This window comes from Myotis yumanensis, unplaced genomic scaffold, assembly GCF_028538775.1.
Source record: "Myotis yumanensis isolate MYYU_CA2020_CCGP unplaced genomic scaffold, mMyoYum1.0.hap1 SCAF_13, whole genome shotgun sequence".
Classification (NCBI taxonomy): domain Eukaryota; kingdom Metazoa; phylum Chordata; class Mammalia; order Chiroptera; family Vespertilionidae; genus Myotis; species Myotis yumanensis.
In genome coordinates this window covers 60,306,638-60,450,816 of record NW_027223764.1, presented here as the reverse complement: position 1 = coordinate 60,450,816, position 144,179 = coordinate 60,306,638, and the positions used below count along the sequence as shown (strand labels likewise).

Genomic DNA, 144,179 nt, shown 5'->3' with positions numbered 1-144,179 from the left:
ATATCCCACATGTGAGTGAAATCATATGGCTCTTGACATTTTTGACTGATTTATTTCCCTTACTATGATATTCTCAAGATCCATTCATGTTGTCACAAATGGCAGTATTTCATTTTTTCTTATGGCTGAGTAGTATTCCATTGTAGATATGCACCACATCTTCTTTATCCAGTCCTCTATCACAGGACACTTGAGCTGTTTTCATGTTTTGGCCACTGTGAGTAACGCCACAATGAACATAGGGGTGCATATATCTTTATAAATAAATGTTTATGAATTTTTCGGGTAAGTACCCAGAAGAGGGTTTGCTAGGTCAGATGGTAACTCTAGTCTTAATTTTTGGAGGAAACTCTGTACTGTGTTTTTTTTTTAAATTATTTTTTTATTATTTTTTTTATTGGCTATACCAGTTTATATTCCCACCAGCAGTGAATAAGGCTTCTTTTTTCTTCACAACCTCTCCAACACTTGTTGTTACTTGTCTTGTTGATAACAGGCATTCTAACAGGTGTGAGGTGGTGTTTCATTTTGGTTTGCGTTTTTCTTATAGCTTGTGAAGTTGAGCATCTTTAAATATCTGCTGGCCATTTGCATGTCTTTTTAGAAAAAGTCTTTGTTCAGGAGATTCAATCATTTTAAAATGTCAGTACCCCCGCCCCCCCAAAAAAAACCCCCACAAAAACCTATAGATCTTTTTTAATTTGAACAATAATCCCAACAGAGTTTTTCTTGGAACCTAACCAGCTGATTATAAAATTTATTAAGGGAACAATGTCAAGTAGAACAAAACACAATTCAAGGAGAAAAGGAGTAGATGAAAAATGCCCTCGTGAGAAAACAACAACACATGCCCCCATGGGTTTCATGACTTGTCATCAAACTGTGAGGATTATCAGTCGAGGGATAGACAACTACAACAATAGACAACTGAGGCCAGAAACAGAAACACTTGAACTAGGATGGAGCCAGCACTGCAGACTTTTATAAAAGAAAACTAGACAATTGTGTTGGCATAGGCAATTACATACATAAAAAATGAAATTAGATTAACATCTTATATAGTTCACAAAAATAAATTCTAGGTGCATTAAATACTGTAATCAGATAATACTTTAAAAATTTCGAGTGAAAAATGTAACAAAATGTTTCTATGACTTTAAGGAAGAAAAGGTTATCTTAATCAAGACACAAAAAGCACAACCTATAAACTTGATTGACTTGACTACAGTAAAATTATGAGACCTCCCCCTCAGACCTGAGAGAAGGCGGAAATACTAGTTATAACCTGGGAGAAGGGATTTTCCATTGATATAAGTAACAAGCTATTGGTATCCAAAATGGACAAAGAACTCCTCAAACTCAATCAGAATCAGACAGAGAAGTACACAGAGTAAAACAATGAACAAGGGACACATAGTACAGAAGAGGAAACGCAAACAGCAATCAACATATGAGAAGACACCCAAACTCATTAATATCAAGGTGACATATTAATGTAAGATAATGTGTATCTCCCAGAACGGCAAAACTGACTGTCACATAACACAAAGAGTTGGTAAGAATGTGGAGCAATGCCAATTCTTACAAACTGTTGGAGGGAGGCTGATGTGGTAAAAGCACTTTGGAAACAGCTTGGCATTCACCAGTGGGCTGGGCGGGCCTTCCCATGTCGCTGCCTGCCCCCCCCCCCGCCCCCCCAGTGCAGGCAGGCTCTCGTGCTTGGGCGGGGGAGCCTGAGCAGGGGTGCTGAGTGGCTGCACTGTTTGGGGTACCCCTAAACTGCACACAGTGGAGAACTAGTTCATATGAAGATAGACTACGATTCTGTAATTGCTGTAATTGTACAAGAGGGAGAAATACATTATCACAGAGATGAATCTCCTCTACAAAAAAAAAGATTCGGAAGAACTCATTTTGAAGAATACAACTTTTATAAATTAAAAACATACAGTGAATAAGAACAAAGGGAATATTAGGATAAATGCATATGTGTTAAAGCTGTATAGGAAAGTGAAGGAGTGATAAATAAAAAATTCAGGAATGTGGTTACCTTTAGGTGGGAGAAAGGACATAATTTCAGATTTTCACGCAGAACATTGAAATAGTTTATATCTTAAATCAGGTGGTGAGTTCATAGGTGTTTCAGCGTTATATTTTATATCTTACAAATAACACATTACTTAACTATATTAAATATGTGATAATAAAATATTTGAAATGAATGAATCAGTCTAGTATATTCTTAGGTATTAAAAACTCCTAAGAAAGTCAAACAAAACAGCAGGCAAACAAACAAAAACGACTGGCCATTCTAAGTAACAGTGAGAACTTTACTGAATGATTGAAGATTGTTCTAACATCAGAGGCATTAATGGGTCCCGGAGATGCTCTTATGTAACCACGAGGGGCCCAGTGCATGAATTTGTGCACCTTGAAAAGAACTGTGGGCCACGAGGCTGCGGTGGGCACAGGGGCGGGTCTCGGCCGGCCCCTCCCGCCACGGTCTCTGGTCCCCTGTCTGACAGCAGCTGCTGCCCCAATCACCCCCCAGGAGCAGGGGGAGGTGGAGAAGCCTTGAGGGGCGAGCAGGGCCAGCAGCGCCATTCATACCCGCTGATGGCGCTGAGTGGTTGGGATCGATGCCAGGCGCTGGCAGCAGTTGTGAGTGGGGCCGGCGCCGGCAGTGGGTGCAAACACCAGGGGGGGACTGTGGTGCAGCTTTTCACTGGCTGCACTTTCCTAGGTTCTTCGTCCCTCTTAACTCCTCACACCATGGCCTGCGTAACCTTTAAAAACATAAACGATATTGCGTCACCCCCTCCTCCCCCTAAAGTTTTCAGTGATTTCTGTCAGCAGACGCAAAGCCCTTCAGCGCGCGTGATGAGGGCCTCCCTGCCTCTTCTCGCACTGCCTCCAGGTCACTGCTCTCCAGCCACAGCCTGCGTCCTGCATGTGGGCCACGCATGGCTGGCTGCCCGCCCTTCAGACCTTAGCGTGACGTTACTTCCACGCAGATCCCTTCATGACTGTCGAGTAAAGTAGTCACCTTGCCTTCCAGGTATTGTCTTCATTGCTTTTTTCCTTTTTAATGAATTTTTTTGGGTGAAACTGGTTAACAAAATTATACATACAGGTTTCAGGTGCACAACTCTACAACGCATCACCTGTGCACTACATTGTGTGTTCACCACCTCAGCCTCCTCTCTGTCCCTCACCATTTATTCCCTCTACCCTCCCCCTCCCAGTCCTCCCCCTCAGCAACCCCCATGCTGTTTTTCCTGTTCATGAGCATTGTTTCTTCTCCTTTTTGGGGGGGCTCATTGTCACCCTACTTTCTATCTATGAGTCTGTCTCTATTTTGTTTTTTTAAATTTTTTTATTTTTATTGATTTGATGGAGGTGACTTTGGTTGATAAAATTATATAGGTTTCAAGTATACAGTTTTACAATACGTCATCTGTATATTGTATTGTGTGCTTACCACCACCAGTCACGTCTCCTTCCATCATCGTTTGTCCCCCCGTAACCCTCTTCCACATTCCCCGCCCCCCCTCTCTGGCAATCACCACACTGTTGTCCGTGTCCACGAGTCTTTGCTTTTCTTTGCTTAATACTTTCACCCTTCTCCCCCAGCCCCACCCGCTCCGCTCTGACAGCTGTCAGTCTGTTCTCTGTCTCCACTTTGTTACTTTATTTTGATCATTAGATTCCACATTGTCTGTGTCCATGGGTGATGCATGTATGCATACAAGTTCATTGGTTGATCTCTTCCCACCCACCCTCCCTTGCCTTCCCTCTGAGGTTCAACAGTCTGTTCATGCTTCTGTCTCTGGTCCTGTTTTGTTCATCAGTTTATTTGGCTCATTAGATTCTACATATGAGTGAGATCATGTGATATTTATCTTTCTCTGACTGGCTTATTTCGCTCAGCATAATACTCTCCAGGTACCTCCATGCTGTTGCAAATGGTAAGAGTTCTTTCTTTTTTATAGCTGCACAGTATTCCATTGTGTAAATGTACCACAGCTTTTTTATTCACTCATCTACTGATGGGCACTTGGGCTGCTTCCAGATCTTAGCTATTGTGAATTACACTGCTATGAAATAGGGACACATCTATATATATATAAAGAGGTAATATGCAAATTAGGCTGGGACGCTGAGTGGAGATGGAGACAGAGACAGGGGGGCCGGCCTAGCTGCTGCACAGCGGCTTGGGCTGGCCCCCGGAGCAGGAGCGGACACAGACAGGGACATGGGGCCGGCCTGAGCTGCCACACTACAGCTCGGGCCAGCCCCCCGAAGCCGGAGCAGAGAGGACAGGGACACAGGGCTGGCCCGCAGCCTCTGTGGCTGAGCGCAGGCTGGGAGAGAAAAGGGCAGTCCCACCCGCAGCCTCCAAGGCCAATCACAGGCCTGGAGTAAAAGGTTGACAGCAAGTCCTCTCAGTATCATTGGGGCATTAGAGGCCCACAGAGGATCATTTCCTTTTCTGTGAAACACATAACTCTGACACACTATTTACAATTAAATAAGTTCCATATATTTTGACATTTTACAACCCTGGAAAGTTACATTTAATGATCAGCAAAGTGAGAAGATGAAAAGAATTTTTAGACTTTTAAAGATGTAACTTCTGTCTAGAAGACAAACCAATTCAACAAGTGATGGTTTTATTGTCCCCTAGGACATTAGCCAGATTGTATCTAATTTAGCAGTTTTACTTCAGGCTTTCATCTTTGGCAATCTCCTTTGAACAGCATTATCATCCTGCCAGTCCCTTCACTGAGTTAAACAGAACTTTTGCATCTGTCATTATGTATTTGAATAAGAATTATGTATTTAATATTTTCGTTGCTTCTTCATAACTGTAATTTTGCTACTGTTATGAATCATAATGTAAATATCTGATATGCAGGATGTATTTTCATTGTTACAAATTGAACATAATTAAAGCATAGTGATTAATCACAAAAAAAGAATTATGTATTAAAACATGCAAAATTTTGTTTTGACACAATAAAACAAAAGATCATTTGATTCTTCCCTGGAACACAGAAAAGCACAAACTTGCATCATTGGTGCGGCTTAGGCTAATTTTCCAAATATTGTTAATAAAATTCATGTAGGGATCTCCACAGAGCCAAGAATTGTCTCTTTCAGGCCTACATATTCAGCATCTCCAAGAGGAGGCCTGTTATCCTGTGTTTTGTTTTGTTTTTTAATATTCACCAGAGGATATTTTTTCACTGCTTTTTAGAGAGAGTGGACCAGAGGGAGAGGGAGAAGGAGAAAAAGAGGGAGAAGGAGAAGGAGAAGGAGAGAGAGAGGAGAGGGAGAGGGAGAGAGGGAGGGCCCACTGGCGGCCGAGGGCAGTCCCACCTCTGCATGTGAGCTGCAGAGGAAACACCTTTTCTGACCACTCATTGGCTAAGCTCCCTGTATGCCACATTGCAGTGTCCTTGGTAACTTGCTTAATAAGAATCCAAGAAGGTGATCTAGGGTTTTTCCACCTCACTCCTGGAGGAAAAAACAAAGGTCCACTGCTGGAGGGGCTAAGAAATGTCATATCCTGCCCTAGCCGGTTTGGCTCAGTAGATAGAGCCTCGGCCTGCAGACTGCAGGGCCTGGGTTCAATTCTGATCAAGGGCATGTACCTAGGTTGCAGGCTCCTCCCTGGCTGGGGCCCTGGTCAGGGCTCATGCAGGAGGCAGCCAATCACAGTGTCCCTCTCACATTGATGTTTCTCTCTGTCTTTCCCTCTCTCTTCCATGCTCTCTAAAAATCAATGGAAAAATATCCTCAGGTGAGGATAAAAAAATAATAATAAAGAAATGTCATATCCTATGAAAGACACATCTTGAAAATGCTTAAAGAAAGTTGTCATTTTTTCATGGTGAAGGGACTGGAGTCTGTGTTGGTGAAAACACTTTGGAGGCTGTGGCAGCTGGCAGTGGCAGCAGCAGTGGGGTGATGGGGGCGGCACCTTCCCCTGATTAGCCAGGTTGCCTCCTGCAGAGGGAGGCCAGACTGCGGCTTAGGCCTGTGGGGAGCGGGCCTAAGCCATCAATAGGACATCCCCTGAGGGCTCCCAGACTGTGAGAGGGGGCAGGATGGGCTGAGGGACCACCCCCCCGACCCGTGCACAAATTTCATGCACTGGGCCTCTCATATTATCAATATATTCTTAAAACATATATGTGTAACCCATGAACACAGACAACAGTGTGGTGATGGCCAGAGGGGAGCAGGGGCTGGGTCGAGAGAGGCAAAGGGATAGAGAATGGGGACATCTGTAATAGTGTCAGTGATAAAGGTAAAGAAAAATATATTCTTAAAACAATTAATTGTTGTGGGAATCAATGAAGTTAAAACCTTGTTTGCCGGTATGTGGCTATAGTCTGAACTTGAACCCAGCTCTGGGACACCACTTTGCTCCACAGGCAGTATATCTACTACAGAGGAAAACCAATTGTTTTAATAGCTCTGCCTTATAGCTCAGGCAAAACCTTGGTCTGGAAGCTGCTGCCTTTGTTGTCATTAAGCTTTACTGCCATTAAGCTTCCCTACCTCATGCTTCTACCCCAATCCCTCTGACCCCGAGGGGACTATCTGTAGGAAGGAGGTGAACTGGGCTTTGCCAGGAGGGTGCAATCACGCTGATTTTATTACTGCTCCTCAGGCCTGCAGCTTAGAGCTGTTTTCCACTCATCAAGGTAATGATAGCCCTTCTGAATTAAACATAATTTTCCTTCTTAGGAAAAAAGCCCAAAGGACCCAGCAGAGTTAATGAGAGAAAGTGATATTGTGCTGCTGACAGAAAGAAGCCCATCAAAGGCTTCTGGAGGGGGAGGGGAGCAGTCAGCGAAGCAGAGCCTTCAGGTGCAAATGCTTTCTATCCAGCTCCCTGGCCAGGGCTCCTGGCTCTAGCTGGCCTGCAAACACCCTGGCTCCCTGGTGTCTGGAGAGAAGGCCAGATGCCCCAGGGAAGAGGAGCTGGCCATTAGCATGGCCTTTCTGGACTCTGGAGTCCTAAGGTTTAACTGAGGCTTCTCTCATGGTGCCAGGCCTTTGTCCAAGTGGTGATGAACAGAATGTTTATTTTCTGAGGTGGGCAGACATAAGCAGTTTCTAGGTTTTCAATTCAAATTTACCAACACAATGTGCACAACTTCTGTGCTAGGTACTAGCTGCCTTTGTCCACCAAAGATACTTTTGCTTGTTTTTGATACCCAAAGTGATAAAAAAAGATTGAAATTCAGCCCAGCTGGTGTAGCTTAGTGGTTGAGCATCGAGCCAGGAACTAAGAGGCCACTGGTTTGATTCCTAGTCAAGGCACATGCCCGGGTTGTGGGTTCAATCCCCAGTGGGAGGGGTCGTGCAGGAGATAGCTGATTGGTGATGGTTCTCTCTCATTGTTGATGTTTTTATCTCTCTTTCCCTCTCCTTTCCTCTCTTTCTCTCTAAAAATAAATATATAAAATATATATTTTTTAAAAGATTGAAACTCTAAAGTTTTTTTTAAAAATATATTTTTATTGATTTCAGAGAGAAAGGGAGAGGGAGAGAGAGATAGAACCATCAATGATGAGAGAGCATCATTGATCGGCTGACTCCTGCATGCCCCCCACTGGGGATTGGGCCCACAACCCAGGCATGTGCCCTTGACAAGAATCGAACCCAGGACCCTTCAGTCCTCAGTCCCATGCTCTATCCACTGAGCCAAACCTGCCAGGGCATTTAAAATTTTTTTTAAATTAATTTTACTGGCAGAGACATTCCACTTCTACTTCAGGACCTGAAACATTCACTGTCGGTCTGCTCCTCACCTCTCTAGCATTCTCAGGCAAACTCAGGCATCCACAGGCATCCCCGGGCATCCTCAGGTATCCTTGGGCATCCCTGGGCATCCTTGGGCATCCTTGGGCATCTTGGGCATCCTTGGGCATCCCCGGGCATCTTGGGCATTCCAGGGCATCCTTGTGCATCCTTGGGCATCCTAGGACATCCCCGGGCATCCTTGGGCATCTTGGGCATCCACAGGCATCTCTGGGCATCTTGGGCATCCTTGGGGATCCTAGGGCATCCCTGGGCATCTTGGGCATCCTTGGGCATTCCTGGGCATACTAGGACATCCCTGGGCATTCTCAGGCATCCTTGGGCATCCCTGGGCATCTTGGGCATTCCTGGGCATCCTAGGACATCCCTGGGCATTCTCAGGCATCCTTGGGCATCCCTGGGCATCTTGGGCATCCTTGGGCATCCTAGGACATCCCTGGGCATCCTGGGCATCCTTGGGCATCCCTGGGCATCCTGGGCATCCTTGGGCATCCCCGGGAATCTTGGGCATTCCTGGGCATCCTTGTGCATCCCTGTGCATCCTTGGGCATCCTAGGACATCCCCGGGCATCCTTGGGCATCTTGGGCATCCATGGGCATCCCTGGGCATTCTCAGGCATCCTTGGGCATCTCTGGGCATCCTCGGCATCCCCGGGCATCCTTGGGCATCCTTGGGCATCCTAGGGCATCCCTGTAATCTTGGGCATCCTTGGGCATCCTTGGGCATCCTTGGGCATCCTAGGGCATCCCTGTAATCTTGGGCATCCCTGGGCATCCTTGGGCATCCTCGGCATCCCCAGGTATCCTTGGGCATCCCTGGGCATCCCCGGGCATCCTCGGCATCCCTGGGCATCCTTGGGCATCCTCAGCGCTTCTTTCCCAACCGCCAGATGCCCCCCTCCCTCGTCTGCTGGAGCTGAGCAGTCATCTGATATCTTCTCTCCCAGGGCAGTACTTGTGCAGGTTGGGGTAGTACTTTTCCTCCTCAGCTTTACTGAGACATAATTGACAAACAACATTGTATTAGCTTCAGATGTAAGACAATGATTTTATCTATGTATACATTGCAAAATGATTTCCACAATTACGTTCAGTTAACACCTATCACCTCATATACATTTTTTCCTGTGATAAGAACTTTTAAGACCCACTCTCTTAGCAACTTTCAAAAATACAACACAGCCTTGCTAACTCTAGTCCCCATGCTGTGCCCGCCTCCCCAGAATCTATTCCTTTATAACTGGGCATTCTGACCACCTTCAGGCATGTCCCTCTGGCCTCTGGCCCCACCAGTCTGTTTCTGAATCTATGAGTTCAAATTTTGTAGATTCCATATATAAGTGCGATCATATAGCATTTGTCTTTGTTTTGGTCTGGTTTATTTCACTTAACATAATTCCCTAATGCCCTTAAGATTCCTCCATGCTGTCGCAAATGCTATATATATATATATATATCTCCTCATCAATGCACACTTAGGTTGCTCCATATCTTGGCTATTGTACATAATGCTGAAATAAACATGCAGGTGCAGTATTGCTTTGACATAGTGATTCTATTTCCCTGGGGTGTCTAATGGGTTTACCTCTATGGCTTTTCTGACACTGTTCCCATTGAGGTGACTCATGTGTCTGCTCCCCAAACCTAATGGGCTTCTCCTTGGGTCTGTCTCACTCTGTTCTCAGTGCAGCCCTGCTCTGCCACACGCTCCCTGATCTCTCAATTCCATGCTTGTACCCTGCACCCTTTACGCTTTCTGTTACACACCCTCTCAAATATGTTTTCACTATATTTTCTGCTTCCTTTTTATTTGACTGCTTTTATTTTTATTTTTAAACTTTTGTTTGAATTATAATCAAAATGAGGTTCACATAGCATAATCATTTTCCATGTCTTTAAAATATTTTTAAATCCAGGTATTGGCAAAGCTATTTCTATTAAAGGATGGATAGTAAATACTTTAGTGTTTGGGGGCATATAATCTCTGACATAACTATGCAACCCTGGCATCACAGCACAGAATCAGCCTCACTCAATTCATAAGTAATGGAAGGGGCTGTGTTCCAAAAACAGTGTGGTGGCCAGATCTGGCCTGCAGCCCATAGCTTGTTTTATGCTCTAGGTGCTCACTTGCTTCTTTTCCTCCATTCAGTTTATTTGTTGAAGAAATGATAGCATTTGTCCTATAAAAAGTCTGGATTGTGCTGATTACATGTTCCTGTGACTCCTGCATTTCCTGTAAATGTGTAGTTAGATTAGAGGCTTGGTCAGACTCAGTCTTTATTGTTTTGACAAGACTAATTCAAAGGTGGTAATGTGCATAACTGTCAACTAGCCCATCATGTGAAGCTGATTCTCTTTCTATGATGGTAATAGCTACCCAGGACCTTGCCCAGCATGTCATTAGGGCCTTGCAAAACGCTCTTTTATAACTGTTCCTTCTGCATCTCCCAGCAGAACATTCCTATAAAGAGGACACTTTCCGTCATCAGCCATTTGCTTACCCAGAGATGTATCTCTTATAGGAAAGGCAGAATAAGTGTTTGATATTTCCCCCTATTTACCAGTTATCAAAATAATTAGTTGATAATTGACCTAAAATAATGAATGAGTTAATTTTTTCCTTTAATATAACTTGGAACTAATGGACTTAATAATATTTGAAGTATTTCAAATTCATTCTGTTGATATCCTTTGATGCGCAGAGTGTGCTAATTTTGGCCAGTGGGGATTCTGGGTGACCCCTGAGTCTCGTGGCAGGCCCTTGGTGGGTTATTCAGGTAGAAGAGATGTGTGGGCATTATACACATGTGTGGCTCTTGACCTGGAATCGAGAAGTCCTGGTTTCTTTAGTGGGAAGTGGTATTTACAGACCACAATCTGGGCACTAAGGGTGTTCATTATTATTGGGTTGATCTTTATTTCTAGGCTTTGTGTGTGTGTGAACAAATCTAAGAAGTATTTTAAAGTTAAACTCATCTTGGGGTCATATTGATAATTCCATTCCAATTCATAACCACAGGATTTTATATAACTCTGCTTATTAAGCATCCATTTAAATTTCTTTGTTTTAAAATTACCAAAAATATTTTCTCTTTATGTTATTCCACTACAGTGGTATACCACCACAGAGTTGTGCTCCTTTGTTTTATTATATTTAGAAATTTTAGAATTTAATAATTATGTAAAAATTTTACATAATTCAAAGTCAAAGCTACCGATCTGAGAAGTATAGTTTCTCTCTTTCACACCTGCTCTTCTGTTTCTTCACTCAGTTTAGAGGCAGCCATTATTTTTGTTGTTTATTTGCATGATTCCTAGACAATAATCCATCCTGGAGGGCACAGCAGAGCAGTAGATGGAAACAGCCAGGGCCTGGGCCGCGGCAGGCCCTCCGCCGCATGGGGCACTCTCGTTCGTCCGACACTCTCTTGTTAATGGCATTTGGGTAATTTCCAGTATTTGCCCGATCAGGTGTCTCTGCAGCTAACTTATGCAGTTTTCTTTCTTTCCTCTTTGCCAGTGTATTATCCAGATAACTCCTAGGAGTTGGATTGACAGTGGAAAGGGTAAAAATGCATGACATTTTGCTAGCTGTTGCCAGATACCATTCACATTGGTTTTTATCATGTGGTATTCCCACCAACAATTTATAAGAATGCCCATTTCCCTGTAGACTTTTCAAAATTATGTTATCAAAGTTTTTGGAAATTTGTCAATTTGATTAAAAAATATTATATGTGTAGCTTAATTTTCATGTCTCTTTCAATAGGTGAAACTGAGCATCTTTTCATATGTCTAAGGAACATTTCTTTGCGCTAATCTGGAACCTTGAGTTTCTTGCCAGTTTTTTAAATGAGATCCTTTTTGGTCTTCTCTATTTTTATAAAAGCTTTATATACTCAGGATATTAACCCTTCAGACATAAATTGTAATTTTTTTCTCTATTTGCCATTCAGTGTTTGAAATTTCTTATGGTTATTTTTGCCCTGAAGTTTGTTTTCATTTTAATGTAAAATATATAAATAATTTTCCTTATTGCATTTGGATTTTAAGTCATAGTTAGGAAAGTTTTTTCTTCTCTCAGTTTAAGGAAGAATTCACCCAGTTTTTTAGTTCCTTTTTTTTTTTTTGGTTAAATACCTGACACATTTCAAATACATAACTGAGCATGGTATGAGGAATAGATCTAATATTAATTATCCAATTAGTTCAAAAGCACTTTTAAAATAATTACTTTTTCTTACTGATTTGAAATATTGCATTGATTGTGCACTAAGTTTCCACATAAAATTAGATCAATTTCTTGATTTTCTATTTTCCATTGGTATGTATATTTATTATGTATCAATACATATTGTTTTAATTTTAAAGCAATAAATACATAATATGTATTTATTATGTATCAATACATATTGTTTTAATTTTAAATTTTGTAATTAATTTTAATAACCAAAAGGGCTAGCTACAACAATCTCCACCAGCCCGCACTCTTCTTTTTCAGGATTTTTCTGGCTATTCTTGCTTGTTTTTTCAAATATATGGCGTATTTAACTTGCATAGCTCCAGAATACAATCTGATGATATGTTATTGCTAATGCACTGAATTTCTATATTAACTTAAGGAACAGCTCTGTGACATTGACTGCTTCTACCTAAGATTATGGCACGTCTTTCCAATTGTTCATGGCTGATATTTTAGACATTTTTCTGTTTGTTTTCAGATTCTTTTGGCCATCTTAGCTTTCCACTTTACCTTCCTGCACCGACAACTTGAGGCTGCTGTAGAATCACACTGTTTCCTCTAAAGCGGAGACGCCAAATCTGTTACCAGTCTTGCCCCTTCTATGAGTGTCAAACCCAGAGAGTCACAGGTCTTACCTTTTACTTGGACTGTTTTTCAAAGCTGATGTTAATTAGATTATGTCTTCACTGGCCATGCACGCACGAGACCCCTGTTTTCTTTTGTTCAGGGCATTATTACTAGAAACCTGGGCTGCCCGTCAGAAGATGCGCTTTAGCAGCTTCTGTTTAACCGTCTTCTACGTGCATCAGGCATAACCCATTAGTCATGGGAAATATTGGGAGAGGTGGCTGATTTCTAGAGTATATGAGTTGCCAAGGCTGTTTAAGAAACTAATATAAGAAAGGATGAGTTTGCTGAAACTGTCTCAAAGTGACAGACATCACTCATTCTTCCCCAAATTGTACGTAACCCTTTAAAACTAGCTGCAGCACAGAGAACGAAGCACAGCAGAGCACAGTGGAGATGGTCCTTGGCTGTGAATCAGAACATGGAAAGCTCTTTGCTCTCCCTCATCCCCGCAGTGAATCTGGAACTTTAAATGGAACCTTAATAATGAAACAATCGCCAGGTTTATTGATTTTCTTCAATAACCTCCTTAATCTACTCAGGCATGTTTTTGGTTTCCAACATAAAGCAGAGTCTAGTTCCAAGTGCTTCATGTTAAGTTATTTGAAGGGTTGAAACGAACACAGAAGTTCAGTGGAAAGTAATTTCATCTGCTGCCGTTGCAAGGGGATAACAATATAACTGTCTGTTAGGCAATAGATTTTTTATTTAATGCCACAAAGCATAAGGATTTGATGTCAAAAAATGTAAAATAAAATTGATGTTCTGTAAGGAAATAAACCCCAGGATGAAGAACAATTTAAATCAGGACTCAAGGTCAAGATTGCTGAGGGTTTGAGGGTGGAGGACCCAGAAATAATAACTTGTGAGTATTAGATATTTACTGCTGATGAGCTGACTATTCATTTCTAAGATCCCGAGGCCAAAGTACCAAGAGGAACATAGTAATCACCTCACTGTCTGTGTGGGAGATATTGAACAGTAGACTTGCAGTGCCGTCTTCAGAGCCCTTGTTGAGTGTAGTCACAGGTCTTCATCATTCCTTCTTGCAGCAATGCTTAAATAACCACCTTAAATGTAAACGGAGTAAATGCTCCAATTGAAAGACATAGGGTAGCTGAATGGATAAGAAATATGACCCACTCTATTCTGTCTACAAAAGACACACCTCAGAACAAAAGATTCATACAGACTGAGAGTGAAGGGAAATGAAGAAAAAAATCTCCATGCAAATGGAAACAAAACAAAGCCGGGGTAGCAATACTTATCTCTGACAAAACAGACACAAAGCAAATGCCGTAACAGGAGACACAGAAGGCCACTCCTAAACACTAAAGGGATCAATCCAACAAGAGGACAGAACCCAGGTAAACATAGATGTACCCAATAGAGGAGCACCCACATATCTTATATAATAAAAGCCTAATATGCTAAGTGTACAGTCACCCAGTCATCCGGTCAACTAATCAAAGTGTAATATGCTAAGGCCGCTCAACTGCTTCCTATGATGTGCAATGACCATCAGGAGAAAGATGCTCCGACCGGTAGGTTAGCTTGCTGCTGGGGTCTGGCTGATCAGGACTGAGCGAGATGGGCCAGACATGCCCTGGAGCCCTCCCTCGGTCCCTCCCCAGCTGGCCAACCTCCTGCGTCCCTCCCCAGCCCTGATTGTGCACCTGTGGGGTCCCTCGGCCTGGCCTGTGCCCTCTCGCAATCTAGGACCCCTCGGGCAATGTCAGAGAGCTGGTTTTGGCCCAATCCCTCGGCCATATGGAGACTTCCTTTGCTCTGCCCACCCTCTCGGCATGTCCAGTCTGAGCGAGCTGTGCCCGGGGATGCGTTGCCTCCAAAGTGGGGGAGTGCAGTCCAGCATAGAGGCGCCTCACCTTGTCGGCCTCAAGGTCAAGTACCCCCAAAATTGTGCACCGGGGCCTCTAGTATAAAAAATAATTCTAGAGGACTTTAACGGAGACATCAACAACAACACAGTCATAGTAGGGGCTTTAACACCTGCTGACGTCACTGGACAGATCTTTCAGACAAAAGATCAACAAGGAAACGGGCAGCGCCAGGACGCAGAAGCCAGTCTGACTCAGAAGGAGATTCTGAGACAGCGATTCTAACTGGCGGTCCAGCTGAGCCCCTGCCTGGGGAATCCCATGCTGTCCGTAGTGGACCCGGAGGAAGGCGATCTCAGTGCATCAGAGGATGACATTAAGTTATTCTGAATTATAAAATCAAAGATTACATAGTTGTATTTATAAGGGAACTATTTTCCGAAGTGCCAATGGAACTTTATTGTTTCTAGAAAACCAACATTCTTAAAGCTTGTTTTCATGTTTAGACCTGTCAGTGGTTACACTAAAGCCCTACAGAATGCCTTGCTTTAGTGGCACCGCTGGCTGTTGATGTCACATGGTTGGGGCCCAAAGCCCGCTGTTGTGAATAGATGTGGGCCTGGAGCGCTAGGAAGATACCTGCCCTCTCCCTCCAGGAGCTCCGCACACTGGCTGCGAGTCTGCGAGCAGCAGCTGGAGGTGAGCATTGCTGGTAAAATCAGACTCTTTTGGGAATTTGAGAGTTGGAAAATATTATTTTGGTAAGAGTCAATGTGCAAAGCATCTGATCTCAAATTCATTGGCCTCATTAATAATTAATGAAGGTTTATGGACAGAGCAATGGCACATGAACACGCAGCATATGCTGTATGCCACATGCTGCCTCCAAGTCTTACAGTACTCGCTGAACTTCATGAGATGAAATGAGAAAGGAAGCTGTGGGCTCAGCATGTCTCCAGCCACAGAAGCAACTGTGATTCTTCCACGGTGTCACCCCGAGCCTCTCAGCAGCCAGCAGAGTGGGGGGCAAGGGGCACCTGCCAGTTACGCTCTTCACTGCTGTTGCTCGTGAGAAGCCAGGGTGGGGCTGCATTCAGGTGGGTGAGCATGCTTCCCCCTCTGACACTTGGGTTCCCATAACATCTCATAGGTCAGGGGCCTCAGGGCTGACTTCTGCAGAACCACTGTGAGGACAACACAGAAGCCTGGGAGCTGTTTCTCCCATCGTCTCTGCTCTTTGGACTATTTTATCTGCCTTTCATCTTAGATGTAAAAACAGGAGAGGATTGAAAATATGTAAGTCAGATCCCCCTCTCTCTCTCTCCTCCCTTCCTGCTTATTCATGTTGCTTTTCTACTATTTCCAGAGTATTCTGTAGCACAGCAGTTCTCAACCTGTGGGTCGCGACCCTTTCACAGGCGTCGCCTAAGACCATCGGAAAACACATATATAATTACATATTGTTTTTGTGATTAATCACTATTCTTTAATTATGTTCAATTTGTAACAATGACAATACAGCCTGCATATCAGATATTTACATTACGACTCGTAACAGTAGCAAAATTACAGTTATGAAGTAGCAACGAAAATAATTTTATGGTTGGGGGTCACCACAACATGAGGAACTGTATTAAAGGGTCGCGGCATTAGGAAGGTTGAGAACTACTGCTCTAGCACTTGACTGAGACTGAAAGATACTGGCTATTTGCATGGCTATTCTTTTTCCAGACAGCAGAAGAGTGCTGCTTTAGAAATCAGATGAGCCTGTGTTTGAATCTCACATCTGCTGCTTAGTCATTTGAGGAGGTTGTGTCATTTCTCTGAGCCTCACTATTTTCTCTTTAAAAAGGGGACAGTGCTTCTTGCCACAAAGGGCTGTTGTAGGGCTTAAATACAAAACACATTGCCTAGTTCTTGGACCACAGTGCACTCGGTCAAAGCAAACGTTTATGATCTGAGCTTTCATGTGGTTGGGTGCCAGGCCCAGGGTCTTTAGAGACGGCCTCAGTGTGGGTGGTGGGGAGCGGTGGATGCCTTGAGAAGCCACGGGTTACACCCTGAATGGACCTGGTGCTCCAGGCTGCCTCTTCTTTCCGAGGCCCAGGCAGAGATGGCTCAACGCGAAGGGGTATAATCATCATTATACCCCTCAGAGCACCATTTCCTGAGTGGCCGCTGTGTGCTGAGCACCAACACTCTCACAACCCTAGGGTGGCTCTCCCCGAAGCAGGGCCTGGGACCACAGGTGAGAGAAGTTAGGGTATTTGGAGACGTGATGTCAGGGAACAGGAGGGGGGGACCAGGAAGAGTAAAGTAGGGGAGAAAGGAAGGCCATCCCAGGGTGGCTTGGGGGCTTCAGTCCCACCGAAGAGCCTCTGGATAAACAGGCTCTGGACTTGTCTGGGGGACACGGAGGTGCTCACCCCAGGTTTCTGTCCCTCACTGGTCGCAGGTTATGCTGGGAGTCAGTTCTTCTGACTGCAGGTCAGGCCCGGTGATGGCCTAGCTCTGGGTTCCTGCAGGCACCGCACAGGGAGGCTCAGGGCAGCATGCGGGAGGCGTTGGCAGCTGGCTGGGCTGGGAAGCTCCCTCTGTGCAGCCAGTTGGAGCAGCCAGGGCCAGCCAAACTGCTGGTCTGGGTGGGTGTGAGACAGGACACATGAGGTGTCCAGCAAAGCTTTCCATCTTTACTGCAACCCCACAGGGAGGAAATGCTTGCCGCCTCACCTCACGGTGGAGGGCTGAAGCTCAGGAGGGGGAGTAACTGGCTCCCGGCCATGCCACAGCAGCAGGGCCAGAACATAAAAGTGGGCTGTTCTGTGCAGGGTCTCTGCCAGGACGCTGGCCTAGGCACCTTGTTCCCCGCATTCTCTACCCAGCCCTCTCTGCCGGGGAAGATGGTCTATAGCCGTGGTCGGCAAACTGCGGCTCGTGAGCCACATGCGGCTTTTTGGCCCCTTGAGTGTGGCTCTTTCTAAGCCTTAGGAGCACCCTAATTAAGTTAATAACAATGTACCTACCTATATAGTTTAAGTTTAAAAAGTTTGGCTCTCAAAAGAAATTTCAATCGTTGTACTGTTGATATTTGGCTCTGTTGACTAGTGAGTTTGCCGACCACTGGTCTATAGGAATGGTGTCACAGTGCTCGCTTTCCCACTGGCTGCCGGTGGGGTGTGTGATGGGGAGCGCCCACAAGTGGTCAGAGGGAGGGGTGCAGTCAGGCCAGTTCTTTGTTTGGATTCCTTCCTTCAAGGCTGCCTGGGACTGGCTGGGCTGCAGGTGAAAGGTCACAGCTCTTCCCAGGAGGTATGCCCACACTTCTCTTTTCCTTCTGATTCCTGTGAGCACCCCCTTTCCTGCTCCTTCAGCCCAGGGGAGCAGTGGCATCGGCCCTATGGAGACTTCCTTTGCTCTGCCCACCCTCTCGGCGTGTCCAGTCTGAGCTAGCTGTGCCCGGGATGCGTTGCCTCCAAAGTGGGGGAGTGCAGTCCAGCACAGCGGCGCCTCACCTTGTCGGCCTCAAGGTCAAGTACCCCCAGCAGAAAACTCTGTCCAGTGACCAAGGATGCTCCCAGACGAGGCCTGCTCTGTGCCCGGGCCGTGCTGAGCGACATCAGGACACTCGCTCACAGTTTCTTCTTATCTAACCTCCCTGCTGACAAACTTGGTTCCATACACACAGTTTCTCTGAGGCAGAGAGCAGCTAAACAATAATAGCGTAACCTTCAGCTGCACTTGGCTCTGACGTCCAGGCCACTTCTGCCTTCTTTAGTCAGGCGACGCTGTTCTCTGAGGCCTTCTTGCAAGTGACTCTCTCCTTAGTTCTGGATGGGAGGTGCTTGTTTTCCTCAGGGAGACCAGAGGAGTTCCCAGGATTTGGGGGACAGAGATGAGCTATCAGTTCATCAGGTGGTGAGCCTGCCTGACAGGCCACCACTCCCTCGGTGCAGCTGGGACTGTGTTCCATCAGCAGCCTGGACTGGGGAGGGGGTGGGGAGGAGGGGAAGGGAGCCCCACCTCCCTGCACGCACCAGCTCTGCCTTATGCCTCAGAACACCGCTAGGTACTTAACAATCCTGCATTCATTTAGAATAATAAAGAAGACCAGCTCTGGATGTGACAAACATGTTTTCATTTCAGGGTTAGACATTTCTTTTATGGCTCTCCTGCTGGGCCTCTGAGTGTTCCCCTCTCCTTAGAACTTGGATGATTGTTTATTAAAAGTAATAATAATAATAAAGTGGAGCTGGGGTGTCTTAGCTGGCATTGGTGCAGATTTCAATGTGCTCTTTCCCCAGCTTCCCTTCATTGCACTCTATTTGCTTGCATGTTTCACAAACAGCATGTGTCACAATGAACAAATCAAGCTTCAGAATAACATGTCAGTAAGAGGATTGTTCATGAAACACACGGTCCTTCCAGTCTATAATTTACAAAAGTACTGGCTCACAAAATAAAATAATGGTAAGAAACGTGCTTCACCGCATAGAACCAGAGCATTGTAGTAGCAGAGCCGCCTTCCCGAGCCTGGGGCCTCTTTCTGTGGATGTCAGGACAGGGAGGGATATTTCCTGGCTGTGTGTGTGTGTGTGTGTGTGTGTGTGTGTGTGTGTTTGGGGGGGGGGTGTGGAAAACTGATATAGGGTTGAGCCTCGGACTGACCTGCTGGCAAAGTCACAAACAAGTCCCAGCTTAAAAGGCTCAGTCCTCTTAGCATAATTAGACTTGACCTTATAACACTCCCCAGATCTTACCTGGGAGGCTAATGGGCTGAGGGAAGTTCAGGGAGTGTAAACATGGTCAAAACAGGTGAAACTCACAAGAACTGTAACTATGGAAACCACTGCATTGTTTACCTCAGACTATAAAAGGTAGGTGCGGATTGAGCACGGGTGGAAGTCCTTCCTCTTGAGTTGGACTTACCCGCCTGGTCCCCCAATATTCCCAAATTATCTCTTGTCTTTTCTATTTCATTTGTGTGTGGCTCCTCTTCCAGATCCTGAACTCTGAACGCGGGAAGTGGGAGGAAACATTTATGACAGGGGGGACACTGGGAGGCTAGCAGAGGGACGGACCTTCAATCCCTATCCTTCCAGAAACAGTGTGCTTAGGACTATGGGCTTGGCCTGTTAGCAATACAACCTCAAGTCTTTCAGCTACAAAGTGGGAGTGATGATAGCACATCGTGCAGCTGATGTACAGATTCTAAGAACACCCCACAGGTGATGAGCTGTGTGCAGCACAGCCAGTGCCACTGTATGGCAGCTGTTTTCATTATTATGTAAGATTACATTCCAAATAGCCGTCATTGTGAGAGATCATGATTGTCTCAAAGGACCTAGGGTCAGGGCCAGAGAAGATAAGATGATGCTGTTTTGAATGCGGGTCTAGGTAAACACAGACCCAGAAATGGAAGAAAACCTCATGGCAATGGCTTTTGGCCATCTCAAGAGAAGAGGACTCCTCATGGTTGTGGGGTTGGCAGCAGCTCCCCAAGAACATGCTTACATGAAAAGGTGGTTATGGAGCAAGACCCACGATGGCAGTGGAGTAGGTGAACTCTACACCCCAGGACCACACTGGAATTACAGCTGAAATACAGAAAAATCAACCTGAATAACCAACTGAAGACTGGATAAACAGAAGTCTTATAACCAGATTTATAGAAGCAGCCACATGGAGACTGGGAGGAAGGGCAGAGACACAAGAAGATCTGGCCCTGCTCCCACGGGCAGCTGCCAAGGTCTCCCCTGAGGAGTGTGAGGTCTCAACCCCAAGGCAGGTTCTCCCCAGTGTTGTCATAGCAACAGGAGCCCCCCCCACCCCAACACCAGAGTTGGGAAGAAGTGCCCACATACCATCTGGCTGTGAAAATCACTGGAGACTGTCTGCCAGGGAGAGACAGAGGTCCGCTAGAAAGACAGGTGCCCTCTTAAATGATGAGTGCACAAAATCCCCTTCTCAGCCACTCACCCTGGGCTCCAGCAGAGGGAGGGCAGAGCAGACTAGAGTCCTGTGAGGAGAGATGAAGGTTTGTGGCTCTGGGGAGTGAGCGGCAGGACAGCCACCAAGGTCCCTGTGCTGAGTTTCTCTCCCACACCACAGATGCCATCTCTCCTGGATGGAGCACTCGGCTCCTTAAGGCCTCAGCCTGGAGGAATGCCATCGCCCCACCTCTGAACCCCCTGTCACCCCACCTGCTGAGGTCACTCCCTGCTGAGGACTTGGCTGCCTAGGCCTGGAAGAGAGATCCAGGCGGACCCAGGAGGGTCAGTGACTGAGTTGTGGAGCTTTGGAGGAGGGCTATGACCCCAACTTTTCTGGGAAACTGACTGGTGCCTTCCCCTCACAAGAGAGTCACTAGCCCTGTCCTCCCAACTCCTTGTGGGCCAGCTCTGCTGAGGAGGTCTGGACAGACTCTGAGACAGACTGCCTGAGTGACTCTGGTGATGGGACCATTCTCTTCACCTTCCCCCAAACCTGACAGGCACTTCCCCCCTCATAGGAGATGCACGAATCCTGCCCTCCCAACTTGTGGTGGCGCCACTGCCGAGCTTGGGCTCTCCAGGAGGACTGGGTAGAATTCGACACAGACTCAGTTGTGTGGCTCTAGGACTAGGGCAGTTTTCCCCTCACACACCCAACTGGTGCTGAGCTTTCTCTTCACATGGTCCATCTTGGTCTGTTTGGGCCTGATAAACTCTGCTGGCCTCACATTGAAGCCTGCCCAACACTCCTCCCTGCCACCAAGGTCTGCAGGCATCTGGCAGGAGACAGCTAGACTTAACATACTCTGGGACTGTTGCTAAGTGACCTCAGACCCAGCACTGACACTGAGCTTGAACCTGTATCAGCCTGGTAAACAACACTTGCCTGTACCTGGAGACTCACCGAGAACCTGTCCAATGCAGCTAGAGTGCAGCCAGGGGCTCTTTCAGTGACAGCTTTACAAGCAGCCGGCCACAGAGGAGGCAGAAGCAGATATCAGGGTGCTTTGGGTCTTTTTCAGATTTTCCCTCAGGCCAATGCTGGTGGAAACCAACCTTGATGTGCAGCCTGGTCGTTCCCAAGCACATTAAGGCCCAGCAAAGTCAACCAAAAATTGTGGGTCGTTTTGTAGCTCCAAAGAGGTTGCCTAGGGCCAGTCTTAGGCAGCATCTGAGATTGACCTGCACCAGAGTTCCTCCTCAAAAATCCCAGAACAGACACACCCAGTGGAGAGCTTTGGACCTCAGAGCAGGATCCAATTAGCTTCACAAGTGGCATATACAAAACTATCTCAGCAGCACAACACCCTGCTGAAGCAAAATCACTTCCTGTTGTAGCACTTACACAGCAGCTCAGACGCTGTGGTCAAGATCTACCCTCAAATCAGCAAGTCGAGGGGTGATCTCATGCACGAATGGGCCAACAATGATCAAGAGTCCATTACAACAGGAGGGCTCACATAATGCACACAAGGGACATGCCCAAAGCACGCAGCTCAGGTGATCAAGGAGACTGTGCCACTGGGTCCCACAGGACACCTACTATATAAGATCACCCCCCAAGACTGGGAGACATAGCAGATCTACCTAATACATAGAAATAAACACAAAGAGGCAGCCAAAATGAGGAGATAAAGCAATATACCAAGAGCCATATATATGCTATCTACAACATTTACACACAGACTAAAAGTAATGGGATGAAAAAGAGATTTCATTCAAATGGAAAAAAGAAGCTGGGGTAGCAATACTTATATCAGATAAAATAGACTTTAAAACCAAGGATATAGTAAGAAACAAAGAACACAACATAATGATAAAGGGGTCAATCCAACAAGAAGATATAACCCTTGTAAACATTTATGCACCCAAACATATGGGCACCAAAATACATAAAGCAAATCTGGATGGACATAAAGGGAGAGATTGGCAGTAACAAAGGCAAAGTGGGTGATTTTAACACCCCAGGAACGTCCATGGATAGATCTTCCAGACATAAAATCAACAAAGAAACAGCAGCCTTAAAAGCACAGTGGAGTAGATTGATTTATTTGACATCTTCAGAGCACTTTACCACAAAGCAGTAGAATGTACATTCTTTTCAAGTGCACATGGAACATTTTCTAGGATGGACCACATGTTAGGATACAAAACAAATCACAATAAATTAAGAAGATTGAAAATGTATCAAATGTATTTACCAATCACAGTGGTATAAAATGAGAAAGCAATTACAAGAAAAAACTGAACAGCACACAAACACATGGTGGCTAAATAACATGTTACTAAACAATGAAATCAAGGAAAAAAATCTAAAAGTACCCTTGGGACAAATAAAAATGAAAATGAAAACATAACAACCCAAAACCTATGGGACACAGCAAAAGCCCTCTGAAGAGGGAAATTCATAGGAATACAAGCCTACTTTAAGAAGCAAGACAAATCTTAAATAAACCGTCTAACTTCATACTTAAAGACAAGTAAGAAAAGAATAACAATTAAAGCTGAAAGTTAGTAGAAGGAAGTTAATAATAAAGATTAGAGTAGAAAAAAATGACATAGAGAATAAAAAATCAATACAAATGACCAGTGAAACCAAGAGCTGGTTCTTTGAAAAGTAAACAAGTTTGACAAACATTAACCAGACTCATCAAGAAAAAGAGATAGACCTAAATAAATAAAATCAGAAATGAAAAAGGAAATGTAATACATGACACCACAGAATTACAAAGGGGATTGTAAGAAAATGTGAACAACTATATGCCAACATATTGGACAATCTGGATGAAATGGAAAAACTCCTAGAAATATACAACTTCCCAAAACAAAATCAAGAAGCAGCAGAAAATCTGAATAGACTAATTGCAACTAATAAAACTGAAGCAGTAATAAAAAATTTCAAAACAAACAGTCATTATTTCAGATGACATGAAAGAAAAAGTATATAGAGAACCCTAAAGTATTCACCAAAAATTTACTATAACTCATAACTTAATTCAGTAAAGTAGCAGGATACAAAATAAGTATCCAGAAGTTGTTGCATTTCTATACACCAATAATGAAGTATCAGAAAAGGAAATGCAAACAATTTCATTTACAATTGCATGAAAATAAATATCTAGGAGTAAATTTATCTAAGGATGTAAAATACCTATACTCTAAAAATTATAAGACACTGAAAAAATAAATTGAAGAAGATACTACTACAAATAAGTTGGAAGCATATAGCATATTTATGAATAGGAAGAATTAACATTGTTAAAATGTCAATGCTATACAAAGCAATCTATAGATTCATTGTGATTCCTATCAAGACACCAATGGTGGTACATGCTGCCAAACCTTGTGTTGGTACATACCCTCTTGCAAAAGTAAAGATATTTGCCTTGCTGTCTGGCTTCCAAGTATCCTTTGTGTTCTACCAGGTCCCCTGGTTTTGGGACTCATCTTATGTCTATAATTTTGGGCACCCATCCAGAATTCCATTGATTGCTCTGGGGGGCATTGGACTCCTCTCCCGAGGAGGCGCATCCTGCTGCCAAGTTGCAGCGGCTTCAGTGAGGAGGGACAGCTATTACCCCCAGACTGACTACGAGCTCGGAAGCGAGAGTCAGACAGCAATGCGAGAAGGGCCCAAGCAAGAGCTGTGACAATCAGATAACCTCATGCATGAGCCAAGGTGGGAAATGGACTGAGTACTACTTTGGTTATTGAGTGTCCTCAGAGGTTGGGTGTATGTGACTGGGACGTGTCTTGGACAGAAAGCGAGTGCAGAGTTCTGATCCGCAGTTCTGTTCTCCTGTGAGGGAAGTGGCCAGAGAGGAACAAAGTGGATCTTGGGGAATGCCAATATGGGAAACAAAAATTCTAGGCCTAGGGCATACTTTCCCCTGAATAGTCCATTGGGGAGAATGCTGAGGTTCAGGGGGACAGTTCCTTAACCAAGGACAGGAGACATTGCTCCGCTTCAGTGGTTTTTTATTCAGAGCATTCTGTGGTGTCTACGGGTTGTGTGCACCTGTAAATATTGTACAGTGGGGCCTTGACTTACAAGTGTCCCGACTAACGAGTTTTTTGAGATACCAGCTGTCTCTCGGCCGATTTTTTGCATTGAGTTGATAGAGTAATTTGAGTTAATGAGCTCCTTAATGAGCTCGGTCTCAGAATTAATTAAACTCATAAGTCAAGGCCCCACTGTAAACTAGAGGCCCAGTGCACGGATTTGTGCACTGGTGGGGTCCCTCAGCATGGCCTGTGGAAATCAGGCTGAAATCAGCAATCCAACATCCCCCTAGGGATGTAGTAGTGTGTGAAGTGGAAGGCAGCTGGGGAGGAGCCCGAGCCTAGGCGGGGCGCCACACCACTCCCGCTCATCCCTGCCCCACTGTACCTGCTGCCGCTGCCACTCTGTAGGCTTGCTGCTGCTCTGCTGCAGTCTCAGAGCACCTGGTCTAAGGCAATACTGGTATGCCCATGACTGAGAAGTGCCTGCAGGCTAGCACCCAGTCAGTCCCAATGCCAGTCCCGATCCTAGTCCTGGTCAAGATGGGGGAGGGACACTCCTTCTGCCGCACCTGTGTTCACCAACCATGAGCTGGGCGCCTGGAACCCATCATTTAGCTGAGTGGCACTCCAGCTGTGGGAGCTCCTGTGCTGAGTGTCTGCCCCTGGTGGTCAGTATGTGTCATAGTGACCGGTCGAATGGTCATTTATACACACACACACACACACACACATATATATATATATAAGGCATATATATATATATATATATATTGAGGCCTGGTGCACAAAAATTTGTGCACCCGGGGGGCGGGGGTCCCTCAGCCTGGCCTGTGCCCTCTTGCAGCAGTCTGGGACCCCTCAGGAGATGTCCACTTGCTGGCTTAGGCCCACTCCCCAGGGGATCGGGCCTAAGCTGGCAGTCAGACATCCCTCTGGCAGCCCGGGAGCCCTTGGTGGATGTCCACTTGCCAGCAGGGACCAGGCCTAAACTGCAGTCGGACATCCTTAGTGCTGCTGAGGAGGTGGGAGAGGCTCCAGCCACCACCGCTGTGCTGGCAGCCATCAGCCTGGCTTGTGGCTGAGCAGAGCTTCCCCTGTGGGAGTGCACTGACCACCAGGGGGCAGTTCCTGCATTGAGTGTCTGCCCCCTGGTGGTCAGTGTGTGTCATAGTGACCAGTCAATCCCAATCCTTTTGCTCTTAGGGTCAATTTGCATATTACCCTTTTATTATATAGGATAGAGGCCTGGTGCACGGGTGGGGGCCAGCTGGTTTGCCCTGAAAGGTGTCCCGGATCAGAGTGGGGGTCCCGCTGGGGTGACTGGTCAGCCTGGGTGAGGGGCTGAGGGTTGTTTTCAGGCTGGCCACACCCTCTTCAGGGTGGGGGTCCCCACTGGGGTGTCCCCACTGGGGTGCTTGGCCTGCCTGGGTGAGGGGTTGATAGCTGTTTGCAGGCTGGCCAAGCCCCCCAGCTGGGACCCTCACCCCATGGGGGTGTGGCCAGCCTGGGTGAGGGGCTGAGGGCTGTTTCCAGGCTGGCCACACCCCCTTCAGGTTGTACGTCCTTGCTGGGGTGCCTGGACAGCCTGGGTGAGGGGCTGAGGGCCGTTTTCAGGTTGGCCACACCCCCTTCAGGGTGGGGTCCCCACTGGAGTGCCTCGCCAGCCCAGGTGAGGGGCTGATGGATGTTTGCAGGCTGGTCAAACCCCTCAGTGGGAACCCTCACCCCATGGGGGTGTGGCTAGCCTGGGTGAGGGGTTGAGGGCCGTTTTCAGGCTGGCCACACCCCCCAGCGACCCAAACTCCCAGCCTCTCCTTTTTTTCTTTTTTCTTTTCTTTTTATCAGGGCCTCCTTGAATGAAGACCATGGCCAGCTGGAAACAGGTATCTGGGATTTATTTATCTTCTATAATTGAAACTTTGTAGCCTTGAGAGGAGCCCAGGGCCATCCAGGGCAGGCGGGAAGCTTGGCTTCCTCCATCGCCAGGGGCAACCCAAGCCTCCTGCTCGCTCCCACTCCGTGCCGCTGCCATCTTAGTTGGGTTAATTTGCATACTTGCTCCTGATTGTCTGGTGGGTGTAGCGGAGTGGTGGAGTGATGGTTAATTTGAATCTTTCTCTTTTATTAGTGTAGATAAGAGTGTTTCTGTTGATGTTTTTTGTCTCTTTGTTGTTTGGCTTAATTTGTTTAAAGAGGGGGCATGTCTTGCTTTGGGGGAGCCCAGCTATTTGTGGTGAGGATGAACACATGTCAGAGATTGCAGTAACATTCCAGCAGCTGCCAAGAATTCTCAATCTTTGGGACTCTTCCTGCTTTCCCTCTCAGGGCGTCAGCCACCAGAAACTATTAGTGAGATTTTTTGTCTGTGTGCCTGTAATGTAATTTTGGTTACTGATTTCTATCTTTTGGGGACTTAGTTTTCTCTTCACTGGCTTATGAACATAAGGACAAAGATTACATGGGGAAGTAGGATTATAGGCATGGAGAAGTAGGCAATGTGGGCTGGGGTGGGACTCCATTGTTTGCACAACAAGGTTAATGTTTCCATGATAATGGACAATTCTTGAATGAGAATGGACCACATTCCAAGGTTGACTCCCAGGTCCAAGATTGACTCCCAGATCCCAGAGGCATATAACTTAAAACCTTGAGTTTTCTGGGTTAAATGGTAAAAATTATTAAATATCTAGGTATTTTGAAATAACAGAGTACTTAAATATTAATCTGAGTATGCCTTGTATGGAGAATGTAGAGGATGGATTTGAATCTGTTAATTAATAAGTCTTGACAAGCTCAGGGAAGGCCTGCATGGCAGTCTTGCAAACTCAAAGACCTAAAGTAACCACAAAGGGTGGTCTGAAATTAAACTTTAACTAAAAGCAGTTATGGTGGGTAGTCATCTCCTAGGCTGGTAGCTTCCCTGACAAGGTCAACCTTTACCTTAACTGAGCCTATTATCTTTTTGCATCTGTAATAACATATCCTTGAAGTGTCTGGGTAACTTGTAACTTCCCTTTTTTTCCAGACCCCTCAGGTCACAACCAAATGCCCTTGACTCCAGGAGACCATAAATCCCTTCATTGTTTTTGTTATCAAGTTAGTTGTTGACTGTTAACTACCCTGCACCCACCTAAGTATGTGTCTATCATTTTACTTTTTATCCAGTCCCCCTTGCTTTCTCCTGCCTCTCTAATCTGTCACCAATGGATTTCATGTGACCCACCTACGTCCCCTCCTTTGATTGCAATGTATAAATACAGATGAAAAACTGCCATTCTCTGGAGCATTATCCCAATATGTTGAGATTTTGCTCCCCAGCAATTGTTATAGTTTGGCTCAAATAAACTCACATTCTTTACAGGTTTGAATGTCTTTATGTTACATAGTAAATCCCATCTTCCCTAAACCAAGGACACTTAAGACTAAATGATTGGCATTTTGCCTCCCTAATCTGAGGGCAAATACCTTATATCAACGTACTCAGGGAGGCAGATAGAAAAAATCTAATTAGTGTCATTTTTTATGAGAGAATAAAGCTCATTTTGGTTAGCCCTTATCTACTCTGTTAATGCTCTTAGGTTAAAGGGCCTCCTAGCTCAAGACCCTCCTCTTGAGTTTCTGGTTCATCGCCATCAGCCAGGAGACTACATTTGTTCTGATCAAGACTTGGAAGAGAAACAACTTGGAACCTCCTGGGAAGGACCCCACCTTGACTTGCTTATCACTGAGACTGCAGTTCAGTCTGCAGAATGAGGTTGGGCCCATGACACACAGGTTAAGGATAGACTACCAGCTTCTCTGGGTGGAGACACCTCAACTTGGATAGCTATACCAGGCCATAGACCCTTGAAATTAATGCTAAAAATACTATGAGCTGTCTTAATAACCACCATGTACTGGGTTCTATTTGCTTTAGGCCTCTGAAAAATTGCAGAGTCTTGCAATGTGGGCCGGGGAAAGGTGTACAATCCGGATCATGCTTAGCCAGTTAAGTTATTGATTATAGGTACCTTGAATGACTTGGATATTTCAGCTTTTAGGCCAAAAGATTGGCTAGGACAAATTTAGGAGTAGATGTCACAGGACAAGATCCCCTAGGCCAGTGGTCGGCAAACTCATTAGTCAACAGAGCCAAATATCAACAGTACAATGATTGAAATTTCTTTTGAGAACCAAATTTTTTAAACTTAAACTATATAGGTAGGTGCATTGTTATTAACTTAATTAGGGTACTCCTAAGGCTTAGGAAGAACCACACTCAAGGGGCCAAAGAGCCGCATGTGGCTCTCAAGCTGCAGTTTGCCGACCATGGCTCTAGGCCACTGCCACCACCATGCAAATAGAAATAGGAAATAAGAAAATGAATGCCTGGGTGGAATGGATTAAATATTTTGTATGCACCCTAAATAAAAGCAACTGTTGCGCTTGTGTGGCAGAAAGGCTAGAGGCCCAAGTGGTCCCATTTCCATTCAGATGGACCTCAGACAGTAACGGGATGGAATGTGTGCTTGCCTTGTACCAGGAGGAAACCTCCTGGGGAAACGCTTCCTGTAAGACTCTCTCTCCCTGTTGTTTCCATCCAACAGAGGTAGAGAGCAAGGGCCTCCCCAAATGATCCGGCCCCCGTCTACCTCCTGCCTCTCAAGGTCAGGGGGAACAGTACTCAGAGTTTATGAAAAATTTATCCGGATGCGTAAACGGCCAAGTATCCTTAGAAGCCCATCGTGCTGCACTGTTGGTAGCCCGTGCTGATGTCTTACAGTGTTATGGGGGACCCTTGCCCAGCAAATGGAGTGGAATTTGCCCTCTGATACAATTGGCTATCCCTTTCACTTTGGCATATCATAAACCTTTTTCAATGGACAAACTAGGAAAAGGAGAGAGAGTCCAGGGGGCTCCTTGATCCCCATATTTACACAGATCCCATTGGGGTTCCAGGAGGGGTGCCAAAGAGTTTAAGGCTAGAAATCAGATTGCTGCAGGATTCAAATCTGTCCTGTTCTGGTGGCTACTGTGAACAAGAATGTGGGTTGGATTAATTATATTTACTATAACCAGCAAAGGACTGCTAACTATAATTGAGATGCAGTGAAAGGCATAGCTAAACAGCTAGATGCCACCAGCAGGATGGCCTAGGAGAGTACGTTGGCCTTGGATCTGATTCAGACAGAAAAAGGAGGAATATGTGTAATGTTGTGGGCCAGGACTGTACATTTATCCCTGACAACACAGCCAGATGGAATCATCACTGAGACCCTATAGGGATTAACAACTTTAGCTCATGGGTGAGCTGAGAATCATGGGATTGAGGATCCTTTCTCCAATTTACTAGAGCAATGGTTCAGAAAATGGAAGGGAATGATGGTATCCATATTCACTTCTTTGATAATCAGGTTAGGAGTTACAATGATGGGATGTTATATCACCATGTGATTGGGGCTCTTACCCAAAGGCTAATTGAAACCATATTGACCAAACAGCAAAGCATTCTACTCCTAGGCACTGCAGAGCATGAAAGCCAACAGATATTAGCCGAGTTTGAAGAAAAGAGTTAAGTAAGAAAAGAGGGGAATTGTGAGAATAAACAAGTAATCTTTTCTGTCAAAGAAGGGAGTTTAGGCAGCTGCCATTTTGGCTTATATGACTTGGCAACTGCCATTTTGAAATGGCAAAGGTCAACCCCTCCCTTTTTTCTTTAAATTAGCCAATCACCCAAGAATGTGAGCTTAAGCTCTGACCAGTCAAGAGTGAAGGCCAGGTAACGGGTGTCAGACATAAAAGCCTGAGTGGACTGCCCTCTCACTGTACATGCTGCCAGACTCTGTGTTGGTATGTACCCTTCAGGAGTAAAGGTATTTGCCTTGTAAAAAAAAAAAAAAAAGAGACACCAGCGGCATATTTCACAGAACTAGAATAGACACAGCAATGTTGTTTTTTTATTTTTTTTAATTTATTGATTTGAGAGAGAGATATTTGTTGTTCCACTTATCTATGGATCCTTTGGGTGATTCTTGTATGTGCCCTGACCTGGGATTGAGCCCACAACCTTGGTGTATTAACATGATGTTCTAACCAACTGAGCTACCAGGCTAGGAAACACAGAAGTCTTGAGAAAGAAGAACAAAGTTGGAGGAATTATGCTACCTGATATTAAACTACTACCAGAAGGCCATAGTAATCAAAGCAGCATGATACTGGCATAAAAGCAGACATTTAGATCAATGGAATAGCATAGAGAGCCCAGAAATAAACCCATGCTATTTTGGTCAATTAATATTTCACAAAGGAGGCAAGAACATACAATGAGATACTAGTCAATAAATGGTGTTGGGAAAATTAAATATAGGCAAAAAATGAAATTAGGCCACATTCTTACATCATATACAAAAATAAACGCACATGGGCTGGTCCTGTGCCCTGGGGGGCATCCGTGAGCCTGAGGAGTGGGGACCTGGGGGGCATCTGTGAGTCTGAGGAGTGGGGACCTGGGGGCATCCGTGAGCCTGAGGAGTGGGGACCTGGGGGGCATCCATGAGCCTGAGGAGTGAGGACCTGGGGGGCATCTGTGAGTCTGAGGAGTGGGGACCTGAGGGGCATCTGTGAGTCTGAGGGGTCGAGAGTATGTTCCAGATTTTGGACTTGCCCACTTTTCAGATCTGCATCACTGAAATTCCTAAATAAATATAACATAAAGAATATTCCTAAATAACAGTAACGGCTTGTTTTGATGCTGCAAGCACCTTGGGGCTGAGATAGAAGCAGCTGTCTACTCTGGCCACAGGATCTCGGTGACCTCGGGCTGGTCCAGTGGCAAAGGCACACTGCTGGCTCTGAGAAGAGTGTGGCCCCTGAGATGTGTCTGAGGCCTGCAGGGTTTTGTTCTTGGCTACCATCTGGTTTGTTGTCTCTCAGGACTGACATTTTCCAGAGTCTAGCTCGTGATGTCAGGACACCCTGGTTATAGGAACTTCATACCTCCTCCGGCTCTCACATGGCCTTCCTGTTCAGCTGGGATCTCAGCAGCCCAGGTAGAAAGATGGGACCTGGGCACTTCAGAGAATTTCAGGACGCTTTGGTCTCTCCTTTTCCGAAGCCCTGCCTTCCCTGGTTTCTGGGGTGTCCAGCTCTGGCTCCCACCTGCCTCACTGGTGCTCATTCACATTCTTTTTGCTGGGGCTTCCTCATTCTCTTAATCCCTACATGTTGGATGCCCAGGGATTATCACTGCCCTCTTCTCTCACATCTATATGTGTACCCTGGATGCCTTTATCTAGTGCTATGACTTTAAATATCATCTATATGTTAATAATTCATATTTCTGCTCCTCCTCTTGGAATCCTAGATATATATCCAACTGCATAGTTCACATGTCCACTTAGATGCCTCACAGTCATCTCCAACCGTACATGTCTCAAACTGGATACTGGATTTTTCTCTCCTCTTCTCCCCAAATTACTTCTCCAGTACCCACTAAATTAAAGCATGCTGCCTCAACTCACCCTCCTGGTCAGGCTCCTTCCTTTTCTCTCACACTGCACACCCAGCTGATTAGCACATCTCTGGAGTCTGACCACACTTACAACATCATCTCCACCACTGCCCCAAGCCATCAGGACCTTTACTGACCTAGCCACAGACTCCCCTGGTCTGCCTGTCTTCATGCATTCTCACTTCCTGCATTTTCACTGCAGCCAAAGGGACCGTGGTAAGGTGTGAATTGGAACATTTGTTAACTTGATATTACTCTTCGAGTAAAATGCCAAAGCCATATCAAGCTTTCAAGGCCTTAAAGTATCTGGTACCTGCTTTGACCTCATCTTCTCACCAGCAATGTTGGCCTCCTCACTGTCCCTTGAATACACAAAGGACTCTCCCCGGGGACTTTGCACTTGTGTTTCTCTCTGCCAAGGTTGACCTTCTCTCAGATGTCCCCCTAGCTCTGCCCCCCAGTTCATTTAGGCTTCTACTTAAATGTTTATCTTCAAAGAGCTGACATGGGCCATATAATCTGAAAAGGCACATCCCATTGCTATCCTCTTTTTGTTACTAACAATTACTATCTGCATTTATATTACATATTGGTCTACTAATTGACTCCCTTCACAGTATTACAAATTTTGTCTTTTGTTTATGCCTATATTTTAAGAACTCAGAATAGTGTCAAAGTAGGCACTCCATAAATATTCACTGAATGAGTGAAAGTGCAAGTATATTAGGGATTGAGAAAGCATGCGGTCTTCTGGTACAAAGGATATACATGCTCAACAGAATGGGTTCATTTAAATATTTCTAAAGGCCAACCCAACTTTTGGGCAAAGAGCTTCCTTTAGTACTTGACAATGTCCCTGCACCTGAAACGCATAGAATGTTGAAGTGCTGGAGGCTTGTGGACAAGCTTCTATAGATGCCCCCCTTCTTCCTCTTCTTTAGCTCATTCTAAAGCCTTTAGAATACAGAAGATTTCATGAGTAAGAGGTGTGAGTCTGACAAGCAGCAGCTGATTGTTCTCAAGAACATTATACAATCATCCATTGTTTGCCTTGGTTGTGCAAAACTTGGATATAGATAGGGCCCCCATCACACAGTTATTGTGCAAATCAGATGTAGCATACCTAACATACTAATACTGTGCCCTGCACACGGTAAACGCTCAATAAAGAGTAGCTGCTCCAGCCTGGCCAGTGTGGCTCAGTGGTTGAGTGTTGACCTATGAACCAGCAGGTCCCGGTTCAGTTCCTGATAGGGGATGTGCAAGAGGCAGCCAATCAATGATTCTCTCATCACTGATGTTTTTATCTCTCTCTCCCTCTCCCGTCCTCTCTCTGAAATCAATAAAAACATTTTTTTAAAAAAGTAGCTGCTCTGAAGAAGAAGATGATGAAGAAGAAGAAGGGTGAGGGAGAGGGGAAGGGAAAGAGGGAGAGGACGTGATGAAAGAGGAATAATGATATTGCCAACTAGAAGGCAGCAGATGGGAGCCCAGGCTCAGGAGATTGAGAGTTCAAGGCTTTCCCACTGTCTGAGATGACAGTGGGCATGGAATAAATGCATATTGGATGAATGCTAAGTCAATGTCTTGTCCTGTAAGAAGCCTTCCATAGCCAGCACAGGGCCTCTGGGCAAGCATGGTAAAGCCATGCCTTGTGTCACTCTCAGCTCCTGGCTTCAGAGCCACTGTAGCTGTTAGTAAAGCTGCGTGCGATTGGATGGCCAATGGCAGGAACGAACGCTAGACTTGTTCTCAGCTCATTCTTCTGCCAAGGCCTCTTGGTGTCATGGTGCTGGTCAGTCAGTAACCAGGCGTTGTTCTCAGCTGCATCAGTGACATCGTAACTCACAGCTCTGTGGTCCTTGCCTCTCACCCCCTGTCACCGAGGTTCTCTTTCTGTCTGTGTGGCCCTCCCATGTCTGTCTCTTCCTGCCTTTCTTTTGTTTTTTTTCCTTTCTCCTTTTTTTCCTCACTTCCTGTCTTCCTAATTTCCCTTACTATTTTTTCTTCCTCTTTCTTCTTTCCAGACTCTTTCTGCCTCCACCTTCTTTACCTCCACTGCAAGATGATAGTCCTAGCGGGGCCAGGCTGGGTGTCCAGGTGGCTGGTCACTTTCTGTGGCTGGCCCGCAGAGCAGACAGCCCTACATGTTTTGAAGGGACAGCAGAGTGTACCTCTTTTCTCCCTCCTTCCCGTACCCACTTAAGCAGGCTACTGCCAGGGCTTAACAAACCTGGACAATTAGAGGGAGGGATAGAGAGGGAATGAGGATTATTGATTTTTCCACCTATTTCATCTCAGGGGGATTGGGAAGAAGCATCTACGGTTGGGTGGCCCTGAGTAATAGACCTTCTTGGGGAGAGACTAGGGAGAAACATATTGCTGGGTTCTGGAAATTCTGACTTCTGGCCCTAAGCCTTCTGAGTAATTATTTGTGCCTTTTTTGATGTCACTTTCTTTATGTGGCCTCAGTTCCCTCAGCTGAGAAACCGAGAGCTTAACTGATCTTCCAAAGGTCACTCTGCCTCTAGTCCTCAGTGATTTTTAGATTGAGAAATGAAATTCTGTTTTACCCATGGTACCTACTAACACTCCACCCCTATCCAGTACTGATCCCAGGACCATTGTGGCCTCTTCTCTTGTCTCTGTGGTCATGCACATGCACATACATTTTTTTTGCAAATAAACTTTGAGATTGTTCTATGGATTGTTGTGGCATAAACAAGGTCAATCTTCAATTTTTAAGTCTGTGTTGAGGCCCTTCCCAGTTATAGTCACAGCTGGGGCTCCTTCTATAGCAGGGGTGGGCAAACTTTTTGACTCGAGGGCCACAATGGGTTCTTAAACTGGACCAGAGGGACAGAACAAAAGCATGGATGGAGTGTTTGTGTGAACTAATAAAAATTCAAAGTAAACATCATTATATAAAAGGGTATGGTCTTTTTTTTTAGTTTTATTCATTTCAAATGGGCCGGATCCGGCCCGCGGGCCATAGTTTGCCCACGGCTGTTCTATAGGCATGTGGCACACAGAGAGCATGAAGAGCCTCCTCCCTGTCCAAATCTCTGTGGATTTTTGTTTGTTTGTTTGCTTTTAAATATTTTTATTGATTTTTGAGAGGAAGGGAGAGGGAGGGAGAGAGATAGAAACATCAATAATGAGAGAGAATCATTGATCGGCTGCCTCCTGCACACCACACACTGGGGATTGAGCCCTCAGCCAGGGCATGTGCACTGTCTGGGAATCGAACCGTGACCTCCTGGTCACACAGGTCTATGATCAACCACTGAGCCACTGGCCAGGCTCTTTGTGGTTTTGGAGGTAGTGACTCTCTCACTCCTATGATGTGGCTCTAATTAAGGTTTCCTATTATAATATCCCCACCCCAATCCACACAGAGCTGAGAACGTGGCACAAATACTCACCCTTCCCTGGGCAGGGGTGGAACGGCCTGCTTGCTTTGGCCTGGATGTGGAACTGCCAGCAGCCATGGCTCCTGTTTCAGAAATCAGTTCTGAAAAGGAGCAAGTAAGCAAGTCCTCAGAAAGAAGCAGAGGCAAAGGGTGGGAAAAGGAATCCTGGTGGCATTTGAGTCCCAGGTTCTGAATCTATTCCAGAAACAGCCTCACAGACACACCCGGAAATAACGTTCAGCAAGTATCTGGGCACCCTGTGGCCCAGGCAAGGTGGCAAGGAGGCTGGACTGGCTGGGGCATCACATGCTCACCTGGGGAGCAGGTTTCAGATTCCTGGTGATGTCTTGGCTCTGCCGCCTGCTCTCTCTGCACCCACCTGTGAACTGTTACCTGCGCTGCCACCACTGGCAGGTCACTTGGCCTCTGGGCATCACCTTCAACCAACCTATCAGTTGAAAGGTTGGATTAAATAGCCTCTGAGCATTTTTTCCGGCCTGAACATCCAATTTGTAATTCCAGGTTGAAATAAAGGCATTAGGAGCAATATTCTGAGAAAGCATTCTCTTCTCTTCCTTCCTCAGCCTCCCAGTTGGCACCAGGCCCTCCCTGTTTGCAGCTGTATTTCCCTCCCTCCAGACTGAAGCCTTGGGCATCTCAGCCAGGGTTCCGGGTGATTATCATAGATTCTATAGGTCCCATGCATGTCTGTGTAGCATCCACTTACTCTGCCACCATTTTTAATCTTGAGTTTTGGTTTTCTTAGGATAAGTATTCAGAAGTGGAACTGCTGGGCTGTATGGCAGTTCTATTTTTAATCTTTCAAGAAACCTCCATAATGGCTGCACTAATTTACATTGCCCCCAACAGTGCAAGAGGGTTCCCTTTTCTCTACACCCTCCCCAATATTTGTTGTTTGTTGACTTTTTAATAATAATAATACTGACAGATGTCAGGTGATATCTCCTTTAGTTTTAAGTTGCATTTCTCTGATTAGTGATGTTTAGCATCTTTTCATATCTCTGTTGACCATCTGTATGTTTCATTTAGAAAAATCTCTATTGAGGCCCTCTGCCCAGTTTTCTGAGATTCCTTGTCTTTTATGTTGAGTGTATGTCCAAGAGTTTACTGTCTATATTTTCTTCTAGGAGTTTTATGGTTTCAAGTATTACCTTGAAGCTTTTAATCCATTTTGAGTTTATTTTATTATATACAGTACAAGAAAGTGGTCCAGTTTCATTTTTTCATGTATCTGTCCAGAGTTCCCAACAACATATATTGAAGACACAATTTTTCCGCACAGTATATCCTTGCCTTCTTTGTTGTATATTAATTAAGTATATGAACATGGGCTTATTGCTGAGCTCTCTATTCTGTTATATTGATCTACTAGAGGCCCAGTGTACAAAATTCGTGCATGGGTAGGGGCCCTAGGCCTGGCCAGTAATCAGGGCCAATCTGTGGGGCAACCAGTGGGGCGATCGGAGAGGCCCCCGCTGGCACCTGCCTTGGCTGGCCTGATACTGCCTACTCGCCGGCCCTGCCCCCTGCCGCCACTGCTGGTAGCCTCCCTCTGTGGGATGACTGTGGGGCAATTGGGGGGCCCCCATTTGCACCTGCCTTGGTTGGCCTGAGGCCTGTGGGCTGGGGCACCTCCTGCATTGAGTGTCTGCCCCCTGGTGGTCTGTGCACATAATAGTTCTGGTTGTTCTGCAGTTTGGATGATTTGCATATTAGGCTTTTATAGAATTGGTCTGTTTTTGTGTCAGTACAGTACTGTTTGGCCACTATTAGCTTTGTACTATAGTTTGAAATCAGGAAAATTGATAACTCCAACTTTGTTCTTTCTCATGATTTCTTTAGCTATTTGACATCTTTTATGGTTCCATATTAATTTTAGGATTATTTGTTCTAGTTCTGTGAAAAATGCCATTGGTATTTTTTAAAAATATATTTTTATTGATTTCAGAGAGGAAGGAAGAGAGAGAGAGAGAGAGAGAGAGAGAGAACATCAATGATGAGAGAGAATCATTGATCTCTGCCTCTTGCATGCCCCCTACTGGGGATTAAGCCCACAACTTAGGCATGTGCCCTTGACTGGAATTGAACCTGGGACTTTTCAGTCCACAGGTCGGCACTCTATCCACTGAGCAAAACAAGCTAGACACTGGTATTTTCATAGGGATTGCATTGAATATGTAGATTGCTTTGGGTTAGTATGGATCTTTTAATGATGTTAATCCTTCCTACCCATGAGAACAGTATAGCTTTCAATTTATTTGTATTTACCTCAATTTTTTTCAGTGTCTTATAGTTTCCAGACTATGGGTTTTTCACTTCCTTGGTTAAATTTATTCCTGGTTAATCTATTCTTTTTGATGTCATTATAAGTGGGATTGTTTTCTTAATTTCTCTTTTTGATAGCTCATTATTAGTGTATAGAAACACAACAAATTTCTGAATTTTATATACTGAAAACTTTGCTAAATTTACTTATTAGTTCTAATAGTTTTTCTTTGGTGAAATCTTTAGGGTTTTCTATATGTATTACATGTCTTTTTCATATAGTGACAATTTTACTTCTTTCTTTTCAATTTGGATAACATATTTTTGTCTGAGACTTCTAATACTACATTGAATAAAAATGGTGGGAGTGGGCATCCTTGTCTTGTTCCTGTTCTTCAAGGAAAAGCTTATTTTTTCACTGCTGAATATAATGTGTCTGTGGGTTTGTCACATGTTATATTTATTATGTTGAGATATTTTCCTTCTATACTCACTTTGTTGAGAGTTTCTATCATAAATGGGTGTTGAATTTTGTCAAATGCTTTTTCTGCATCTACTGATATGATCATGTAATTTTTATCTGTTGTTTTGTTAATATGGTGCATTATGTTAATTGACTTGTGGATATTGAACCATCCTTGCATCATTAGAATAAATCTAATTTGATCATGATGTATGATCCTTTTAATGTATTGTTGAACTCTATTTGCTAATGTTTTATTGAGAGTATTTACATTCATATTTTTCAGGATATTGGCCTATAATTTTCTTTTTGTGGTAGAGTGGGGCCTTGACTTACGAGTTTAATTCATTCCGTGATGGAGCTCATAACTCAAATTACTTGTATGTCAAATCTTAAAGTGAACGAGTGAGACACGTGGTGCTGGGCTGATGTTGTGGTGTTCACTGTGACGTTCGCTGCACCAACTAGTGGTGGGGTATCTGAAGCTGGCTCGTAACCCGGATTTTAGCTCACAACTCAAAGCAAAAAATTGGCCGACAGACGGCTTGTATCTCGAAAAACTCGTTAGTCGGGACACTTGTAAGTCAAGGCCCCACTGTAATTTTTTTGGTCTGGTTTTGGTATCAGGGTAATGTTGGTCTCATAGAATAATTTTAGAAGCATTCTTTCCTCTTGATTTTTTGGAAAAGTTTGAGAAGAATAGATATTACTTCTTCTTTAAATGTTTGGCAGAATTCACCTATGAAGCCATTTGGTCTTGGACCTTTGTTGAGTGTTCTGATAACTGATTTAATTCATTACTAATAATGTGTTCAGCTTTTTTTGTTGTTGTTGATATTCTGGTTCAGTATTGGAAGGTTGTATGTTTCTAGATATTTATTCATTTCTTCTATGTGGTCCAATTTGTTGGCATATAATTATTCATAGAATTTTTTTATGATCCTTTGTGCAGTTGAGACTTGAACAACACAAGGGACAGAGGCACCAAGACCCTGCACAGTCAAAAATATGTGTGTATATAAGGCTGACTGCCACATCTGTGAAATCTTAACCATGGAGAACATTATGCTAAGTGAAATAAGCCAGCCAGAGAAAGACAAGTACCATATGATCTCATTCATTTGTGGAGTCTAATGAACAAACTGAAGTAACAAGCAAAATAGAGACAGACTCATAGATGGAGAGCAGACAGACAGCGCTGGTGTGTGTGTGGTATTAGAAGGGGTGAAGGGATTGAACAAAAAAGAAAAAAAGAGAGAAGAACTCATAGATATGGACAACAGTGTGGTGACTGCAGGTGGGGAGAGGGGTGGGTGGCAGTGGAAAAAGGTATATGGGGGATAAATGGGCCTGGGGCAGGTTAGCAAAAAGCCCATGTACCCTGAGACCCGCCACCACTGCAGCTGACCATTGGTCTCAGCCAAGAAAGAGCCTTAGGCAGCATATGAGTTGAGTGAGGCAGCTTCTTAAGGACCCACCATGTGGGGGCGAGTGGTGTTTGCAAGGTTAATTCAAACTTGGTGGCAGTGTTGGGTCTGAGACAACTCAGCAAAAGTCTCGGGATCACTGAAGCCAGCTTCCATCAGCCTGGGCCTTTACAGTGGGGCCAGGCCTCCAGGAGAACTCAGGTGGAGCTAGTAGAGTTTACCAGGCTAAAGCAGATGAATATCCTGCCATGTTGAGGAAGGGCTTAATATAGGAAAGATGGCACCTGTGAGTCATGTGTAAAGGTGGCTGTCATCTTGAAGCCACACAATTCAGTTTCTCCCTGTGTTTCTATGGCACCCACCCCTGTGCTTGATCAAAATGCCTCAAGAGCTTTTCAAGAAAGAGTGCAACATGGGCCCAGGCTGGCTGCTGCTGACAGAACTCCTGGCTCTGTGTGAGTTGGCCAGGCTGGGGCCCAGGGAGTCATTGGGGCAGAGCTAGTTCACCAGGTTAATGCCATGTCTGGGGTGGGGGTGGGGGTGCTTACCCAGGAAAAATGGCACCTGTAGGTGATGTAGTTGGAGGAGTCAACACAGGAACATTGGAGGCTGTCCTTCCAGCCCTCGCCCTGAAGCCACATTATTCAGTCTTTCCCCCTTATTACTCCGCAACTCACCCGGCCCCTACTGCTGTGTCTTCACCAGAGCCCGGGGGAGTGTCCATGAGTGAGAGTTTGTGCACTGTGTCGGTAAGAGGATGCCCGGGCTCCCAGCAGCTTTCCATTCTCCTGTGCAGATGGAACCCCCTGACTCCCAGCCAGATGATAGGTGGGCTCCGCTTTCCAACACTGGTGCTCTGGGCTGGGCAGTCCGGCTCAGGCTGAGACCCCTTGCTCCACAGAGGGCACCTCTGCAGCTGATTCTCAACCACCACATGCGGGTGTGGGACCTGACTCTTTCCCATCTCTTCTCCCCCGTCAGCCTCAACATGGCTTCTCCTGTGTAGCCTTGACTTCTTTTCAGCTCATCTTCGTTTGGTTATCCAGGCTGATTTTCTATAATTTAGTTGTAATTTTGATGTCCTTATGGGAGGAGGTGAGTGAAGCTTCCACCTGCTTCACCATCTTAGACCTTCTCTTCATGTTGGACTTCTCTTGTTTCCTGAGTTAAGCTTATATTTCCATAAACTTCTCTATTATAATTGATTTTGTTGCATAGGTTTTGGGAAAGTTGTGTTTCTATTTTCACTTTTCTCAAGGTATTTTTAAATTTCCTTTTTTTATTTCTTCACTGACCACCCATTGGTTGCTTCATAGCATGTTTTTTAAGACTCCATGTGTTTATGTTCTTTTCAGTTTTCTTCTTGTAATTGATTTCTAGTTTGATACTGTTGTGGTTGGAAAAGATGCTTGATATGATTTCAATCTTCTTAAATTTATTGAAGCTTTTTTTGTGGCCCAATATGTGATCTATCCTTGAGAATGTTCCATGTGCACTTGAAAATGTATATTCTGCAGTTTTTAGATAAAATGTTCTGAACATGTCTATTAAATGTATCTCATCTAATGTGTCATTTAAGGGCAAAGTTTTCTTATAGATTTTCTGTCTGGATGATCTATCCATTGATGTAAGTGGAGTATTAAAGTCCCCTTCTATTCTAGTAATACTGTCAATTTTTCCCTATATGTATGTTAATGTTTGTTTTATGAATTTAAGTTCTTCTATGTTGGAGAGATAAATTTTTACAAATGTAATATCCTCCTATGGGATTGACCACTGCACCATTGTGTAATGCCAGACTGTCTCTTTTTAGTCTTTATTTTAAGTCTATTTTGTCTGTCTGGCTAGAACCATGCAGCTCACAGAAGCACGCCTCCCCAGTGCACAGTGCTGTCCCCCACAGCATGGTGTCAGCCTGCTACTTGGAGCCTTGCCGTGCAGTCTATGAGGCATGTGGCCATCAGGAACCCTGAGTAATCCACTTCCGCACCTCACTGGGCCTTTGGATTTTGTACAACCAGGAAAGAAAGTCTTCAATTTGAAAAAATTGGATAATTAAAGATGTGGACGCTTACCATTTCCTATCAGAGTTCTGGAGGTAGCCATTTGGAGCTGTGATCAAGTTTTAGTGAAGAAAAATGACATTGAAAACATCCTGAATTGGAATGTCATGTAGCAGGTGGACATAGAAGTGCCTTTTAAGCCTGCCTGCATCATCCTGCAGACTTGATGGCCTGCCAGCTGTTGTTGACTTGGCTGCAATGTGTGATGCTGTGAAAAAGTTATGAGGAAATCGGGAGAAAATCAGTCTTGCCTGAGCTTGTAACTGATCATTTCATCCAGGTGGGTTTCACCACCAGGGCAGACAGTTACAGAGGAATCAAGACCTGAAATTTGAGAGACACAGAGAACAATCTGAATTTCAAAGTGCGGTTCATAGGCTTTGTGCAAATGTGGACTCCCTGCCTCACTCAGGAGCTTCCCACGGGTGAACCTGGCAGGGGTGGTTTTAGCAGGAGGAGTATTAGTACCCAGGTGGCCCGGTGGTCTGGGACTCACCCTGTACCATGCTCCATGGTTTGAGTGTTCTCGGTTGGGGTGCAGGTGGAATGGAAGAAGCTGTCGTGCTGGGTTCTCCAATGAGCATGGTGCTCCCCGGGATGAGCTACAGTTTGGAAAATCCCTGCCCCTGCTCACATCCACTGACATGGTTTTAATCCCTGGCCAGCACCTCAGCCAGGTTGGGGTTGTGGGAAAATTTGTTGAGTTTTCCGGACCAGGAGTAGCCCAGGTGATCATTGCTGACCAAGCCACAGTAGCCAACATATGTCCAGAGTGCGGAGCGACTGCTGCCGTTTCCCTGGTTGATGAAGTTAGTAGTAGATGCCTGGTGCACACAGGTGTGGTGAAGACAAAGTCAAGCACGTTAGGAAGTATTCCCAGTCTGCAGGACTGAGGCAGGGTGTCAGGGACCCCCTCAAGGCCCAAACTTGCCCAGGTTGTGTGATTAAATTTGAATACAGTGGTGCCTTTTTGCAGTGAACCCGAAAGGCTGGGACACAAAGTCCCCAGACAGTTCCAGGGCGTGGGTGGCCTCAGCATGGTGTCCGACATGAGGAGGGACTTTGAGAGCTGCCAGAGCCAAGGCATGGTTTGCTGGGGGTTGGGGGGTGGGGGGAAGGGGACCTTTTCCTGCTCAGGGCCATGTGGATGTTCTAACACCACTTGTGGGCCTTAATGAATCATCACCTTAAAAATTAGCTGCTGTATTCGGTCAAACATTTAGTTAACTCACCCCTAATGTCTTGGCAGGGCCAGACCAAATGATTTCGAGGGCCTTATATGGCCCACGTGGGCCAGACGTTCCCCACCCCCAGAATAAGGGTTGCAGTGGCTCTAGACCCTCCTAACAAGCCCAGAATATTTACCTATAATGATAGCCATCCACTCTTGCTCAGGGTTCTGTGGTAAACAGCGCTGTTACCAGCTACACAAACGCCAGTGATCCGCCTGTGATGGACGGTTAGCCACATACTGCTGCAGGTGCTGGCCTGGACAGGAAGCCTCCCACCCAAACTAGTCTTCCTCTTGGGAGTGCAGGGCCCCTACTTCCTGCGAGACAGTGAGTCATGATTCCCTGTCCCCTGGGGTCTGATGTGCTGCCGTGTTGCATGCCCTCCCCTGGCAGCAGCAGGCCTTGCCTGAGGCTGTGGGAGATGCCACCACGCAGGGGGTACTATCTGGGAGCAGGAATTTTGAAGGTTGAGTCCATGCAATACCTGGCCAGCTATTTATTCTCTCCACCGTTAGTAATAGCATGTGCCATTGCTGAGACTGTTAAGCTCGACTCAGGGAAAGAGCCGTTGGTAAAAGCAAAGGGACAGCAGGTGTTTCTGAAAGATGCCTGGCCAACCTCAGAGGAGATCCTGGCAGTGGAGTCAGCATGGCCTCCTGGGTGTTTACAGAAGTTTTCAGGACAGAGAGCCCAGATAAGAGCTCATGCTCAGCAGCCCCAGCAGATGAGCTGTATTCTGTGATCCCAAATCCACATGCATGAGATCATGGCTGTGCTCTGCCCCTGACTTTGGATCTGTAACCCCTAGATCTATAGTGGAGGCCTGTGTGCCGTTATGTGTAGGAGAGTTAGCACAATGACCACAGCTCTCCAGCTGGAGGGATTGCAAGAAACAGCCCTGCCTCACTACTGACCTCCCGTGGCCTGGCCCAATGCCCAGGCCACGACTCCATGGCAAGAGGCACTTGCCAACATTCACTTAGTGAACAAACAGCGCACAGACTGTCCACCTGCCTTCTGAGAAACTCCCGTTCAGTTCCGCTGAGGGCGCCCGCAGGCGGCCTCCCGGGCCAGTCTGGCCTGCACGCTGTGGCGCACTCAGCAGCTCCTGGCCTGGACGGCAGGGCCCTTTCCTCCTGGGGATCAAAGCTATTTGGGCTGAGACTTAGCCTTGTATTCATGGCAGTAACTTGGTCAGAATGGGGGTGATCCCCCTCGCCTCTGCCCTTGGGGAGTCAGCTGACACCTGGGACTCGAGTGGGAATGGCACGCTTCCGCATTCCAGAGAACCGCATACAGGAAGGACAATCCAGCTCCAGCTGGACCCAGAGGACCTCCTGGCTGTGCTGAGGTTTCACACCGACGTGGAGCTCACCTATTCCACAAGGGAGCATCCTCAATACAAGATCCCCAAATGGCCAAGTCGGCCCGTTTCTCAGCACACCTGTGCTCGGAGCTGCCCCGGAGCCCAGCACAGCGTCCCCAGGGCCCCCACGCGGGCTGCCTTGCAGATGGAGCCATGACACTGGTGTCTGGTGCCCTTCCTGCAGGCACAAAACCAGCATCTCCTTGTCTGTCCCACGTGTTCTCTACGTCTGTCCATCCTTCACCTTTTTCTGGGACTCGGTAGCAGGAGTGGAGGGAATGGCTGCCGTGCCCGAAAGAGCTGAGCTTGCTGACTGCGGCAGTGATTTCTCAGAGGGCGGCTCCTGTCCTCTCCTCCTTCCTCTGTTCTGTGCTCAGGGAAGCCTTGCCCTCCAGAGCTGTTCACCTTTGCGATTGCACCAGTGGTAGCCGACACCCCTAGGGAAACACTTTCCCACATTTCAATCACAGGAGTGACTGCAGTTCTGAAGGAAAGATCTAGAACTCTCCTCGACAGGTCAAATGTTGAAACCTTGATTATGGACCTTTTGATGGGTCAACATTAAAGAAACATGGTATTTTCTTTTACTGTCTTCAATATGTTTCTCTGGAAATTGTTTATTTTTCAAGAGGATAACTTTGGAGGTGATTTTAGAGAGAGACACAGAACATTTCTAATTTAAATAAAATTAAATCTACTTTCAAGTGGAAACATAAAATATTTTTTTTTGTCTGGTGCAAGTATTGTGACTCCTGGGTTTTTGTTTGCTCATTTTTCTAATTTGCATGAAATCCTTTTCATTCCTTCACTTTCAGTCTCTCTGTGTCTTTCAATCAGAAGTGAGTCTCTTGCAGGGAACCTATTCAGCTCCAGCACCTTTTGCTCGAAGCACTTAGTCCACTTACATTTTAAGTAATTATTGATAGGTAAGTTCTTATTGCCAATTTGTTAATTGTTTTTTGGTTATTGTAATTCCTCTATATTTGGTTATTTACATGTCAGGTTTCAATATGACAATATCTCAAGTTCTCTGTTTTAGACACTGGGCAATTAGGATTATTATTTCAGAATATACTAATTTCAGAATTGGAGTATCTGTGAGATAATTTGGATGAAGAGAGTAAGGTAACTTGTCAATGGCAGATGTCTGATTCTGAAATTCATATTTTGCATATAACCATGTTTATGTGAACATATAGTTTCTCTGCTTAAGAGATAAAATTCCTTAATTTGTTCCCCGGTAAATGCAAAGGTGTTTGTACATTTAAAACAATTGCTCTCGTATGTTTTGATGGTTATTAATGGAGGGATTTACAGTGCTACAGGAGCACAGGAAGCAAGCATGTGGAGGGGTTGGTGGTGGCCTTACAGCACGTGAATGACGAACCTTGGGGACCACTGGAGGGCTCAGGGGGGTGAGAGGTGGAGGTGTGGCCTGAGGGGTGAGCAGGTACAACGCTCAGAGATGGTGGCACTGGGAAGGAAAGGGGACACTGAGACTTTTCTTCTCTTCATCGATGTATCTTGGGGGAAAAATCATACAGACAGTGAAGAAATACACTATTTTTGCTGTGGCAAGTAGAAGGGTCACAAGAAAGGGTGGGCGTGGAGGTGTACGGGCCTTTGAGGCAGCCAAATGGAGCTGTGATCACCGCCGGACAAGGGGCCACGGCAGTCCAGTGGGAGAGGGCCTGCACCTGCAAAGCGTTACAAACGAGTCACGGGCCTCAGCAGGTTGCTCCCGCGGTGGCTCCCAGGCCTGCGCCGGGCTCTGTGCCGTAGGGCCGGCTGCCCAGCCTGGCAGAGAGCACGGCTCTTGCACTCGCTCTGCTGTCTCAGCCCATTGTTTCGAAGCCAGCTTACACCAATAACCCCTGGGTACAGGGCGGGTTGGAGGTTCAGCTCACAATGAAAGCAGAGCAGACCCAACTACAGGGAAACCCATAGCCTGAACCCACAGGCTTCCCGAGGCCCAGGGAGCCAGGGAGCCATCCAGTGCTCTGCAAGGGCCATGGGTGAGGAATAATGAACGGCCGTCACTCTTTCATCCTCACCACTGCATCCCCTAAGGCCTCCGGCGGTGAAGAAGGACTGGGGCTGTTGTGGGAAGAATTCTGGTGAGGCCATGTGCCCGGGCTCCACGGGAGGCCCTCCCGCCTCTCACAGCCAATGCCCCTGCGTCGCACATGTGCAGGGTGTGTGAAACCAGTGGGGTGGCTGCTGACAGTGGGCCACAGGCAGACCCACTCACCATGACCACTCACCATGTTCTTTCCCTCCTCCTGGGGCTCACCCCTGTTTAGCTTGTGATTGGAATATTTTAAAAAATACTCAAGACTTCATAATTGCAGTGAATGTTGCTTTACAAAATCACTTGAGGAGAGTTTGCAAATTCCAAAGTTTTAAAAAATACTCCATAAAACCCTCATTTGGGGATATAGGTTTTGCTTCCAGATGTTAGAGGTAGGCCAAGGCCCCGGGAAAGGAGCACAGAGCTGGGGGTGACCCCCCTCACCCCGGCCTGCTGGCTCCTGTCACTGACCCTGAGGCACCAGACTCCTTCCCCTCTGACTCAAAGGATCGGAGGCCTTCACTCTCGCCCTCCTTACACTTCTCCCCGTGAACGTGCCCCAAGTCGAAGTCTCGAAGCTCAGGAGAGGTTTCCCTCAGCAGCACCTGTGGCATCCACGTGGGACCTTGAAGCACATAGTAGACCAACACTGATAAGGAACCTGGCTGGGCAGAGCCTGGGGGAAGGCACAGCTGGACCCAGGCAGAGAAAGGTGAGGTTTCTCTGAGCCCCTCATGTCCATTCAGTAATTGGCTGGGCCTTTGCCACCCGATCTTGAGTTTCTGTCATTCCCCTCTCCTAGGGTCAGCACCTTAGGGCCAGGCTCACTTCTTTCCTGCCTCCCAATTGGAGAAACTTAGTCTAGTGTGAGGATGAGGATCTCTATCAATGATCCAAGTATTTTGTTTATGGAATAATCATTGGAGCCAACAATCTTCAAAACTCAGGCTTCTGAAATCCATCAACCTCTTAACTGCTCTTGTGGTGTGCCAGTTTTCTCAACAGAGCGATGCCACTGGTGGCTGAAGGGGGTAGGAAGCACAAGGAAGAGGTACACATAACTGTGAGAGACTTTATTTCAAATGCCATCCCACAGCTCTTACATGATGGAGAGGAAACTTCTAGGAGTTTGAATGCCCACATACCCGGACAGTGGTTGGTATTGTCTTGAAAAGTCTTGTAATAAGACATGGAAAAGCCCAGCTAGTGGCTCAGTGGTTGAGCATCTACCTACCAGCTAGGTCATGGTTGCATTCCCTGATCAGGGCACATGCCTGGGTTGTGGGCTTGATCCCCAGTGAGAGGGGTGCAGGAGGCAGATAATCAATGATTCCTTCTCATCATTGATGTTTCTCTCTCTCTCATTTAAAATAAAAAAAGACATGAAAAAGAAGTGAGACATAAATATTGAAATAAAATGAACAAATAATTTTCTGGTGACATGAATACCTAGAAAATATAAAGCAAACAAGGTAACAACTATTATTATTATACTTCAAAATGTAGTAGAGTGGCATAATAAAACGTAGTAAATAGATTTTTTTTACTTCAACCACCATTATGAAAATGTAAGCACAATAAAAATTCTGTTCACAGTAATAAAAAATAAGATACATGCACACTGGTGGTTTCAGGACTTAATTTAATCTTTCCTTCTGAACTATCACATGGGACATACAGTATTACCCCCTGTTGCTATTTTTCTCATAATAATTTTGAGGATCAAAAAGCCATTTTGCTGCTAAGTTACCATGCTACTTCATCTGGAATCAATAGAGCAATGGAATCTACTAGCCAGATGGATATATTCTATGGACAAAACACACAGCACAACCTTATGTGCAATGGAACATAATAAAACTGAGAGAAAAAATACTACCCACTTAGAAAATGTTTACATAAACTCTGACAGGTTGTGGGAAAAGATAGAGGGTTTAAAGAGCTTATTTTCAGATATGCAGGCTCTCTCCAGGACTCAACAGTTTGATGAGAACAGAATGTTAACAAAGTGCATATACAATTAGTAAAGAAGTTAGGAATCCATGCTGTTGCAAACAGTAAAAGTTCCTTCTTTTTTACAGCCGTATAGTTTTCCATGGTGTAGATGTACCACAGTTTTCTAATCCACTCATCTGCTGATGGGCATTAGGTTGTTTCCAAACCTTAGCTATGGTGCTGCTGTGAACATAGGGATGCATATATCCTTTAGAGACAAATGGCAGGGGAGGTGGGGAGATTAGAGAGCAACCAAAGGACTTGTATGCACCCATGTTAGCATAACCAATGGACACAGACACTGGGGCGGTGGGAGCTTTCCAGGGGTGGGAATGGTTGGGGGAGGGGTCAACTGGGGAAAAAGAAAACATACGTAAAACTTAAGACAATAAAAAAAAGAAGCTAGGAAGTGCCCATCATCCTTGATGCTCAAAGAATAGCTAATGTAAAAGACCTGTAAAAACCATTTTGCAGCTATTTAAAAAGGAAAATGAAAACTTATAATAGAACTCGAAGTTGGCCAGTGTTATGGTCCTAATGAGATGATTATTTATTGAGGGTGGAGTTTAAAGTACAAAGAACTCTTTTGAGCGGTGTTGTGCAAATATTTAGTAAGAATCATAAAAATATTCATATTTATTGATCCAATAATTTCAGACCTTAGGGTTTTTTTCCTAAGGAAATATTTGTCAGGAAAATAAGCCCCATGATTGCACAGATAGGTGTTTTGTTTGTTTGTTTGTCTTTCTGCAGAGGTGTTTCAGTGACTACTGTCAGGGATCGGAAGGCCTTGGACTTGTGGGCTGTACCATGATTTCTGCTTTTGGCACTGAAGGCGGCCACGGCCCTGACACCGATGCAGCTTTCCGGGGCCTCTAGGGTACTGGCAGGGATGGTCAGGTAAAGGGACTGTTTGCAGCTCTCCCTCCGTGTGCTGTGTGCCCAGGGCAGGAGCTGGGGGAGAGGGTCCCTCCCCAGCCAGAGGGGCTGCGTCCTTCCCTGGAGGCTGTGCACCACTTTCTCCTTTTAACCCACGGACAGCATCACGGGAAACTGGTTAGACATGAGCATCTCCAGCTCCACCGAGACCTGCTGCTCGGAAACCCAAGCTGGGCTCAGTACTTCTGATGCACGTTAAGGTGTGAGAGCCACGGCCTTAGGCCCTGAGAGAAGTGTATCTTGATGTGTATTTTTACAACAAAGAGGGAGGCTGGCATTTGATTTTTGCACCAAAATCTCTTTTTGTTAGTCCTCACCAGCCAGCGTGGTCCACCCAGAATTCAGACTTCCTCCCACTCCAGTTTGCAAACGGGGCCTTTGCCTCATGCAGGCGCCTGGGGGCAGGAGTAAGGCCACCGTGTGAGGAGGGCATGGGCATGGGCACAGCATGGGTTGGAGCCTGGGCCCATTCCTGACCACGGACCTGCAGGGCGGCGAGGAGTTTGGAGAGGTGCTGTCATAGGCACTAAGAGTTCCATTCTCATTTCTGTCTGCAGGCCAACATGCCTTTCGCTCTCCCGCTCTCTCCAGATTCCTGAGTCAGGCCTCAGGTTTGCTGATGGCTGTGGCAGGAGGTCCCTCGGGTCCAGCTGTGTTTCCATAGAAACAGATGGAAACCTCACCCTCTGTGTCTGGCAGAGACTGTCTCTGGCAATTTGTGTTAGGATGTCCTTTCGGGAAGACATTTGCACGCCTTGGAGAAAGCGCAGTGAACAGACCATTCTCCCAGGGCGGAGCTGTTCCACGCCGTCGCCCTGCTTTGTTTTGTTTAGTGTTCTCTTTCCCACATGCCTGGTTCAGCCAGCTCACAGCGCTCCTGAGACTCCGGCTGCGAGTGTGGGCCTCCCCTGGCCCTCCATCCAGTCATCCAACCCTGCGGCGGGCTCTCCAGTCCTCAGTCAGCCCAGGGCTCTGAGAGTGAGGAGTGAGGGGAGGGGAGGAAAGGGCATCACGAGGGCAATCATTGTGGCAAGTCCAGAGTGTAACACAGGCTCAAGGGAGGCTGTCAATTACACTCTTGAGAATTTCATGAATCCCATACATCTTACATGCATGACATTTTAAAAATGTTAACTCAGAATGGGGAATGGCTTGTGTTGTTTGATTATCCTTTGCCCTTTAGAAAGGAATGATCTGGGCACTTCACTTGGGTAGCCTATAAAAGCCCACACTTGCAAGATTATCAGTCAGCATTGGCTAAGCTGAGGCCCTGTTTGTGCCTGGCCATGGACTTCTGAGGAAAGAAGGGTCACTAAGCCATATCATACTAAGATGAACAAAAGCATGTGCTACAAAGACTCCCAGTTGTATGGGATCTTGATCAGCCTCTTCCCTCACTGGTACTGACCATGAGCCACCTTCTGTCCGAGGGCCCTGTCCCCCACTCCCCACTCTGTGCTCCGCGCTCCAGGCTGCTGCTAGAAACCTGCTCAGAGCGAACCCCGCTGTACCCTTAGATGGCTTCCCATCCTCTCCTTAAACAGCAACAGGCAAATACAGTGCAAATTAACATGCCAAGCAGCTGGCCTCTGTCTGACATCTACAGAGAAGCTGCAGGCATTGCTCATCGCCAGCCACTCACGCCACGTGCTCTGGGCCGAACTGGCTCTCTCCCCAGGGAACAGTGCAGGCAAACCTATGAATAGGAAATGTCTCAAACCATCAGCTGACACCAGAAATCAGGCCCCAACTGGTCCAAAGCCACAGGGTATCCATTTGTGGGGTCTTTGTATTCAGCAGAGAGAACTCTTGGTTCTGAAAACAGGGTGATATGTGTTGTGGGCAGTCATGTGATCTTTCCTTTGTCTTCAAAGCAGGCAAACACCTGCAGTGTGTATGGGGAAGCTCAGGTTATGGTGTTAAAGTTTGCATCAAATCAGTTGGAAGTTTCATCAGTGAAGCTTGGTCGGCAGCTCTGTAGGCATCTCAAGGACACACTTTATTTCCATCTTGAGGAAGGTGAGGTGATAAGGACTTTGATTGCCTGGTAATTTCAAATGAGACTCCACAGGGAGGCTGAGCCTCGGTGGGGCTCGGGGCATGTGTAGCAAGTGCTGCGGAGCCTGTCGGTTCCCCCAGCCAGACCCACAGGGGCTGACCCTGGGGGCACTGGGAACGACATGCTCGCATCTGACCAACAAGGGTCAGCATCTGGCCTGGCTGCTTATTAGTGTGCTGATCTTAGGGCTGTCTCTCAGCCTTTCTAAATGTCAGTTTTCTCTTTTGGAAAAATAGGGAGATTGCCTGCCTATGAAGCCACTGGAACAACGAGGAGTCAGGTAGAGGACCCGGCCCCCTGTTGCACGTGGGGGCACCCTGAGGAGTGTTGCTAGCAGCTGAGCAGGTAGGTGGCACCCCAGACAGGAAGGGCGGTGTTTTGTGTCCATAAATTCAGGAATTCGGGGAAAAGGTTTCTGGATATCATTTGGGGAGGGTTTTTTAAAGTCTGAGACACAATTATTTTCACTCTTGAACACTTTGGAAACAGGTGGGTCCTCTTATTCTCCATGTGGCCGTTGAAAAGTTACAGGTTCTTCCTGGGTCGCAGTGCCTCGTAGAACGGACACATGCCGCGGTTTCTGTGATTGCTGGGAAGCGTAAATAAAATGGCATGTATGAGACACGTCGCACAGCTCCGGGACCTTTGTAGAATAAACAGGATAATTAATAAGTAAACAAATATTGGGCTCCTTCTCTTTCTTCGATTATAAAGGTGAGCGTTACTGATATTTGCTCCAAACTCTGAGGAAGACCCCAGCAGGCCCCACAGGTGGAGCGCACACTCTTCTCCCAGTGACCCGTCGCTCCATGAGCAGACCTGCCCATGCGCCCTCATCACTCTCAGGGAAGAACACACGGCTGAAGGTAAATCAGCATGATTACTTGGTAACGCCATTGACTTGGCTCTGCTGAGGATCTAAGAATTTTGTTTTATTAACTAATGAAAATATCCCACATTGTTAAGGGTCAGAAATGGAGAAGAAGGGAGAAGAAGGTAGAATTCAGCATTAACTTTGGTAACAGTTGCTGGCACTGTAGTCAGTGCTGCAGGTTTGCAAACAGCTTTCTCTCCTGTGTTCGTTTTCTGTTGCTGCTTTAACAAAAAGCCACAAAGTCAGCTGCTCATGCAACAAAACGTAGCATCTTACAGATCTGCAGACCAGAAGCCTGACCCAGGTCTCACTGGGCCTGAAGGCTCTGGAAGGACCCACTTCCTGTTCACTCAGTTTGTCTTCAGGATTCCCTACGTGGAGGCCGGGCCTCCAGGCCACTTCTGCTGCCTGGCCGCGGCGGGTACCCTCTATTCTGGGCCTGCTGCATTATTGGGGCCCAACTTCTTTCTGAACAACCAGCAAGTCCTTCTCACTTTACAATTTTCTGACTATTCTGCCCCCACCCCACCCCACCCCTTTTCCCCTTTAAGATCCTATGAGATTCAATTTGGCCGAGATAAACCAGGATCATCTCCCATCTGGGATCCTTACACGATCACATTTACAAAGTCTCTTTTGCCACATAAGGTGACATATTCACAGAGATGAGGACTCGGGCATCTTTGGAGGCCCATGATTCTGCCAACCACAACTCTGGACAGATCTGGAGGAGGTGAGCGCTGAAAAAATATCTGAAAACAAATTTGAAATTTATTGATTTCATTACAAATGACTTCTGTGTTCCTGGAAAAAAACACAGCAAATGAACCTGTAGCATGTAACAGATTAAGATATTTAAAAGACAAAAAAACAGAAAACAGACTTTTTAGTACAGTGGTTCTCAACCTTCTGGCCCTTTAAATACATTTCCTCATCTTGTAACTCAACCATAAAATTATTTTCGTTGCTACTTCATAACTGTAATGTTGCTACTGTTATGAACCAAAACGTAAATATCGGATATGCAGGATGGTCTTAGGCGACCCCTGTGAAAGGGTCGTTCGACCACCAAAGGGGTCGCGACCCACAGGTTGAGAACCGCTGTTTTAGTACATAGTTACAGGTCCTGTCAACTACAGTTTAAATTGCTCTTTAAGGAGTTTTTGACAGATTGACAAATTACAACCTACACAGCCCTCATTAGTGTGTCACATCTCCAATTCTCTGCGATTTCCGAGCCACACTTTACTGGTGGCTCCAGGGTTGGTTGCTCCCCCAGGAAAATTAAGGCTACACAGAGAGAATGACTGTGTGTGTGTGTGTGTGTGTGTGTGTGTGTGTGTGTCTATGTTTTAATTCATGTTTGCATGTTTGCTTTTTGGCTAAATTTATAAATGCACAGAAAGATAGAATGGATTATGTTAACCTAGAAAAATAATATGAAGCGACAAGGTGGGACAATATCATTGATGAAATGGGAGGTGTGGGAGCCATGCCAATGGGAGCACCGAGGCCTTGTTATTCATACACCGGGATCTTCAAGGCCGCTCTGAGCATGAGCCTCATCGCGGTGCCCAAGGCCAAGACACCATGAGTGGGTGCAAGGACACACGGTACGCTGTGCCCTTCTGTAACTCAAATGATTGATGTCACTGTTGACAGCTAACCTTCTTTGTCTCTGGAGTAATGTACAGGCTACCGACCAGAAGCTGCTAGAGAGAGCAGCCGGGCACAGCAGAGGCAAGAGAGCTCAGAGAAGAGAGGTGGTAGGCACAGAGAATGTAGCTCCTACATGTGCAGCAGAGAGGAGAGCTGGGACGGAGCTGAGAGCTGGCACTGCCCGATGGGAGGCTAAGAGCTCACAGAGATCTCAGATACACTGCCAGGTTACCCCGCCAGTGTGCTGGGCAGGAAGACAGGAGCAGCTGCTGAGCGAGAGAGGCTACTGAGGCTGCAGCTCGAAGGGAGAGCGCAGGGGGCGCTACAATGTAAGGCGGTGAGTCTGGGGCAGTGTGCGCTGCTCAGATAATAGCTGTGTTTACAGAGACTAATGCTGCTTTGTGGGAAAGATGTACACGTTAACCAGCTGGTGTCAGCTGCCTGCCTGTATGGCCTTTGCTATGAAGAATTGTCTTGTCTGACGGCTATATGGCCACTGGCTTCTGCAATAAAGACATACTTATACCCACAACCTCTCATGGCTTCTCCATCTGTCCTGCCACCGAGAATCAACCTGTGTCTCTGACACTTGTTGGACTAATCCCAACAGTTAGTACAGTGGGCAGGGTTTGAAAAGGACCTCCCTGGTGTAGTTGGGAAGAATTGAGAACACATGGACTCAGAGCAACTCAGAGTGCCAGAGCTTGTCCAGGGCTCCCGCATGCTCTGACAGAAGGAGGATGTAGGCCCGCAGGTGAGGTGTGATCTCAGGGCAGGGATGTGGTGACCCGCTGACCTACCTGCTTGCCTGGGCTATGAGAGGGAGATGGGGTTCATGACGGACCAGAGGATCACAATTGATTTTTACTTCCAAGGACCCTGGCCCTGGATCTCCTCTCTCATTTCCAGAAGAAAGCACTCCCCTTCTCACGCAGTCAGCCAGCAGGGTCTGCCATGATGGGAGCAAGCAGGTAACCACAAACACTGTGGTAAAGGTAACCGCCATGCTCCCTGCTTCTTTCTCTCTCAGGGTCCTTTCTGGCTTCCCAGGGAGAAGTGGTTCTACTCAAGAACATGTAGTCTATTTGGGACTGAGGCCCTTTTGTCTGTTCTTGGCACAGGGCCCCTCCCATGGTGTCACTTCTTGTCCTGAATGTAAGGCTAAGCTCCTGTCCCTGATTTAGAGAGAGTTCGTTTTCTGTATCATGTGACTTGGGCTGCTGCTGGGACAGGCTGCTGACCTTAGCAAGGCTCTCAATAGTAAGGCCCCCTTTTCAAAGAATACCCCTTATATTACACTAGAGGCCTGGTGCACAAAATTTGTGCACTTGGGGTGGGGGTCCCTCAGCCCGGCCTGCACCCTCTTGCAGTCCAGTAGCCCTCGGGCTAAGCCATCACTTGGACATCCTTAGTGCTGCTGTGGAGGTGGGAGAGGCTCCCACTATGGCCAGCTCAGGGCTTCTCAATGAGCAGTGCTCCCCCTGTAGGAGCACACTGACCTCCAAGGGGCAGCTCTTGTGTTGAGTGTCTGTCCTCTGGTGGTCACTGCACGTCACAGTGATTGGTCGTTCCGCCGTTCAGTTGATTTGCATATTAGCCTTCTATTATATAGGATATCTTCGTTACTTTCTTATTTCTGTTTTTTGTTTGTTTGTTTTTTACTTTCTGCCTCATTGCTATAGAACTTGGCACAAGTTCTGCTGATGTTAAGGCCAGAGCAGACACATGGCCCTCCACCAAACACACCTGTTCAGCCACCATACCTGGGCTAAGTGGGACATTTCACTTTTTATACCTATTCCCTTCTGTGGGTTACACAATAGGAGATACCCTTTGAGATAACAACAGTGTCATTTCCCTACGCTCAGCATCCCATGGCTGGGACGGGTCAGAGACAATTTCACTAGCGAGGATGAGGAGATGGTTGGCTAAGGTGCATCGATGCAGGAAGGTGTGGCCCTCAGAGGTAATAAATGTCCTAGTCCCAAGAGCAGACTCTGACAGAAGGTAGGTGACAGTGAATCCTGGGAATGAGAACATTTCCTGTATTTACCATCTTCCGAGGACCTGACAAGGGACCCTGAGTGGCAGCTAGCTCTGTAGGACAGGGGAACGCTGGGCGCGTGGATCACACAAGAGTTGTCTGGGCCCTGAATCCTGTCTTAGATCTACAGCTGGTCGGCGGCTGAGGTGTCATCTGATATTCCTTCTCTCCTGAACGGATGCCTTTTTCCAACCCACAGTGTTTGCACAATGAGGCAATGAAGACTATGATTTCAGTAAGTTTTGACTCCAAGCCTTTATTTACAAAACCTCACTGATAGGTACTACTTCTCCCCAAATGTGCTGACAATACCAGTTTCTTTAGCTACAGTTTTCCTTCAGTATTTTGTTGGAATCTGAATACTTTTTCCTCCATGCAAAAAACACCTGTCAGGTGAAGGGCAGTGGGTGGCGGTCAGCCCTTTCTCAGAACGCCATCCTCTGGGGAGGAGTTGGGGCGTTCCCCAGTTTTCTGACTGTGCTCAGGTCTCTGACTCAAACAACAAATGGTGGCGAAGACACTCATTTTCCTCCTACAGTTTTGAAGGTGGTCCTCCTTTCATAACATTCAAGTGGGTGCCCCTTCGATGGAGATTTTAGTAGGATTTTCCCAAATCAGTTTTGTCTAGATCAGAGAGTCCCTTCTCCTCAGTGCCACATTGGTGCACAAACCACGCGCCCCGCACCATGAACCACACCCCACGCCGGTGGACCATGTACTGTGAACCAAGCGGCATGCCCATGGACTGCGCGCCACGCCGGACTCACGTTTCCCCAGGCTCACGGCTGGAGGAGGCTGTGCTGGGCTGCTCGGGGCCATCTTGGCGAAGTCCTAAGGCTGTTCATCTCTCTCCCCTACAAGCCCCCTGCTCCAGTGTTTCTCCCTAAAACTCTTCATTTGCCCTGACTTGTGTGAGGTGGAAAACAGTTTCCGTGCTTTATGGAACCTGAGATTATTCATGATTGAAATAGTCCTTGGCTTAGGAAGATAGTAAAGGCAAAGAGGCAGTTTCTCTACAAAACAAAACAGAGCCCTAAGCGGTTTGGCTCAGTGGATAGAGCATCAGCCTGCGGACTCAAGGGTCCCAGGTTCGATTCCAATCAAGGGCATGTACCTTGCTTGTGGGCACATCCCCAGTAGGGGGTGTGCAGGAAGCAGCTGATTGATGTTTCTCTCTCATTGATGTTTCTAACTCTCTCTCCCTCTCCCTTCCTCTCTGTAAAAAAATCAATAAAATATATTTAAAAAAATAAAAATAAAACAGAATAAAAGTCCTCGGGTGTTCTTTGCCAATTAGGGTCATTCCCCATTATTCTGGGCTCTGTCAGGATGCTGGAGGGTGGCAGGCATCTTTACTGGCTTTAATGTCTCAGGAATCACCAGAAAGAGGCCCAGGAGGGCAGGAGGCACTGAGGCTCCCACACCTCCCACAGGTGAGGATGTTATCTGCTGCCCAAGGCAGCCCCTACTGAAAGGGGAGGGATCGGGAGCTGCGCTTTAGATGGTCAGGCAGGACGGGGAGGGAGCAGAATCATTCCCGAGGAGCTGATGGAATGGAGTCTGGGTGGGAAGGTGGGAGACGATTTCTCCATAGAAAACAGATGTGAGTGGGGGCAGAGGGGGCATGGCCACCATGAGGATGGCAGCCAGATAGGAGGCTGGGAGCTGGGGGGACTGCCCTGCGGGGGCAGAGGTGAAGGTGCTGTGAGGTGAGACAAGGACTAGGCTGAGAGGAGTGGGCGCATGGAGGGAGGATGAGGATGTGAGGATGGCAAGAGTTGAGCTGGGGCCCAGGAGACAGAGTGCTGGGTGTAGTGGAAGGGGCTGGTTCGGGGGACGGGTGGAGACCTGGAGGGGCCTCAGGAGGGACGGGAGTGGGTGTGAGAGGACAGTCAGTGTGGCGAGAAGGTGAGTGTGTGTGGAACTGACCACAGAAGAATGGAACTTCATAAAAGCTTAATCAACATGCAGGCACCAGGCAGAGAAAAATATATTGATGGCTTGAAACTCAAGGAACATTTAATCGCGCTGGTTTTGATAAACTGGTGAAAAGTACTGTTTTCTCTCTGCTCCTGACAAGCTCCTGTTGAAAGTCCTGGGGTGAAGGGCTGTCACTGTGCCCCGTTGGCCCAGGCTGGGGTCAGCCGCGGGCCAGGACACCCTAGAAGCCTCCGGGACTGGCCACCGGAGGGCGCTGTGTGAGAGGCTGCAACACAGCTCGCAGGACCTCGGGGACAGTGCACAGAGCGCCTGTCCCTCAGCCCCACAGGACAGGGTGCAGCCCCTTCGTAACTCGCCACCCCGCCCCAGCCTGCATCCAGGACGATCAGGCCAGCCTTGGGCTCCCAGGGCACCTCTTTCCCTGAGTTGACCACAGCCCCGTTGGAGACTTGTGCTGGCCCAGGCGCATCTGCCTTCCCAGGGCCGCGAGGCTGCCGGAATGGAGAGGGTAACGCCATGCCAGGTGCTGTCCCCAGGGAGGCCACCCCTTTGATTCCGCCACCAGCCCCGCCTCTCCCGCCGCCACCCTCTGTCCCTGTCCTGGTAGAAGAGCAGCCGCAGGAGAACTTGCCCATAGGCTCTGACTGCTTTCTAAAGCCGTGCGCGGCAAAGGCTCTGAGTCCTGTTTCATCAGAGTCTCTTAGTGATTTAACTGTGGGAGCTGCAATCCATCATACTTTCAATTAATAATTAATTACGTAGAAAGACCAATGTTTTATTGAGACGGATTGCACCGTGGGTAGACTGGCGCTTTCTCCCATGAAGGCACTCTGCCCAACAGCCCATCAGGATTCCCCGGGGACCTGGTCCCCTTCCTCAGTGTACACAGGGTCCGAGGGTTCTGGTCTGGGGAGCAGGGAGCAGTGGAGCAGTCTCCATGCAGAGAGATGCTCAGAAGATAGGAGAGTCTCTTGCTGAAATCAGATCTCTTAAGCTTAGTGTTTGTATGCATGGCCTTTGCGGGGAGATAGTCCCAATTGGGCTCAGCAGTGGGGCAGGGAGGCCTGAGTCCCGAGCGTTCTCAGCACTCAGTAAGGCGATGTCTGCTGCCTCCTCGGAATCCACTCCCCATTTCTCTCTCCTGACAGAACTCCTCTTGCCCATCCCTGGGAGGGACCCGCCCGCCTCCAATCAGTGCATCCGCCTCTCAGACACTGTTACATAGTCAGGGAGCCCTTGGGGGCCGAGGAGCCTCACGTAATGCTGGAACGTAGATCCCCCTTTTAGTATTGCTGCTACTACTATTACTGTTGCTACCAACAGCAATAACACCACTAACACTTGTAGGGCCTTTACTCAGTGATAGACACAGTTTAAAATGTTTTATGTACATTTCCTCATTTAATACTCACAACAACCCTAAGAGATAGATAGCATCATTATCTCTGTTTTACAGAAGAGTAGGAAATTAAAGCCATAGCTTTTTAACTTGTCTAAGGTCACACAGTTAGTAAATGGTAGAGCCAAAATGTAAGTCTAATCTTTATTATTTGGAACTTCTAACTGCTGCAGACATGAGGGAAGTGGGGTGGGGTCTGGTGCTCTGAGAGCCCTCATGAGGACTCCAGGAGGAACTGAGCCTGGAGGAGGCAGAGGGGCTCGTTGGTGAGTCCAGTACCAAGTTCCTCCTGTAGAGCTGTGCAAGGCTGCTCTTCTACTGTGAGTATGTGAAACAGTATGTTCACTCTACTTTAAGCCATTTTGGAATGAGTCTTCTCTGCCTCTCAACGGAAAGAATCAAACGTAGAATGTATATCAGGAGCCACAGTTGAAAGGTCAGACACATAGAATTGACTGAATTTATGTGCTGAGAAGGATGACGGGAAACCCTCTACTTCAGGTAGTGGGGTACATCTTGTTATCCAGTAAGGAATTAACTGGTTGAATTGTTATGTGTTAGTTTTTGAAATTCAAATCACTCATCTTTAAAAATGGCAGCACTAGCACTCTTGAAAAATATCAGGATGTTGAATCTGGCTACTTTTCACAGCCTACAGGCTTGTTCTGGTCGTGTAGCATGTGCTCCAGAACTCAGTGGCTTAGAACACCTGTTTATTATGATCTGTTGTGGCTCTGCAGGTTGCCTGGGCTCAGTTTGGCAGTTTTGCTTAGCCTTTGCCATGTTGCAATCTGAGGGTCTGTAGTTATCTGAAGACTCACTGGTCATTCAGCAGCTCACTCACAGAGTGGGAAAGTGATGCTGATTGCCTTTTGGGAACTCTGATGGGCTGTTGAGCAGAGTGCCTTCGTGGGATTTCTCCAAGTGCTTGAGCTCCTCCAGGCATGGCAGTTGGGTTTTAAGAGGAAGTACTCCAAGCATTTGAAGACCAGTGTAAGCTGAGAGACTGTGATAACTAAGCCTTGGAAGTCACACATTGGCCCTTGCTCTGAATTCTATAGGTTAGGAGAGAGTCAGATGGGCACCCCAGATTCCAGGGGAGAGGAGGTTGCGAGGGCAAGATTACCCAGAGATATGGCTTATTGGTCGACCAATTTGGAGACTAGCTACCACAAGACCCTACAGAAGGTGAGGTTCTTACTTTAGATTTCGCCTGAGGAGAAGCAGAGAGATGTTAGGCAGGAAGAAATAAGACAGACTCTGTCTGCAGCCTGCAATCCAGATCAGCTGGGAGTCCCTGTAGCCTTGCAGGGTTGAAAGAGCTGCCCCTAAGCTGCAGTAAGTTAGACTAGGCTGAAACATGGAGGTGGGGTCATACTGTGGTGTAGGAAATCCTAATTGCCTCTTCCACCTCCAACAAAAATAGACCTCCAGCCAGGTCTCTCAAGCTGGCCCTAATTCCACATTCCCTGCCTGGCATAGGGAGATGCCCCACAACCCTGCTTTGCAAGGGTCAAATCTGAGGTGCATCACCTTCCTGGTCTGTGCTTCAAAATTGCTGAGGAGAGTCTGAGGGAGACCCCGAGTGCAGAAGGCTGGGCAAAGCACCTCATCTAACACCAGGGGGCCAGCTTCCACAGACCCATTTGGCTAAAGAGAGGACTTGACAAGACCTTTGGCTGAAGCTGCTACTTGCTGGACTGGCTGAAAGCAAGTGGCCAGAAGCCCACAGAGCCTTTAAAAGAGCTCTCCTGACAAAGAAACCCAACTCCCACCAGAGTCGGTCTGTGACTGTCACACCCAGGAATGTGGAGAGACACTTGCATACCTCATTCCTAGTGAGGTCAACATCTTAACCTGCTTATTGATTGTTTAGATTTCCTCTTCTATGAATTGTTCTTTATATCTTTTACTTGTAGAATGGTTGTTTTTCTGTTGTAAATTTGAAGGGTTTGCCATACTGTAGGCATCAATCCTTTATCATATATCTGTGTTACAGATATTTCCCAATCAATCTTTTATCTATTGACTTTAATAATGATACAATTTATGAAAGTATATAATACTTAAATGTATCTGTGTTTTTAATGACTTTTGGATTCTTACTTTTGTTTTAAAGGTATCCCTCAGACCTCCTGGCTACTCTCAGTCAGGGAGATCCTAAAAGGTTTTTTCATTAACTCCGAGTCCTCAGAGCCAGTTCCACACGTGGTCCAAAAAGGCTGCTCAGTTAATGCTAAAAAATTAAAAAAAAAAAAAGACAAAGGGTGTTGGTTTGAGGCAAATCAATGCTGTAACTGGAATACAATGACCTTTTGTTTATGCGTAGACTCTTCGTGGCAGCGAGAGTCACGCGAGGATCCCAGAGTGCAGAGGATGCAGAGGGAGGTGCAGGTGTCATTGTGGTCCCCTTGTAGCTACAGTGAAGTTTGGCAAAGTGCAGAGGAGGAGCACTGTGCGCTAATGGGAAAGGTCTGAGCTGAGGGTGTCCAATGTTTGACTCTATTTCCTTTCTCCTTCCAATCATTGCCCTTCCTCCATAGTCTGCCATTCAGTCTTCCGCATCCCTTCCTTTCTTCTTCCTCCTTTCTCATCTTCTGTTGCCCTTGCTACTTCTTCAGTTTCCTTCCTTGAGTTAACTTCTCATGAGCACTACATTCAGGGATTATCTGAGGATCAGGCCCACCTTGTGACTGATCCAGAATACAGCCACGCTTCTTCTGCTGGCAGCACTGCCCCTTTCTGTTGCCAAGTTTGGGGAGAACAAGAATACTGGATGCCACTCACATCTTCTTCCTCTGAGGAAGGCATTTCTTCTACAAAGAGTTGGAACTATGCTCAGAGAGCAGAATTTTGATAGCATCTCCTCAAGCCTTGGCTCTTGACCCTCCCCTTGGTTTGCATGACTTTGATCTCAGGTACCTAGAAGATAAGGTTGTTTTCAGAGCAGTGAGCTAGAGAGGAAGTCAATTATACTTATTATAATTGGTAACCATATTTTCCTAAATTGGATAAAATTAGTCATTACTTAACCAGACCATCAATTTTGTTTACTTTGTCATTTATTAAGCTACTGTTTATATTAAGATCTGTGCTAGATGCTAAAGAACGTAATATGTATTGTCTTTAGGCAAAGATAAAGCTTAAAGTCTAGTATGAGAGAAAAACAGTTTCAAAAAATAAAATAGCTCAAGGTAGAATATAATTAGTGAGCAAATAGAAACACCAAATATTGTGGGGACAGAAGTAAGCTGTAACTATGGAGATAGCACAGTTACGAGAAATAGTAGCAGTAACACCCCCAGAGTCAGTACTTAATGAGTGTTTGTTATATGCCAAGCAATTGTTGCTCCACCAGAAATCATAACAACCTTCAACACAACAAGACATGAACTGGTGATACTGGCCTTGGAACTGAAAGGTAAATTGATGAAATGGAAGAGACTCAGATATATGGGATATTGGTTTTGGGAATTCATGGCATTTTATTCAGTGGATAAATGATGGCTAATTCTAAAATAAATGGATTAAGGCTATTTTTGAAGGTCAAATAAAGTTGTACCTCAACATCATAGATTATGTAATTATATAGGGTGTCCCCCCAAAATGTATATGAATACTTTGAATTATTATAAAGGCAGTGTTTATTAAAATACATTTCATTTTCAAAATTGAACTATCAGCAGTTAAAATGTGTCTACATTTTTGAGGATGCCCTGTATATATATAAAGAATAAAAGGACCAAACAAAAATCTATAAAGAATTTAAAAATCTATAAAAATACGTTAACAGAGAAACCAAGATGGCGGCATAGGTAAACACCAGAGATTGCTGCCTCGCACAACCACTTCAAAAATACAACTAAAAGATATAATGGACATTATCCAGAACCACAGGAAGGCTGGCTGAGTGGAATTTCTACAACTAGAAGGAAAGAGAAAAGCATACCGAGACTCAGAGGAGGTGCAGTGCTGAAGTAAATACAAAGGTGCGGAGGTGCATGCGGAGAGGGCTGGTGGCTGAGGACACGGTTGTCTTTTTCAATCAGGAGGGAGTTTCAGGCTCTGAGCTCCAGTTCCAGGTGAGTCTTTGAGGACCCAGACTCATACGGGAGAAACGGGACTGTCTGGCATCGGTTGGAACTCGAGGGCAGCTTTCTCTCGGAGGCACTCTCAGTGATTGCCAGGACCTCTGAAGGCAGGACTGAGAGCAGCCATACTGCTCGCTTGCTCGGCCTGCCCTGTTGATTCCCTGGGACCCTGCTCTGCCCAAGCCCTGCATGGAGGCTTTTGCATATGAAAGGCCCGCCCTTTGTAATCTGAAAATAACTTAAACTACAGCTGCCCCAAGGCCCCATGGCAACTTGCATTGCTTTACAGCTGGCTTCAGCTGGGTAGCCTCAGGCAAAGGCTAGATTATAACCTCCTTAGAGATCCAGGAGCCAGTGTGCCTGGTGGTCAGAGTGGGACCATCCAATTACAACTACTCAGATCTATAAGGGACACACTCAGGGGGCAGACTCAGTGAGCACCAAAGCCCCACTGAAGCAAGTCTTGCCCCATAAGGGTGTCTTCAGCACAGAAGTTCTCCCATCGTAGACACAGCTGATTCTCATAGCCAATTGGCCTGGAGGTCAAATCTTCCCAGCGTTACATACAACAATCAAGGCTTAAATACAACAAGACTGTGCACAAAGCCCACAGGGGAGTGCACCAAGAGTGTCTACCTCGGGTAATTGGGACACTTAGCACAGAAAGCCACTCTATCGACACATTGAAGCATAAAAAAATGCCAAGACAAAGAAACAGGACACAAATGACAGAAATGGAGGAAAGCAAACTGCTGGATATAGAGTTCAAAACCACACTTTTAAGGTCTCTCAAGAACTGTCTAGAAGCCGCCGATAAATTTAGTAAGACCCTCAAAAAGACTGGTGAGACCGCCGATAAATGTAGTGAGATCCTCAAGAAATCTAGTGAGACCCTCGATGTTATGATAAAGGACCAACTAGAAATTAAGCAAACACTGACTGAAATAAAGAATATTATACAGACTCCCAACAGCAGACCAGAGGATCGCAAGAATCAAGTCAAAGATTTGAAATACAAAGAAGCAAAAAACACCCAACCAGAAAAGCAAAATGAAAAAAGAATCCAAAAATACGAAGATAGTGTAAGGAGCCTCTGGGACAGCTTCAAGTGTACCAACATCCGAATTATTGGGGTGCCAGAAGATGAGAGAGAGCAAGATATTGAAAACCTATTTGAAGAAATAATGACAGAAAACTTCCCCCACCTGGTGAAAGAAATAGACTTCCAAGTCCAGGAAGCACAGAGAACCCCAAACAAAAGGAATCCAAAGAGGACCACACCAAGACACATCATAATTAAAATGCCAAGAGCAAAAGACAAAGAGAGAATCCTAAAAGCAGCAAGAGAAAGAAAATCAGTTACCTACAAGGGAGTACCCATACGACTATCAGCTGATTTCTCAACAGAAACTTTGCAGGCCAGAAGAGAGTGGCAAGAAATATTCAAAGTGATGAATGCCAAGAACCTACAACCAAGATTACTTTATCCAGCAAAGCTATAATTCAGAAGTGAAGGTCAGATAAAGAGCTTCACAGATAAGAAAAAGTTAAAGGAGTTCATCACCACCAAACCAGTATTATATGAAATGCTGAAAGGTATCCTTTAAGAAGAGGAAGAAGAAGAAAAAGGTAAAGATACAAATTATGAACAACAAATACACATCTATCAACAAGTGAATCTAAAAATCAAGTGAATAAATAATCTGATGAACAGTATGAACTGGTGATTATAATAGAATCAGGGACATAGAAAGGGAATGGACTGACTATTCTTGGGGGGGAAAGGGTTGTGGGGGGTGCGGGAAGAGATTGGACAATAATAATGCACCTATGGATGAGGACAGTGGGTGGGGAGTGAGGGCGGAGGGTGGGGTGGGAACTGGGTGGAGGGGAGTTATGGTAGGAAAAAAGAGGAACCAATGTAATAATCTGAACAATAAAGATTTAATTAAAAAAATACGTTAACAATTTGTGGGCAAGGTTTTCTTTATGTCAACACAGAACTAAAAAACCACAAGGAAAAACACCTGATTTGATTACATATAATCTAAACCATTTGAATACCAAATATTTAAAACAAAGTTGATTATATTAAAGAAAACATCTGCCACACAGATATTGTTAAGATGACTAATATTTCTAATATACAATGAGTTCTTAAATATCAGTAAAAAGTAGACATTGACAAAATAAAAGGTAAAAAATGAAAAGGTTATTTAAACAAAAGAAATACCAATGGCTAATACACATTTAAAGAAAGACAACTTTACTAGCAATCAGAAAAATGCAAATTAAAACAAAAGTGAGTTGTAATTAAAAAACAACGCCTGCCAGACACTGCTGCAGAGTGGCCGGGCCTTTCTACATTTTCCCACGAGTGGCCCAGTGTCTCCACATCGTCTCCAGCATTTGGTGCTGTCAACTCCTCTTTTTCTTTAAATGCATTCAGATACTGTTCTGATTATCATTTGCATTCTCTCATGATAATGATGTTGAACATCTTGGGTACTATGTCATGAGACTCTTCATCTTAGTTGAGCCTCTGTTTTTAGTGAAGGGTGACACTGCCGCAGCAGGAGAAGGGGGAGCCAAGTCCCAGGGTTTCTAGGTTGGGGTAGAATCTAAGGTCTCCACTCAGCCTCTGTTAGCACCTGGGGTGGGGTGGGCGGGCTGTGCATTCCTGCCCTGTGTGGCTGGGGTTCCCCTTCTCATAGGTCATCTGGCCGCAGGCAGCAGTGCTTCCTTCCTGTTCCCGGTGTGTCAGCACCTAGGGGCCTCCTTGTCACTCAGCAGGGGTCTTCACTGACACCACAGGTCGGGGCGAGGCCACCAGCAGGGATGAGACTCGGGCTTCCTGCTCAGCCCTCCTGAGAGCCATGGTGGAGACGGTGGGCGCTGGGCCTCTCCTTGCGCAGCCTGGCCCTGGGGAAGCCGAGGCTCTCTCCCTCCTGCAGGGGCTGGGTGAGACAGCAGGTCTTTTTCTGGGGTGAGAATGGAGTCAGTATTACCTAACATTTTTTTGCTTTGCTAGGCTTTTCATCGCTTGATCCTGTGGCCAGAAAGAGCAGGTTTTTGTTGGGGCTTTTAAAAGGTCTGTGTTTGTTGGAATTTCTGGCTCCGTCAGCTCCCAGTCTGGGGCATATTAAAAAACAAAAAGACTCCATTCTTATTCTTTCGAGGCTGGCGTCTATTATCTATGTGGCTTCTTTTCTACAACTTTCAGAATCTTAAGTTTGTTTTACATAAAATGTCTACAATGTATACCCTAAATATTAGCACCAAGATTAGGGGAAAGGAAGTCAGGATCCTCCTGCTTCCTGTCCCAGGCTTTTTGATGCTTTTGATGTCTTCTCAGCAGGGTTCTGCTGATCCGTCATTATACTATCAGAATAATTAAAAATATATATATATTTTATTGATTTCAGAGGGAAAGGGAGAGAAAGATAGAAACATCAATGATGGGAGAGAATCATGGATCGGCTGCCTCCTGCACCCCCCACACTGGGGATCGAGCTCGCAACCAGGGCATGTGCCACGCTGGCTGGGCTGAATAATTTTTAAATGTTTTCTCAAATTTCATTTATTTTGAGAACAACCATAAAATTGGAATTTTAATTAAAATTGAATTAAATATAATTATTAATTTCATATTAATTGTGGGAGAAATCATGTTTTTCTTATATTGTCTTACATCTAAAATATAAGGTCCTTTTAGTATTATTTGATTTTATTTCTTTTAACATCTAATAGTTTTCATATTATAGGTATAATACTTTTTATTGTCAAATTTATGCCAAAGAAATTTATTTCATTGAGATGTTGCTGTGAGTTATTTTCTTTCATTTGTATCTAACATAGAAAGACACTATTGTGTATTCCTGTCTTGTACCTGGTCACCTTACCAACTACTATTATTCATTTCATTAATTTTTTTACTAAAATCTCATGAGTTTTCCAGCTGGTCATGAAAGGGCGAGGACTATGCCCTCCATCTTGCCCCAGGGTAAGGGCTACGCCCTCCATCTTACCTTGGCCATGTGCTCGGCAAGGCTTCTTCCCGGAAGCCCAAGCCTCTGCTAGCCACACCCAGGACTTCTTTAAACTAACCAATGACAATCAAGGGAAGTCGCCATAGATATGACCACATCCTGTGTAACAAGACACTGACTTGCGCCTGGCCAATCGGCAGGGCCCACAGTCCTTTCTCCTCCCCTTACTCCAACCCCTCTATAAAACCTCTCTCCACACAGAGTTCTCTCTCTCTGCTTCCTGCCACTGTGTCGGCGAGGTGGGGGAGCTGAGCTAGCTCGAAAAAAGACTCTTATGCTTTTGCATCAGACACAGCTGGCTCCCTGGTGTGGTTTCTTGGGGATCCTGAAATCTGGGCATAACAGTCAAAGTAGTGTTAGTGGTGCTCATGGCCTCAGTTGAATTTCAATTTTACTTTTTATGAATTATTCAACATGCTTACTTATAAATGCATTATCTACACTAATAAAAGAGAAACATGGTAATTAGCGTACCACCGCTACCCTTCCCATTGGCTAATCAGCATATCCTTATACAAATTAACTGTCAGCCAAGATGGCGGTCGGCAGCCATGCACTGAAGCGAGCAGGGAGGCTTGCTTTTCCAGTGACTGCGGACTCCAACGTTCCCCGCCTGACTTGGCGGCCTCTCAGGTGCAACTCTAAGCAACTATGTACTATGTTGCAAATATAGAAGCAAAACAAAACCCCTGAAAGCCAGTCAGCTGGACCGCAACATTGTATCAATGTTTTCAGCAGTGAGGCCTCAGAGCTAAAGCTGGCCCAGAATAAAAAAAAAAAAAAAGAAAAAAAGGAGCAGTTGGGAGCTTCAGTCACCCGCCAACCAGAAAACGGCCCTCAGCCTCTCACCCAGACTGGCCAGGCACCCCAGTGGGGACCCCCACCCTGATCCAGGACACCCTTCAGGGCAAACCAGCCAGCCATTACCCATGCACCAGACCTCTATCCTATATAGTAAAAGGGTAATATGCCTCCCAGCGCCGGGATCAGCGTGACAGGGGGCAGCGCCCAAACCCCCTGATCGCCCTGCGGCTCTGTGTGTGACAGGGGGTGGGGCCACAACCTCCCTATCCGCCCTGCTCTGTTCCTGACAGGGGAAGGCGCCCCAACCCCCTGATCAGCCCTGCTCTGTGCCTGATAGGGGGGAGCTCCCCAATCCACTGATCAGCACTGCTCTGTGCCTGATAGGGGGGAGCTCTCCATTCCCCTGTTCGCCCTGCGGCTCTGTGTTTGACAGGGTGCGGCGCACCAACCCCCTGATCGGCCCTGCTCTGTGTGTGACAAGGTGCGGTGCCCCAACCCCCTGATTGGCCCTGCTCTGTGGGTGATAGAGGGTGGCGCCCCAACCCCCCTCCACAGGCCTTGCTCTGTGTGTGACAGGGTAGAGCCATAACCTCCCCATTGGCCCTGCCCTGAGTGTGACAGGGTGCAGCACCCCAACCCCCTGAACCACCCTGCTCTGTGTGTGACAGGGGGCAGTGCCCCAACTCCCCTATCGGCCCTACTCTGTGAGTGACAGGGGGGAGCTCCTCAACCCCCTGATTGGTGGCCCTGCTCTGTGCATGACAGGGGGGAGCTCCCCAACCCCCTGATCGACCCTGCTCTGTGTGTGACAGGGTATGGAGCCCCAACCCCCCTGATGGGCCCTGCTCTGTGAGTGACAGGGGGCAGCGCCCCAACCCCCTGATGGGCCCTGCTCTGTGCATGACAGGGGGCAGCGCCCCAACCCCCTGATTGGCCCTGCTCTGTGTGTGACAGGGGGTGGCGCCGCAACCTCCCCATTGACCCTGCCTTGAGTGTGATAGGGGGCGGTGCCCCAACCCCCCAATCGGCCCTACCCTGAACGTGACTGAGGGTGGCATCGCAACCTCCTGATCTGCCCTGCTCTGTGCATGATGGGGCCTGCTCTGTGCACAAGGTGCGGCGCCCCAACCCCCTGATTGGCCCTGCTCTGTGGGTGATAGAGGGTCGCTCCCCAACCCCCCTCCACAGGCCTTGCTCTGTGTGTGACAGGGTAGAGCCATAACCTCCCCATTGGCCCTGCCCTGAGTGTGACAGGGTGCAGGACCCCAACCCCCTGAACCGCTCTGCTCTGTGTGTGCAAATTTTTGTGCACCGGGCCTCTAGTATAATCATAAAAACACAAGGTACTTTTTTCCCCCATGGGAAAAATTAATAAACAAAAAAGCAAACTGCAGTAAGGACAATTCCAGCTCAAATATCAACCCAGGCCTCTGAATTTGTACTACTTTTGTAAGCAACTGATGGAAAACATAAGAAACTGGGAGACTAACAATTAAAACCAGATAATTAATTAGCATATCCTAACTGGAAAGATAAACTTCGCAGTCATCTTTTGGAAGCCTACACAGCTCCATAATTCTAAAACCAGGACTAATGGATAAGCTCTCAGTACTTCAGGAGGATCATGTTGGAGCAGTTTTTCCTTCAGGCCACTGTGGGCAAAGTTTAGTGAAGAGGAAAGTCCCGTTTGGGTTGTGCCAGGGTTTTATCCAGCAACTAGAAGGGTTCAGGAATCTGAAGAAGGGCTGTGTGTAAATTATTAAATTGTCCAGAGACAAAACATAAATTTGGAAGGCATTTTAGGAAGCCAGAGGAGCTTGGCTGTAGGAACCAAGTTCTCCTTGTCTCAGGACCCCTTGCTTTTTATTAACACAAATTGTCCTAAAACAAGGTAGATATACACATCAAAGGCAAGGTTTAGTATACAGAATCCATTGTCAGATTGGGGGAACTGCCTAAGGCTGTTCAGGTGTTTGGCCAATAGGAGGCAATAGCATGTAGATTGAAATGCCCTCAGCTGTCTGGCAGCAAGCAATCATTTATGCATCCTTCTCAGGTTTGGGGAAATGCCTTTGGCCATTCCAATAGGTAATAACATATGATTCTCCAGCTCTTGCTGAAGGCTCAAGGTCCACCAACCTTTTGATGAACTTCTTGCATTTATGACCTGCTGGGATTAGCTTCTGGCAGGGTTGCATGCTCACCATAGGCCAGAAGAGACTGGACTTCGCTGGTTGAATCCTGCCAAGAACACATGCAGTAGGGTGAGAGGATAATTCCTTAAAAGGTGCATGAACCTGTGGGCCAAAGGGGACATGCTACCCTGACAGCTCAGGGGAGGCCTGAGTGGCGGGCTTGCAAACTCAGAGACCTAAAGTAACCACAAAGGATGGTCTGAAATTAAACTTTAACTGAAAGTATTTATGGAAGGTAGTCACTCCTAGGCCGGTATCTTCCCTGACAAGGTCAACCTTTACCTTAACTGAGCCTATCTGTTTTTTGCATGTATAATAACATATCTTTGAAATGCCTGGGTAACTTGTAACTTCCCTTTTTCTAGACCCCTCAGAGCACAACCTGTTGTATCGAAAATCAGCAAGCTGGACAAGATGCCTTAATGAGCCAATTAGTTAGGAGTCATCTTTATTGCACGCAGGTTCAGAGCAGATTACCTCTGTCAAATTCTGAACAAACACAGGAAGGAGTATTCCCTTTTTATATTCTTCTAGTTCTTTGTGTAAGTTATTTTTGCAGACAGCTTGTAACCTTGAGTATATATCATATCTAATAAACATCTGTCATATCTATACAGACAACTTGTAACCTTGAGTACATATTATATCTATATAGACACCTGTGACCTTGGATACATAATGAACAAACATTTGGCATGAGAATATAGGAATTATTATCAGTATCAGCGTATCAACCCATTTAGATGGCTAGCTTGTAAAGTCAGACAGTTAACTTTATCTTTTCTATTATTTAAGCTAAAAAACAAAGTTATATTTTACAGAATAAGAGACTATCTACACTAATAAAAGAGAAACATGGTAATTGGCGTACGACCGCTACCCTTCCCATTGGCTAATCAGCGTATCCTTATGCAAATTAACTGTCAGCCAAGATGGCGGCCGGCAGCCAGGCAGCTGGAAGCTAATAGGAGGCTTGCTTGCTGTGGACTCCAACGTTCCCCGCCGGCCTCTGAGCTTCAGTTGGAAACATAGTAACATTTACAGAAGATAAACAAAACTCCAGAAAGCTCCTGTCAGTCAGCCGGGATCTCAGAGCTGGAGTCGCAACATTGTTTCGAATACAGAAAACAAAGGCCAGAAACCTGCTTTCAGCCGAGCCTCAGAGAGAAAGCCGGCTCTCAGCTCCAGTGACAGCCATAGAAGGTAAATAAATGCCAGAATAAAAAAAAAGAAAAAAAGGAGAGGTTTGGAGCCTCAGTCACCCGCCAGCCTGAAAACGGCCCTCAGCCCCTCACCCAGACTGGCCAGGCACCCCAGTGGGGACCCCCACCCTGAAGCAACAAGATGGCGGCTAATTTGCATACTGAAGGCAGGCAGCAGCAGGCAAGGCTGTCTGCGGTCTGGGACCCGGATCTGTGACCCTGCCGGGTGGGATCAGCGGAGCCACGAGGCCTCCCGGCACTGGGATCAGCGTGACAAGGGGCAGCGCCCCAACCCCGATTGCCCTGCGGCTCTGTGTGTGACAGGGGGCAGCGCCCCAACACCCTGATCAGCCCTGCGGCTCTGTGGGTGATAGAGGGCGGCGCCCCAACCCCGATTGCCCTGCGGCTCTGTGTGTGACAGTGGTGGCGCCCCAACCCCCTGATTGCCCTGCGGCTCTGTGTGTGACAGTGGTGGCGCCCCAACCCCCTGATTGCCCTGCGGCTCTGTGTGTGACAGTGGCGGCGCCCCAACCCCCCCACGGGCCCTGCTCTATGTGAGATGGGGTAGAGCCATACCTCCCCATCGGCCCTTCCCTGAGTGTGACAGGGTGTGGCACCTCAACTACCCCCCCCCCCCACGGGCCCTGCTCTGTATGTGACAGGGGGCAGTGCCCCAGCTCCCCTATTGGCCCTACTCTGTGCATGACAGGGGGGAGCTCCCCAACCCCCTGATGGGCCCTGCTCTGTGTGTGACAGGGTACGGAGCCCCAACCCCCTGATCGGCCCTGCTCTGTGCATGGCAGGGGGCAGTGCCCCAACCCCCTGATTGGCCCTGCTCTGTGCGTGGCAGGGGGTGGCGCCGCAACTTCCCTATTGACCCTGCCTTGAGTGTGACAGAGGGCGGTGCCCCAACCCCCCAATCGGCCCTACCCTGAGCGTGACTAGGGGTGGCATCACAACCTTCCCATCCGCCCTGCTCTGTGTATGACAGGGGGCGGAGCCCCAATTCCCCAATTGGCCCTGCTCTGAGCCCGACCAGGGGCTGCACCTAGGGATTGGGCCTGCCCTCTGCCACCCGGGAGCAGGCCTAAGGCAGCAGGTCGTTATCTCCCGAGGGGTCCCAGACTGCGAGAGGGCACAGGATGGGCTGAGGGACTCCCTCTCCCCCCCGAGTGCACACATTTTTGTGCACCGGGCCTCTAGTCTAAAAATAACAGAGTAGTTCAAACAGCAGTTTTCCAAAAGAGGGACCACCGTGTTTCAAACCTAATGTTCCTGGTCCCCAAGACAGATACTACAAATTCCTTCATTGTTATTGTTATTATGTTAGTTGTTGACTGTTAACTATCCTGCATCCACCTAAGTATGCATCTACCATTTTGCTTTTTATCCAATCCCAGAGGTTCTCCCCGCTTTGCTTTCTCCCGCCTTTCTAATCTATCACCAGTAGATTTCATGTAACCCACCTGCATCTCCTCCTTTGATTGCAATGTATAAAAATAGATGAAAAACTGCCATTCTCTGGGCGCTGGCCTGCAGGTACCTGTCCACGGTTTATCCCCCTCAAGCTCAGGCTCCCTGGAGGCGCTGCTCCCTCACCCGAGACCCCACAGAAGGGGCAGCTTTCCTCATGGAAATGGGGTGAGTGGGAGAGGACAAGCCTCAAAGGACACACACTTCACGCTTCCGTTTGCAGCACATCTGCTAACACCTCATTGGTCAGAGCACAGGGAGCTGAGCCTGACCCCAAAGGGCGGGGGTTTCCTGCTCCTGTGGAGCCGCAGGGCCAGATGCCACATCCTCACAGATGCTGCCCCAGGCAGTGGGAGCCGCTGCTGAGCAGATGTGTGAGGAGTGGCTTCTTGAGTGGACCAACAAACAAGCAAAGACTGAAAAACTGTTGAAAGAAGAGAAAGGGGGAAAAGAGAAGGGAGAAATCTGGAATTATATGTTAAATGTCATCTATCATTGTTTGGAGTGACAATAAAATACACAATTAGGATTTTTTCTATAGGGTTTTCAGCATTTTCCACAATGGCTATCTAGTGCTTTCATAATCAGAAATAACATGCGAGCGCGTGCGCGCACACACACACACACACACACACAAACACACACACACACAAACACACACACAAACACACACACACACACAGACACACACAAACACACACACACAAACACACACACACAAACACACACACAAACACACACACACGCACACAAACACACACAAACACACACACACAAACACACACACGCACGCAAACACACACACAAACACACACACACAAACACACACACAAACACACACACACGCACACAAACACACACACAAACACACACACAAACACACACACACAAACACACACACAAACACACACACACACAGGAAAGCAACTGTTGTCTAAGTTATCTTTTTCTTCTCAGCCAATGGAAGCAAGAACAGCACAGCAAGGATGAAAGGAAAGGAAAGCATTAAAAAAAAATCTCTGTAACTTTTAAAGGGAAAGTGAATGTTACAAAAACATGCACCTCTTCTATGTTATTTAAATTCTACACTCAAAGCAGAGACTAAAATCACATTTCATAAGGCACTGATTTTGTTCTGTGGGCAAGAGGTAGAACACTTTTGAGGATTTAACAAACATTCTCAACTCTGTTAAGAGGGTGATTTATTGGGTCAAAGATGCTGTCTTTTTTCTCCTATTCTTCTCTCTCAGTTTCCTCATCTGCAAAACGAAGAGCCTGAATGCAACAATCTCTAATGTCCTCTTAGAAGCTCAGTGATTTACCATTTGAATACACATGCTCAGAAGTGAAGGTTTTAATTCTTTACTCTGTCTTATATTGACTTTTATTTTTTAATCCTCACCCGAGAACATGTTCACTGATCTTTAGAGAGAGGGGAGTGTGAGGAGAGAGAGAAATTGACCTGAGAGAGAAACATCAATTGATTGCTTCCCATATGAGCCCAACTGGGGATCAAGTCCTCAACCTAGGCATGTGCCCTGACCAGGAATGGAACCCGTAACCTCTGTGTACAGGACGATCTCCAACCAACAGAGCTGCCCGGCCAGGGCGATGACCTTTCTATAGTAGATCGCTGAGGAGCATGTCTGGGCAGCTCGCTATTGTTCCCCAGTTGTACAAATATCAATGTGTATTATAGAAATTCACAAATATAGTGAAAGTAAAATAATCACCTACAATTCCACCTGTATTCACCTTTCACAGTATATTTCCAGTATTTTTTCAGTGTGTGTATATTATAACTTATTTTTTAAATCCTAGATATATTTTAATTTTATCTTTTGTGACAGATCCCGTGCAATTACATAGCCTTCTCAGCAGCTATTTGCCATGGCTAGGAGAGATTTAATAATTTAGCATTTTATTTATAAGCTGTATTTCTGTAACCCACTTTTTGACCAGTATGTTCTTCCAGGGTAGGTTAGGAATCATGGGCTTTGAGATTTGACAGCCTGAGGCTAACGTCCTGGGTCTATTTATAGATCATGTGACCCTAGGCAAGACCTTGACTGCCTTCAGTTTTATTTTCCTTTTTCCTGGTCTACAGCATGGGGATGAAGCCTAGTGTGTATAGAATGTCTATAACAGCGGTTCTCAACCTGTGGGTCGCGACCCTTTGGCGGTCGAACGACCCTTTCACAGGGGTCCCCTAAGACCATCGGAAAACACATATATAATTACATATTGTTTTGTGATTAATCACTATGCTTTAATTATGTTCAATTTGTAACAATGACAATACATCTTGCATATCAGATATTTACATTACAATTCATTACAGTTATGAAGTAGGAACAAAAATAATTTTATGGTTGGGGGTCACCACAACATGAGGAACTGTATTAAAGGGTCGCGGCATTAGGAAGGTTGAGAACTACTGGTCTATAAGGAAATGAGCCGAATGTCTATAGGGTTTCCTGTGAAGATTCAATACAGTCATGGCTTGCAGCAGGGTGATGTTTCAGGTCGTAAGTCACATGCTTACCCTCCGTCCTGAATGCCTTCACTTTCATATCTCAGTGGCCCTTCCCACTTCAGAAAGATGGGCACACCAGAAAACAAAGGCTGTTAATAGTTGAAAATTAAAGTTCCAATAGTCCCGGTCTGAGTAGAAGACAGATTAGCAGACATGCTTGTGCCTGTCTCCAAACTGAGTAAAAGCTAACCTGGGCTCATAACACAGCGCCCCCCAGTGGGAGAGCTCCATGCCCAGGAGCTGTCCTTGGATTCCAACTTCTCACCAATACACATCGAACATCCTTGTAGCAGCATTTTTCCTATCTTTTATTGATTCTGTAAGACAATTTTTTGGGCAGCAATTGTCCTTATAAATTGATGATGATCTTGCATTCAGAATGATTTAGTGAATTTACCCTGCAATTAGAGGACAGCCTTTTCTATGTTTCACAAAAATATAAATAAATAGCTAGCTTTTGGTGTTATAATTCTAAAAGTATCACTTACCTGTTTATTGCAGAAACATTTGAAAATTCTGAAAAAGCAAATATGTTTTCGACAAGATTAGTTCTGCACGATTATTTCTAGGCAAGTGAGTATTCCATGATGTGGCATAATTTTATGTAGGCAGCCCTTTATTAATAGGGTGTTAGGTTGGCTATATTATTTTGCTACTTGATACATTTTATGAGTTTGTTGAGCATATATTTTTATGAATTTTCCCAAATATATCCTTAATATAATATCCTTATTCATTTAATATACATCAATCTGATCTTCTCAGTGTCTTCTAGACAATCAATCATACTATTTGAAAACCATGATGCTTGTGGCCCTTCCCTTCTAGTACTTTTTTCCTTTGAGGCATTGCCTAGAGGTTCTAGAAAAACACAACACGACTGCAGTGATCCAATGGCAGGGCTTCAAGATATGGACAATGTTTTCTATTGACTTCAGACCCCTACTTAATCATCATAGAAAACAAGTAGCCTTCTATTCTGAATTTTCATAAACTTTAAAAAATTAGAAGTGAATATTGAAATTTATCAAAGGCTTTCCAGCACTTATTGGTATGTTCATGCATTTTCCTTCTATTAGCTAAAATGTGGTGACTTACATAAATGTATTTCTAATGCTGAACTCTCTTCACATTTTCTGAATAAACTCTACACGACTTTTGAGAGACCAGTTGGGAGCCAAAAACCAAGATCACAGGCTTTATTAGGGGAAAGCGACCTGCCGGGCTGTCTTGCAATGGGAGAGCAACAACCCGTGCAGAGGTGAGCACACCTTTTGAGGGGAGGAATGGGAAGGAATGGGGCCTTAGGGTACTCGGCGTGCACTGATTGGTGGCGTACTGCATGGTCCATATAGGACAAGGGCTTAGGGTATTTGGTAGGTGTGGATTGGTGGTTCAATGTATAGTCCATATAAGGTACATGGTTAGTCACTCAGGTATTTCCGGGCTGCAGGTTACCTCATACTCCGCCCACCAGTTGGGGGAAGGGAGGATTTATAAACTTTGAATCTATTGTATAATATACTCCAGGATTCAGTTTCCAACAATTTTGTTCTTGATGTTGCAACAATTCTACCACTAGCCCATCACCATCACACAGAGGCAGCCTTATCAGCCATACACTGGATGCATGCAATGTCTTACACTTCTTAATGATCACAGTAACTCTTTTTACTTTTCAGCTTTATTGAGGTACAACTGACATATGAAAGTGTAGGATATTTAACCCTTACAGTTATTCTTAAGGTAGATATTATAATCTCATATTAGAGAGAGGATTCAGAATAGCTAAGTATCCAAGTCACAAAATATTTCTTTTCTTGTGACTTGAATATTCTAAATTAGAGCAAGCACTTAAATGTATACCTATTTAACTTCCAAGACTACATTTTTAATCATTTTATGTGTCCCTATATGTAGTGGAAAGACTCACCTGTAGGTTGTTTCTTAGTGCTCTCTTTGACAAATTTCATTATCAGGGTCACACAGCCTAGTAAAACAAATTGAAATGCTTTCCATCTTTTCAAATATTCTTAACTATTTTAAACAGCATAGAATTAAAATTTCTATTCATATCTGAGAATATATCTATTTTATTATTCCAAAATATGTATTTGTTTCCTTTCATTTTTTTCTTTATCAGACTTCCTTTATTAGACTTACACATTTTGTTGGTCTTGTCAAAAGAAAAATAATAATTTTATATACCAATTGTAATGTTTTCTTTCTACTTTTTTTGTTTCACTTTGAGGATATTTTTCTTCTTGAGTTGCCTGTTCATTTTATTTATTCTCCAAGATGATGGCCAGTACTGTGACCACAGTTTACACTTTTCTCTCCCACATGAATGTCCTGCTGAAATCACACTCTCAGTCGAACAGGGGAAACCTATGCATCAAAAACACAAACAGGGTGATAACGCACAAATGTGCATAAGAAATTCTGTTCTAAATTCGGTTCATAATCCAAATGTACATTTTTTACATTTACTGTGCAGAGACATACAAAGCAGAGGTATTGGGGGTGGGGTTGGGGTGGGGGAGTGGGGGCAGGAAAGCCCACCAGGGGAGTAAGGAGCAGGATTCCACCTGTGCACCACACCTCCACTACCAGGCCCTGGAGTGAAGTAACTGAACCGTGACAGGAATGTTCTTTGAATGTCCTATTCTAATTATCAATAGATGATATCAACTATAAGTGCAACAAGTAATCTAAATAACCAGAAATAATGACCCAAGGAAATAGAGTGTTTTTAAACTGGTATTATTAGTAAGTTTTAAAGATCAGAGACTGAGAACAAGAAAAAAAAATCATAGCTTAAGAAAAGATCTTTAAACTACAGAGGTAATGGGTTTTGCATAGCAAAGCAAAATGAACAAAAACGTGAATTAGAGAACGCCTCGTCCAGGGTGCTCTCCTGCCGAACGCTCCCATTGTCCTCTGAGGGGCCCTCTGGTGGATGTCCTCCACCAGCCCCCACTCCGCAGGTGGGCAGCGTGGCCGCCCCCTGGGCTGTGGGTAGGTGGTGAAGGCGAGAGCAGCTGACTCCTGGCACAGCTGGGCCAGAGCTCTGGGGCCCTGAGGTGGCCCATCCCTCTTCCCCTCGGCCTCCGCGGAGACGCGATGGGCCTGCTCCCGGGACTTTTCTAAACATGTAGTTGACAGAAATCCAGTTTTAATAACACTTCATAAGATTTTTATTTAAAGTAGATGTTTGCCCACACGTAGAAAAACTGCTTTTAAGTGGTTTCCAAATGTTCCACTTGGTTCTCTCTTTTTTCCAAATGGAAAAGACACACACACACACACACATACACACACACACAAAAAAGCCTCAACATGAGAATTAGAATTTCCTCTCCTTTTCTTCTTTCAAAAAGACAACCGCCTTCAAATCACTAAAACCTCGGAGAAGAAGATGGCTGCGGACTGGAAGGCAGACTGCAAGGTAGTGTGTGAGTGAGAGAAGGAAGGGAGAGTGTGGTCGCTCGGGGAGTTTGTGTTTGCGGGTGAGGGCCAGCTGTACTCCAGGGGACTGGGGGGACTGCGGGATGGGGTTCCCCTGACCGGGCAGGCTCACTGCTGCTGGGATCCCTCCCGGAGAGGCTCTGACTCGGAGAAGCGCCATCTGGAAGGGGAGAGTGGATGTTGTTGGAAGTCTGAAAATCCCGGGAATCTACAACAACAACACCCAGCGAACAGCTGCGAACCAGGAACACCGGTCCCCAGGCGGCCAAGCACGCGGATTCGGAGGAGCTCTGCACCCCCGCACGGAAAGGCCAGATTTCGCCTGGGATAAGGTGAGGTCTGTGGTCCAGGCAGGACAGAGAAACGCGCATACCCGGAGCTGGAGGAAAAGTCACCGGCCGCTGGGGCTGGCGTGATCCTCGCATGTGGAAGGGATCTGCAGGGCTGATAACAGGAGGAAACTATAAAAAAAACAACCCATAGCTGAACTGGGCACCAAGGGGCAGCCTAAAAATGTTCACAGTGAGCCGGCTGCTTAGATCCAAGGGGAAAAAAGACCGCACAGACTTGCGCGGGAGCACCGGAGTTCGAGCACTTACTCTGGCTCATTTTCTCTCTTTTTTTTTCCTCTTTAAAACCTTGCTTTTGATTACTAAGCCCAATACATAGGATCACCCAATTGGGGACACTCTAAGAAACTGCCGGGGAAAGTTGTTTTTGTGGAACTCGGGGATCAGAGTGGGGAATAAAGATCAGAGAACGAGCTCTGGAGCAGCCCATTTCCCCAAAGCAGTATTAAGTGCCACAGGGAAAACAAAATCTAAACGCTAGCCTGAGAGGACCTATAGACCCGGAGGTCAATCCAGAAACACTGCCACCCAGGGGTTGAATCACAAACTGACTCTTGTGTAAACACAAATAAAGGAGCATAAGAAGCATAGAAGTACTGCCTGCTTGAAAATCAGGACTGTGGCTTATAATACAGAGGAGCAGTGGAACGCAGGGAACTTCAATACTGTCCTGACTAGGAAACAGATGTGCCCAAGAGAACAGGAGAGGAAGGGAATGACCTTCACTACTGCACATTTTTATTTTCATCTTTTACTTAAGAAACAAATTTTTTTTTCTTTTTTCCTCACTTGATTTTACCTTTTCAATTATTACATTTTTATTTTTAATCAGAATTATTACTACTACAATTTTACCTTTTTTTAAAGTGTCATTTTATTTTCTCTTTATTTTATTTTGGGATTAGTGTTCTACATTCTATTTTCATCTTTCCTTTAGCATCATTTCACTCTACCTCAACTTTACCTTTATGCCAACAATCTCTTCCTCACTTTTCCCCTTTTGTTGTCCTGTTTCTCTTACCCTATTCCTGCTTTAGATTTCCCCTATTCCTTCTTTTTACCCCCTGTTAAAATTTCACCCTACTTATATATCTAATTTCCAATCCCTGGCTCTAAGTCCATACACACCTCTCTCTTCTCTTTCTTCACTATCCAAATTTTTTTTCTCTCTGTCGTTTTGTTGTTGTTTGCTTGATTGTTGATTATATTGGTTTTTTTAATGCTTGTTTGTGAGATTGTTTAGCTTTTTGTTTTTAATTTTTGTTTGTTTTGTTTTTGATTATTTTTTGCTTCTGTTTTCCCTCACCTCGCTTGATATTAGTTGTTGTTTGTAGTTTGCATTCATCTCTAGGTATTTGTTGCTGGCTTTTGTTGGGATTAGTGCTGTTCTCTTGGAGTTTTCTCCCCATATAGTTTATTCCCCTCTTCTATTTAATTCTCTTTCTTTTCTCTCTTACTTTTTTTTCCTTTTCCCAATTTCATTTTGCACTCTTTTCCCCCCTCTCTTTTCTTTCTTTCTCTTTCTCTTCTTTCTTTCTTATCCCCTAATTCTCTTTTCTCTCATGGTAACCTTTATTTGGGGTTATTAGTATCATGAATACATTTGTGTTCAGTGCCTTGTGCATTGTGCCTTGTTGTGCTGTATTTTGTGCCTTTAAATCAACACAGGAGAGAGAAAACTACATAACCAGACACCTGGAGAAGAGAGATCATGGAGAGACAAAGAAACAGCCCACAAAAAAAAAAAAAAAACAAAAAAAAAAAAACACAGGCATCACTGGAAAAGGAAGTAAATGAATTAGAGGAAAGCAACCTGTCAGAGAAAGAATTCAGAGAAATGGTCATAAGTTGGATGTAAAGAATGGAAGACAAATTTAACAATATGTGTAAGAACCGAGAGGAAATGAAGAAGAACCAAGAAGAAATGAAAAATGACATCACTGCTATAAAGAACTCAATAGAAAGCATCAACAGTAGAATAGAAGAAGCAGAGGACCACATCAGTGAGATAGAAGACAAGGTAGGAAAAAATACCCAAGGAGAGCAGCTTCTAGAAAAAAAAATTAAAAAGCAGGAGGAGAGCCTGAGAGAACTTTGGGACAACATGAAATGAAACAGCATCCACATAATAGGGATGCCAGAAGGAGAGGAAACTGAACAAGGAATAGAAAACCTGTTTGAAGAAATAATGACAGAAAACTTTCCTGATATAGGGAAGAAAAAGCTCACACAAATCCAAGAAGCTCAGAGTCCCAAACAAAATGAACCCCAAAAGACCGACTCCAAGGCACATTATAATTAAAGTGGAAAACACCAACGACAAAGTAAGAATATTAAAAGTGGCCAGAGAGAGACAGAAAATCACCTACAAAGGAGCCCCCATCAGACTAGTGACTATTTCTCCACAGAAACACATCAGGCAAGAAGGGATTGGAATGAAATATACAAAGTCATGCAAAGCAAGGGTCTGAATCCGAGAATACTGTACCCAGCAAGGCTATCAATCAAAATTGATGGTGAAATCAGGAGCTTCACAGACAAAAAAGGACTAAGGGAGTTTACTACCACCAAACCAGCAATGCAAGAAATGCTAAAAGGTCTGCTGTAAAAAGAAAAAAAAGGAAACAAAGGAGGAACACAGGGGTAAAGAATAAAAATGGAGACTAACAAGTATCTATCAATAATAACTTTAAATGTAAATGGATTAAATGCCCCAATCAAAAGACATCGGGTAGCTGAGTGGATAAGAAAACATGACCCATATATCTGCTGTCTACAGGAAACCTACCTCAGAAAAAAGGATTCACACAGACTGATGATGAAGGGATGGAAAAGGTTTTTCAGGTGAATGGAAATGAAAAAAAAAGCTGGGGTAGCAATACTCATATCTGACAAATTAGATCTCAAAGTGAAGGACATAAAAAGAGATAAGGAAGGCCACTTCATAATACTAAAGGGAGCAATCCAACAAGAAGAAATAACTCTGGTAACCATATACACACCCAATACAGGAGCACCCAAATACATAAAAAATACTTCTGGAGGATATCAAGGGAGAGATTGACAGCAATACAATCATAGTAGGGGAATTTAACACCCCACTATCACCATTGGACAAATCCTCTAAACAAAAAATCAGCAAAGGAACATCAATCCTAAATGACTCACTAGATCAGATGGAATTAAATGAAATCTTCAGAACATTTCACCCCAAAGTCACAGAATATACATTCTTCTCAAGTGCACATGAGTAATTTTCAAAGATCAACCATATATTGGGTCACAGGTAAAGTCTCTTAAAATTCAAGAAGATATAAATCATATCAAGCATTTTCTCAGACCACATAAAACTGGAAATCAACTACAATAAAAACAATCCAAAAAAATCAAACACATGAAGACTAAATAGCATGCTATTAAACAATGACTGGGTTATCAGAGAGATCAAAGAAGAAATAAAAAACATCATGGCAACAAACAACAATGAAAACACAACAATTTAAAACCTATGGGACACAGCGAAAGCAGTCTTAAGAGGGAAGTTCATAGCTCTACAAGCCTACTGCAAAAAAAAAAAAAAGAAACAATAGTAATAAATTACCTAACCCTACAACTCAAAAAGTTAGAAAGAGAGCAACAAGAAAAGCCCAGAGTGAGCAGAAGGAAGGGGATAATAAAGATCAGAGTGGAGATAAACGACATGGAGACAAAAAAAATACAAAAGATCAACAAAACCAAGAGCTGGTTCTTTGAAAGGATAAACAAGATTGATGAACCTCTATCCAGGTTCACCAAGAAGCAAAGAGAGAGGACCCAAATAAACAAAATCAGAAATGAAAGAGGCGAAATAACAACAAACCCCACAGAAATACAAATGATTGTTAAAAAATACTATGGACAACTCTACTCCAACCAACTAGACAACCTGGAGGAAATGGACATGTTCCTAGAAAAATATAACCTTCCAAAACTTAATCAGTAATAATCTAAAAATCTCAATAGGCCAATAACTATGGAAGAAAGTGAAGCAGTCATCAAAAAGCTTCCAGCAAACAAAAGCCCAGGACCAGATGGCTTCACAGGGGAGTTTTACCAAACATTCAAGGAAGAACTAAAACCTATCCTCCTCAGACTATTCCAAAAAATTCAAGAGGAAGGAACACCTCCCTGCTCATTCTATGAAGCCAGCATCACCCTAATACCAAAACCAGATAAAGACAACACAATGAAAGAGAATTACAGGCCAATATCCCTCATGAACATAGATGCCAAAATCCTCAACAAAATCCTAGCAAATCAGATCCAGCAGTACATCAGAAAGATCATACACCATAACCAAGTAGGATTTATCCCAGGGATGCAAGGATGGGACAACATCCGTAAATCAATAAACGTGATACATCACATAAACAAATCTAAGAGAAAAAAAACCACATAGTCATATCAATTGATGCAGAAAAAGCATTTGAGAAAATTCAACACCCATTTTTGATAAAAACTGTCAGCAAGGTGGGAATATAAGGATCATAGCTCATTATAATAAAAGCCATATATGACAAACCCACAGCCAACATCATAATCAATGGGCAAAAACTAAAACCATTTCCCCTAAGAACAGGAACAAGCAGGGATGCCCACTCTCATCACTCCTGTGAGACATAGTACTGGAAGTATTAGCCATTGTGGTTAGACAAGAAGAAGAAATAAAAGGCGTCCAAATTGGAAAAGAAGTAAAACTGTCCTTATTCGCAATGACATGATATTGTACATAAAAAACCCTAAAGACTCCATCAAAAAACTATTAGACTTAATAAATGAATTTGGCAATGTAGCAGGATACAAAATTAACGCCAAGAAATCTATGGCATTTCTTCTATACAACAATAGTGAACTTACAGAAAGAGAGACTAAAAAAACAATCCCATTTACCATCACACCAAAAAAATTAAGATACCTAGGAATAAACTTAACTAAAGAGGTAAAAGACCTCTACTCAGAAAACTACAGGACGTTGAAAAAAGAGATAGAAGAAGTCATAAACAGATGGAAGAACATACCGTGCTCATGGATTGGTAGAATCAACATCATTAAAATGTCCATACTACCCAAAGCAATATATAAATTCAATGCACTCCCCATTAAAATACCAATGGCATATTTCACAGACCTAGAACAAACTCTCCAAAAATTCATCTGGAATAAAAAAAGACCCCGAATAGCTGCAGCAATCCTGAGAAAGAAGAACCAAGTAGATGGGATCTCAATGCCAGATATCAAGCTGTATTACAAAGCCACTGTTCTCAAAACTACCTGGTATTGTCACAAGAACAGACATATAGATTAATGGAATAAAATAGAGAACCCAGAAATCAACCCAAACCACTATGCTCAATTAATATTTGACAAAGGAGGCAAGAACATACAATGGAGTCAAGACAGTCTCTTCAATAAATGGTGTTGGGAAAATTGGACAGATACATGCAAAAAAAAATGAAATTAAACCACCAACTTACACCATACACAAAAATAAACTCAAAATGGATAAAGGACTTAAATGTAAGCTGGGAAACCATAAAAATACTAGAGGAATCCACAGGCAGCAAAATCTCATACATATGCCGTAGCAATTTCTTCACCACTACAGCTCCTAGGGCCTTGGAAACTAAAGAGAAAATAAACAAATGGGACTACATCAAAATAAAAAGCTTCTGTACAGCAAAAGAAACCATCAACAAAACAACAAGAAAGCCCACTGCATGGGTGAACATCGATAAGGGTTTAATCTCCAACATTTATAGGGAACTCATACAACTCAGCAAAAGGAAGATAAACAATCCAATCAAAAAATGGGCAAAGGACCTAAATAGACACTTTTCAAAAGAGGACATTCAGAAAGCCAAGAGACATATGAAAACATGCTCAAGGTCACTAATCATCTGAGAGATGCAAATCAAAACAACAATGAGGTACCATCTCACACCTGTCAGACTGGCTATCATCAACACATCAACAAAGGACAAGTATTGGAGAGGATGAGGAGAAAAAAGAACACTCGTACACTGCTGGTGGGAATGCGGACTGGTGCAGCCACTATGGAAGACAGTATGGAGTTTCCTCAAAAAGTTATAAATGGAACTCCCATTTGATCCTGTGATCCCACTTCTAGTAATATATCCCAAAAAACCAGAAACACCAATCAGAAAGGATATATGCACCCCTATGTTCATAGCAGCACAATTTACCATAGCGAAGATCTGGAAACAGCCTAAGTGCCCATCAGCAGATGAATGGATTAGAAAACTGTGGTACATCTACACAATGGAATACTATGCTGCTGTAAAAAAGAAGGAATTCTTACCATTTGCAACAGCATGGATAGAACTGGAGAGCATTATGCTAAGTGAAATAAGCCAGTCAATGAAAGAAAATTACCACATGATCTCACTCATTTATGGATAATAAAGACCATTATGAACTGATGAACAAAAATAGATACAGAGGCAGAGCAGCATCGAACAGACTGTCAAACTACAGTGAGAAGGCCGGAGATGGTTGGAGGGGTGGGGGGTAAGAGATCAACCGAAGGACTTGTATGCATGCATATAAGCCTAACCATTGGACACAAAGGGGGGGGGTGGGAAAGGAGACATATCTAATACTCTTTGTAATACTTTAAGCAATAAAACAAATTTAAAAAAATAAAAGAAAGAAAAAAATCACTAAAAACTCAGCTTTACAGCAGTGGGGGAACCCACATGTCCTGTTTACCTGGGGTGCGCCTGCTGGTGCAATGTCTTGCGCAATGTGATTCTCAGTGAAGGTGCTGTGTTCCTAATTAAGTGAAGCTCATTCTTTCCAGCCCTGTGATCACTCACCCCCTTTCTCCCTTTGGGACCCGCCCTGGGCTTCCAGGCCATAGCTCCTCCTGCCCTGTGTTTGGAGAATAGAGGGCAGCTCCCAAGCCTCATCTTCTCTGTGCAAAAACGTGGGGGTTTCCACTCCCTTTTTTTCTAAAGGAAAAAGTAAAACTCACATAAATAATTAAGATATAAAAATCAGCTCTTTTACTTTCTGTGGGTGTATTACAATAAATGGTAAAAAAAATCAGTTATTTAAAAATGAAAGCCAAGTTATATACAATTTATGAGAGCCATATCTGCAAAGCTCTTATTTCTATTATTTGAAAATTTATTGCAGACCATCTTTTAGTTTAGAAAGAAAAAATAAAACACTTGATTAAAAAAAATAATAACAGTGTTCCCAATTAGCTAGCGTATTGCAGAGAAAAAAATCAAAAATGTAAACCTCATGTAGTCATGCAAAATTAATATCCACCATGGGTGTACACCTATCTTCTCCCCAGCACAATTCTTACCATAACTTTACAATTTGATCCATGGTTCAATTTCCTAACTGAAGTTCTGCATTCTTTCCCTCAGAAATAGAAATCATTATGTATTTTAGCTATATCACAATATAATGTAGAATAACATATAGTAAATATTTAAATATGTAGATCATATTTAGTGAACAACAAAGTACTCAAATAATAAAGAAACCTTATCCCAAATAATTATGCTCTCTATAAATTTTTTACATAGTTGAGATAATTTAGTCAGTATATGTTCACATCCTGCTATTTGCCTGATAGCTTAAGAATAACTCATTTATTAAAACTCTATAATCATATTTTAAGGAATATTAGTAGTATACTAATTGAAGTTAAAGTGAATGGTTTTGATGTTATAGTTCTTATACATATATTAATTTGAAATTCAATATCAGGGTCAATTGCTTTCTGAAGGTACTCTTAATTTATAACATTAAAAAATTATCAGTGGCCACGTTTATTTACTATTGCTATAAAATGCTGTGTGAACGCATACCCAGTAGCTTGCAACAGCAAGCGTGTAAAAGCTCAACTTGGAACTGATACATCCCACCTCACCCACATCATGTTTGTCTTGGAAACAGACCACGTGGTTAAGTTCAGCTTCAATGGGTAGAACGTATTCTTTCCCCATGGAAGGTGGGTGGGAGAGTAGAGATTACTTTCTGAGCAATAATCTTTTCTCTCCAGGAGCAAATGAGGCCGATTTAACCTTTCATTCATATCAGGAATGGGCTCTTAGTTCATGTAAAATTGGCTTAAATTATCAGTGAATACATTTAAAAGAAGAGGTGTTAGCACTCAGTTTATAATCCGTGAAATCGTTTGTTTGGCCAAGAGGATTTGGGTGCAATCCCAGGGCCCTGCAGAAAGCAGGGAGGTGACTGCTCAGGCGCTGGAGGAGCTGCGATGCGTGACTAAGGCCTGAAGCCTGATGCCAACACTTCCCTCCGGAATTAGTTTTCATCAAGTTTGTTTTGATTATTGTTTATATGTAAACTTTAAATGCATGCATTCCTACGTAGCTAATTCTGTTTCACTCGGCAGGCTGCCTGGAGGCCACAGCTCCCCAGCTTCCCGGCCTCGCTCCTCTCCCCGCCTCCCCGCCGGCTCAGCGGCCTTTCCCGCACTCCCTCCCCGCTCCGGGCCGGCGGACAGGCAGCTTTCTCAGCCCTCGGTCGGCACGGGCGTCGGCGCACCCGCTTGTCATCGGGGTCGGAGGTGACCCAGCTCGTCCCTGTCCTCGTTCCCCACGCAGCCACGTGCCCAGCAGCCGGCATGGGAGGCCCTTCCCCTCCGCGAGCTCCGGTTCGGTACCTGCAGCTGCCGGGTGGGGTCCATGTCGGGGGGAGAAGCTGACACGCGGCGCATTTCTCAGCGGCCTCTGTGCCGCCGGCTCCGCAGCGCCAGGGCGCGGGGCCCGGTGAGGGGAGGGAGCCGGGCTGTGCGCCTTGCCCCGCGTCTCTCCGCTGAGGCTGATCAGCCCGAGGACCAGATCCGGGCGATGGTTGGAGCCCAGAAAGGCCCGCGCCCCTCCGCCGGGTCCGACGCGGGTCTGCGACAGCGGCTTTAGGCCCCGCGTGCGCCAGGAGCTGCGCGTGTTCCTGCGCATCCACCCCACAGCCTCCCGGGCGGTCAGCACCGCCGCTTTCCCGGGGGAACCCGAGTGGGAGGCTGGGTGCTCCCGGGCCAGCAGGGCCCAGACCAGGGTGGCTCCAGCCGCGCGGCCGCTCTGCGGGCTCTGAGTGCGGGGCCGCCGCGGCTGCCGAGAAGGTGGGGGGAGGGGGGCCATGAGGGGCCTGTGGCCGCGGGCGCCCCGCACCTCCTGCGCGGCCCTGGGCGGCGTCTGTGTGCGTGAATCCCCGGTGCTCAGCGCTGTAACCACTGGTCGGTGCTGCTGGTGCGCGCACCTCCTCCTCCGAGGGGACGGGCCTGTGCCCCGCTCCCCTGTCCCCCGCGTGCGGGTGTCTGGCGGGGCGAGGCCCCCTGCCTCCCCGCGAGGGCACACAGACAACCAGACACCCTGCCCTGGTCCGCGCCGCTTTGGGTTGTCTGGGCCCGAGGGGAAGGGAAGGGGGGGAGGATGGGGTCCCAGAGCCGGAGCCGCTGCTGTTCTCTCCAGTTTCCTCCTCTTCCTTAAACGATGGACTTGCGGACGTGCCCGAGCGGCCGTCAGCCCGCAAAGGGGCCCAGGTGCCGGCGGCGGGGCGCCCGCCGAGTGAGGGTCCCAGGGGCGGTTCCGAGCCACAGCCACGCCATGCGGATGGGGGGCGCTTTATTTCCACTCCTTCTCCACTGAAACTCACTTACAGGTCAGCGAGGGTCCCCAACACACTGTCCGGTCTGGCGGAGAGGAGGAGGGAGCGCGGTGCTCCTGGATCAGCTTGTTTACAGCTGAGCTCGTTCACTGGGCAGCACTGTGGGCATTTGTCCATTGGCTGGAGTGAAAGGACTGAAACCTTGCTCCTCCCAGAGCCCCCCTGTGGGGCTAAGGACCCCCCCCCCCAACCAGGGCTTGCAGATGCCCTCATCCTAGCCACCCTCCACTCTGGCCACCACCAAGGGCGGGCATGCCAGGCTTTATCCCAGGGTTCCATGGACAGGAGCCAAGCACAGTGTTTATGACAGGACACATGAGTGGGGAGTGAGGGAGGAGAGTGGGTGGAAGGGGCTGACCTAGAGTAGTTACCGCTGTGGGCTTTGGGGATCCGTCTGGCTGGGCTCTCCAGGACACAGTGTGGAACATGCCTCAGAGGGGTCAGTTCACCTCTGAAGGTGGCTGATGGGAAAGACAGGTGAGGACAAGCGGGAGGCACTGAGGGCTGGGATCTGGCCTCGGGACTGACACCTGGCTCAGCTCCGGAAAGCAGAATGTACCTGTCTCAGGTGGAACTAGCAGCCCGTGGCCTCCTCTTCCTCGAGTTGCACTTCACTTTGCCCGTTGTATGTGTATTTGAATCAAAGGTTTGCCAAACTACACTGGGGAGTTCACATGGAAATTCCCAATAAAAAGAACAAGCCCCTTGGTCTGGGCCACAGCTCCGGGGTGGGCAGGGCCCTGTCTTCCCAGCGGCTGGCTTCCTCCACCACAGGCTGTCAGCTTTGCGCAGGGCAGGGGCGGAGTTAGTTGCCTTTATCAGAGAGCTTGCCTGTTTGCTTTGCGGATGTGTCTCCTGAGTCACTCATTGCATCCCCACTAGACTGTTGGGAGCCACTGGGTGGGCCCCTGGCTCTTAGCACGGCCCCCTGAGACGGTGGGCAGCGGGCTCCTCGGAATCAGAATGCTCCTCCAGGACTCCATTCCAGTCCGAGAATTCCTAACCCCTGACGGTGCTTTTGGATATTCAAGAAACGTCCTTTACCTTGACCCAAATTCCCTCAGCTTCTATCCCATCTCTAAGCTTCCAACCAAATGGACGCAAGTGTGACATCCATTCGGCAGCCTCCTCCTTGTGTTGCTTTGTTCTGAACCAGACTCTTCATCATCTCGTCCGAACTGGTTTTACTCCTTATAAGTGGCAAATTGAGAAGCAATAGACTCTTCCCTACTCCTCTCTTTATGTCACAGAACATGTCTAATTAGTCAGCAAATGCTTTCGGCTTTACCTTCAAAATATAGCACAGTTCCCACTGCTGCATGAGGCATCACCCAAAGCTGCCAGCACAGCCGCCCCATCTCTTCTCCCTCAGCTTATGCCGATGGCCTCCCAATAGGCTTATCTGCTCCCACCGCTGCTCCCAGCACAGCAGGCAGTGCGGTTCTTCTGAGAGCTGACTGGCAGCGTGCCGCCCTTCCTCAAAGCCCCTGCCCAGGCCCTCTCCGACCTCATCTTCTATTCCCTACCACCTCCATCAGCTGCTGCAGCTGCACGCACATCCTTCTTTTCCCTGAAAACCTGGACATCCCTCCCCTGCGACCTGCGCACCTGCCCCTCCTGCAGCCTGGCAAGCGCCTCCCTGTCCATCTGCAATTACAGCCTCATTTCCTTAAGGACACAGATCAAACGTCGTCAGCTGCATGAGGTCCTCTCACCAGCTTTTAAAAGTGAAACTCACTCTCCAACCCCTAGAAATCCCTGTTTTTATTTTTATCTAGCTCTTACCACCACCTAACAATATTTTACTGACTCCCTCATTACCTGGCCCCACCCAATGCAGGACATCTGTCTGTTTGGTTCATTGATTTATCTACATTTTCTAGAATAGGACTTGACCTTAAGAGGCTGCCCAATCATAATTTGGGTGAATCAATCAATACCTTTTCTTGCCTGATCCCCCTCCCCTGGAACAGGAATGTCCTCTCAGTATCAACCAGTCCTAACCCGTTTTCAGAACTTAGAGACTTTCCACAGTCTCCAAGAAGCCTTTCTGACGGCTGTTGTCTATCCTGACTACTGCATTTTCTGAAGCTAAATTACAAATAAAAAAATAATTAGAAATGATCATATTTATCCAGAAAATTGAGGAGATTGTGTGGTCTCCATGCCAACCTCCACAAGTATTAGAGGGAAAGTGACCCCCAAAACTGTGATATCGGACCACTTGTGCTGTAGCTGTTTTGTCTGAACTCACTGAGCACCCTCCCAAGCTCTGCCAGGCTGGAGTTAACACTCACGAATTCTCTGAAGAACTGAGACAGACGGAGATGCAGGAGAAGAGGTGGAACACCTGTAGATTTTAGTGTATTGGTATCTGCTGCTGCATAACCAACCACCCAGCACTTAGTGGCTTAAAACAACGTGTTTATTCTTCATCACAGAGCTCTGAGTGAGCATTGCTGTTGGTCTGGGCTAGGCTCCCCTTTATGTCTTCTGGGTTCACTTGGGTTCCTTCACCAGCTGGTGGACAGGCAGAGGATGGCTGGTCCAGGATAGGCTCACCCATCCTGGGGGTTAAGTGGCTGTTGAGCAAGTGTGAGGACGGTTGGTCACATCCTCCTTCTCAGCATGCTCGCCCAACTGCTTGCACAAAGGGCCAGGTTTCCAGAAGTGTGCATGGAAACACATGCAGTTTCTGGGGGGCGGGGGAGCTTACAATTGTGTAGTGTTATCATATAAACTGCCTTAAGAGTTTGCATTTGAATATTTTAATTCTCAGAGGAAAGTTGGGAACAAAACAGTAATTGCAAGACCAGAGTCTTTGCATTTATGACAACATATGAGCTGAAATCTTCAATATCAAACCAAAGAACTTTAGAGGGCACTGCCCTGCTCTGCTTAGGAAGAGCTTGGCAGCACTGGGCTGTGTGCACATGAGCCTGGCCCCTGGGCTGCCACTCCCTGCCGCAGTCAGCCCAGGGTGCTGGCTCTCTACGCCCGAGGCTGGGTTTGTTCTGTCAATGAAGCAAAAGGAAAGGATGGAAATGGAAACAAGAGAAGAAACAGAGGATTGCTCATGGACTCAAGGACGTTTCAGAATGAAGAAGTTCAGGGCAGATCAGCTGGGTGAGGGAGGAAGTAGGGTTGAGACCAGTATAATCAGAGCTCTTTGGCTTGGGGGCTGCTTGGTCTTGCTATGTGAACATGTTGACGAAATCATGCTTATTCTACAGGATAAAATCCAGCACCCAAGATTGTTAAATGGTGCCAGGTCGTAGGTGGAAGGGTAAGACAGGTTGAGGAGAGCATTTTCTCTCTTTCTCACACCTTAATATTTTCCCAAATTGGTTTATATCAGGCAGGTCATAATTTAATTTTCTTCAAAATTAACATGTTTCACTTTGTTTTCTTTACTCATTATTTTAGAGACAGCCTGGTTAAAACCTTCCCACTCACGAAATTGCTAGTCAAAATATTTTAAAAAGAAAGCTCAAACATTCACTGTTTGCCTCATTAAAAACTAACTCAGGCAGATGGAGAAGAGTGCAATGTGGGCTCTTGCCTTAGTCCCACTTGTCTGTCTCTACCTTCATCTGCCTGCCAGGCTGCAGATCAGCTACCCGACAAGGACGTGGGCCAGGTCCAGAGGCGCTCTTGGCTGCATTTCACAGAAACAGGGTTGAGGTTGGCAGATCTTGCACACACACACACACACACACACACACACACACACGGATAAAGGAACGGTATCAAGGCCAGAGCTGATTATCTGGGAAGAACAGTGTTTCTCCCCAGGTACCATAGAAGGTCAAGAATAAGACCTCAAAGTTTTCTTGTGCAGAAACACTGTGAAACTTGTCTGTTCTGAATACTCACCTATTCTCTGGAAACTTGGAGGAAACACATCAGAAACTGTAGTTTGTTTTTCTAGTTGCTCTGCCCTCCATCTAATTTTTTTAAACATATTTTTATTGATTTCAGAGAGGAAGGGAGAGGGAGAGAGAGAGAGAAACATCAACGGTGAGAGAGAATCATTGATTGCCTGCCTCCTGCACACCCCCTACTGGGGATTGAGCTTGCAACCTGGGCACTTGCCCTTGACCAGAATCAAGCCCGGACCCTTCAGTCCACAGGCTGATGCTCTATCCACTGAGCCAAACCAGCTAGGACCCTCCATCTGGTTTTGAGTCCCCTGCCTGAGTAATCCATTGGACCCTTTCCATTAACTCAGTCATACATTCATTTCTACAAGAGTTTGTTGAGTTCTCACCATGTGCCAGGCTTTCTCCAGGTGGTGCAGCAGGGACAGCCATGCCCCCAGCCCTCACGAAGGTCATCTTGCAGGGATGTGGGTCATAAGAGTCTATTGCAGTAAAACAGGTCCTCTGATGAGGCCAGTGCAAGGGTTTGGGGAGCAGAGAGGAGGGTCACCTGGCTCAGCCTAAATTAACATGCCTGGTTGGGAGCACAGCTCTTCCCCTTGCCTTTAGCAACTTTCACTCCAGAAATGGCTGGGATTGAGAAAGGTAGATGACTATTGGAAGAGAGACACCCCTCCAGTCAGAGTTGGGTGAATTGCTAAGCTGGTATGGAGCCTCTTAGACAACACTGTCCTTAAAGTGGGTCAGAGCCCAGAGCCTAAAAACTAAATATTTTTCAGGGAGCTAAATACTCAAAAGAGAAGAAAAGCTCCCATATTTTCTACTCTCACCCATTCTGAAACCCTCCCCCAAAGTGCCATTGTCCATTCTCTCTCTCATTATCTAGGGAGAGCCAGCACTATGTCAGCCATTCTGTTCAACAGCTTCATGCTGTGGTTTAATCCTCCTGACAGTGTCCTGAAGGAGTTATACGTTTGCCTGCTTTAGAGCTAAAGAAACAGAGACAGAGAGCAGTTTGTTACCTTACCGAAGAGCACACTGCTTCCAAATGACTTTGATTTGTGTGTAAGGTGGGGACCATGGGAGGTCTGATAGGTCCAAGTGTGGGCTGAAACCTGAGGGAGAGCAGGAACCAGTGGGAAAGACTATAGTCCGAAATACACTGGAAAAACTGAGTGACCACGGGGCTAGCATGGGTTGATGTGAGCAAGGGCTCTGGCCTGGCAGGTATAGGCCAAATATCAGTGTCCCTGGAGGGTGGTGTAATAAACAGAAGGGTGCAGTGCACCCTGTACTGCATCTGCCTCTCCAGGGGCAAATCAACCCAGACCCCTCATGTGAATTGGAGGGTGGGAGGGACAGCAAACAGGATCTGGGCAAACATTGCCTCAGGCATCCCAGCGAAGCCGTATCTGGCACAAACCAGACTTGGACACACCTGAGTATCCGGTCTGAAGGACACCTGCCTGTGTGTTGTATCCACTGAAGACGCAGTCCTGTCCCACCTGCAAGTGGTAAAGGGTCTCTGAAGAGAGAACAAGGTCTTTCTAGAACTTATTATAACCAGTTGGGTCTGAAACTCAGCGTGAACCCTCATCCTGGCCTTGGGACACATTGCACTATAAGTGCCAGCTCCGAGCACTGAGCACTGAGCCCAGGGACTCCTTGCAGGTTATGTCCCTGGTGGGCACTGTCCCACTGGTTGAATTTCCTGCAAAATGAATCCATTTTCTCAGGATTCTCTCTCGGAGGAAGGAAAGCGTCCTACCCTTCTGCCATGCCAGAGCCCTGTCTTTGGGCCCCTGGGGCTTCCTCACTGAGACCTAGAAGTCATTGAGATTCTTTGGTGCAACTGGATATTTTAAACTAGGGCACATTTCCCAATCCTGCCTTAAGTCTTTAACCTGGATCTTAGCAAAAGCACTGCCTCCTAGCTGTGGGCCGTTGCTGGTAAAAGGCATCAGGGTGTTAGGTCTGCTCCTCACACAGTGGCAGGCAGACATGAAGGTCAGAACAAGCAACAAGGAGAAGATCCATTATTCTCGCTGTTATATCAGAGAACACTCCTGCCTTTACTCCTCCATCTGCTCTGTTCATCCACATGGACACCAGGGAAGGCTCCTAAAGCTCCTTCTTTTTTTTTTTTCCCCAGGGAACTTCTGGGACTCTCTATTATGCAAATAATAGTCTTAAGTAAAGAATGCACGCCAAGTTACTTGCAATGTAAGCCTCTTTATTATCAACTAATACTGTTTTCAAATTCAAGGCTATTTTTCTAGTTCAGCTCCTCTCCAATCTCTTTATTTTCCTCAGCTGCAGTGACCCCCAATACTTGAATATCCCTGACTATGTCCTTCAGGGGTCTAGCCCCTTGTTATTGTCCCTTTGTTCTCCCTGCTGGGAAAGTCCTACATGTGGCCATTTCTCAGCACCGCCCTTCTTTTAGAGACCAGTTCTCAGTGGAAACTCCTTCATGCTCCCGGAGAGAGTGAACATAGTGTTTTCATGCCCACAAGCCCCGCAGTCAGCCTTCTTACACCTCTTCTCAGGCTGTCTTTTACTCCTCCTGACCAGGAACTTCGTGGGGGCAGCAGCAGCACTTAACTCTGTATCATGCAATGCAAACCAGTGGCAGCCTGACCAGAATGACTCGGTTTGGTTCATGTCTTAGGGTTGTAACAGTCACCTACTGCCAGGCCTATCAAACAACTTCCACCCAAAGTTGAGGTGGTGGCGAGATAGATAGCAAGACAAGGGATGAAGGCAGTCATTGGTCCCGTCTTACTTACTAGATGCAGAAGATAATACCCCAAATTTGCTGCCAAAAAAAAAAAAAAAAGGAGAATATTCTGCAGTCTGGTTCTGTTTAGAATCTTTTCACTTTTCCCACAAGAATTCCTATCCTGCTGGACCAGGCTGTTTGAGTAACTCTATGTTCCTTAGTGCGCTGATTTCAAAGTTTCCCCTTGGTAGTGAGATGGTAGGCATATATATGCTTGGGGGAAATCACCTCTTTATAAATCAATTATTTGAACAATAACATTATGACCTGGATTAGGCCTAGAGTAGAACACACACACACAAATGCTGATGTTGGTGTCAAGTTTTGCCTCTTACCAACTGTAGCACATTGGGAGATTCTCTTAGCATCTCAAACATTCCATTGTAAAATAGAGATGATCATATCTACCACCTTGGGCTGTTATGAGTATCCAATAAAATAATGTGTGTGGAGATCCTATGATAGTAATTGGCATGATACACGTTGACACTTTTCTTTTCTCTCTTGAAAGGTAACCCAACAATGTGCTCTTTCTATTTGGCTACAAGTCAGCTTCTTATGAGAGAGGCCTAGAAATTCAGAACCAAATGCTCATGCTAATTTTATTATATCATCACTTTCTATAACCAAAGGGAAGATCACTCTCAAGACCTAATTCCAAACCTTGTGTAGAAGTGAATTTTTATAACTCCACGATGCTCCCAAGTCCTCCCTAGCCCACTCAGTGCCTGCCTATCTGACAAGCTCAGTCCTGGAATATCTGCTCCATGTTGCTCAGGTCATAGCAGCTGATTTTGCCCCATGGAAAGTTGTGTACATACTGACCCAGAAAGAAGGAGCTTCTGGGATTATTTTGGTTAAAATGAAACCATTGTCATTACTTGTCATGACTGACCTAGCATCAGAGGACTCCACACACTGCTCCTGGGGTCATAGAGTCCAGTGATCTCCCAGTTGCTCTTTCTCAGACCCCTTTCAACATTGCTCCTTGTAGCAAGGGGTATCCTCTTTGTCTGGTAATTGGGCTTGAAGCAAAATTAAAGAAACCATTCACGCCAAGGAGACTTCCTCCAGGTGTGTGTGTGTGTTAGGTGTCCATAGTTTTTTCAACAATGCTCTTGGGAATTAGGAATGATGGTGGTGGAGTCAGAAGATTTTTCATGAGACCCAGAGAACTAAACTAAAGTCCTTCCACGTCTACATTCTGACCCAACACAGACAGAGATGATGGGGAGCAAGCTGTGGCAATTCTCCTCTTAAGAGAACCATATGATGCAGCTATTGAAGGTATCGGTTTCAGAGTCAATTCTCTGTAGATGTGAGTCTGAAATCTGCACAGAAGTGTGACCATGCACACGTCATGGGCATCTCCATACTTCAGTTGCTCCCCCTGTGCAATGGGCATAATAATATAACCAAATTTATCTGTTATAAAGATTAAATAAAGCTTATGGTTGGTGTGGCTCAGTGGTTGAGCATCTACTTATGAACCAGAAGGTCATGGTTCCATTCCTGGTCAGGGCACATGCCCTGGTTGCTGGCTCGATCCCCAATAGTGGGCATGTAGAAGGCAGTGGATCAATGATTCTCTCTCATCATTGATGCTTCATCTCTCTCTCCCTCTCCCTTCCTCTCTAAAATCAATAAAAATATATTTTTAAAAAGATTAAATAAAACAATGCATGTAAAATGTGAATGAAGTGTTTGACACTGCTCAATAAAAGCTGTAAAATCCACTTAAGAGTGAGGAACTCCATGTCACACTGTAAATTTCAGAGTTGAGAAACTACTGAATGGCAGGAATCTAAAGGAGTTTGGATTGGATTGATTTATTAAAAAACAAAACAGTGATAGTTTGCCTGGGGAAAACATTAATTAGTAGAGGGAATGTTGAGGAATTTTTATTCCAATTTAAGCTTTAAAAATGCTTTATATAATATAGTTCTCAACTTTGTTTCAAACGAGATATTGGACTAAGCTTATCCAGAGTTGATTGGATTTGCTGATCTGATTTCCAAGCTTTCATTTCATTACGGATTCATTTTTGTTTGCTGTCTCCATGCTCTTCCTCACCACAATGGAGAATGAACTCATCAAGACAGGGCGGCAGTTCACTCATCCCCAGACAAGGCAAAGCTTCCCTCCAGTGGAGCCACTTCAGTGGTGTCCTGACCTCAGGAAACTGCTGGACCTTGATGGCCCCTTCCTTTCCCTCTGGCTGTGGCTCATTCCTGCCACTGTGTTATGTCCTCCAGATGCATAGAAACCATGGGTCAATATCAGTCACACACTGTCCCAGCCATGTATGTGTGCATGTATGTTTGCCTCCACACACACAACCACATGAGTACATGAAGAAAATGCATATAGCGTACATCCACACAAACATACTAGTACATTGACTAAGTCAGAAACACTCTGATATACATATGTACACAAGAAGGCTGCATCTGATCAATAAGAATAAGTGGCTCCAGCCAATGTGGCTCAGTTGGTTGGGTGTGATCCTGTGCACCAGGAGGTTGTTGGTTCAATTCTGTGTCAAGGGCATATGCCCGAAGGGTGGGCTCAATCCCCAGTGGTGGTATGCAGGAGGCAATCCATCAATGTTTCTCACATCCATATTTCTCTCTCACTCCCCCTCTTCCTTCCCCTATCTCCCAAAATCAATAAAAAATAAAAAATAAGGAAAACAATACTTGCAAGCACATTTTCCCATACCTACTCTCATATTTACAAATAAGCACCACATGTATACACTTTAACCATGTGACTAGACTGTGAGAGTTGAGAAAAGTGAAGTTCTTGTTCTAATCCCCTTCTTTTAATGAAGAGCTTTCTATAGACCCCTAGATCAGCAGGACAATTCCATATCCTATTACAATCTGCCAAAAGGAAATGGATAAATCTATTAGTCTGCCCTTTGCTTGCTTTATCATTGTGACAGACTCTCATGGGTCTACATCCATCAGGCTCTCACACCTCCAGGCAGCCAGTCTCTACCACCAAACTGCAGGTTAATAGCTTCTTAATATCTATTTAATTGCTCATTAATAATTTCAATACTGACTTCTTCCATTAATTGATTAAGAAACAGTTTTGGCAGAAGTGAATAATGAAATCTGGTAGCAACCAACTAGGAAATGAGTTTTCTTGTCATCAAGGCAATCAAGTAGAAATAGTGAGTAAACACGCCGTGCTCCTGGCGAAGTTTTGGACTGGCAGGGCCTTTGTGACTCAGCTGCATCAGCATTTCTCAAACTGCGATGACAGTTTTCTAGGGAAATCAGCATTCTGTGATTACATAAGTCAGGCATGCACATCTCTTAGGTTTTGAATCAATGTCAGCATTAAAAAAAAAAAAAAAAAAAGCTCTGAGAGACCCCACTTTGAGAAACCCAGTTTCATACCTCAGCTGATCTTCACCAACTTTATTTGTCACATTTCTTACTGAATACCATGAGAGTTATCTATGCTGCATCATGGATTACCCCATATTTAGTAGCTTAAAGCAACAACGATGGGTTATTTTTCATAATTCTGTGGATTCCCTGTGCTGGAAGGTACATGATGGTTGGGCAGTTGATGTTATCGCCTCATGTCTTCTCCATGTGGTTTCTCATTCTTCAAAAAGCGTCCTTGCAAATGAGCTTATGGCAATGTCTCATCAGGGCAAACAACAGGAACAACAAGGCTTCTAAAGGTCTACCTCTGAAAGTCACTGCATTACGTCTGCTGTATAATATGAAATGAATCAAGTGCCAAGGCCAGGCTAGGTTCTAGGGGGATATAAATCAATGTCTTCTGTTGATGGAAGAACAGTCAGATTGCAAATGGGGCAGATGGAATATTGTCACTGTCTTTGAATATAATCTGCTACTGAACAGTTCTCAGAGGTCTGTTTAGGAAATGTGAATATAGAACAAACTCTGCATTTTCTAGATTAGGACACAGGGATGTAGAGAGCGCCTGGGAAAGGCCCCTGAGCTGATTGTCATCTGAATCCAGTGGCACCTGGCAGAGCCAAGCCCTGGAAACATACCTTTCCAGAGGCAGGTGTGTTGTCAGTCTGACCTTTAGCTCGGCGCCAGCGGGTGGATTTCATTATCTAAATTCAGCCAGGCACCAGGAACAAAAACAATTATCCGGGCCCACCCAGAAGTGACAATTACAAAGAAGCCCAAGATTGCACATATTTTCTTTATCATAAACTTTAGTAAAACTTCCTGGTATCTTACTGTATAAAATAAATGCTCTGTATCAGCTCTGGGTCACTGTCTCTCCATCAGAGGACAACTGTCCCACTGGTCCCAGCTTTCCCTACTGTCTTTGTGTCTGTCTCTTTCATTTTCTCAATCCCGCGTCGCCCCTACTCAGGACTCCTGTCCACTCTCTAGCTGTGCTGGTCATGGAAAAGAAAGAAATATTTATATAGGAACTCGTGTATGGAATTATTTGCCCAAGGACACATATCTGATTATCAACAGAGAGAGATTAGAATCTAAACCCCAGATGCCAATCTTTTGTCTTTACCACCATGCTTGAAAAAGATTCTCAGCTGACCCCGAATGACTGAAATGACACCCAAACACCTACTCCTGGATTTTGGGAGCCAAGACCCTGATCCCGGTCATCTAAGCAGGTCCAGCTGGGCTTGTCAGATAATGAAAAACTGATTGTAAACCATGGATCCAGCTTTCTGTGCCTTTATCCCAAGAGTGATAGGTTCTGGAAATAGCCAAACTTGGAGACTTTGAATGACATGAGTGAGTCTCAGAAGCTTTTTGTAAGATAAAGTAACCTTCTTCCCCCCACAAGTTCTCAGCCATATTGTCTGGAAGTCCACTGAATTTTGTACAGTTATGATTCATATCAGATCTTCACCTAACTTCCCATGGCTTTCAAACCACAATTCATACCAACCCTTTGACATCACATTAATAAAATTATAAAATGCTTCTTTTACTTGGCAATTTATCCTGAACATGCCTTCTATACTCTTACTACGCTTTTGAGAAAATCCTGGAATAATAACTATTTCATGAATCCTTGCTGAACTATACAAGATAAGCACTAAAACTTACCCCATTTTTTAAAAAATATATTATTATTGATTTCAAAGAGGAAGGAAGAGGGATAGAGAGACAGAAACATCAATGATGAGAGGGAATCATTGATTGGCTGCCTCCTGCATGCCCCCTACTGGGGATCAAGCCTGCAACCCAAATGTGCCCTTGACTGGAATCCAATCCGGGTCCCTTCAGTCCACAGGCTGATGCTTTATCCACTGAGCCAAACTCGCTAGGGCCTTACCCCAGTTTTTATGTCTATAAATTTAGCTCAAGACTTCTCTATTTATTAGTATGGACCCTTACTTCCCATACTTTTCAGGATTTTCTTGAGCCAACTGAATATATATATATATATATATATATATATAGTATAATATACTAATTAGACCAGACAGATGAATGACCTTCCAGACATCATACTGGACGTCCTTCCGGACGAAGCTGCAATGGTGGGGGCTGAGGCAGAGGCGGTTAGGGGCGATCAGGCAGGCAGGCAGGACAGTGGTTAGGAGCCAGCGGTCCCAAATTGGGAGAGGAATGTTTGAGGGGTCCTGCATTGTGAGAGGTTGCAGGCTGGGCTGAGGGACCCCCACCTCTGGTATACGAATGAAAAAAAGCCTAAATGACTGAATGACTGAACGACTGGTTGACCTGTCGCTGTGATGTGCACTGACCACCAGGGGGCAGACACTCAATGCAGGAGCTGCCCCTGGTAGTCAGTGCGCTCTCACAGTGGGAGTGCTGCTCAGCTGACTGACAGGCTCATGGCTGGAGAGCGCAACCGCAGTGGCATGAGCCTCTTCTGCCTCTGTGGCAGTGGGGCGGCTGGTGCAGAGGGGCCAGGATGAGCGGGAGTGGCACGGCACCCAGCCCAGGTTTGGGCTCCTCCTCACCTGCCGCTTTGTGCACTACTACATCCCTCGAGGGGTCCTGGATTGTGAGAGGGTTCAGGCCAGGCTGAGGGACCCTACTGGTGCACAAATCCATGCACAGGGCCTCTAGTGTGTGTGTGTGTGTGTGTGTGTGTGTATTACTTGAAAAAAAAATATATAAATATATATTACTTGAATGTATTATAAGTTCAGTTTATATCTGTGTATATTATGTATCTATGTATGTATGTATCTATTTCTCACCTCTTTTTATTTATTTGTAACAGGTTCCCTTTTAGTCTGTTTTATTATAATACCAGTACTGTAACTCTTGCACTCTCTGATGGGAGGGTCACATCTGAAAGGCTTTTTGCAAATGCCTAAGGTCAAATCTGCTGCTTCAGTGCCTGGGAATACTTGGTGGTGATGACTTGATCAGTATTTCCAGAACACTGGCTCCTAGCAAAATTACTTAAACATTTTGCATTGCCTTCAAATGTTTCAGCTTTCTTTCCTCAGAAAAGCTAATGAAAGAGAAACATTAACACTAAGGCTAATAATTGCAGGAAAAAAAAGTTATATGTACACTTCACTGACAATATATAAGACTACTAGAGGCCCAGCATGCAAAATCACACGACACCCAGACCCCCCTGCGCGAGCCACGGGTCCCTCCTCCACTGCGTGAGCTGTGGGCCCTGCCAGCCCTGCGTGAACCACGCGTCCCGGCCTGCAAGAGGTGCTCCATGCACCTCCTGGTGACCAGTTGTTTGGTCATTCTGCCATTATGGCATCATGACCACAGGCCTTTTATGATATAGATAGTTTTATCTTCCTTCTGTAATACATTTATTATGACCAGGGCACAACCTTTCTCTGGATGTCATTTTCAGCTGGTGTGTCACGGCATGAAAGAGTATAAAGATTACATCTACTTTCTATTCTAAGCCTGTTACAGGCAGGAGGATCCCATGGCTTTAACTTATACATGAAGAGCAAGGGTGGGGTGAAGTCTGTAGGCCGGCACTTAAATCTAAGATCACCTGGACACTGAAGAGGAGAAGGAAAAGAAGAGACTATATTATAAACAGCCAATACCAAATAAACCCTGAAAGATTTCTCTGGAAATGCTGTTGAAATTCAGCTCAAACCTTTATTTGTTGGTGTGTTTGATTTTCACTGAGGCTGAGGGTAGAAGGAGCAGAAAGGCAAATACCTCCTGTGGTGTCTTTGTTTGAGGACAGGGAGGAAGGTTAACTGATGACATTCATGGGCCAAGAAGAAAATCCCCTTTGAGCTGCCTCAGACCTTGGGAGGTGCCAATCTTCCTGGGCCTGATATTCAAGTCCCCTGAGTGTGGCTCTTGGTCTAGTTGGCAGCACTCAGCAGCAAGTGACATTTTGGAGACTGGCCTAATCTGATGAACAATTAAATCATATTCCCCTGAAATGAGCCTTTCCAAATATCGCCTATGCTCAGGTCAAGATAGATAGTCAAACAGTGAAAATGCATTGGTTTAAAAATGAAATGGCCTCTAACACAAATTGAAGCCGTCCACTGTGCAATGATCCGTCTTTCTAAACTCTCTACGTCACCTGGAACCTCTTTTCCCTTTAAGCCACCTGCCCTCACACTCACCGCTCCGCTTCTGACCTGGCTTTCTACCTATTGCCGCACTAGGATTAGTCGCACGTGTCAGTGTTATTTCTGCTGCTTGGCTGCCCAGTTAATATGTGTGTAACTGTGGATTACTTACAGTTCTTTGCAGTTCGTACGTCAGTGGCAAATGCAGAAGCAAAGTGGCAAGGGGCCTCATAAGGAGCCAGCAAAGTTACTGCAGCCTTGTAACTGGGCAGTGGGGCCAGTTTCCTGTGAAAATGTCAAGTTTCAAGGGATCATATTCATGAAGGAGTGAAGGTAAAATGCTTCAAATTATACTTTTAAAGGAATGAACAACCCAGAGGAAAGCCTCGTGCCCTCCCGGGTGAGGAAGGTTGTTCAAAGGTGTGTACACAGGGAAGTACAAGCCCCAATGGCAAGTTCTATTGAGCCAACACATTAGAAACAATCAGGAAGATTGATTGTTAGAACTTGGGTTCAATAATCACTGACCCAAATACTAAAAAAAACAACAACTCAGCTTTATCCCTTAAAAAAGTGAAGGCCTGGGGAGGGGGCAGGAGTGAGGAGGAGACGGTCGGTGGGTGGAAAAGGGGAGCATCTGTAATACTTTCAACACTAAATATAAATTTTAAAAAACTCTTCCCTCTCAGTGGAGTGGGTAGTCTCTGCAAAGCAAGTCATCTTTAGAGACTACAGAGAGGGTGTTGCTATCGCTCTGTCTGTAAGCTAGAGCTCGCACACCTGCTCCTCTCCACGCAAACCGGAATGCATTTCCCAATAAATACATACATTTTATTATAAAGGGGCTTTTAGGGCTTCTGATCCTGGAATATGGAGTAGACATACTTTTCTATATTCTTCCCACCATGTACAACTGAAAACTTCGGACATTATCCATAAAGCAAACATAAGAAGTTCTGAGAAGCTGAGAGAAAGGAGCCAGGCCAGAGACTGCAGGCCCAGGAGACACATCGCGATGTGTCCTGGGTTGATTTTGGCCTCAGGTATTTCAGTTGCCGAGGAAGCCAGCGCCTTGGAAATGCAGAGTGCAGGCCACATAAGCCATAACCAAAGGCTGTTCTCTCTGAGAGCCCAGGAAAGATCGACCTCACAAAACAGGAAACTTTCAGACAAAACCATTTTATTCCCACCAAACATGCAAGAAAAGATGGGAGCTGCATCCTCAACCACACAAGAGCCAGGCAGGAGCCCAGGCCTCCCGTGTGGCACTTCAATGAGGCACCCCAGCATCTCACCAGGGCGGCGTCGGGAAGGCCAAGCAGGGATCTGGGACTTGCATCTCCACTGGCCTCTAAATGGGCGTCCTGAATGTCCACGCACAGCCACGCCCGAGGGCACCCAGTGGAGCCGGGACGTCCCGCTGATCCCAGGCCGCCCTCACTGTGGTGTCGGTGGGTGGCAGGTAAGGAGGCAGACAAGTGCTGGTGAGGACGCAGAGAAACTGGATCACTCCCACGGTGCTCACTGCTCACAGGAATACAAAATGGTGCAGATACTCTGGATACAGTTTGAAAGTGTTGTTGAAACTAAATTAAACAGACCACTTACCACGTGGCCCAGAAGTCACACTCCTGTATATTTCTTTGAGAGAAATGAAAACTTTTGTTTATACAAAAGCTATACGTGGATGTTGATAGCAATAGCTAAAAACTGGAAACAAGTCTGGTGTCTTTCAGTGGGTGACTGGCTGTACAAAATGTGGGACATCCATACCCAGGAAATGCTCATGGATAGAAATCAGTGAACTAGTGACACCGCACACAGCACAGGTGGCTCTCCAGGGAACTGTGCTGAGTGCTCTATGAGTCACTTTACATCACATTCTTACAGGGAAAGCAATAGAGCAATGGCGATTAGTGCTTCCAGGGGCAGAGGGCTTCTGCCAGGAAGAGGCTGGCTGTGAAGGACAACGTGGACACCCTGTGATGGGAGCTCCCCGCCGGGCGGTCGATGTCAGCGTCCTGGGTGACACTATCTTTTTTGGAAGATGTTAACATTAGAGGAACATGGGCATGGGGTACAGAGGATTGGTTTGTATCCTCTCTTATAGTTGTGTGTGAATCTATAATGATCTCAGAATAAAAGAAATTTAATTTAAAAATCCATAAACAAAAAGCTTTTTATATAAAGCAAATTGCATTTGGAAGATATTAAAAAAACAGATGAAAACTAAGGATAAACTTAGAACTAAAATTACATACTATTATACTTTAATGTATAACAGTCTAAACTTTTTTTCTATCTATACTATAAAAGCCTAAGCGACCGAACGACTGGTTGTCCGGTTGCTATGACACGCACTGACCACCAGAGGGCAGATGCTCAAGGCAGGAGCTGCCCCCTGGTGGTCAGTGCGCTCCCACAGCCAACCTCCTGTGGCCGGCCAACCTCCTGTGGTCCCTTCCCCCGGCTGGCCAACCTCCCTCAGTCCCTCTCCCTGGCCGGCTGCTCCCTCTCCCCCCACGCCCCCACCCCATTGGCCCCGATTGTCGGCCAGACCAAGGGACCTCACCCATGCATGAATTCGTGCATCAGGCCTCTAGTACAAATACATACATTTATTTTCTTTGAAATGAAATCATACTATATGTATATACTCTTTGTGTACTAGATTTTGCAGTTAAATATATGTGATAAATACATATATTTCATGTTTAAGAAATAGTGTTCACTTTTGTATCTCCAATGCCTCAGGTCAGGCTTGGTTTAATAATTATATTTTTAGTGAATAAATGAATAAGGTACTGCTAAATTATTCTCCAAAATGATATCAATTTAAAACCCTTACTTTTTTAAATTTGAGCATTTTCATTTAAAAAATCCAACCACAGGATGCAGCAATTTCACTTGTGGATATTTACATGAAGAAAATGAAAACACTAAATCAAACAGAAATATGCTTCCCTATGTTCATTGCAGCATTATTATAATAGGCAAGATGTGGAAGCAACCTAGGTGTCCATCAATAAAGGAATGGATAACAAAAATGTGGTATATATATACAATGTAATATTACACAGTAATGCAAAAATAAAATCTAGCAATTTGTGACCCAGAGGAAAAGTGAAATATTAAAAAACAGAACAAATGAACAAACAAAACAAAACAGACTCATAAAAACAGAGACCAAAGGGAAGGTTGCCAGAGGGCAGGGTATGGGTAAAGAAGGTGAAAGGTACTATATTTTATATTGTGATAAGTTTGCATGGTGATAGATGGTCACTAGAATTAGTGGGGTGATCATACTGTAAAGTACAAAAATTTGGAATCACTCTATTGTACACCTGAAACTAATATCTACACTAATAAAAGAGAAACATGGTAATTGACGTACAACCGCTACCCTTCCCATTGGCTAATTAGCGAGATATGCAAATTAACCACCAGCCAAGATGGCGGCTAATTTGCATACTGCAGGCGGGGCTGACAGTGCCAACCACCAGCTCCCCTCCATCCAGGGCTGGCGGCAGAGGTCCCTGCCCTCATCCGGGCCTCCCGAGGGGGACCCAGGGCTGGCGGGTGGGACCGAACCCTCTCCACCCTCATCCGGGCCTCCAGCAGGGGACCTGGGGCTGGCGGATGGGTCCGAGGTGTTCAGCACCCGCTCCACCCTCATCCAGGCCTCCCTCGGGGGACCTGGGGCTGGTGTATGGGTCCAAGGTGTTCGGCACCCGCTCCATCCTCATCCGGGCCTCCCGCAGGGAACCAGGCTGGCAGGTGGGACCTCGGTGTTCGGCACCCGATCCGCCCTCATCCAGGACTCCCGGGGGACCCAGGGCTGGCTTTTGGGTCCAGGGTGTTCGGCACCTGCTCCGCCCTCATCTGGGCTTCCCGCCGGGTCCTGGGGTTGGAGGTGGGGCCGCAGCTATTGGGTACCCACCCGGGTATCCTCTGTGGTATGGGCCGGGCAGCAGCAGTGATCTGCCCGCTGGCGCATCCTATGTGCTACCCAACTCGGGCGGGCAGGTCACGGGCATGCCTGGCAGCCTCAGTCAGTGCCTCAAGCCCCAGCAGCAGCAGCAGCAGTGGCAGTGGCAATAGCCCTGGAAGCAGTGCCCCCGACCTGCCCACCCAGGTTTGAGCGGCCCCAAGCGGGCAGTGCTTTCCATCAGCCGATGGTTGGCGAACACGCATGCAGGTGAAATCACCAGCACCTGCTTTCCCAGGCCTGGGCCCCTCAGGCCTGTAGGAAAGCAGGCGCCCTGAGCTGGTGATCCCAAAGGCCTGATAGCCGGGCAGTGGAGGCCATGTTGGGACTGGGGAGTGGTGAGCAGGCAGAACATGGCCCTGATTGGGCCAGTCGCTATGACGCCCACTGTAGCCAGCACACCGCCTGATCAGGGGGCCAGCAGCCAACCTTGCAGCCCCTCCCCCCTGCAGGCCTTCCCTTGATCAGACTCTCCCATCCACATGGAGAGCAGGGTGCTCAGAGCCTGGACCCTTCCTGGCAGCCCCGAGTCCCTGGGGTTAAGAATTCTGATGGCCCTGCCCAGAGAGTAGAGGTGCCTGAGGGGCAGAGACAGGGACCACAGGCCTCCAGGGAGCACCGCAGAGTTGGCAATGAGAGGAGAGGGCCTGTGAAGGGGGAGAAGGTGAAGCCAGTGGACATCAGCCCAGAATCCAGCTCTTCCCCTCCAGAGGCAGCAGGACCTAAACCCCAAACCCCAGCCAAAATTGGAAGAGCCTGAGGGAGCTTCAGGAAACTATACGAAAAGCTGCACATTGAGAATGAGAGATTTCGTGAGGCCCTGACCCAGACCACGCTGCGGCTGGAGCAGCTCAAGGTGGAGCTGGAGCGCACCATGCAGAGTCAAGAGCACTTTGCAGAGAGGCCCGCCATCCTGGAGCTGGCGAGGTTTGAGTGCAGGGCCCTGGAGTGCAAGGCCGTTGAGCTGGAAGAGGAGCTGAAGGGCCTGTCCAATCTTTGAGCTGACAACCAGCGCCTCAAGGATGAGAATGTGGCCCTGATCTGAGTCATCAGCAAACTGTCCAAGTGACTTGCTCCTGCACCCGCATTTATACAGCTGCTTTTGCCACATGCACCCCTTCCCTGTGTGAACATGAGTGATAGGGCTGTCGAGGAGTCTCTGAGAAGCCATAACCTTCCTTGAGATCTCCAGGTTTGGAGGGGAGGACAGAGCACCCAGGAGCCAAGGGGGCCATCTGAGGCCAGGTAGGGGGACCAAGGCTGCAGGCAGGACCAGAAAGGAACTGGGGACCAGGAAGTGCCAAGACCAGTAGCCAGGACCAGAGTGGTCACCCAGAGGTCCCCTCTCACGTGTGCTGCCACCAGTCACCCCTCCAGGCCCTGAGCAGGGATCCTAGAATGTGCCAAGCATCCCGCCGGCCTGGGCCAGGTGAGCATGTATATAGGGTCTGTGTGCAATAGGGAGGGATGTCTTCTATTTTTTGCTGCCCCCTCTCCATCGCTCTCCTGGGCAGGGGAAGAAGGTCTTTTTCAGACATAGCATAGGCACCACAAATTAAAATTGTGGAGTTGCCAAAAAAAAAAAGAGCAGGCCAGTTGGCCAAATACCCCCTCTCTTCCCATCCCCCCCACCCCCGCCAGCCACATCCTTGACCAACCTGCCCCACCACAATAGGCCCACAGCCCCTCCCCGTGGCTATCTGCCCCTGATTGCACCCCCCCACCCCAAGAGGGGGCAGGGCTGGGCTGCCAATGTCCTGCAGCCCCTCCCCAGGTTGGCCCCACCCTTGATCCCCCCACTGCAATAGGGGGCAGGGCTGGCCAGCCAATCTCCTGAAGCCTCTCCCCTTGCCCAGCCCCAACCCAGATTGCCCCCCCCCCCGACCCCCACCGCAATCAGGGGCAGGGCTGGCTGGCCAACCACCCATGGCTCTTCCCCCAGGCCACTGGCCCTGATCGCCACCCCCCCAACCCATTTGGGGGGGTGGTTGACCAACCCACCAACCACAGCCCCTCCCCATGGCCAGCCCCACCCCCAATCGGCCCCCCAACCCCAATCAGGCTGGTGAGGGGGAGGCAGTTGGGAGCAATCAGGCTGGTGGCAGGGGGTAGTTGGGGGCAAACAGGCTGGCAGGGGAGGCAGTTGGGGGTGATCAGGCCAGCAGTTGGGGGTGATCAGGCTGGCAAACAGAGTGGTTAGGGGCAATCAGGCAGGCACGCAGGCAGGTAAGTGGTTAAGAGCCAGCGGTCCTGAGTTGCGAGAGGGATGTCCGGCTGCTGGTAAAGGATCGGGCCTAAACAGGCAGTCTGACATCCCCTAAGGAGTCCCAGATTGGAGAGGGTGCAGGCCAGGCTGAGAGGCCCCCTCTCCCCAGTGCACGAATTTCATGCACCGGGCCTCTAGTAATGAATATAAGACTATATACAAACTTCCTAGCTTATTTAGGCAAAATATATAGTTATTAAAATTAACCTTTTTTTTTTTTACTAATTAAATGGAGTATTTTTTCAAATGTTAGATGCTCATTTGGGTTGTCTAGTTTATGGCTGTAGGCTTTGTGGATTTTGCCACTGATTCTTTCTTTAAAAAAATGACATTGGGAATTCGATAGAGACTGCATTAAATCTGTACATTGCTTTTGGTATATGGCCATTTTAAATATGTTGATCCTTCCAATCCATGAACATACCTACCATATTTTTACATTTTGGTGTGTCTTTTTCAATCTCTTTTAATAATGCTTTGTAATTTTCAGTATATAATTCTTTCATGTTCTTTGTTAAGTTTATTCTTTTGGTTGCACTTGCAAAATAAATTGTGTTTTCCATTTCTTTTTCTGAAGTTTTGTTGTTAGTATATAGAAAGGCAATGGATTTTTGCACATTGATTTTGTATCCTGCAACTTGACTATATTTTTTATTGTTTCTAATAGTTTCTTTTGGTGGAGTCTTTAAGGCAGTGATGGCGAACCTATGACACGCGTGTCAGAGGTGACACGCTAACTCATTTTTTTGGTTGATTTTTCTTTGTTAAATGGCATTTAAATATATAAAATAAATATCAAAAATATGTCTTTGTTTTACTATGGTTTCAAATATCAAAAAATTCCTATATGTGACACGGCACCAGAGTTAAGTAAGGGTTTTTCAAAATGCTGACACGCTGAGCTCAAAAGGTTCGCCATCACTGCTTTAGGGTGTTCTATATACAGAATCATGTCGTCCACAAAAAGTGACAGTTTGACTTCTTCCTTCCCAATTTGGATGCCTTTTATTTCTTTCCCTTGCCTTATTGCTCTGGCTAGACTTCTAGAACTATGCGGAATAAGAGTGGTGAGAGTGGATATCCCTGTCTTGTTCCTGATCTTGGAGAAAAAGCTTTCAGTTTTTCACCATTGAGTATGATATTAGCTGAGAGTTTGTCATATATGGCCTGTATTATGCTGAGGTACTTTCCTTCTATTCCTATTTTGTTGAGTATTTTAATCAGAAATGGGTGTTGTATCTTATCAAATGTCTTTTTTGCATCTGTTGATAAGATCGTATGATTTTTTTATCCTTTCTTTTGTTAATGTGGTGTGTTACACTGATTGATTTGCATATGTTGAACCATCCTTGTGCCTCTTGACTGTGATGTATTGTTTTTTGGCTGTACTGTTGTATTTGATTTTCTAGAATTTTGTTTAGGATTTTTGCATCTGTGTTCATCAGAGATATTGGTCTGTAGTTTTCTTTTCTTGTGTCATCCTGCCATGTTTTGGTATCAGGGTTATGTTGGCCTCATAAAATGTGTTAGGAAGCATTGTCTTATCAAATTTGTGGAAGAGTTTGAGAAAGACAGGTTTTAAGTCTTACTTGAGATTTTGGTAGAATTTACTGGAAAAGCCATCTGGTCCTGGTCTTTTATTTTGGGGGAGATTTTTATGGTTGTTTTAATTTCCTCACCACTGATTGGTCTATTTAGGTTTTCCAATTCTTCATGATTTAGTCTACAAAGGTTATATATTTTTAGGAACATATGCATTTCTTCTAGGTTATTGAATTTGGTGGGATATAGTCCTTCATAGTATTCTAATATGATCCTTTGTATAGCTGTGATGTCTGTGGTGACTTCTCTCTCATTTCTGATTTTGTTCATATGGGTTTTTTTCCATTTTTTCCTTAGTGAATCTAGCCAGGGGTTTGTCAATTTTATTAATCTTTTCAAAGAACCAACTCTTTCTTTTATTAATTTTTGTATAGTCTTTTTGTTCTCTATTTCATTCAATTCTCTAATTTTTATTATTTCCTTTTTTTTCTGCTGACTTTGGGTTGCTTTTGTTCTTCTTTTTCTAGTACTTTAAGATGTGATTAGGTTGCTTACTTGGGATTTCTTTTGTTTCTTGAGATAGGCCTGTAACTTCCCCCTTATTACTGCTTTTGCTGCATTCCAGTGGTTTTGATATGGTTTGTCTCTATACATCTTTTGCTTTCATCTTTTATCTCTTCTTTGATCCAGTCATTTTTTAAATAATATGTTATTTAATCTCTATATATTTGTGAGTTTCTTTACTTCCTCTTTGCAGTTGATTTTTAATTTCAAGTCATTGTGTTCAGAAAATATGCTATAATTTCAATCATCTTGAATTTGTTGATGCTAGTTTTGTGACCCAACATACGGTCTCTCCTTGAGAATGTTCCATGTGTACAAGAGGGGAATGTATAATCCGATGTTCTAGGATGAAAGATTTGATAAATGTCAATTATGTACATTGGGTCTAGTGTTTCATTTAAGGCTGTTATTTCTTTGTTGATTATCTGTTTGGTTGGTCTGTCTAGAGCTGTCAATGGAGTATTAAGGCCCCCAACTATGATTGTGTTTTGAACTGTTTCTCCTTTTTATATATTTTGGTGCTCTCTGATTGGGTGAATATATATTAAGAAGTGTTATAGTTTCTTTATGTAGTGCCCACTTTATCATTATAAGGTGTCCATCCTTGTTTCTTATTATCTTTAAATCTATTTTGTCAGATATAAGTATAGCCACACCTGCTTTTCCTCCCCTCTTCAAGCCGAGCTTTGAACTCCTGGCTGCAGGGCTGCATCTGCAGGCCATCTGCACTTCCCTCCATTCTTAGCTCCCTGTTTATTCCCAGTCGCCCACTTTTAGATGTTTCCATGCGCTGGCCTCTCAGGCATCATCTGTGCGGGTGTTATTTGCGTGGAGCTCATTTCTGCTGCCCCCGCTCTCCCTCCCTTTTTCTTTGGATCCACCTTTGGCTTGACAGCTTAGAAGTGTCTCTTATATGCAGCAAATGGTTGGGTTTTGGTTTTTGATCCACTCTGCTACTCTGTGCCTCTTTATTGATGAATACAGACTATTTACATTTAAGGTAATTATAGATGTATAAGGATTTCCTATAGCATTTCATCTTTTGTTTTCTGGTAGCTTTGTGCCTCCATTGGTTCTTTTCCTTTATGTTTCTGTCTGTTGTTTTTCTTTTGAGGTATTCCATAACTCTTTCCTCTGTTTCTTCTTTTATAATCTATGTATCTTTATGGGGGATTTTTGTGTGTGGTTACCATTAGGTTTATAAAAAATAAAGTTGCATATACACAGTAGTTTTTGAGTTCATCTGATCTTCATCTTTCTTTGCCAGTTCAGACCTTTACTTTCTCTCCTTTTATGTTTTTGTTGTCATAAATTAACCCTGTTTGTACTGTAAGTTTTTTGGTGACCTCACTCATAGTGTTGTGATGTTATGTTCTTTGTTTCAGGTAGAATAACTCCCTTGAGTAATTCCTGCAATGGAGGTTTTCTGGTGATAAAACCCCAAGCTTATGTATGTCTGGGAACTTATTTATTTCTCCTTCATATTTAAAAGATAATTTTGCCGGATATATTATTTGTGGCTGGTAATTTCTCTCAGACGTTTGAATCTTTGGTTCCACTCTCTTCTGGCTTGTAGAGTTTCTATTGAGAAGTTGGATGATATTCTGATGGATTTTCCTTTGTAGGCCACTTCATTCTTTTCCCTGGCTGCTTTGAGAATTTTTTCTTTGTTATTAATTTTTGACAGTTTTAATACTGTCAAAAAAAAAAAAAGTGCCTTGGAGAGGACCTCTTTGGATTGAAATGGGTGTCCTGTTTGCTCCTTATATTTGAGGATATACTTCTTTTTATAGGTTTGGGAAGTTCTTATCCATTATTTGGTTGTATAGACTCTCCATTGTCTGCTCCCTTTCTTCTGGAATGTCTTTAATTCTAATATTGTTTTTTCTGATGGAGTCAGATAGTTCTTGTAGAGCTCCTCCATTTTTCTTTATGCTCAGGTCTCTCTCTTCTTCGCTCTGCATCATTTCTAGATTCCTATTTTTGATATCAATAATTCTTTCCTCTATCTGGTTGGCTCTGTTTTCTATGCTCAGTACTTCACCCTTAATCTTAATTTCATGCTTCATTTCTAGGTTTCTGATTGATTCTTTTTTAAAGTTTCCATCGCTTAGGTAAAGTACTTGTCTTGTTCATTGATTTGTTTTCTGAGTGCATTGAATTGCCTGTCTGTATTTTCTCACATCTTTGTTTAGTATTTTCAAAACTGCAATCTTGAAATCTCTGTCATTTATATCACACATTTCCATGTGTTCCAGCTTGCTTTCTGGAGATTTTTCATTTTCTTTCTGGTCATTCTCATTACTGTGGTTATTCATGGTATTGGCTCTTCTCCTTTGCCTAGGCATTTATTTACATCTGTCTATGTTAATGGCCAATAGCAGCTTCCTCTAAAGAAGTCTTTCTACTATTTTCCACTAGATGGTGTTGAATCACAAGATGTTTTTACCTTTGTGATCTCCCAGTCTGGACCTCCATGGTTTCCATAAGACAGTACAGCCATGTTGCTTGGGAGTGAGGTTTGTTTTGTCCTCAATGTAATGGCAAACCCTGACCTCCAAGAGGTCCCACCCCAAGCACCCCTCCTGGGGATCAGTCAGAGAGGTAAACAGCAGTTCTACTGCAATAGCTCTTGGTTTACAGATTATATGCTCCTGGACCAGCTTCAAGGGCAATGGGAGGTGAATTTGGGGAGTTAAAGCAGCAGCAGAGCTCTGTAATTCCTTTTCTTTGTCTAAAGCGCTACCCACCCGGCCTGGCAGTGGAGAGGCACATGGCAGAGCCCCATGCTCTGTCATACATATGCTGACTCAGATACAGTTTGTTCCTTGCCACCAGCCCTACTGGGATGTCTCCCTCACATCCCTTCCCCCTCTCCCCCCGCCCAGTTCTCTATTCCTCCCAGCTGAAGAAAGCACCTGCTGGTGCCTGATTCCTCCCCTTTTCAAGCCAAGCTTTGAGCTCCTGGCTGCAGGGCTGCATCTGAAGGCCATCTGCACTTTCCTCCCTTCTCATCTCTCTGTTTATTCCCAGTTGCCCACCTTTAGATGTTTCAATGCGCTGATCTCTCAGGCATGCATCTGTGTAGAGCAGAGATTTTTTTCTTGAATTATGGTTGGTTAACTTGTTGAAATTTCAAGGGGAGAGGCCAAGGGGCTCTCTCATGCTGCCATTTCTCTGATGTCACTTCTTCTCTATTCTTTTTTATTTTGTTCAATGAAACCTCTGTGTCATATAACTACAGGAGACATTAATGTAAGAGAAATGATCTCAGTTAAATAGAAAAATTATAAACTCTTAATTATAATCCACTATTCTTCACTGTGTGGCCCTGTTATGCCCATATTTTGGGGACAACTCAAGGTTTAAGATTCTCAGGGTAGAGACTAGGATTCTCCATTTGTTACAAATTCCCCAGATAATTCTTATGTAAACTAAAAGTTGGAGAAGCATTGCCATAAATCAGCATTACCAAATGGCAATCTATTGCCTAAATATAATTTTGTTCTTTGCCTGTAGGATTTCATTCCTGACTAGATAATAATTAGCATGTTCTTTGGTCCTCATCTACATCGAGGAGGTGAACATAAAATTGAGCTTAAAAGTGGGCATTTCTTTTATAAACACTCTCTCCTTGTCAATACTATGGCCATTTGGGACACCAAACTGGCATAATAAGGTCAAAGAGTCAAGAAGGCTGAGATGGAATGAGAACCTAAGTTATTCCTGGAAAGAGTGGCACACATGATGTGTGCTGTTGACTTCACTGTCAGCCTGGAGTGGTGGGAGGAAACTGACAGAACTGGGGATGAAGGTGCTAGTGGGAAGAGTGGAGAGGGTGAGGAATGAGTGTGTCATGCTTAACCACAGGAAGAAGCTAATATTTGTAAACCCTCTTCACAGCGGAACTCTGCAAATGCAGATAATTTCTCAATAGATTTTTGAAAGAAAATAGATATGTGTGTGTGTGTGTGTGTGTGTGTGTGTAGTACACAGCAAGGTGGTAAGAATATTGGGCATAACAAGATAATATTTATCATCAGTCCTCACCTTTGCAGAACTGTGAGGCAGAGGATGAGGTAAGATAGATGTGGATAGCCCTAAACAGTTTGGTTCAGTGGATAGAGCATCAGTCTGCAGACTCAAGGGTCCCAGGTTCGATTCCTGTCAAGGGCATGTACCTTGGTTATGGGCACATCCCCAGTAGGGAGTGTGTAGGAGGCAGCTGATCGATGTTTCTCTCTCATCGATGTTTCTAACTCTCTATCCTTCTCCCTTCTTCTCTGTAAAAAATCAATAAAATATATTTTTTTAAAAAAAGATAGATGTGGATAGGCAATACTAGTAGCAAATATTAAGAGGAAACTCAAAATCCCATCATTTCTGGCCTTAATTCTTTTTTCTTTTTATTGAGATACAGTTGACATATAACCTAGTGTTAGATTTAGGTGTATAACGTAGTGCTTTGATATATGTATATGTTGCAAAATTATTACCTCAATAATTCAGTTAACATTTATTGCCATACACAGTTATAATTTTTTTCTTGTGATGAGAATTTTAAGTTTTAATCTCTTAGCAGCTTTCAAATATACAATACAATATTGTTAACTATAGTCACCATGCTGTACATTATTACATCCCAGGACTTATTTATCTCATAACTGGAAGTTTATACCTTTTGCTCTTCTTTACCTATTTCACCCTTCATCCTTTATTTCATCTTTCATTTATCCTTCATTCTTTTTTAAAATATATTTCTTTATTGATTTCAGAGAGGAAGGGAGAGGGAGAGAGAGATAGAAACATCAATGATGAGAGAGAATCATTGATCGGCTGCCTCCTGCACGCTCCCTACTGGGGATCGACCCCACAACCCGGGCATGTGCCCTTGGCCGGAATCGAACCTGTGACCCTTCAGTCCACAGGCCAATGCTCTATCCACTGAGCAAAACCGGCTAGGGCTATCCTTCATTCTTAAGAAGAGAGTTCTGATATGTTCTCAGGAATAGAATGGGGTTCCTGAGCCCACAAATGGGCTTTGGCTGGAGGTGTCTGGGGAACCAGGGCTGGAGAGACTCCATGATTCTTCTTTTTAATTTTTGGATCTATTCATTCTGAAATTTTTAAAAAAACTTTATTTACTCTTTTTCAGGGATGTTCTTCTTTCACTAAGAAATGGGCCTTTGGATGCTTCCCTCTCAAAAGGAGCCAACTACCAAACATCAAGAAATAACAAAAGGTGGGTCAGTGGAAAGGATTATTAGGCAAGCTGCTTGGACAGCTTCTTGGCTATGACATGACATGGACCAGATAGGCCAGGAAGGTCATATAGTTGTGGGAACATGTGGGAGAAAAGACTAGTGCAGTGATGGCGAACCTTTTGAGCTCGGCGTGTCAGCATTTTGAAAAACCCTAACTTAACTTTGGTGCTGTGTCACATATAGAAATTTTTTGATATTTGCAACCATAGTAAAACAAAGACTTATAGTTTTGATATTTATTTTATATATTTAAATGTCATTTAACAAAGAAAAATCAACCAAAAATATGAGTTCTTGTGTCACCTCTGACACTTGTGTCATACATAGGTTCTCCATCACTGGACTAGTGCTTGAAAACAATGGCTAAAAAGGGCATTGTTCAGTGCTCATTCTGGGTAGCAAAGGTAGATTACCTAATAGTTGATATTTAAGGATTGAGAATATTAGGTCCTAGGCATCCCATTTCCACCTTGAGATACAAGTAGTGGGGTCTATGAGGAGGTATAGGACAACCTGTATAGAGTATAGTAAGTAACCCCTATGATTATTTTACCTGATGTCCTTGTAGCTTTCATATAAATGGATTCAGCTCCTCAAGCAGTGATAACACATTATGTTAATGCAGAAAGGGGAATGTTACTTCAGCAAAGCACCAATATAGGAGAAAACAATCCTGTAAATAAGTTCAAATATTCTCAGAGACTGTAAATAGAGAGAAACTGATGGTTTGAGAGAGTTCTGCTGAATGACAGTATCTTATCCTAGAGTATATGCTTAGACATGTTTCCTAATGTCTCAATATCATCTGACCATGATGCTGAAGATTATGGCCTACAGAACTACACATGCCGGTATGTGTCCTGTTGACTGTTGTGTTTGGTCCATGAGGTGGCAGTGTGGAGACGACACTTATTTGTTAGCTGGATGCTGTGAGAACCTGCCTTTCTGCTATAGTGGATACATGAGTGTTTATGTGGAGAATGTCCTACTCTTAAGAGTTTGTTCACTATCATCTATCTATCTATCTATCTATCTATCTATCTATCTATCATCTATCTACTGTATCTATCATCTATCAATGTGTTTTTTCTAAATGCCTCCTATTATATCACTCTCCATGAATTTCTATCAATAAATTGAGGCTTGGGAGATTATTATATAGATTATATTATATAAATATGCATTATGCAGTGTTATATAGATATATTATGGCATAGATTATAGGATTAGAAACCAGGGGCCTCATAAATTTAAACTATTTTTATTAGGTTGCATAGCCCAGTAAAGCAGAAACATGGAGCTCATCCCAGACCTTCTGGCTCTGAGGAATTGTGTCCAACAGATATGACAATTCTATTTCACAATGTCTAGGATGCTGTAGGTGCTCATATTGTAGAGTAAATGAATGAATGTCTATAAGTCTTTGGGTCATGACCCAATTACTTCATTCTTTTGTCTTTCTTTTGATCTGCTGTGTCAGCCTAGGCAGGTACTCAATTTTTTTTCCTGACAAAGTCTCTCAGTTACCTTTCCTCCCCTGGGGACTGCTATAGTTTTCCCGTCAAGCTCTGTACTAGCCCTGCCAAGGAGCAAATGTTTTTATTGGAACAGCATGAAATGTGACATTACTCATAGGTTCTGGCAGAAAATTAGTGGTAGTGAAAACTAGCTCAGCACAGCTGGGCAGGATTGCACCTCCTCCCCAGAAGCAGTAAGCTGAGGACTGCGGGGAGTCATATGGTGTAATGATGGCTAATGGCGAGGAAACGAGGAACCCAAGGCTTATAAATCAATCTGAACACAGGGATGGCTAATGAAACACTCAAGGGATGCTTGAGCTCATCTGAGCATTGTTCATGAATCATTATATTTTGTTACTTAAGGTGGACGTATAACAATCTGTATATAGAAAGTCTCTAAGGCTGATATTTGCAGGTTGGCAAATAGGGAAGTAAAAGGCCCTTTTATACCTTCCAGAGCTTTAAGATAATTCTTCCCTGGTCTGGGGTTTTTTCCCTATTTTAGGTATTTGCCAAAATTGTAGCCTTGGTCTATTTTTTATATGCAATGAACAATGAAGCATAATATTTAAGACATCAAGAGACTAGAGTTTAGTCAAATGTTTAGAAATTGCTTTTGCATTTTCCAGTCCAACCAATATTATAACAACTCTGATATTACAACAATGGTTTTTATCCTCCTTTGCTTGCAATATTCTTTTGTTTCAAATTTTTACCTTTTAGAAAGAATCAAAATATAAAGTTTGAGTATAACCATATAACACTTCAAAGTTGATTTTTTCCCCCAGCCCTTTTAATAGTTTGGAGCAGAAATGATTGACAATAACGATGTACAATGAAAACTGCATGAGTCATTGGAGGCAGATCCAAATGCAGCCCCTTCTTTCTGTTCTTTCACAGAAATATTAAACAATGAGTTAGCTCAGCTTGTAAGCAGATGTCTCTAATTGAACTTTGTAAGCGCGACATGTTATGTTTGAAAAAATAATACAAAACATGTTATGGAAAAAGAAGCACACATATTTTGAGGTTATTTACTTGAGAATAATAGTTAACCATGATTATTATTTCCAATTTTTCCAAAACAATTTTTTTTAAACTTTTTTGGAAGTATGTGATGAGAGTCAGAAGCTTTGGGACTGTGATGGGGGCATTTTCTGAAAGGACTTCTGAAAGATGCCCGCATATAAAATTATAACAACTACCTTTTCACTGTTGAAAATGATGATGAGAGGTTCCATTAAAGCCTTCCTTGTGACCCTGCATCGGGAGATGTCTTGGCTGAGGTGTGGCTCCCTGGGTTCCTAGAAGAAGGTGCCAACTGGAGGAGCTGCCACAGAGATTGGAATGGAACTGGGATAATCATATAACTCTTCCAGTCACTTGAGTAACCTACTGGCTTTCAGACAGAGACTTGTTGCACAATAGTTCTCTGTCCACAATGTACCAAAATGCACAGGTTGGTTATAATTACTTGAAGGGAGTGTAGACATGACCTGCAGCCATGGATGTTAAGACTGGAGGTAGAGCAGGGTCATAACCCAGGGGAAAGGGCCATGACTTATACAAGCAAAGCAGAAAGGAGAGCAAAATAATTCCAGAAAGAAAATTAGGCATTAGTGTCTACAAAATCACATCCTCACAGCAATACGGTTTGAGGACTAACTGTTTCCGGCAAAGACTGTTTCAGAGACGGCCTTCTCACTTTCACCTGCCCCAACTTCTGCACTTTCACTCAGAATAGTTCTGATCTGTCAACTGGTTTGGCCTTGACGTTTTTCAGGCCCAAGCATTTAGCCTAAACCACGTGACAAGAATGCTGTGCCATTCCCTGTGACCATGCTCCTTCCTCAAACAGGGGGAGCAAAGGCTCACCCTGGTTAGGGCTTTTTTCTGTCTTATGATTTAAAAATCCACCCCGTTGTTACCAGAGATGAAAATTCAAAGGGAATGCGGCTGAGATTTTTCACTGCTAGGGTTCTGACTTTGGCTCTGCAGTGCCCGGGAAGAGGGCTCCTGATCACACTATTAGGGAATTATGCGGCAAATGCTTTTGCCCAGATCTGGGAAGAGAACTTCTGAGGGTACATGACTTCTAAGGTGGTGAGGACTGAAGGAGTGCTTCCTACCTCCTTCTCCCATCAGTGTCTACTTGGAAGGTTCAGCAGATATTTGGTCTCCTTGCTCGTCATTCACTCATTGTGGGTGTTGGAGTTAGGAACATTTTGGGATCTTCACCTGACACAAAGGAGGGTGCTGCAACTTAAGATACTTGAGTATAACTCACATGTGGAATTGTTGGTCTACTAACTGAGACTGGAAATGGAGTGTGGCTCTCAGAGGTGGTCCATGGACCTATGGATGCGTATGTACATCTTCCTCCCAGAGCAACGTAGTTTTACTAGAAGGACTATTCCCCAAGGCCTTCCTGGAAATGTGGATAGAGTCAAAGAGTGGGAGTTGAGTAAGCAAATTTTCAAATGAAAATGCCTTCCTTAGGTAAGTAAGGGTTTCTGGATATTGACTCATTCAAATTACCAGATAGAAGTTGTCAAGAATAATTAACTTTCCCTCTTCTTCCAGCTGATAAACAAATGTCTCATTTGTGTTATTTACTTAGAAATAACTGTCTAGTAGTTCTATCAAAGTGAAGTGGTCATCTTTTAACAAAGGCAAGGATCATAAGCCAAATATAGTCAGAATCTTTTATCCTTCCCTAAAGTCCCATTCCTGCATGAGAAATGTCTGGCAAAGCTAACTAATTACTGGAGGTCGTAAATAAAGACATTGCCACTTGCTATGACACGTGGCATCTTCTTGGAGTAGCTGGAAACTGGTGATAACAAACCACAATACCCCTGAGCTTGGAAATGGATTTGAATTTTTTATTGTACATTTTGAAATTTTGGCAGTTTTGAAGGTAAAAATGTGTCAAAGGGTAATATGCCTCAAGGACAGTCAGTGTTAAATCAATATTAATTAAATAGGTTTATTCTTATTTGACAAAGCACTGAAGTGTGGACAGGATATGCTGTGACCATTTTCTTTTGCCATCTGTCAGCTAAGGTAAGACTTTAAATTTCCATACATCAGCATTTAAAAAATATAGCCAATCTTTGGCTCAGGTTGCTTACTTAATAATGTGTTTCCTATGTCTCCGTTATGAGTTACCAGAGATAAGCTATGTGATTAAGCAGAAAAGTCTACGATGAGCACCTAATAAAGACCATAGGAGTTTTGAGGCAAGAAAAGAATTGAGACCGGTTCTTTTAATAAAATCAGAAAACCCCAAATCTGTTGGCTGTGAAGCATATAGAAGAAGCCGTGTGTGAGCTGGATGAACTGAGGAAGGCAGATGAATCGTCTTTGACTGTCTGTTTCATATCTGTTAAGGGCCAAGGTCCTTATTCCCAACTTAGCAAAATATAATTCACATAAAGAGGTCAATGGTTCTTGAAAGGTAAAAGACCACCCTGTCCACTGGTTGCACCTTGCCAGGGTGTAGGTGTCCTAACAGCTGGCCAGGAACCTGTGCTTCACTGACCGCTGCTGCTGAGGGTGAGGTGCTGGGAGGGATGGAAGGACAGATGAGACGCTAAGAACAAAGCTTATTATAAATACGAGGTCCTTTTACCAAACACAGAACATCAGAACATCATTCTGAGCTCTTTGCAGATAAAAGCTCCTCTCAAATATTATTTGGATCACCCACGGTGCTATCCAGGGTGCTGAATTGGCAGTGTTCAACCCTATTCTCAACTGAGAAGTCAGAATCCCTTACCTTGGGGCCTGACTGCCTACCCTACCTGTCTCCTTTCACCTTATGCTCATTGCACCAAATACATACCTATTTTGAACTTCAGCGTGTAACTTCAGAAAGTTACATATGTTTGGACTCATCCAGGAGCTATCTTTATATCCTGACTCCTATAACTATAGCAAAGAGTAGCAAAATACAGCCTTTGTCATCAATAAATAACATTATTTTCTGACAGGTTATATCAGACAATTAGACAAGTAAATATAGGCACCTTGGAGGGGCCATGCATATAATATTTTGTGACCTCAGAAGAAGACTTTTTTCTCGTGTGGAAAGAAGGAAACACAACCTTAAACATTGTTTTTGCAAATATAGGGTTTAAGTCACTTCTGAGTTAGACTTGGAATTGAATTAGGTCAGGGATGAAGTTGTCCTTGTCAAGGCATAGGTTCCCCACCTGGAACACCAACTTCTGACATGGATCCCATCTCTGACTCCTGAGAGTGAGCAACAATAGCAAATGCACCTTTGTACCTCCCTTACCACCCCACCCTTACCCTGTAGAGACCCAAAGCAGTCTCTACAACACAGTGTGAATTCTTTAGATTCTGATGACTATGTTACTTTAATTATAGTGCCCATTCTCTCCCATTTCTGCCTAAAATAACTCAGTTTAGTGATCAAGGATAGTTACCTCTTCTGGAGGGTCACAACACTCCATGCTAGAATTTATCAGTTCTTGATTTATGTGACAAATCTGATTGAATCCAATGTAATTGATTAAAGAACATGCACATACAGATATAATAATACTTTTGAAGGAGATTTAGTTGCAAAGAAGTTTTGCTTCAGGATAGATGTGTGGCCCACAATGATGCAATTATATGGGATTTCCCATCCAAAATATTTGAAAATTTAAACCCTTCCTCTCTCTTTCATGAAAATAGACCAGGAAAAATAGCTTCAAAATGCTGATAGAAACTGATGTTGTTCTTATGTTGCCTTCAACAGTAAACATTTTACAGGTAGGAAAAGATAAGAGAGCCAAGAAGGTGTTGATTTCCTGACTATTTGAATAGCTCATTTGTATTTTTACTGATATTAAGAAACAGTTTCAGATTTAGTAAGAATCCAGAGCAATGCATTTACTTGTATTAAGAAATAAGATGGTCATGAGAACCAATATTTAGTTGTCAATAGTCAAATTAAGCATCACTAATTGAATAGTACCCACATCCGTTATGTTCATTTGAGGACCTAGAGATATTGAATGATTACATGTGTTAAAACCATCATGGAAATAAGTACCTTTTATTCTATTACTTTGTAATATGGGCTTAACTGTATTTCTCCCAAATCCTTATGCTGAGGACTGTACTTAGAGATAGGTTTCTAGAAGGTAATTACAGTTAAGTGAGAGTATAAGTGTGGGACCCTGATCCCATAGGATTGGTGGCTATAAGGAGAGTATGAGAGGGATCTCTCTCCATGTGCACACACCAGGGAAGCCATGTGTGCACAGCCAGAAGCTTTCCATCTGCAGGTCAAGAGCAGAGCCCTCAGCCTGACATGCTGGCTGCCTGAGGTGAGCTTCCAGCCTTTGGAGCTGTGAGAAAATGCATGCTGGTTAACCCATCTAGTCTGAGGTATTTTGTTATGGCATCCTGAGCAGATGATAACACCTTGTCTTAGGAAACACAGACCATTTCTGAGGGACTATACTCACACCTAGATTTTGATTATTTGAACAATTGCTAATCCAATTTCATGATATAAGTTGGCCTTTTAAAGCACCCCCCCCCCACACACACACACACAACCCTACAGTAACTTGTTCATCCTTCCTTGACCCAAAACAGCCCACACCTCTGTCCCTGGCTGTTCCCATCCACGAACAGCCATTTCCAGGTCAAGTAAGTGTCAGGGAGTCTTATGTGCTCTCTACAAATGCCAGGTAATTGACAAGTGGTACAAAGTGAGCAAGTGCAAAGGATATTTGGTTAATACTTGGTTAATACATGTAACATTGGATGCATAAACCTGACTTTCTAAAATGTAGTTAGAATCAGGTTGTAGAATGTTTCCTGAAACCCAATAAATATGTGGTTTGAGAGAATATAAGGCTCTTTGGAAAAAAACATATATCATTTTGAACCTTTTTACAATGTAGCATTTATTAAAAGCAAGTAAACATAAATACTTTTCAAAGATTAGAACAATTCAAATCATGAAAGACAAAAAAAGCACAGGTTAGCCCTTTATCAGATATATGAATTTCAAATATTTCCTCCCATTGTGGAGTATGATTTTTCATTTTGTTAATAAAGAAACTTTTTAGTGGATGCAGTCCCACTTATTTATTTTTGCTTTTGGTGTCAAATAGAAAAAATCATTGCCGATACCAATGCTGAGGGGGTTACTCCTTATGTTTTCTTCCAGACGTTTTATGGTTTTATGCCTTATCTTCAAGCTTTTAATCCATTTTGAGTTGACTGTGTAGAATGTAAAAAAGGGATCTCCTTTTACTCTTGTGTATGGCTGTCTAGTTTTCACAACACCATTTATTGAAGAAACTATTCTTTCCCCATTGTATTGTATATTTTTGGCTCCTTTGTCATAAATTAATTGACTTTATTTGCATGAGTTTATTTCTGGGCTCCTTATTTTGTTCCACTGATACATGTGTCTGTTTTTATGTCAGCACCACTATATATATTCAAAACATATAAGGGATTCAAGCCACTGAAATAGCAAAAAACAAACCATTTAATTAAAAAATGGGCAGGAGACTGGAATAGACATTTTCCAGAGATGGCAAACGAGTACCTAACAAGCTCATGAAAACGTGCTTGGAACCACAATGAGATATCACCTCACCTCTCTTAGAATGGGTATCATAAAAAACACAGATAACAAGTGTTGGCAAGGATGTGGAGAAAGGGGAACACTTGTGCACTGTTGTGGGAATGTAAAGTGATTCAGCCTTTTTGGAAAATAGTATCAAATTTCCTCAAATAGTTAAAAATAAAACTACCATGCTATCCAGCAATTTCCCTTCTGGTTATATACCTAAGGAAATGAAAAGAGGATCTCAAAGAGATGTCTGAGCTTCCATGTTCATAACAGCATATTCACAGAAGCCCACACTGTGGACAAAACCTAAGTGCCCATCAATGAGTGAATAAATAAAGATGTGGGATGGATGAATATTAATCAGCTATGAGAAATAAGGCATCCTGTCATTTGCAACAACATGTGTGTGCCGCAACCTTTTGCAGGAAGGATTCAGAATCTGGAGAAGGGGCCACGCGCAAATGGATATACTAGATAAGAAATATAAATTTGGAAGGCATTAGGGCAGTGATGGCGAACTTATGACACGCATGTCAGAGGTGACACAAGAACTCATTTTTTTGGTTGATTTTTCTTTGTTAAATGGCATTTAAATATATAAAATAAATATAAAAATATGTCTTTGTTTTACTATGGTTGCAAATATCAAAAAATTTCTATATGTGACACAGCACCAGAGTTAAGTTAGGGTTTTTCAAAATGCTGACACACTGAGCTCCAAAGGTTCGCTATCACTGCATTAGGGGAACCAGGCAGAGGCCCTTCTCTAATGGAATGGCTCCCCAAATCTCCATACCCATAGCTTTTTATTTACTAGAATATACATTTGCCCTTTAACAAAGCAAACAAGCATATCATAGGTAAGATTTGATAAACAGTAAAAGATTATCAAGTTAGGGAATTGCCCTGAGCCACCATTGTCTCAAAAGAACAATTGGTGCATAGCTTTTAGCCCTTGCTAAAGCCCAAGGTCCATCAGTCCTCTGAGGACCTCTCACATTTATTATGCTAACTACTTGTTGGTCTTTGCCTCCAGCATGTGTGGATCTTGAGTCCATCACGCTAAGCGAAATAAGCCAGAAAGAGAAAGACAAATACTACATGCTATCACTTATATTTACATATAAACCTAAAACAAACAAAAGAAAAGCTAAGAGTTAAACTCAGAAATAGTAGAAAATGGTTGCCAGGGACTGGGAGGGGGATTATAGGAAGAGGTTGGTAAAAGAGAGTCCACACTCTGTTCCATGCTTCCATGTCTCTGGATCTATTTTGTTCATCAGTTTATTTTGTTACTTAGATTCCACATATGAGTGAGATTATGTGATACTTGTCTTTCTCTAGTCAGAGAAAGCCCATTTGTATTTTTACTGATATTAAGAAACAGTTTCAGATTTAGTAAGAATCCTTATTTCACTTACCATGATACTCTTCAGGTTTCTCCATGCTGTCTCAGAGGGTAAGATATTCTTCTCTTTTACTGGTGCATAGTTTTCCATGGTGTAAATGTACCACAGCTTTTTATCCACTCATCTACTGATGGGAACTTGGGCTGTTTACAGATCTTAGCTATTGTAAATTGTGCTGCTATGAACATAAGGGTGCATGCATTCTTTCTGATGGGTGCTTCAAGTTTCTTAGGATCCTAGAAGTGGGTCAAATGGCAGTTCCATATTTAATTTTTTTAGGAAACTCCATATTGTTTTCCATAATAGTTGCACCAGTCTGAATTCCCACCAACAGTGTACTAGGATTCCTTTTTCTTTACATCCTCACCAGCACTTGTCTTTTGTTGATTTGTTGATGGTAGGCATTCTGACAGGTTGTTTTGATTTGCATCTCTCAGATGATTAGTGACTTTGAGTATTTTTCATGTGTCTCTTGGCCATCTGTATGTCCTCTTTGGAGAATTATCTATTTTGGTCCTTTGCCCATTTTTTTAAATGGGATTGTTTGTCTTCCTTTTGTTAAGTTGTATGAGTTATTTATATATTTTAACCCTTTATCAGATGTATCATTGTCAGATATGTTCTCCAATACAGTGGGTTCTCTTGTTATTTTGTTGATGGTTTCTTTGGCTGTGCAGAAGCTTTTAATTTTGACATAGTCTCATTTGCTTATTTTCTCCTTACTTTCTTTTACCTTAGGAGATATATCTGTAAACATATTGCCATGAGACTGAGATTTTGTTGCCTATTGTTTCTTCTAGGATTTTTATGGTTTCAAAACTTACATTCAAGTATTTTATCCACTTTGAGTTTATTCTGTGTATGGTGTAAGTTGGTGGTCTAGTTTTATTTTATTGTATGTGTCTGTCCAGTTTCCCCAACACTATTTATTGAAGAGACTCTCTTGACTCCATTGTATGCTCTTGCCTCCTTTGTCAAATATTGAGCACAATGGCTTGGGCCAATTTCTGGGTTCTCTGTTCTATTTTATTAATCTATATGCCTGTTCTTGTGCCAGTACCAGGCTATTTTGATTACGGTGGCTTTGTAGTATAACTTGATATCTGGTATTGTGATTCCTCCAACTTTGTTCTTCTTTCTCAAGATTGCTGCATCTATTCGGGGTCTTTTTTTATTCCATATAAATTTTGGGAGTATTTGTTCTAGGTCTGTGAAATATGCTGTTGGTATTTTAACCGAGATTGCATTGAATCTGTAGGTTGCCTTGGGTAGTATGGACATTTTAATGGTGGTGATTCTACCTATCCATGAACACAGTTTATTCTTCCACTTGTTTATATATTCTTCTCTTTTTTCAATGTCCTGTAGTTTTTCAAGTACAGAACTTTTGCTTTCTTGGTTGATTCCTAAGTATCTTAATTTTTTGTTGCAATGGTAAATGGGATTGTTTGTTTAGTTTCTCTTTCTGATAATTCATTATTAGTGTATAAAAAAGCCATCAATTTTTGGGTGCTGATTTTGTATCCTGCTACATTGCCAAATTCATTTATTAAATCTAGTAGTTTTTTGGTGGAGTCTTTAGGGTTTTCTATGTACAATATCATGTCATCTGCGGTTAATGAGAGTTTTACTTCCTCCTTTCTAATTTGGATGCCTTTTATTTCTTCAATGATTGTTGTGGCTAGGATTTCCAGTACTATGTTGAATAAAAGTGGTGAAAGTATACATCCTTGTCTTGTTCCTGTTCTTAGGGGAAATGGTTTTAGTGTTTGCCCATGAGTATGATATTGGCTGTAGGTTTGTCATATATGGCTTTTATCATGTTGAGATATGCTCCCTCTATTCCTACTTTCCTGAGAGTTTTTATCAAAAATGGGTGTTGGATTTTGTTGAATGATTTTTCTGCATCTATTGCTATGATCATGTGATTTTTGTCTTTCAATTTGTTTATGTGATGTATCACGTTTATTGATTTGAAAAAATTGTACCAGCCTTGCATTCCTGGAATAAATCCCACTTGGTCGTGGTGTATGATCATTTTACAATATTTTTCGAAGCAATTTGCTAATATTTTGTTGAAGATTTTAGCGTCTATGTTCATCAGGGATATTTGCCTGTAATTCCTTTTCTTTGTAGTGTCTTTATCTGGTTTTGGTATTAGGATAATGCTGGCTTCATAAAAAGAGTTTTGAAGTGTTCCTTCCTCTTGGGTTTTCTGAAAATAGTTTGAGGAGTAGAGGCGTTAGCTCTTCTTTGAATGTTTGGTAAAACTTCCCTGTGAAGTTGTCTGGACCTGGGCTTTTGTTTGCTGGGTTTTTTTTTTTTATTACTATTTCTATCTCATCAGTTATTATTGGTTTATTCAGGTCTTCTGATTCCTCCTGATTCAGTTTTTGGAGGTCCTATTTTCCTAGGAATTTGTCCATTTCATCCAAATCGTCCAGTTTGTTGGCATACAGTTGTTTATAGTATTTTCTTATAATCCTTTTGTTTCTATGGTGTCAGTGGTTACTTCTCTGCTTTTGTTTCTGATTTTATTTATTTGGGTCCTCTCTCTTTGTTTCTTTTTTTAAAAATATATTTTATTGATTTTTTACAGAGAGGAAGGGAGAGAGATAGAGAGCTAGAAACATCAAATGCGAGAGAAACATCGATCAGCTGCCTCCTGCACATTTCCTACTGGGGATGTGCCCGCAACCCAGGTACATGCCCTTGACTGGAATCGAACCTGGGACCCTTCAGTCTGCAGCCGATGCTCTATCCACTGAGCCAAACCGGTTTTGGCTCTTTGTTTCTTGATGAGACTGACTAAGGGTTGATCCATTTTATTTATACTTTCAAAGAACCTGCTCTTGATTTCACTGATTTTTTGTATTTTTTAAGTCTCTATGTTATTTCTGCTGTAATCTTTATTATTTCCTTCCTTCTACATTCTCTGGGCTTTTCTTATTATTCTCTTTCTACTTCTTTAAATTGTAGGGTTAAATAGTTTGTTGCTGAGTTTTCTTGGTTTTTTTTTTTTTTTTTTTTTTTTTTTTTTTTTTTTGAGGTATGCCTGTAGTGCTATGAACTTCCCTCTCAAGACTGCCTTTGCTGTGTCCCAGAGATTTGGGCTTGTTGTGTGTTCATTTTCATTTGTTTCCAGGAAGTATTTGATTTCTTTCTTGATCTTGTTGGTAACCCATTCATTGCTTAATAACAATGTGTAGTGTCCATGTGTTTGAGTGTTTTGGGGTGTTTTTACTGTAGTTGATTTTTAATTTTATTCTACTGTGATCTGAGAAGATGATTGATATAATTTCAGTCTTCTTAAACTTGTGGAGACTTGTTTTGTGTCCTAACATATGGTCTATTTTTGTCAATGGTCCGTGTGCACTTGAGAAGAATGTAAATCCTGCTGCTTTGGGGTGATATGTTCTATAAATGTCAATTAAATCCATCTGATCTAGTGTGTCCTTTAGAGTTACTATTTTCTTGTTAAGTTTTGTCTGGAAGATTTACCCAGTGAAGTCAGTGGGGGTGTTAAAGTCCCCTACTAAGACTGTATTGTTGTTGATCTCTCCATTAAAGTCATTTTCAAGTTTTTTTTTTAAATATAATATTTAGGTGCTCCTATATTGTGTGCATATATGTTTAGCAGGGTTATATCCTCTTATTGGATCTATTTCTTTAGTATTATGTAGTGATATTTGTTGTCTCTTTTGATGGCCTTCATTTTAAAGTCTATTTTGTCAGATATGATTATTGCTACTCCATTTTTTTTCTTTTCCATTTGCATGTAATTTTTTTTTCATCCCTTCACTCTCATCTTGTGTGTATGTGTGTCTTTTGTTCTGAAGTGGGTCTCTTGTAGACAACATATAGTTGGGTCATGTTTTTGTATCCATTCAGCTACCCTATGTGTTTTGATTGGAGCACTTAAGCCATTTACATTAAGGGTAATTATTGATAGGTTCTTATTTATTGCCATTTTAATTCTGTATGTCTAGCTTTATCTCTCTGTTTCTTCTTCTCATTACAGCAGTCCCTTTAGCATTTCTTGTAATGCTAGCTTGGTGGTGATGTACTCCTTTAGCCTTTTTTTTTGTCTGGGAAGCTCTTTATTTGACTGTCTATTTTCAATAATAGCCTTGCTGGATATAATAATCTTGGTTTCAGATTCTTAATTTTCATTACCTTGAGTACTTCATGCTATTCCCTTCTGGTTTGTAGAGTTTCTGATGAGAAATCAGGTGTCAGACTTATGGGAGCTCCTTTGTAGGTAACAGTTTTCTTTCTCTTGCTGCCTTTAAGATTCCCTCTTTGTCTTTAATTTTTCGCATTTTAATTATGATGTGTCTGGGCATGGGCCTGTTTGAGTTCTTCTTGTTTGCGTTTGAAGACTTTTGTGCCTCCTGGACTTGTGTGACTTTTTCCTCTACCAGGTTAGGGAAGTTTTCTGCCATTGTTTTTTCACATTCTCTATCCCTTTCTGCCTCTTCTGACACACCTGCCATGTGAATATTGTTATGTTCCATGTTGTCCCACAGTTACCTTAAGCTGTCTTCCTGCTTTTTAATTGTTTTTTCTTTTTGGTTCTCTGAGTGATTTTTTGAACCCTGTCTTCTAATTCACTGATTTGATCCTCAGCTTCCCCTAATCTGCTGTGAATTCCTTCCAATGTTTTCTTTATTTGTGTTATGCCATTCTTTGTTTCTGAGCTGTTCTTTTTTCATAGTTACTATATCTTTTTCCATGCTGTTGAGCATCTTTTCCATCATTGTTCTGAAATCTGTTTCAGATAAATTTCTTATCTCTGTTTCATTTATCTCTTCTTCTGGAGAATTATCTTGTTCTTTCATTTGTGGGTTGTTTCTTTTTCTCCTCATTTTGGTTGTCTATTTTGGTTTGTATTAGGTAGATCCTCTATGCCTCTCCATCTCTAGTGCAGAATTGTGTCAAACGCTGTTTCTGACTAATTAGATCAGGCGAAGACTCAAAGCCTCCAGAGACAGCCTCTGCCTATAGCAGTGATGGCGAACCTTTTGAGCTCGGTGTGTCAGCATTTTGAAAAACCCTAACCTAACTCTGGTGCCGTGTCACATATAGAAAGTTTTTGATATTTGCAACCATAGTAAAACAAAGATTTATATTTTTGATATTTATTTTATGTATTTAAATGCCATTTAACAAAGAAAAATCAACCAAAAAAATGAGTTCGCGTGTCACCTCTGACATACGTGTCATAAGTTCGCCATCTCTGGCCTATAGACTGATAGGATTCTGACTTGAATTGCCCCAGGAAATTGTCCTCAGGTGTGGGATAATTTTTTAACAGGGTGGGCCAGTTGCTTCTTCCTGGAGGCTAATTGTTATATTTAGTCTCTTAAGTGTCCTCAGTGCAAGGTGTTTTCCAATAGGGTGCATAAACTGTCTTCCCCCCAGGCAAGGTAAATGTCTGTATGTGAAAGATGTCCTCTGCTGTGTGAGGGAATGACTCAGCAAAGGAAACTCAGGGTGTCTGCCTTCTGAGCTCTAATCCTCCGAGTCCCCAATCCTGGCTTCTGCTCACACAGCGCCAGTCCACTCTGTTTTCCCTCTGCCAGAGCACAAGGTGGGTGGCTACACAGGGAATTTTGTGCATTGGCCCTTTAAGAGGGTGCCTGAATTTTCATCATTACTCCCTGGCAGACAACAACCCCATTACTTTTCACATCCAGATGTTATGTGGGTACCTTTCTCAGTTCTGGTGTTCTCTGCTGGGAGGCCCAGCTTTGGGATTAGATCCAAGAGTTCTCAGTGACAACCCCCCACAGCTGAGATATCTCTCCAGAACTTCAGTTGCTCTCTGAGGGCACCCAGGCAGCCCTTTTGTGACTCTGCCCCTCCTACCAGTCTCTATACGGTCTCCACTTTTGGTCCTTGGGTATCAGGATTCTCTCCTACAAGTCTGCTGTTATTCAGGAAAATTTTCTATATTTTAGTTGTAATTCCAGTTTGTTCCTGGGAGTGTGTCCTTGCAGCATCCACTTACTCTGCCACCATTTCATCTCCCAGTGCAATTTCTAAATACAAGTTACTAGGCCCAGAGTATCTGACAGCTTTATCTCACTAGCATTGGTCCCCTTGGTCCAAGTATTGAGAAGGTTACAGTTATTTGTGACTCAGGCTCTGTGTATAATTAATTCGATAAAATTTAAAAAGGAAAGTATAAAATAAAATCGTCCAATATCACATTTTTATTGATTGTTAAAATTTACTAAAAGGGAATAGAATTCAAAAATATACACATGATAGCTATTTGCTATTTCAATTTAGTTGTTTTAATTTCCCTTTATTTCTGTGGAGGTTAACAAAAGCCATGTGGATGGACCCTAGAGATAAGGGAGCTCAGATAGAGTTCAGTCTCTTGCAATAAGAAATGGCTGCTGAAGAACATAAAGATCATGGCATGAGGCCAAAAACTACACAAGAGTTAAAATTGCAAGATGGATTTCCAAACCCTAGCAGCCAAAACATATTTGAGGGAGACTAGGTATATCTGCTGTTAGGTGTTATTAAGTTGCTTGTTTTGTGGTGTGAAATGAAATGCCCTTGTCTTCACCTTGAACACACACACACACATACACACACACAGACACACACACACACCCCACTAATGATGTGAAAATGGGTTTGTTTGGAGATACTTGTCGAGCACTCAGCATTCATTTCATCTTCACTTCAGCCCAAATAAGGTAGAGCTCATTCCTTTCTCCACTTTATAAATGAGGAAACTGAGTTCCAGGGAGGTTATTAATGGCCCAGGACTATGGTATTGGAGTGTTGGAACCATGGTACGAACCCAGGAAGTTTCTGCCAAACTGGACTGGACTGTATCAAAGCAGTCTGAAGGGAGAGGTTCAAAACCAGAGGCTTCCCAGGAGAAAGCCGCTGATACTTAAGAACCTGAAGATGCTTGTACTCTATCTCCCCTCAGACCTCAAGTGAACAGGAGCCCGTGCCTGTTTAAAGTGAAGATCAGATGATAAGGTACTCAACATTTCCTTGAAAATATTTGTACTAAGACTTCAGTAAAAATATTTAGACAACTCAGTTTTTATGTTTTCTTTTCCTCTTGGGTTCCTCCTCGATGCTGGAGAAGGACATGTGCCACCTTCTGGCGCCCTGGGGCCTGGCATGGCACCGCAGGGATCGACTCTCAACAGTTGGAAAACTAGTCTGCTTTTTCACTTGGCATCTTCCAAAGCCTTCAGAGAGAGTTTAACCAATTAGTCTGTATTGTAAAACCCACACTGATTTGGTGGCTCATTTCATTTCGCATCAACACCTCGCTGTGGTTGGAAATCACTCGCCCAAAGCTTATCCGACCAATTGGCTGAGGAGATGGATGTCTCCCCCTTTAGGGAAGTGAGTTTGCTGTCCACTCTGCTGGCTTGTTTCTCCACCTGCTCACTGGGTATTAAGTGCCTGCTGTGTCTTCAGATTCCTAGGCCCTATTCACTTGTTTCACGTTTATGTTTAGTGAAGTGTGCACAGGCGAAGTAAAGAGAAACAAATTGCATAGGACAATACAGGAAAGAGGCAGTGAAGAGAGATCTCTCTAAGTCCTGGGTTATCCTAGTACAGTGATGGCGAACCTATGACACATGTGTCAGAGGTGACACAAGAGCTCATTTTTTGGTTGATTTTTCTTTGTTAAATGGCATTTAAATATATAAAATAAATATCAAAAATATAAGTCTTTGTTTTACTATGGTTGCAAATATCAACAAATTTCTATATGTAACAAGGCACCAGAGTTAAGTTAGGGTTTTTCAAAATGCTGACACGCAGAGCTCAAAAGGTTCGCCATCACTGTCCTAGTGCCTCCTGATCACAGCTCAACAGCCAGCACCTGCCACTGCTCATGAGTCAGATTTGGATTCTGTATCTTGGCCTTCCATGACCGTACCTGGTCTTCCATGATCTCTGCCACCTTTCCATTTGTACCTCTTGATGATCACATTCTTCTCTGTAAGTGTTTCACCTGTCGGATAGGTGTCTTTTACTCTGGATTCTGCCCCCCACCCCACACACACACCTACCCCATCTCTCTGCATTCACTTTCTTCCCCTAACATGATGCCCCCTGCTTCAGGGCCATTAAAATCTCAGAAAGGCAACTAGCTCTTCTGTTTAGATAGTTCTGGTGGTGGAGAAATAAGTACTTTTAAATTGTAAATTTGAAATCTGGTGCCACAGCCTTCCCACTCTCCGGCCCCCAACATAAAGAGCAGTGCCCAGAGCAGGAGGACCAGCGGCGTTTCCCAGCCTCAGCCTCGCTGGTTGGATCCTGAGCTGCACACAGAATGCAAACATTTACCTGGAAAACTCATTTCAGTGTCATAATGTAGCCATCCTGTCATCCAAAAGATAATGTTTTTCAATGCCTAAACTATTTCATGAGCTGTGCAAGCTGCACTACACAGAAGGACCTTGGTTTGGGTCCCTGACCCAGAAGGGTCAGTAACAAGAATAAATTTCCCTTTGATGGAGAGTTCAACTAAGTTTTCAGAAACAATATTAAATGACACCCTTGAGTGTCCTGCGTTTTGTCTTTTCCTTTTACATTCATGGCCTTCATATTCTGTGAAGAGGAATCGCTGACCTTCTCATTGAAGGACCAATGGACCATATCCATTTTAACTGTTAGACCTTCTCACTTGGCTTCCACTGGCAGGTGACCACTCCCATCGTCCTACCACCAGTGGCAAGGCTACCATCCCAAGTTTCAGAACCCAACTGAGTGATAGTAGCAGTGGTTAGTGTAGTGAGGTTCAACATACAGCCAAGTCACTGCGATTTTAAAAATAATATATCATGAAAGATTTTACATGTATAAAACTTTAAGAAAATACAATAAACACCTATGTGCAATACATCCAAGAAACAGGAAATTAATTGATGCCCCTGCATACTAAACATCAATTGGATTATTTGGAGGTCCACCTGCTAAAACGTGCCCAGTATACTGAGCTGGTGTTTTCACATGTTAAAGTAAAATCATTCAAACTTGTGAAGAATTTTTGTGAGTTTATTTGAGCAAAACTGTCAACAATTGCCAGGAAACAGAATCTCAAGGAATTGGGATAATGCTCTAGAGAATGATGGATTTTCACCTTGGTTTTTACATTACATTCAGAGGAGAGTAAGTGGGTTACATGAAATCCATTGGTGATAGACTAGGGAGGCGGGAGAAAGAAAAGTGGGGAAACCACCAGGATTGGATTAAAAGTAAAAAGATAGACACATATTTATTTTACTCAGGTGGGTGCAGGATAGTTAACAGTCAACAATTAACATAAGAATAATAACAACAATGAAGGAATTTATGGTCTCCATCCAGAGCCCAGGCACCTTTGGTTGTGCCCCAAGCATCTGGAAAAAGGGAAGTTACAAGTTATTCTGACATTTCATAGGTATCTTATATCTTAGATGCAAAAAGACAATAGGCTTAGTTAAGGTAAAGATTGATCTTGTCTGGGAAGATACAGGCCTAGGACACAACTACCCACCATAACTGCTTTTAGTTAAGTTTAATTTCAGACCATTGTTTGTGGTTACTTTAGGTCTCTGAGTTTGCAAGACTGCTATGCTGGCCTTGTGGCCCCTTTTGTCCACATATACCCACACATTTCTTTGTCCTGCTACTACCGATCTAAGCATCCTTAAAGAATATACAGTACTTATTTGTGTGTTTTTCAAATTTGTGTAAATTGTGTTATATTGCACATATTCTTCTGCAATTTTCATTCTTTTTTTTTTTTTTTGCTCAATGCCCTATTGGTAAGATTTATTTACTTATTTATATTGATTTTCCAGCTTTACTCACTTATTTTCAGGACTATATGTGAATATATTACAATATATTTTATTGTGTAGATATATTGCACTTACTTACTATTTTGCTATGAACATTTTATATACAGCTCCTATGACACAATTTTAAGATGGTCTATAGAATATATATGTTGGTACAAAGATACTGAGTGTTAAGGTGTCTAAATTTTCCCCTTTATTAGATATTTACAAATAGTTTCTAAAGTGGTTGGGCCAGTTTATATGCCCATCGGTGGTGTAATACATCTCTCCACAACTCTACAACATCATCATTACTTGGAATTTTCATATTTTTAAGTTTTTGCTAATTTGCTGGTGTGGAATAATATTGTATGTCATTCAAGTTTTAATTTCTCTAATAACAAGTGAGATTGGGCATCTGCTGTACATTTCTTGGTCATTTCAACTTTTTTCCCCTGCAAATTCCTAAGAATGGTAGCTTTGTGTCTATGTCTGTTCATTTGCATTTGCACAGAAGGCTGAAGCCTGCCAATACCTAGAAATTTGCTTCACTTTGACTCCCTGACAAGGCAGATGGGTCTTTGTCCCAGTGGATGAACTTTATCCTATAATTATTAGCACAGAAATTGGAAGGGCGAGAAGGATGGGGTCCCCAAGGTCCCTGGGGCTCTGAGGACTCAATAGTGCTGCCGTTTTATTGGAATGGAGAAGGGATGCAGGGCGATGCAACATGGAGTGAATAATTATGGTGTGACTTCATGTTTCAATTAGCTGGTCTTTGTCACCACAATCTCTATAGGGCTATCTTAATCAGAGGACTTCCTAAAATATGTAACAGTATTTGAGACTAAGAAGAGGAGAAGTGGAATGTTGTCATCAGCATGCAAATGTTTTTCTTCTTGTTTTAGTGTCTCTGGGATGTCATGTATGTGCCAGATAAGTGCACCAGCCACCAGGGAGAAACGCAGTTCTCTCGGTCAGTTTTCTCATTCCTTTTAACTTCTATGTTACCCTTGGGTCGATATTTGAAAAGAAGTCAGAAGCACATAATCAGAAGATCTATGTCAATAAACACGTGAAGAAGCAGGGAAATGGGTGTTTAAAGGCGGGAAGTAAAGAGGGATAAACAGCCATTGGTAAGTTCAGGCAGGGGTGTTGGGAACTCGCCAGGGATGCTGCGCTGGACCAGCTGTGGGCTCTGGGTTTTCTGGGGAAGAAGCCTCTGAGCTCATCAGAGTAACGCTGGGAGGCATTCCTTAGGTCCTTAATTGTGTTCTTTTGAGATGCAAAGGAGAATATGGAGTCACTTTTGCAATTACTTTGATTATGACATCAGAAAAGGGCAGATCTTATAGGAGCCTGACATTCCTCAGGATCTCATAACTACCCTAAAGAGGCACTACCCAGGGCCTGTTAAAAATCCTACCTTCTTACGCTGGAAAACTAGAGACTAAATTGAGAGTTCTCACGAAAATGTAATTGTCATCATTAAGATTGGATTTTTGTATTCTCAAATTTGAGGCAGTCTGGTATCATGGAACAAGCACTGGATTAATTCATAATCAAAAGAAACCCTCCAGGTCTGCTCTTCTTAGGTGTTAACATGTGGGGTGAGTGCAACCTCTTTGAAGATGTCTTTGCCTTTGTGACCTGAGGCGAATTACTCTCTCCCTGCCAACCTGACGGCGTTGTTGTGCAACAATGGAAGATATTTATGCAAGTCTGAAAGCTGCCCAGCAATGCCCAGTGTTGGGCTGGTTATTTTTCACATCATCCCCATGCTGGAGAGGTGACTGTGTCTTATGGTTTGTGAGTTTTGCTGCACTAATGGGGAAGGGACTGGCATCCACAGCTACACTCCTCAACAAACGCTGAGCAAAATGAGACAACAGGAAGAATTGAAAGAGAAACCCCTGCGCACTTCAATGTTGTGCTTGGATTTGGAAGTTTATGACAGGAGACCACTCTGTGCACTTTTCTGAAGAGACTTGGTAAAGCTTTGGCCTCCCATTCAGACACTGATTGAGCTCAGAGAACTGCTGTTAATTGCCCAGGGCGGCAGGGGGGTGACAGGCATCTCCTCCCTGGCAGCAAGTGACTTCCAGAGGATGCGGGACCTGCAAGAAGACAAACTGTCATGTCAGGAGAAATATGACAAGTGTGAGACAGCTATTTATTTTAAAAGAAAATCTGCCTTGTTGTAGGTGTCTCATGTTCTTTGGATACAGACGAAATAAGCATACATATTCTATTGCTATTAATATACCCGAATAACAAATAAAACATTTCTTTTGAGTGAGAATGTGGACCAGGGGGCGTGTCTGCACACAGATAAATAGGAAGCCTGGAAGGGACACAGGAAATGGGAAAAGAGAGGGTCAGGGGAGCAAAAGGAGACCCCAAACTGGTCAAGACTCCACCCCTGAGGTCAGGGACATCTGGAAACTCCCACATAATGACGGTCTTAAGTGTCTAACGTACTTTGAAGGATTACCTCTAGACTTCTGGTTGCTAGCCGTATTGCATATCAAAACCCTTTGAAAGTTGCTAAAAACTATGGGAATTTTTCTACGTGAAAAGCAATGCAGATATTCAGACAGGCAAAGTATTTTGCATAACATCCATACTGCTGAGGTTTCCCGAATCCCATCCATGTACCTCTCCCAGAACTCAATGCTGGCCTCTTCCTCATCTATATGATGTGACATGATATGATATATGCATGATATGATCTGATATGAAATGACATGCTGTGATAACAAGACAACATTGACTTTTTTAAAAGACAACTGTAATGTGCATGGGAGGAGAGCTGGGGGAGACTTTGCTGTGGGGCCGGTGTCTTTACCAGGTCTTGGCTCCTGTTTCTTGTTTACAATTAGGGGAGGATATATGCTGAGGACACAGCGATTGCTCTGTGGGCATCCAGATATTATTAGGCATCCGTGAGTGCCCTGGGGCCCCAGAGATGCTGCAGGGAGCCCTGAAGACAGTGGGCATCACTGTTCCAGGGATACCAGCCAAAGAGGTTTCCTGTGACTAGTGCCCTGGGGGACCTCTGGGTGGGGGCTTGCACAGTAGTTCCTCCAGGATGAGTTTCTCACCATCATGGTCAGACAGCAGGCTACAGAGAAGAGGAGCAGTTACAGAGCCTGAAGCAGGTCAGCAGTCATCAGAGGGATGCCCAAGCCGAGGGCAACTTCTCCCATAAACCAAGAGCCACAGACAATCCCTGCTCTCACGGGAAGGACAACGCCTCTGCGCTGGAGCTGGAGGAGCCTCTCTTGGGGCTGCTATTTTTACTAGGACATCTGGGGTTATTATCTGAGGAAAGTGTGTGGACTGGCAGCCTGCAAACGGCTGCCTGGTGAATACTGACCTTTATCTCTGGTGTTCCTGTCAGAAGGTGGTCAAGATACTCAGGGCCCTGCCAGGACTTTCAGGGAAGGGAAGGGCCCCAATTCCAGCCCAAAGTGCATGAAACCCACCAGAAGCACTTCTCTTAGGGTCCTTCTCTTTCTGACAAGGTTTTGCTTCAGTCTATGGAGGTACTCACAGTGGAACCAGACAGAAACCTCAAGGGGATGACATGGACTTCTCAGTTCTTTGAACAATCGGACCAATTTGGGCTAATTACATGACTCTGGAATGGAAGGAGTCACTCCCAGAGAGCGCCTGCAGATTTCCAAAGCTCCTAGGAGGCCAACAAATGACTTTTTCTTCTGCCAGTAAATGAAACTGTGTTACACTTGCTGGACCAGCTGGGGTTGGGCTCTGCTCCCCAAGAATTCTTGGGGACAGGAGAAGACAGAGCAGTGCTCACTGACCACCTGCTCTGGGCAGCTTTCACTGCCCAACTGTGCCTTCCCATAGTTCTTTGGAAGTCATTCATTTATAGGGTCAATGTCCATCATTTCTTCTTAAATTAAACACTTTAAACTCTAATGGCCTCTCTCTGTATAGAAACATTTATTGGAATCACACATACATGTCAGCTTAATTGTGGAGAACAATTTAAAATAGTAATAATGAATATCAAAGAGAAGTGGGTATGTGGGTGTTTGTGACAATGGCATCGTCATATGAAATACCAACTTAATGTCAAGGTTCTGCGGTAGCAGAGCCTCAAGGTACCTGTCGCTGCTTACTGTTCCACAAAATGGATTTCATTTCCGTTTTCCACTGCTACCTAGAGAACAATAACAGAGCAGAAGTAACCCCAGCAATGCCCAGGTCCCGATGCAAGCCCTCCTTGGAGAGGAAGCAGGGCTGACAGCAGTGTTTCACCTGCAGGCACTAGCTCCTGCCAAGTTACCATTGGCTTATTTCGTCTGCCCATTCACTGGGACACGGGGCAATATTGACCGAGGGCTGTAAACTCAAGTTTTGGAGACAAATGAGCTGAGTACTCTGTCATCTAGTAGCTTATTACCCACAGTTGTGGGCATAAAAAATATTGTATAAAGCCACTTAAGTGCAGTGAAAGAACTGTTTACAGCCCAAAGAATTGGCAGGGGGTAGGGGAGGGGGTGTGGGGTGGAGGGCAGGCTCCCAGTGGAGGTCACAGCTGAGCTGTTGATAACAGAGAGTGTTTCCTTGTGGAGAAAGTGAGGTAGGGGTCTTGCCTGGTAGGAGCATTGGGAGAAGAGGATGGCCATAGGCCTGCCTGGGAGCTCAGGGTCCCTGAGCAGGGCACTCAGGAGGTAGTGCCTGAATAGTGCACAGGATGCACACCAGCAAGTCCTCTGTGTTTCATTCTTCAGCTTTGGCTACTTTGTTGTTGCTCCTTGGGTCAAAGCATACATCTTACCACGAGGGAAAGATGGGCAAAAATGGAAGACAGAGGAAAGAGTGCTTGACCAGAGAGACTGGTGTAGCTGAGGAGACCTCCGGAGTGAAGAGTCTTGCATTGTTTGAGATAAGTTGTAGCTGTCTGAACAAAAACATTAAGCAGGTCAAGATATATTTTGTGGTAGACAATAGAAAGAACTATAATAATTTATTAAAATTATTTTTTAAATATTTAAAATTTTTCAATTGACAGTTTATATTCAACATTATTTTGTATTAGTTTTAGGTGTACAACATAGAGGACAGACAACCATATACTTTACAAAGTGTGACCCCTGATATTTCCAGTACTCAACTGGCAGTATGATTGACTATTTCATGTGCTATACTTTGCATCCCATGACTATTTTGAAACTACCAATTGTACTTCTTAATCCTTTCACCCTTTTCACCCAGTCCCCAATTCCAAACCTTCTGTCAATCATCAGTCTGTTCTCTGTATCTAGAAACTGTTTCTGTTTTGTTTGTTTAGTTTGTACTTCAGATTCCATATACAAGTGAAATCATATGGTATTTGTATTTCTCTGACTGACTTATTTCACTTACATAATACCCTCTAGGTCCACCCGAGCTGTCACAGATGGTAAGATTTCATTCTTTTCTAAGGCTGAGTAATGTTTGTAGCACCACTGATTTTTTCTCTGTCTATTTATGGACACTTGGCTTGCTTCCATAGCTTGGCTATTATTAATATTGCTGCAACAAATAGGGATGCATATATTCTTTCAAATTAGTACTTTGGGCTTCTTCAGATATATACCCACAAATGGAATTGCTGGATCATAAGACAGATTCATTTTTAACTTTTTTGAGGAACCACCATCCTGTTTTCCACAGTGGCTATACCAATCTACATTTCCACCAACAGTGCATGAGAGTTCCTTTTTCTCCACTTGCTAACCAACACTTATTGCTTGTTAATTTGTTGATGATAGCTTTTCTGATAGGTGTAAGGTGATATCTCATTGGGGTTTCAATTTGCATTCCCCTGATGATTAGTAACATTGAGCATCATTTCATATATCTATTGACCATCTGTATAGTCTCTTTTTAATTTTTTTCTTTATTGACTAAGGTATTACATGTGTCCTTATCCCCCGATTGCCCCTGCCCCCCACCCACCCACTCATGTCCTCACCCCGCTGGTGTCTGTGTCCATTGGTTAGGCTTATATGCATGCATACAAGTCCTTTGGTTGATCTCTCCTCCTTACCCCTCCCCTCCCCTACCTTCCCTCTGAGGTTTGATGGTCTGATTACTTCTCTGTCTCTGGATCTGTTTCTGTTCATCAGTTTATGTTGTTCATTATATTCCATAAATGAGTGAGATCATGTGATATTCATCTTTCTCTGAATGGCTTATTTCGCTTAGCATAATGCTCTCCAGTTCTATCCATGCTGTTGCAAATGGTAAGAATTTCTTCTTTTTTACCTCAGCATAGTATTCCATTGTGTAGATGTACCACAGTTTTCTAATCCACTAATCTGCTGGTAGGCACTTAGGCTGTTTCCAAATCTTAGCTATTGTAAATTGCGCTGCTATGAACACAGGGGTGCATATATCCTTTCTGATTGGTGTTTCTAGCTTCTTGGGATATATTCCTAGAAGTGGGATCACTAGGTCAAATGGGAGTTCCATTTTTAGTTTTTTTGAGGAAACTCCATGCTGTTGTCCACAGTGGCTGCACCAGTCTACATTCCCACCAGCAGTGGACGAGTGTTCCTTTTTCTCCGCATCCTCTCCAGCACTTGTTGTTTGTTGATTTGTTGATGATAGCCATTCTGACAGATGTGAGGTGGTATCTCATGGTCGTTTTTATTTGCAACTCTCAAATGATTAGTGACTTTGAGCATGTTTTCATATGTCTCTTGGCCTTCCTCATGTCTTCTTTTGAAAAGTATCTATTTAGGTCCGTTGCCCATTTTTTGATTGGGTTGTTTATCTTCTTTTTGTTAAGTTGCATGAGTTCCCTGTAAATGTTGGAGAACTTAACTAAGGAGGTAAAAGACCTGTACTCAGAAAACAACAGGACACCAAAAAAAGAGATAGAAGAAGACATAAACAGATGGAAAAACATACCGTGCTCATGGATTGGTAGAATCAACATAATTAAAATGCCCATAATACCCAAAGCAATCTATAGATTCAGTGCAGTCCCCATTAAACTACCAATGGTATATTTCACACACCTAGAAAAACTCTCCAAAAATCCATCTGGAATAAAAAAAAAGACCCTGAATAGCTGCAGCAATCCTGAGAAAGAAGAACAAAGTAGGAGGGATCTCAATACCAGATATCAAGCTGTATTACAAAGCCACTGTTCTCAAAACTACTTGGTACTGGCACAAGAACAGACATATAGATAAATGGAATAGAATAGAGAACCCAGAAATCAACCCAAACCACTATGCTCAATTAATATTTGACAAAGCAGGCAAGAACATACAATGGAGTCAAGACAGTCTCTTCAATGAATGGTGTTGGGAAAATTGGACAGATACATGCAAAAAAAAAAAGAAACTAAACCACCAACTTACACCATACACAAAAATAAACTCAAAATGGATAAAGGACTTAAACATAAGATGGGAAACCATAAAAATACTAGTGGAATCCACAGGCAGCAAAATCTCAGACATATGCCGAAGCAATTTCTTCACTGATACAGCTCTTAGGGCAATGGAAACTAAAGAGAAAATAAACAAATGGGACAACATCAAAATAAAAAGCTTTTGTATAGCAAAAGAAACCATCAACAAAACAACAAAAAAGCCCACTGCATGGGAGAACATATTTGCCAATATATGGCCTCTTTGGAGAAGTGTTTATTCAGGTACGGTGCCCATTTCTTAATTGGAGTGTGTGTGTGTGTGTGTTTGTGTGTGTGTGTGTGTGTGTGTGTGTGTGTGTGTGTGTGTGTGTTGAGTTGTATAAGTTCATAAATTTTGGTTATTATCCCCTTATCAGATTTATCATTGGTGAATATGTTCTCCAATTCAATGGGTTATC

The 144,179-nt window shown here is 44.4% G+C and overlaps 1 pseudogene; it reads left to right on the top strand.

Moving 5' to 3' along the window:
• Positions 1 to 41,574: 41,574 nt before the first annotated feature.
• On the top strand, positions 41,575 to 107,433 carry LOC139021570 (cytoplasmic aconitate hydratase-like; annotated as a pseudogene).
• The last annotated feature ends 36,746 nt before the right edge of the window (positions 107,434 to 144,179 follow it).